This window comes from Syngnathoides biaculeatus, chromosome 4 (genome assembly GCF_019802595.1).
Source record: "Syngnathoides biaculeatus isolate LvHL_M chromosome 4, ASM1980259v1, whole genome shotgun sequence".
NCBI classification, from domain to species: domain Eukaryota; kingdom Metazoa; phylum Chordata; class Actinopteri; order Syngnathiformes; family Syngnathidae; genus Syngnathoides; species Syngnathoides biaculeatus.
The window spans coordinates 15515658-15659836 of record NC_084643.1 but is presented as its reverse complement, the minus strand read 5'-3'; the positions used below and the strand labels follow the sequence as shown (position 1 = coordinate 15659836).

At 43.8% G+C, this 144179-nt stretch overlaps 2 long non-coding RNA genes across 2 annotated transcripts; one reads left to right on the top strand and one right to left on the bottom strand.

The window, feature by feature from the left end:
* Nucleotides 1-32365: 32365 nt before the first annotated feature.
* Nucleotides 32366-121106, bottom strand: LOC133499599 (uncharacterized). Its single transcript, XR_009794703.1, has 5 exons — nt 120932-121106; nt 119928-119981; nt 59031-59075; nt 34914-35005; nt 32366-32630 (listed from the first exon to the last, which is right to left on the bottom strand). It is a non-coding gene; the product is annotated as an uncharacterized LOC133499599 (long non-coding RNA).
* Nucleotides 88975-109590, top strand: LOC133499598 (uncharacterized). Its single transcript, XR_009794702.1, has 3 exons — nt 88975-89052; nt 108858-108963; nt 109127-109590. It is a non-coding gene; the product is annotated as an uncharacterized LOC133499598 (long non-coding RNA).
* Nucleotides 121107-144179: the final 23073 nt, after the last annotated feature.

The window sequence follows — 144179 nt, the reverse complement described above, 5'->3', positions numbered from 1 at the left end:
AACAGATTCACTGCAAGTGCACGCTGCGAAATCCACTGATCCGCTATTGAGCCGAGCGCATGTTGCAGTGGAAACCGATCCGCCGCCTCGCCACACTCACATCGCGGCTTTGACAGACACGCTGCTGATCCAGGGTCACGCCACGGTATCCTTCAGCCCCTTTTCGTCTCGCGTCGCGGGTGGCGACAGATTCACTGCCGCGTCAAACCTACGTCGCGGTGGTGACCGGCGTCTGCGCGACAGCCGTAGGAAAAGGGTGGAATTGGCGATCGAAGATGAGCCTGCCAGAGCGCCTTCAACGTGCGTGTTCCCAAGGAACAAGACCCAGAAGGGACTTGCAGAGGGCTTAAGTTCAGAGGCTGTAGTGAATTCTGATAAAGGCGAGGCGAACTATTTTCCTCCAGTGAAGAGGAGGAGAACTTTATCATTCCTGCCTCTCGTCCATGTCCAGGAGTACCGGCGGTGACCGGTCTGCGGCCGCCCCACGCTCCTGCTTCGTCGGCGACCGGTCCGTGGTCGCCCCACGCTCCTGCTTCGTCGGCGACCGGTCCGTGGTCGCCCCACGCTCCTGCATCGTCGGCAACCGGTCCGCGGTCGCTCCCCGCTCCTGCTTCAATGGCGACCGGCCTGCGGCCGACCCTCGCCCCTGCCTCACCGGCGACAGGCCCGCGGCCGCCCCATGCTTCTGCTCCGACGGCGACCAATCCGCAGCCGTCCTACGACGGCGACTGGCACGCGGTCATTCCACACCCCTATTATGACGGCAACAGAGGATGGCGACAGCTTATTGGCATCCTCACGTTCCATTTCAGCAGACGGCGACTGTACCACTGTCCTCTTCGTTCCAGTCCCGGCGGCGACCGGTCCGCGGCCGTCCCACGCCCCTGTCTCGATGGCGACAGGAGCTGGGGAGTTCTGATGGGCCACCCCAGAACTGGAAGGGCATCGGGATGGCTATGATGATGATCGTGGCGGTCATGGCTTTGGTCATTCTCTCCGTCATCCTCCTCACTCCTGATGATTCCCAACTGCTTCATGACCTAGCCTCGGCAGCAGCCACCTCACGATGAAGCCTCAGCGGCGACTGCTCCCTGGCCGCCTCATAACCGAACCTCGTTGGAGACCAATCCTGGATGGCCACCAGACAGACTAGGGTTGGGGTGGGGGCTGCTCTCTACGCCCGACGTCCTGGTTACCGCTGCCCCACTCGACTGTCTGCCTGATCCCCGACTTTGGACCGAATAAACACACTCGAACTACCTTTGCCTCTCCGGAGTCCTGCATTTGGGTCCTCCCTCCGTACGGATGGGTCGTGACAAGTCCACGATCATCTCTTCAGTCTTTAGACTGCTCAACGCCAGGTTGTGTTGGCCACACCAAAGCTCCAGTCTTGCCACTTCCTGTCAATACACTGACTCGTCGCCGTCTTCGATGAGGTAAATGACTGTGATGTCATCTCCAAACTTCGGGAGTTTGACAGTCCGGTGCCTCAAGGTGCAGTCGGCTAGCCCGCTCTTGCTTTCTACTGGGGGGGAACGTCGCTTGTAATTTGTGAGTGATTGTAATATATAAAGGCGTTTAAGGTTGTCAATTTGAGCCAGTTAGACAGCACACACGTTCAAATGCAGACGAAAAAGCTGGCGATGAAGGTGCTGAGCTAGCAGTCAGACCCAGGGAGGGCGACATGCCTCATGTAGGAAACAAAGACTGGTAAGCATTTGTGAAGTTCTCATTTTATTTATTTAGTCATGAAGTGATAAATAGCAAAGGCTTCGATGTCCTGCATGTACATAGGAAGTTTTCGGTCTTGTTTTATAATTATGCAAACGCCGTGTATTTAGTAAATTGGTATGCGACAACCTGACAACCACGACAACTATTTTGCGTGTACAAGGTAGTCCACAATCTAAGTTGGTATATGTTCCACAAATAAGGATTTTAAAGAATGAAATCTGTTTAAAATATTGCCACGTTAATTTGAGAGCTATAGCTGGTGATATCTTAAATGCAGCCCTATGGGGGCACAAACCAGTGCAATCTGTAGGCCGGTCCCAAGCCCGGATAAATGCAGAGGGTTGCGTCAGGAAGGGCATCCGGCGTAAAAACTGTGCCAAACAAATATGAGCGTTCATCTAAAGAATCCCATACCGGATCGGTCGTGGCCCGGGTTAACAACGCCCGCCCCCGGCACTGCTAACCTGCAGGGCGTCGGTGGAAATTCAGCTACTGTGGGTCGAAGACAAAGAAGAGGAGGAAACCGGATCCAGCGTCAGAAGAAAAAGAGGAATGCACAGAGCCTACAACTGAGTGTAGGGACTTTGAATGTTGGGACTATGACAGGAAAAGCACAGGAGTTGGTTGACATGATGATTAGGAGAAAGGTTGATATTCTGTGCATCCAAGAGAGCAGGTGGAAAGGTAGTAAGGCTAGAAGTTTGGGAGCAGGGTTTAAATTATTCTACCACGGAGTAGATGGGAAGAGAAATGGAGTAGGGGTTATTTTAAAGGAAGAGCTGGCTAAGAATGTCTTGGAGGTGAAAAGAGTATCAGATCGAGTGATGAGACTAAAATTTGAAATTGAGGGTGTTATGTATAATGTGGTTAGCGGCTATGCACCACAGGTAGGATGTGACCTAGAGTTGAAAGAGAAATTCTGGAAGGAACTAGATGAAGTAGTTCTGAGCATCCCAGACAGCGAGAGAGTTGTGATTGGTGCAGATTGTAGTGGACATATTGGTAAAGGAAACAGGTGCGATGAAGAAGTGATGGGTAAGTACGGCATCCATGAAAGGAACTTTGAAGGGCAGATGGTGGTGGACTTTGCAAAAAGGATGGAGATGGCTGTAGTGAACACTTATTTCCAGAAGAGGGAGGAACATATAGTGACCTACAAGAGCGGAGGTAGAACCACGCAGGTAGATTATATTTTGTGCAGACGATGTAATCTGAAGGAGGTTACTGACTGTAAAGTAGTGGTAGGGGAGAGTGTAGCTCGACAGCATAGGATGGTAGTATGTAGGATGATTCTGGTGGTGGGTAGGAAGATTAAGAAGACAAAGGTAGAGCAGAGAACCATGTGGTGGAAGCTGAGAAGGAAGAATGTTGTGCGGCCTTCCGGAAAGAGGTAAGACAGGCTCTCGATGGACAACCGAAGCTCCCGGAAGACTGGACGACGATAGCCAAGGTGATCAGAGAGACAGGCAGGAGAGTACTTGGTGTGTCATCTGGTAGGAAAGGGGAGAAGGAGACTTGGTGGTGGAACCCCAAAATACAGGGAGTCATACAAGGAAAGAGATTAGCGAAGAAGAAGTGGGATACTGAGAGGACTGAGGAGAGGCGAAAGGAGTACATCGAGATGCGACGTAGGGCAAAGGTAGAGGTGGCAAAGGCTAAACAAGAGGCATATGAAGACATGTACACCAGGTTGGACACGAAAGAAGGAGAAAAGGATCTCTACAGGTTGGCCAGACAGAGGGATAGAGATGGGAAGGATGTGCAGCAGGTAAGGGTGATTAAGGATAGAGATGGAAATGTGTTGACTGGTGCCGGTAGTGTACTAAATAGATGGAAAGAATACTTTGAGAAGTTGATGAATGAAGAAAATGAGAGAGAAGGAAGAGTTGAAGAGGCAAGAGTGAAGGACCAGGAAGTGGAAATGATTACTAAGGGGGAAGTCAGAAAGGCACTACAAAGGATGAAAAATGGAAAGGCAGTTGGTCCTGATGACATACCGGTTGAGGTATGGAAGCAATTTGGAGAGATGGCTGTGGAGTTTTTGACCAACTTATTCAACAGAATACTAGCGGGCGAAAAGATGCCTGAAGAATGGAGGAAAAGTGTTCTAGTTCCCATTTTTAAGAACAAAGGGGATGTTCAGAGCTGTGGGAACTATAGAGGAATAAAGTTGATGAGCCACACAATGAAGTTATGGGAAAGAGTAGTGGAGGCTAGACTCAGGACAGAAGTAAGTATCTGCGAGCAACAGTATGGTTTCATGCCTAGAAAGAGTACCACAGATGCATTATTTGCCTTGAGGATGCTCGTGGAAAAGTACAGAGAAGGTCAGAAGGAGCTACATTGTGTCTTTGTGGATCTAGAGAAAGCCTATGACAGAGTACCAAGAGAGGAACTGTGGTACTGCATGCGTAAGTCTGGTGTGGCAGAGAAGTATGTTAAAATAGTACAGGACATGTATGATGGTAGCAGAACAATGGTGAGGTGTGCCTTAGGTGTGACAGAGGAATTTAAGGTGGAGGTGGGACTGCATCAGGGATCAGCTCTGAGCTCCTTCCTGTTTGCAGTGGTAATGGATAGGCTGACAGATGAGGTTAGACTGGAATCCCCTTGGACCATGATGTTCGCAGATGATATTGTCATATGCAGTGAAAGCAGGGAGCATGCAGAGGAACAATTGGAAAGATGGAGACGTGCACTGGAAAGGAGAGGAATGAAGATTAGCCGAAGTAAAACAGAATATATGTGCGTGAATGAGAAAAGTAGAGGGGGAAGAGTGAGGCTACAGGGAGAAGAGATAGCGAGGGTGGACGACTTCAAATACTTGGGGTCAACAATACGGAGCAATGGAGAGTGTGGTCAGGAAGTGAAGAAACGGGTCCAAGCAGGTTGGAACAGCTGGCGAAAGGTGTCTGGTGTGTTATGTGACAGAAGAGTCTCTGCTAGGATGAAGGGCAAAGTTTACAAAACAGTGGTGAGGCCGGCCATGATGTACGGATTAGAGACGGTGGCACTGAAGAAAGGAAGCTGAACTGGAGGTGGCAGAAATTAAGATGTTGGGGTTCTCGCTCGGAGTGACCAGGTTGGATAGGATTAGAAATGAGCTCATTCGAGGGACGGCCAAAGCTGGATGTTTTGGAGACAAGATTCGAGAGAGCAGACTTCGATGGTTTGGACATGTTCAGAGGCGAGAGAGTGAGTATATTGGTAGAAGGATGCTAAGGATGGCGCTCCCAGGCAAAAGAGCGAGAGGAAGACCAAAGAGAAGGTTTATGGATGTGGTGAGGGAAGACATGAGGGCAGTTGGGGTTAGAGAGGAAGATGCAGGAGATAGGCTAAGATGGCAAAAGATGACACGCTGTAGCGACCCCTAACGGGACAAGCCGAAAGGAAAAGAAGAAGAAGAAGAAGAAGAAGCTGGTGATATCTTGCTTCACCATAAATATACTTTCACGTGGTAAAATGATGCCATAAACAGACAGTATCTGGACACGTCCAAACCCCGATTTAGTCACAGTTTTTCCAAGATGTCATGAGCAAAACCATAAAATTTTATACTGAAAGCTGTAAACCAGTATCTTGTGGTTTTGTTTTGGCACTAAATGCTTAAAATGCAAATGTAAATGGGGTGGATTTACTGGACTGATAAGGGTGTTTGAGCTGTAGAAGTTTGTGATTGTGATCAGATTTTTATTTATTATTTTTTCATTATATCCACAGGTGTGCATGTAAATATTGAATACCGATGCTAAACAGGAGAGTTCTTGCTGCAATGAGAGTCAACGTATTCACCAGAAAAAGGCAGATTATCCAGACCATCTGCTGGAGTGCATGATGGAGGACCCAGGATTTATTGCCAGCTGTCTGAACCCATGGGTACTCAAGGTTGCCGATTTAAAATTCAGGCAACAGTATTGGCAGCGACTGGATTTTCCACAGCACGAGTAAGAGCTATTTTTCCAAAATTTTGTTAAAAATAATTATTATTTTTCCTAATCATCCCAGCTTTTTGCCATTTACATTCATCCATCCATCTATTTTCTTCATCGCTTATTCTCACCAGGGTCGCAGGGTGCTGGAGCCTAGCCCAGCTGTAATCAAGCAGAAGGAACTCGTTCCCAGCCAATCATAGGGCACACTGAGACAGGCAGTAGTCGCACTCACAATCAGACCTAGGGGCAATTTCGAGTCTCCAATTAATACATGTTTTTGGGATGTGGGAGGAAACCGGAGATCCAACACACGCAGGCATGGAGAGAACATCCAATCTCCACACAGGTGGGCCCGGGATTGAAACTGGGTCCTTATATTTGTGAGGCCAACGCTTTACAGCTGCGGCACCGTGCCGCCCCATTTACATTCAGATTTTTCAAAATAAAGTATGATTTATATTATTATTATTCCTGCTAAAAGTAGCATTTGTCCAACCAATGCTTGTTCAAACCAAGTCCCATTCTGGAAAATTGTCATGAGTATATTTTGTTATTTTCAGGTTAATGCGACATACTGCTTATAGAGAGCTTGTGAGATGTTGGTGGGGAATTTTTGGAAGAAATAACCACATGCCACTTCCCTCTTGTTGTGTCTCAAAGATTCGTGGCACCTTTCCTAATCCAAAGGGCCAAGAGTACACAGGATTTAAATGGTCTACATCCTGATTTTTTTTTTTTTTTTGTATAAATGTTAATGTATTTGTTTGTATATAAAATGCACCACAGAACTAAAATGAGCATTTTTTTCTGAACTGTATGCTTACATTGTGTATAAATGTGTTTTTCTCATAGCATTTTCACTAAATGCTCATTTGGTCTTTCAATAAGAATACTCTGAGAACACCTAAGTAAAGAGTAAATAATTATTACTTGACATATGTTGTGCTAACGCTTGGGATTTGTTCAGATCAGCATCTGCTGGTTTGATGTCAACCTCTTGTGCAGAAAATGCTTCCTGCAACAGCTGTAATTAATATAGAAAAATAAGGTTCAAAGTTTATAAAATAAGAAAAAATACATGGATAAAGCACAGGTTTATGTCATTCTATTTCATGGTACACAGATTATTTTTGATAAATTGCAAACAGGTCTCCTATTCTGTGAGTGAGTATTTCATACTGCTTGTTTTAATGCTACATAGCATTTTGTTAAAATAAAAAACCTTCACAACTAAATAAATAAAAGGTTTGTATCAATCTATCCATTTTCTTAGCTGCTTATCTTCACAAGGGTCATGGGAGTGCTGGAGCCTATCCCAGCTGTCAACAGGCAGGAGGCAGGGTACACCCTGAACTGGTTGTCAATCACAAGGCATATCGAGACAAACAGCTGCACTCGCAATCACAACTAAGGGCAATCTAGAGTGTCCAATTTATGTTCCATGTTTTTGGGATGTGGGAGGAAACTGCAGTGGCCGGAGAAAACCCACACAGGCACGGGGAAAACATGCAAACACCACAGAGGGAGGGTTGGGATTGAACATGGGTCCTCAGCACTGTGAGGCCAATGCTTTCCAGCTGCTCCACCGTGCCGCCGTTTGTACACAATATTATCCTGTTTTTCTAGTTGAGAATGGTCAAACCAGTTGTGGTAATAAAATATTTTTCACTAAGAATCACATATGCTTCTTTCATTCAACCATGTTAACAGTATCAAAGTTTTCAGGAAATAAAAGATAATCAACGTACCTTGGGAACTTGTCTTTTTTAAAAAAAAGCTCTTACAGTTTTGGTACTTTCTGTGTGGGGGGGCTGAGCTTGTCAAACCATGTCCAGGTTCAGCAGCTGATCCAAGTTCGCATTTGTTCCCTTCACCAACACCTATCTGTTCAGGTGTCAGAACTGGCTTTATGGTAGGCACTGGTCCATGTATTAATATTTAAAACCCATCTCTGACATGAGTCCACCAGTAAAAGAGTCCAGGGTGAAAAGTTCACTACATACTGTATGACAGACTACTGAAAGGGTTTGGAAAATGTAGCCCTCTTTGTTTGCACAGACCTTACCCACAATCTTCTGAGGCTTGGGTCTTTGGGAAAATAATGTAAACTGTGACCAGAATAATTCAAATTGCCACACACGTGTTCATCATATTGACGGCTTGGTTTTAGTTTACAATCAATAAGGAATTCTAGAAACGCATGGGTTTTTCTTCGGTGTAAACCATCGAAGCTCCAGACTAATGCTAATCCCACAACAGAATCTTTACCTGATGTGACGTCAGAAGGCACCCACACAAAAGTAGGCGTTTTTAGACACCGTAAACTTGGTAAAGGTTTGCAGACTTTAATTCATAAACCCTTTTAATTTTCGGTAAAAACATTGAACAAGATATGCATTTTACGGTACAGTTGAACATATATTTTCATCTAGATAAGACTTTACTTTCGAAAATAGACATTCCACATCCTTTATGTGCTTGCCTGTATGTAGGTATAAAGTAGCGTAAGCAGAGGATCCCTGAGGTTTGAAACATTTGCAGTTGTTGTTGTGTGACATGTCCAGTAGAGGCCCCGTAGCTCAGTGGTTAGAGCACGCGTTTGGTAAACCAGGGGTTGTCGTTTCGTATCCCACTAGGGCCTCCACTCCCTGAGAAGGGTTGTGTCAGGAAGGGCATCCAGTGTAATAATAAAATAAACATACATGTGCGTTTATCTGAGATGACACGCTGTGGCGACCCTGAAAGGGACAAGCCGAAAGAAACTTGTTGTGTGACTTGTCCAACAAATTACAGCATGTGTTGCAGCACTATGGAGCAACTGAGTGCAGCAAAGCATGGTGAGAGCACTTAAATAGTGTTAAAAGACTTATGTTTTGTGTCAATTATTTTGGGAGTCATTCTTTTATTTGTTTTATTATTTGCTAGTTGTAGTATTCTGTTGGCTGTGGTGTGATCATTTTGGTTTCAATGTGACAGCGTGAGTGTGTGCAACATCTTCAGTCATGACATACCTACAGAGGCAGTGAGTAGGGAAATGTAAGCTTCTTATGCTTACAGATGTGAAATGCAATTGTTCATCGTGAGTGCTATCATATGGGAACTTACATACACGCTAAAACATGTGCAGGTATGAATGCTGACAGTGTAACTACTGTGTGTTAATGCTGCAGTCATTATTTGCGGCTTTTCATTATTTGCCTCCCCAGTGATGTGTTTCAGGCACATCCCACTGGAAGGAGAGTCCGAGTACGAAACATGACACGGGAGAGAGACTACGTCTCTCATATGGCCTGGGAATGCCTTGGGATTCCCCGAGTAGACCTGGATGAAGTGGCTATTGAGAAGGAAGTCTGGGCACCACACAATAGCTACTGCCCCCACAACACAATCTCAGATAAGCGGTGGAAAATGGATGGATGATATACCAAGGCAATAAATCTCTCTCTCTCTGCAGTTTACTGTAGTTGTCATATAATTTACACTTCATAGAGAACAAAACATTTCAAGTATGCAATACCGTTCTAATAAAAAACTAAAGTGCCCAGGGTAAATTCTCATCTATAGCATTATCAAGGATGATAGAAGATAAGATCATCCAAGAAGACACAAATGCCTAAGGAAACCACATCTCAGTAGTATATTTAAAGAGAATGCAAATGTTTTATACCTTGGCTAGAATATCACTGAGATTATGAATAAAATTCATGCAGGTGATTGTGCTCACATCAAAAGAGGAAAAAAACAGAACAGAAGTGCAGAAAAAAGATGTGCCATGGCATGTTGAGACATCTCCAGCAGATCTACACTGTTTGTATTTGTTCTGATGTAACCAGATCTGTGCACAGGCAGGGGATGTCACGCCATAGCTCGATCTACTGGGATGTCCTCACAATCTAAGGCTTACTTTTCCCTGAGGAAATTTGAAATGTTAGACTGGGAGCAATGAGGTCACTGCAGTTACATTCCTATTCACCCTTACAGTACAAAGGCGAGTGTTGTCTGGATACCCTGCATTTAAGCTTCCAGGAAGCTAAGAGAAGGTGAAAGTGCTGGGGAAGATACATAACAGCTGAATAATCAATAGCCAGCGATGTATCCAAGCTGATCTCACTCAATTTTAAACCCATTTTGTTTTTGAGTAGTTTGTTAATAATTGAAGTTTGTATGTCCTACCAACTAAAAACTGCGGGGAGAGAGAGAAAACCTTGTTGCAAAATCCAAATGTCCAAGCACAGACAAAAGAGAAGTACAGTATCAATTACCTTATACCATATTCACCTTCAACAATTTTGATCCATTGCCACATGGATAATACAATCTTGTAATGTTTGTACTGTATTTCAAGGCTGTATTGTGTATTACAATGCTATTTAACTGTCAGGGGCATGGCCAAGCCACTGCCCTGGGCGGAGCTGTCTCTGGCAGCAGCCCCACACCTGGGTCGTATGGACGCTAATTAGGCCAGGCATATAAGTCTTGAGTTTGTCACTTTTAAGGGCCAGTTTGTTGTGTGCTGGACATTGCATCATTGTGTGTGAGTACACAAGCGTGTTTTGTTTTGTGGACTGAGGAGTCAAAATTTAAACTTTTTGGAAGGTGTGCGCCTATTACACCCAGCGTACAAAAGCACAGCATTCAATAAAAAGAACATTATGTCAACGGTAAAGCATGGAGATTGAAGTGTGATGGTCTGGGCCTGTGTTTTTGCCTGAGGACCAGGGCTACTTGTTGTGATTGTTGGAACAGTGAATTCTGCTGTGTATCAGAAAATCGTGAAGAACATCTGGCCATCAGTCCGTGCCCTCAAACTCAAGCACTCTTGGATCATGCAGGAGGACAACGGGACGAAACACACCAGCAAGTCTACCTCTGAATGGATTAAAAAAAAAAATCTAAATTAAGGTTTTGGAGTTGCCAGGTCAAAGTCTGGATTCAAATCTAATTCAGATGCTGCGGTGTGACCTGACACGGGCAGTTCGTGCTCGAAAACCCTCCAATATGGTAGATTTGAAACAATTCTCCAAAGAAGAGAGGGACAAAATTTCTCAAACACTTAATTTCAGTTATTGCTGCCAAGGTAGAACCCGTTTTTATGTTCAGGGGGCAGTTTTTCACAGAGGGTCAGCAAGGTTGGATTTTTTTTTTTTTTTTTTGGCCTAATGATTTGAATTGTCATTTGAAATCTGCAGTTTCTATTTCTTTGGGTTGTCTCTGAGTGATATTATAATTGGTTTCATGATTTGAAACCTTTGTGTGTGATGAGAAAAAAACAGAAATCTGGAGGGGGCAAATACTTTTTCGCGGGACTGTATATCTATATATTTAAATTATCCATTAGTATAATCTTTAGTACAATATGAATGACACTGATGAAATGAGCTTAATATTTTTCATTCAGTAAGAGTATGTGAGTGTTTCATCACATTCGGCAAATGACAGGTTTTAATGTGGCAGAATTCATTGGCCCCACTTCTTACCCCAGCTTCTCCCAACACTTGATGGAATTTGCCATTGCACAATGGTTGGAAAATATACTTCAAAGGCAAAGACGGATCTAATCTCCTCCACTCTGCACATTGCAAATTTGCTGTGATAATAAGATCCTGCCATCCCAAGCATTCTTAGGGATCTGAAGCAAAGATGAATTTCATCTTGCTCTCTCCCTCAATGCAGTTCCCATCCTCACCAGCTCCCTGTGTGAAAATACAAGGAAGAATTGAAGGTTTGTGTTGCAGTTTGAGAGCATCTCCACAGCCACCTGCATACAACTGCCTGTAGAACATTCCCATTTTTACTTAAAAATTAAATTTAACATAATGTATATTTGATATACAATGAAACAAAAATAATTATTTGATCCCTCACTGATTTTTTTTTATGTTCAACCACAGACAAACAGAGAAAAAAAGTCTATGATTTAAATTGTAAGGTTGCTAACACAGAGAGAGAATACCTAAAATAAAATCCAGAAAATTACATTTTAAAAATGACAAAAAAAATTTATTTACCTTTCGTTAAGTGAAATAGGTATTCCATCCACTACTATTGGCTAAACAGGGACTAGTCGCCTCCCTTTAAGAAAGTACTACTCATCTAAACTAGCTGAATTAGCTGAATGGAAAACACCTATCTCAACTTGTCACCAGTACAAAGACACCTGTCCACAGAATCAATCAATCAGACACCAACATATCCATCATGGAAAAGACTAAGCTTTCTAAGGACATCAGAGACAAGATTGCAGCCATGCACAAGACTGGAAACATACAATACCATTGAAAAAAGGCTGGGTGAGAAGAAGATAACTTATTGTTGTTTTACTTTTGGCTTGTCCCGTTACAGGTTATCTTTTTCTATGTGGGTATCTCCTGCATCTTCCTCTCTAACACCAACTAACCTCAGGTCTTCCCTCACAACATCCACCGACCTTCTCTTTGGTCTTCCTCTCTCATTCTTTCGGCTGGCTGCTCCATCCTCATCATCATCGAAGTCTGCTCTCTCGGACCTTGTCTCCAAAAGATCCAACTTAGACTGTCCCTCTAATGAGCTCATTTGTAATCCTATCCAACATGCTCACTCCTTGTGAGAACCTCAACATTTTAATTTCTGCCATCTCCAGCTCTGCTTCCTGTTGTCTCTTCAGTGCCACCGGCTCACCACTATTTTATAAACTTTGCCCTTCATCCTAGCAGACTCTTCTATCACATAGCACACCAGACACCTTCCGCCAGCTGTTCCAACCTGCTTGGACTCGTTTCTTCACTTCCTTCCCATACTCACCATTGCTCTGGATTGTTGACATGTATTTGAAGTCATCCACCCTCACTATCTCTTCTCCCTGGAGCCTCACTTTTCCCCATCCACCCCTCTCATTCACACACATATTGTGTTTTACTTTGGCTAATCTTTATTCCTCTTCTTTCAAGTGCATGCCTCCATCTTTCTAATTGTTCCTCCACCTTTTCTCTGCTTTCACTGCAAATCAAAATTCATCTGTGAAGGGGATTCTAGTCTAACCTCAGCCTACCCATTACCACCACAAACAGGAAGGGACTCAGATGTTATCCCTGATGTAGTCCCACCTCCACCTTAAACTTTTCTGTCACACCTACGGGCACACCTCACCATTGTTCTGCTTCCCTCATACAATTCTAACATATTTCTCCATCACACAACATTGATGCATGCGGTACTTTAGTTCCTCTTTTGGTACTCTGTCATTCTCTAGATCACAGGTGGGCTAACTACAGCCCGTTGGTCTTTTTAATCTGGCCAGCCAAAGATTGGTGGAGAATTAAGGTTTAATGTGAATGACTGCATTCATTCCATTTTCCCTTTTAATAACAGACATTTCAACACTAGGTAGCACAGTAGGTGAAGTGTCTTGATTTAGAAGAGCCCGAGCCATTCTCAGTTATCATTCTTTTTCGACTGGTCGGATCAGAACCCATCTACAACAATGTTAAAGAAAACAAAAGTTAACAGTGATTGCCAGGTGTTTAAAGGGGAAGTTTGGTAATTTGAATTAACAATGTATTCGATAGGTCATGTCATATGTACTATAGTACTCGGAGGCCGACATGCGGGACATTAACTGCATAAATAAAGGCTCTGTTACATTCCTACACAATCATGGACAGCGCTGATTTCTCAAATTCATCCTCATCTGATGAAGAGATAGGAGTATCGGTTGTTCAGGAAGACAGAGGAATACGTCCATACAGATTTGTACCTGTGGCTGTAAATAATGTTGAATATTCGGATGGTTCTTTGGACGGGAATGACGCGAGTCTGTCAACGCGGAGGCCGGCGCGCAGGACACACCATTCATCCATCCATTGTGGGTGTAAGGTACAGTGAAGAAAATAAGTATTTGAACACCCTGCTTTATTCCAAGTTATCCCACTTAGAAATCATGGCGTGGTCTGAAATGTTCATTGTAGGTGCATGTCCACTGTGAGAGAGAAAAAAAAAATACAGAAATCACAATGTATGATTTTTTCAATGATTTATTTGTGTGAAACACCTGCAAATAAGTATTTGAACACCAGTCTATCAGCTACAATTCTGACCCTCAAAGACCTGTTAGTCTGCCTTTAAAAGTCCACCTCCACTCCATGTATTATCCTGAATCAGATGCACCTGTGTGAGGTCGTGACCTGCATAAAGACACCTGTCCACCCCGTACAATCAGTAAAACTCAAACTTGTAACATGGCCAAGACCAAAGAGCTGTTCAAAGACACCAGAGACAAATTTGCACAACTCCACCCGGCTGGAAAGGGCTACGGAGAAATTGCCAAGCAGCTTGGTGAAAAAATGTCCACTGTTGGAGCAATAATTAGAAAATAGAAGAAGCTAAACATGACGGTCAATCTCAATTGGAGTGGAGCCCCATCCAAGATATCACCTCTGGGGTCTCAATGATCCTTAGAAATGTGAGGAATCAGCCCAGAACTACACGACAGGACTTGGTCAATGACCTGAAAAGAGCTGGGACCACGGTTTTCAAGGTGACTGTTGGTAATACACTAAGACGTCATGGTTTAAAATCATGCATGGGACGGATTGTTGAAATCAAACCAGTACATGTCAAGGCCCATCTTAAGTTTGCCATTGACCATTTGGACGACACAGAGGTGTCATGGGAGAAAGTTTTGTGGTCAGATGAGACCAAAATTGAACTTTTTGGTCATAATTCCACTAACCGTGTTTGGAGGAAGACAAATGATGAGTTCCATCCCAAGAACACCATCCCCACAGTCAAGCATGGAGGTGGAAGCATTATGCTTCAGCGGTGTTTCTATGCAAAGGGCCCAGATCAAATTCACCACATCAGGTGAAATATGGATGGGAGTCTCAGCGAGAAAAGCTAAAGGCGCTCTAAGCAGACTTTATATCCATCCATTATCTAAGACGCTAATCCTCACAAGAGTCGCAGGAGTGCTGGAACCTATCCTGGCTATCTTAGGGTAGGAGGTGGAGTACACCCTGAACTGGTTTCTGGCCAATTACAGGGCACATAGAAACAAACAATTACTTTTACTGACAATCACACCTTAGGGGAGCTTAGAGTATCAAAATCATGAATGTTTTGGGGATGTGGAAGGAAACCAGAGCACCTGGAGAAAACCCACACAGACACGGGGAGAACATGCGACCCCCAAACGGGTGGGGCCGCTTTTTAAACCCCGGTTTTCAAAACTGTGAGGCAGACCCTCTCGCCCAGGGGTGTCAAACTAATTTTTGTCATTTATTATATGATGATTTGAAATTTGATGCAGATTATTTGCCTTCACAGGCCACATAAAATCATGCAGCCGTTTGTGTGAGTCTAGCCAGTCAACCAACCACAGTGCCTTCGGTTGATTCTAAATACATGAAATGTTTTTGAAATGGTGAAAATACATGGGGGGCACGGTGGAGTAGCTGTAGGGCGGTGGCTTCACAGGTCTGAGGACCTTGGTTCAAATCCCGGCCCCGCCTGGGTGGAGTTTGCATGTTCTCCCCATCCGTACCTGTGTGAGCTTTCTCCAGGCACTCCAATTTCCTCCCACATCCCAAAAACATGCATTCATTTGAGACTCTAAATGGCCCCGAGGTGTGACTGAGTGCGACTGTGGTCTGTCTCCATGTGCCCTGTGATTGGCTGGCAACCAGTTCAGGATGTACCCTGCCTCCTGCCCGATGACAGCTGAGATAGGCTCCAGAACTACCACGACCCTTGTGAGGATAAGCAGCTCAGAAAACTGATGGATGAAAATATATGCAAAGACTTGTAACAATATATGAATTGTTGCGATAGAGATTTTGCTTCTTTTTCACCGTTTTAATTTTCCTGATTTTGTGGACGGGGTAAAAGACAGCCCTCTGACATCACAGAGCTGGGGCCTACACATTCCACACATTCTATCACCCCCTCCGTATGTTTGACTCCTTTTGGAGCATCCATTTGACACAGCCACAAATCCAAGACGTAGCTTGATGAAGATGAATCTTGCCAAGCCTCGAAGCTTTAAGGATCTGGAGAGGATATCCAAAGATAAGGGGCCCAAAATTGCTCCCCAGATGTGTGCAATGTGTGGTGATAAACCACAGAAAACATCTCACCTCTGTACTGGCCAACAAGGGGTTCTCCACCAAGTACTACATAATATTTTGATAGTGGGGCAGGTGCTAATTTCAAGGAATTGCAAAATCATTTGAATCTTTTTTCATGTGATTTTCTGAGATTTTCTTTTTGATATTCTATTCTATTGATAAACAAATCATAAAAAATATAAACCGTTCTTGTCTTTGTCATTGGGTAAGCTTACAAAATCAGTTAAGAATCAAATAATTATTTCTTTAACCGTATAACAAGAGGGACACTAACAAGGGCAGAGCACATTTTCATGTACAACCATGGAACAAAGACGTTCAAACATTATCACATTTCTGGTGAACTCCCAAGTCAAGTGTAACACCAAAAGGGAAGATAAATAAGACACCCTGAAATTAGGGTTCTCTGTTGTTTAGTCTGGCTGTGGCAGGTTGAGGACAGGTTTGTCATCGTAAACACAGCTGCAGGACATGTTACAGGAACCTTCTCCAACTTAATCTACCCGACTCAACATACAATACTCTACCCCCACCATGTCATCTTTACATATAATGAATGAAATGAACAGAGATTATATCAGAGTGGACATGAGCAAAACAAAGAGATGTTTCAGGGCTTTATATTCTTGAATAGGTGTGACAATTAATGGCTTAAATTAATTAACGATTCTAATAATTGATTAACCATTTGAAGCCTTTGTTTAGCTTAAATTTCTTCAAACTGTCCGACTTCTGTGGGCCTCCATAAAATCAGACTGTATTTCTCTTTGATTGAAACAATACATTTCCGAACATCTACTTTTTATACCCCAAATGAAAAGATGAATCATAATTAATTCATGGCAATAAAAGTTTAATCTATTGTGAAAATAACACTTATTTTCTGTTGTAGTATGAATTATCTGTAACTGACATGTTACTGACCGAAGCAGCCTCAGACTTGTATATTAATAAGCAAAGTAAAGAAATTTATTTGTACCATGTATTTCAGACACAAGGAAACTCAATGTGCTGTATATGATTAAAAGCATTTAAAAACAACCCAAAAAATGAATATTTAAAAGCATTTAACATCCATCCATTGTCTTAGCCGCTCATCCTCACAGGGGTCACGGGAGTGCAGGAGCCGATCCCAGCTGTCAACGGGAAGGAGGCAGGGCACACCCTGAACTTATTGCCATTCAATCGCAGGGCACATAGAGACACAATCACACCTATGGACAATTTAGACTGTCCAATTAAAGTTGCATGTTTTTGGGATGTGGGGGGAAACCAGAGTGCCCAGAGAAAACACAGACAATTTTTAACGTCTGAATATCTTGAACAAAGTGGCTTAAATGGGAAAACTGCATGTGCGTCTGCACTAATGGGGGGTTGGGGGGGAGGGCAGCCATGGTCGGGTGCACCAAAGGGTTTGTAAGAAGAGTGAAAGAAAGAGACCCCAATGTTATTGTCACCTAGTTCCTGTGTTGGGTGATGCTACGTCCATGGTGAACTTTGTAAAATCACGACCTGTGAAAAGTCAGATATTTGCATCTTTATGTGAGGAAATGGGGGCGGAACATAAAGCCTTATTGTGTCATACGGATTTTGTCCCGTTGAAAGTAACAAGCCCGTGTTTGTGAACTATTGGAGGAAATAAAAGTGTTTCTGAGAAATGAGTGGTCCCATTACGCAAAACTGGTTTCCACTGATGAGTGGTCTGCAAAGCTGGCATACCTTGCTGACACTTTACATCATCTGAATGAACTAAACACGTGTATGCTAGGCTGAAATGAAAACCTGCTTACAAGCACATATTAGTTGAATGGATTGTGTTTAAAACTGTATTTCCTGAAACAATGTAGAAAATTGAATTTTTTAAATGTTCATACTCACCATGCAGTGGCAAAACGTCAACACAGCAGCATTATGTGAGATAATTGTGGAACATTTCAAACACTTGAGAAGTTGTCATTATATTTTCTCTAGCCTCCGCACACACACACACACACACACACACAAACACACACACACACTGTATACGTGAAAATGGATGGACATTAAAGTGCCACTGACACAAAAGTCACATTTTAAAATAGGTATTGTTATCAAAACTACAAATAATATTAATCAATAGGATGATAATACCAGTCGGAAAAAGTGACCTGGGAGCGTTTAAAAAAAAAAGTTGCGTAAGTTTGACTCGACACAATGCACAGTGGCGGCCAAATTTGTCTGTGACGTCATGTGCAGGCATCACACTGGAGCACTAGCATTAAAAACACACTGAGCCAAATGCAATGGCAGATGAACGACAGCAATTTTCACAGTTTTCTGACGCGGATTCTAGCACTGAAGCTCTTTTTGAGGAAGAAAACATCTCAGAAGCGAGTGAAGCAACCGTGGCTATTTTACCAAATCCTTTCGAGCCATATTTACACGATATCTGGATCACTTCTCCACTAACAACAGACTACAAGACAGACACAGACAAGTGGGCAGACGAGAAAGGCAAGGGACTCAATAAAATATTCAAAATGACTGGCCCATAATTGTTCGATTTCCCGACACTTTTACAAGTCTTGTGTATGTAGCGTACTCAGGATGACCCATGCCGGGCGAAGTAAATATCATGGATGTTATCAAAATTAATCTAGACCTGTGTGTTATGTGTGTCTATACTGTGATTTTAGCTAGTCATTCTTCTCTTTATTTTCCTTTCTTATGTACTTTATCACGTTATTGTGACGCGGATCTTTTGTTGCGTTCTGAGAGAAGGAGTTTATTACATCGTAGGACGCGATTTCTAGAATGTTCCTATAAGGACGTAGATGGCTGTCGAAGGACCTTTTTATTAATACTGCTGCTTTCGGACAAGTACACAAGTACACGGACGCCACACTGCCTTCAGTCTTTTAGACATTTCCGAAACATTCACTGGAAGTAACATTCGCCTCTTTGGAACATTCGTTCAACTATGATGACTATATGTCGTTTGGCTGATTAGCTCATGTTAGACGCATCTAAACTATCTTTGTACTTGTATTTTGTTATTGTTCATGCTGTATTGTATTTTGTGTGATTAAATTGTCTTAAATGCAATACGAATGCTTTGTTATATTTTGCTGGTTTGACCAAGGGGATTTATTCTAAATTCACACATAACATGCTATTAACCGTGAGACAAATTAGTCCCCCCACCATTTTTTTTTTTTTTTTTTTTTTTACAAGCTTTATACACACCTACCCCTCATTTGGAACCCACAAAACTCTTGTCCTTTGCACCTGTACAATCCATTTTTCATGACGTCTGCAAAAAACATAATTTCCGGCTTCTTCTTCAACTCCATCCAGTCCACTGATTTTTTCATGTCGCAAGACTAAAAAATCAATACACGGCAACATTCTGATGTCCTCTGAACAAACGGATGATTCCATTCCGGCTAACAGCAAAATAAATTTCATCTTTTTGGTGTCAGTGGCACTTTAGTCCTCACTCCTTCAGAGCCTAAAAACTAGCGTCAACCAGTGGGTTAGCACCCAGGGCTCCTAAGGCCACTTTATACTCCCAGGGTCGACAACGCTGCATTGCATCATATGACCTATGCATTTGGCCCACGCGGCACCTCTGCATGTAAAAAATTAATTGCTGCGCGGAGAGAGCCGTGAAGCTCATCTCTCATGATTGGTCCATTTTAGTCACATGTTATGATGACGTACTTACTCCACATACCACCTATGCTGCCGCCTTTTTTATCACTTTTTGCAGCATTATTAAACGTATCATCTGGTCATTTAGGTCTATTTGTTCAAGCAGACAATGTCACCATTGTTGTTGCTTTGTTCTTGATTACATAAAGGAATGTAAAAACAGCTACTGGAAATGACCAAAATGTGGTGAGGAAACTCCACTCTGTGGTGTTCTAGTCAATACCTGCCACAGAGATGATTTAGAGAACTGCAGCATATTCTCCAAACTGCACATGTGGGTTGTACTAGAATATTAAGACAGACTGCAAATGATTTAGCCGCAGTGACCCCAGCACATTCACCACATGCACGGGTCTAAAGACACCTTTAGAATCTTGGTTGGAAGACTCAACTTTCAGCCCAGGGGAAGGTGGTAGTGTTGGTTCATACCAGAATCACGACGGGCAGCTCCATCAAACATGCATTCCTATATATAATGTGGTGGTGAATTTTGCTTGACAATATAGAATTTAGACAATTTACATATGTGATGCGAACCTAACATAAGATCAATTAACAAAGGTACAACAATATTGTATCAATCTAAATAATTATTGTTAATTACTTTTTTAATCGTCATGGTGGTGCAGCTGCCAATTTAGAGTCTCAGATTAATGCATGTTTTGGGGATGTGGGAGGAAACTTGAGTGCCCGGAGAAAACCCACGCAAGCACAGGGAGAGCGTGCAAATTCCACTGATACCCGTCCTCAGAACTGTGAGGCCAACGCTCTGTTTTCATAGTTTCTCTTTACCCAAACAAAAATATATTTTTTCCGAATATCTGATTATCCGTCCTGGAAGTCACTGCGTCACATGAATTTAAAAGGGCATTTTACATGTAAATTGTGTAATCCATTCAAAGGCCCTCGAGCCGTCAACAATAAGGATTCAAAATTTATAATTTAAAGAATAATGAAAAAATATATGCTCATTTACCTTTGGCATTGGGCAACTATGTGAAGAGAATGCTGAGTGACAAGGAAAAGGCATCATGGAGGATGGAGGAGGAGGCAAAGATTTGACAGTGGAGAGAAAACATACGAACGAATATATGCACGCACACAACTTAATTCCACTAAAGTTTCTTAGGGTCCATGGTGAAGTAAGATGAATAAACTTGCAAAAAACATAAATGAAAAAGTTGTACTTTTCCAATGTGCGTTAGCTTGTAACAGCCTGTGAGAGAGCTAACGTGATTTGGTGACAATCGAGTGTCCAAGGCAATCAAAATGCATCATGTGTAAAGGGTGATGTCCCTCCTAGCCAATGGGATGCAAGGAAGATGATACATCGATAGTAAATGGGAGAACAGCTCTATCGCGCCGCAAAAAACAAGATAAAGGATGTTTACATTTGGTGGAATTTGGTGAATCCAGAGCCTATTTTTTTCCTTTCATATCCTGAATTTCCTTGGTAACTAGAGACAGTATTTTTCAGGTGCGTGCTTTGTAACTTGAATTGCTACTACAGACGTTCGTTAGTAGTGGGACCATTGTATTTGTTTTCATATGTAATAGTAGTACATAAAAATATACATTTCAAATGCATACACGATCTGTGTATATCTAATATATTATTACTTTGCATTTAAAATGACTCAGAGTGCAAGACTTTTTTTTTTCGTGTGTCCTGTTTGGCTGTTAGCTCAAGAATAGATAAGCTGTATCCACTTTATAGCAGACCAGTATTTTTGTGTAACAGTGGAGTTTTTTTTAGCTTTCAGTGTGATTTTTTAGGATTTTAATTGAAATTTATTGAGGATCAGTCTATCAGTATAACAGAACAGTATTTCTAGAGGGCAAGGAAGACAAAGTGATAACTGTAAACAGAATGAGAAAAGTAAATAATTACATATGTACAACAAAGACATTAAATATGGATGATCTTGTAGTGCCATGTGACAGAAGGACCCAACAAAATAGGACAGGACGAGGACTGAAGACTTGACTTGGGACTTGCCTGCTGCGATTTGTTACTTGACGGGGACTTAAGGGCAAAACTCCTGACTTACCGGTGACTTCCAAAAAAATGACTTGGTCCCAACAATGATGGACTCTAGCTCAAATGACAGCCATGTGACTTCAGCTCAGTTTAATCCTGGAGATATATTTGTGTTATTTTATTATTTAGGCAGCAGAGTAGATAAGATGGAAAGTGTTGGCCTCACAGTTCTGAGGACCCAGGTTCAATCCCAGCCCTCCCTGTGTGGAGTTTGCATGTTCTTCCCATGCCTGCATGGGTTTTCTCCGGGAACTCTAGTTTCCTCCCACATCCCAAAAACATGTAACATTAATTGGACACTCAAAATTGCCCCTTAGTGTGATTGTGAGCGCAGCTGTTTGTCTCGATGTGCCCTGCGTTTGGCTGGCAACCACTTCAGGGTGTACCCAGCTTCCTGCCCATTGACAGCTGGGATAGGCTCTAACAGTCCCCGCGATCCTTGTGAGGATAAGCCGCTAACAAAATTGATGGATGGATATTATAATGTATATGTACTCAAAATATTGGATCGTAAATTCTCATACATAATGTGCAAAATTTTCCAAAAATATTTTCAAAAATTCAAAAGAGCGCATTATATTTAGGTATAGATTAAAAATAATAAAGAAAATCAGATTGTATAGACGTATACAGGTACATAGAGTGGTGAAAATATATATACATTTACATTTCAATAATATCCGATGTCTTATGTTACACATTTATATGTATAATGTTAATGTGTGCCGCCAACCTGAACTCTGACATATCCGCAAGAGTTAACATTTTTACGATCATTAGCATTGCATATTTGTTGCTACTGCACCAAACATCAGAAATGGCTGCCTGTGAGCTTGTTTTAACTTAAACTTAGACAAAAAATTGTGTTAAGGGCTAGTTATGCAGGCACTTTAAAAGAAAAGTGTCATCACTCCTGCTGAAGAAGTGGGTAACCCGGAAGCAGCACGACAGTTCAAAACAACAGGAGCTCAAACTACGTAGAAACGAGCATATTGGGCACATTAAATTAAATGCTCGCTTATTTTTAACTCGTGAACATATATTGCAAGTTCTCCCACTTAGAAATCATGGAGGGGGTCTGAAATTTTCATCGTAGGTGCAAGTCCACTGTGAGAGAGATAATCTAAAAAGAAAAATCCAGAAATCAGAATGGATGATTTATCAATGATTTATTTGTATGATACAGCTGGAAATAAGTATTTGAACACCTGAGAAAATCAATGTTAATATTTGGCACAGTAGCCTTTGTTTGCAATTACAAACATTTCCTATAGTTGTTCACCAGGAGTGCACACACTGCAGGAGGGATTTTGGCCCACTCCTCCACACAGATATTCTCTAGATCAGACAGGCTTCTTGGGCTGTCGATGAGAAACACAGAGTTTTAGCTCCCTCCAAACATTTTATTTGGGGTTTATGTCTGGAGACTGGCTAGGCCACACCAGGACCTTGATATGCTTCTTACAGAGGCACTCGTTGGTTTTCCTGGCTTTGTGCGTTGGATCATTGTCATGTTGAAAGATCCAGCCACGACCCATCTTCAATGCTCTGACTCAGGGAAAGAGGTCGTTCCCCAAAATCTCACAATACATGGCCGCGGTCATCCTCTCCTTAATACAGTGCAGTCGTCCTGTCCCATGTGCAGAAAAACACCCCCAAAGCATGATGCTACCACCCCCATGCTTCACAGTAGGGATGATGTTCTTGGGATGGAACTCATCATTCATCTTCCTTCAAACACGCTTAGTGGGATTATGACCAAAAAGTTACATTTTGCTCTCATCTGACGACAAAAATTTCTCCCATGACTCCTCTGTATCATCCAAATGGTCATTGGCAAACTTAAGACAGGCCTTGACATGTGCTGGTTTAAGCAGGGGAACCTTCCGTGCCATGAATGACTTCAAACGTCATAGTGTATTACCAACAGTCACCTCGGAAACGGTGGTCCCAGCTTTTTTCAGGTCTTTGACCAAGTCCTGTCTTGTAGTCCTGGGCTGATTCTTCACCTTTCTAAGGATCATTGAGACCCCAGGAGGTGATATCTTGCATGGGGCTCCACTCCGATTGAGATTGGCCGTCATGTTTAGCTTCTTCTATTTTCTAATTATTGCTCCAACAGTGGACATTTTTTCCCCAAGCTGCTTGGCAATTTCTCCGTAGCCCTTTCCAGCTGTGTGGAGTTGTGCAATTTTGTCTCTGGTGTCTTTGGACAGCTCTTTGGTCTTGGCCATGTTACAAGTTTGAGTTTTACTGATTGTACGGGGTGGACAGGTGTCTTTATGCAGGTCACGACCTCACACAGGTGCATCTGATTCAGGATAATACATGGAGTGGAGGTGGACTTTTCAAGGCGGACTAACAGGAATTTGCCGGTCAGAATTATATATATATATATATATTTATTTTTTATATTTTGTAGAATGCACGATTCGTCACTTTAAACTGCTCCCTTTGCACAATTGACATTGTTAACACACTATAGATTTTACATCTTGCACATCTTACAAGGAATAGTTCAACTAAACAGAAATGTCTCGTTCTCTTTGTTGTTGCTATGTTGTCCCTTGTTCTTTGTTCTGCATGTCGTACCAGGGCAGCACCGTGTGCCGGAGAAAAATTCCTTGTGTGTTTTTATACACTTGGCCATGAAAGCTGATTCTGATTCTATTTTAGTTGGTTAAGGGATTCTGCTCTGACAATTACAGGAATCAGGACAGGTGTGTCCTGTGGCCTGTCCCGGGATATATATTTCTGCTACATCAGTACATGCACAAAGATTATTATTAATGATTGCTGTACGGACAATTTTGAAAAACAATACAAGAGCAATGAAATATATAATTCCTCATATTGTGAGCATAAGGATTGCAGCAAATGGGTGGTGTGCATTGTACATTGTTGGAAGGGTCTTCCTTATTTTTAGGTCATTATACATGAGAAATTATGGTAATTGTTAAAGCTGTTTGTGTGTGTGAATGTTCATGCCACTTGATCATCCAAGTGTAGAAAATTGCATGCATCCAGGTACTCCCGCTTTCTGCCTGATCCTCCTTAAAACTTAGAAACATTCCAGATTTCTCATAGCTGTGAATGTGTGAATGGTTGTTTTTCTTTTTACGTGCCTTGCAATGACAGCTGACCAGTCCAAGGTGCACCCCATCTTTTTCCTCAGGATCGCTGTGATGGGCTTCAGCTATCCACATAAGATTGTCAACTCTATTATTTTCTTGAGTAAAGTAGCAGTAACATCATACTTCCATCATATGTCTCACTGGATGCTTTTTCATTTTCTTTACATTTTCCTTCCCTTTCTTCCCCCTTTTCTTTCAGAGCCATATTACAAAGACTCCACCAATACTTGCTTGCAATTCAGTGGAGGAGCATTCTCCTTTTAATGGTGTGAGTGCAAACCAATCACAGCACCCCCTAGTCCCTCTCCGCTCCCGAGCCTCCAGCCAATCCCAGATGCCGACGTTCCACACATGACACTGTGCTGCTATCCATTAACTGCCTCATATGTATTGAATGTACGAAAATGTGTAACAGTTTCCGAACTTGTCTTTTTTTTTTTATTTGTGTGTGCGTGCGTGTGTTTACATGCCTGTGTGAGCGCGTGTGTAAGTGCACACACAAATGTGTGAATTTGTGTCGAGTGGGGGGTGGATGCATTTGGGAATGTGGTTTCTTGTTTATCTATGTAGCTGTGCAGAAGGCGCAAGAGGGAGTGAGGGAGTGAATCAGAGAGGCAGGGAGAGAGGGAGGAAGAAGAGAGAGATTTGTGATTACTTGTATTTGCAAACTCCTGGCTGAGGCCTCACTGGCGGCAGGGAGATCGGACTGAAAGAGTGGATGTCAGGATTGTGCGTCAGTGTGTGTTTGTGCATGTGAGAGAGGGGAGCATTCAACCCATTTCATCCACACAGGCCACTTTATTTTTTACCCCTGAATATGGAAGTGTTTCCTTTTTTCTACCTTCCAGCTACTTTTGATTTCTGTTGCCCAACTTTTGGTCCAACTGCCGGTAAGGATTTGAATTGATTGACATACTCTTTTTGCATTTTTTTTTCACCAATTATGCACGCCTTTTGGACTTTGCATGTGTTCATTATTTGCCTGATAATCTTGTATGCTTTAAGTTCACTCCAAAAAGAAAAAAAGGAATGACAATGACTTCTTAAACAAGTAGTGCGTGAAATAATAGTTTTTGCTGTTTTACTTCGGGCAAGAACTTTGGCATGTTGTGTGATTTTAATGTGTGTAAAAGTGCACCAATTTTTTTAAATGTATTTATTTTTATATAAGGGAGTGGAAGCAGACAGAGGCTTTATATGTGAAAACTTTGAGAAGAATGTATGTGAGACAGAGCAATGTGAGAGATTGTGTGTGCTCAACAAACTGTGCCGCGTGTGAAAAGTGTGTGTGTGTGCGTGCGTGTGATTTAGTGTTTGCTCTGTGGGAATCCAGACTGGGCAGGCAGTAGCTATGTTTGACTGGGAGGAACTGAGCCAGACAGAAGACAAAAGCGAGCATAACAGTCCAGACAGGGTAGGTCAGCCATTAGAGGCTGAAACGAAGGAACAGGGCAGCCAGCTGCTGGTGCGACGGGAGGGGATCCCGAGCCATTGGTGATCAACAAGGGTTAAGGGAGTTCTTAATAATTTTCTGCTTAGCAAAATGTACTTCTTCCCTGTCCAACTGGCTTGGCACTCCAGCTGAAGTATATAAGATGAATCATCCTTGAATCATTGATGCAAACTTTTAAGTGTGTACCATTCTGAAACCGTGAGGGTCCATAATCAAAAATTAATTGTTTGGCACTTTTTCCAAATCAGCATACAAGAAAGGGGAAATGTAGAATCATAAGTCTAACTGTAGAGGTGGTTAAATATAGTTGATGAATAGGAGAATGTTTTTTTGCACAGGCTATATTTCCTTTTTCCTTGGTTTTCCCCACCAAATCACATGGGGAGACATTGGAATGTCTTTAGTGACAGGAAACGATGGATGTTCTAATGTGTGTGTGTGGTTTTTTTTTTTGTCCTTGTCTGCTCTTGTACAAAACTCTTAATCCACTGCAAAAGGTTGAGTGTACAAAACAATAACACTCACTACAGATTACAAATGTACACAGGGCCACTGCAAACATGCAAGGGCTCAATGCCGGCACAGAAGCAACAATCCTACATTCGTCCTTCTCAGTCAACTCTTCATAAAAGGAAGCTCTATGTGAGTACTAACCTCCAAAGTAGAGAGCAAAGTAAAATACCTGTACATGTAGAGTCTTGCAGTCCTGATACACATCTTAGCCCACATCACCCGTAATGTTACATTGTTTTCAAAGGTGGCAAGACTCTAATTGAAAGTCTCCCAACACTAGCTACTTCTTAACAAAAATGGGTAAAACTATTTTCTTCACAAAGTGTTAACATGTCAAACGTAACATATTTTTGTATTTCGGGACTCCAGATAACCAAATTGTGTCATTGGCAAACTTGTGTGAAGGTGAATTATTTGTTTGGGTTTGCATCTTAGATATGAAGTCCTGCCAGTCTGTGCCTCCGATAACAACCTCCCAGCATCACTTGTAGAACTAATGTAGCATGCTCAGTTTAAAAAGGGCAGCAGTTGTGTAAGCAACTCCAGCTACCCATCAGATCAGCCCTGCCTGGACTGAGCTGAACCCTCAAAGGACTTCGGTCCTATGCTCAACACTCTATAAGCCCCTCTACATGCTTTGTTCCCTGCCAGCCCTGCGTGTACCTGGAATTGAATAGAAACCAGACAGTATTACCACATCCCACCACCTCCCACCAACACACACAACCGACGGTCTCCTCTGACACCACTCTTGCTCGGCACAATGAGGATTTATTATTGCTCAACTGAACTGCAAGCTCTCGGACACAGCATATTGCCTCCCACGGCAGTCCTCAGACCAGGAGTGCAGCAAGATGAAGCACAGGCAGGCAGGACAGCAGCAGGGGGGCCCAGGGTGGGGATTGGGAAAGGGTGGGAGTGGAGGTTGTGTGCATGGGAGGGATTAACAGACAAGAGCGCTGAGTTGGGGGGAGGGGGCCAGAAATGAACAGGAAATTACTGCCTTTGATGAGGCTGTGGCAGATTATGGAGAGACTGAAATCTTCAAGGTGTCTTGTTTTCCGACCGCAATAAAAAAATCAGTTTGATAAGAAAATACCAGAACTCTTCAAGGCACCCTTGTGTCACTTTCCCCTGGTTCCATTGGACTCGTACAGGTGCTTAATCAACACTCAGGAAACTCGCCCAGCCCCCAAACTTTATAGTTGAACCGTTCCCTTCCCAGCATTTTCTTCTCCTTCAGACACCAGTTTGACCACATCATGGGAATCCTATTTAGCTCCGACCCATTTTCACCCGCTGAAAAATATGAATCCAGTCCAATTTGCAAAAAAAAAACAAAAAAAACTGCTGCTTCAAAATTTGCCTCCTCTAGATATTTCTTTCAGGTTGTCCCGTTAGGGGTCGCCACAGCTAAACACTCATATTTGTTTGACACAGTTTTTATGACGGATGCCCTTCCTGACAAAACCCCTCTTGGGGATTGGAGGCCCCACTGGGATATGTACTCACAATCTCTGGTTTACCCAATCAGCACTCTAACCACTGGGCTATGGGCCCTCTCAAAATTTACCTCCTCTGCCAAGTGAAATCATATTCTAAATAAGTATTCTTTTGCTAGTGTCATGTTCAGTGGTCATACTAAATGTAAGCTTGTGTGCATTCACTCATATCAAACAAAACAGCACACAGTTCAACGATTAATGATTGGATGAATAATATGATTATTGATTTTTTTTGTCAATTAAACAATGAATTTAACATATGACATTTGAATATTTTGCGTGACAAATACACAAGCCCCTCTGTGCCTTAAGTGCGTTTCTGAGCACGAGGGGAGATGTTAATGTGTGTTCAGTGAATATCAGGGTCGATTAGAGAATTTCGTCTGGTCGAGCTACAGCAGATTAGACATTGCCTGCCTAATAAAGCAGATATATGCCGCAGGCCAGTCATCTAGCGCTGTGACCTACATTGGTCTGATGTGCACGTCACTTCCCATTACTCTGACAATTGAACGCCACATCTGCTGAGTGGACCATGAGCTGCCTACCCTCCCCACGGGCGTAGCCTTGCTCGCCATAACCTCATGTTGTTACTAACCTTGGCTTCAATAAGTGTGAAGTGAGTCTCAGTGAGGCATTGCCACTCCGCCTGTCAGTCCAAAGTGTCTGTGGTAGATTGGTCATGCAAGCAAAATGTTGACCTTGATGGTAACAAATCTAAGCATCAAGTCATGTCGTGTCATACTGAATAAATGTAAGATAAATGTTAACCCCTCTGCTTTGGTTTCAGCATCAAGTCAAGGGAGTTTGTCAGTTTTTGTCTCTTGAATATCTTGTTCTTCATGCCTCTATTTTCTGCAAATAATTGAGAATGAAGGAGGCCCTGTAGCTCAGTGGTTAGAGCACTGGTTTGATAAACCAGGGGTTCGTATCCCACTGGGGCCTCCACTCCCTGAGAAGGGTTGCGTCAGGAAGGGCATCCGGCGTAAAAATTGTGCCAAACATATGTGCGTTCATCTGAGATGACACGCTGTGGCGACCCCGAAAGGGACAAGCCGAAAGAAACTTACTTACTTACTTAATTGAGAATGAAGCCCAGAGATGATGCAGATTCCTGAAAGAATAAAATTGAATTAAAAATAGGATTAGGGTTAGTTCGCTATTTTGTGGTTCACCTTTTCCGGATTTATGCATTCTGGTTATTTTTTTTAACACAGTGGTACCTCTTCGAACAAAATTAATCCGTACTGGAAGTCATTTTGTCACGTAAAATTTTAGTAAGTAAGTAAGCATTTGCGGAGAGAAGGGTGAGTGAAAAGCAAAAGGCATTGTGGGGGACAGAGGAGGAGACAAATTTTGACACCTGAGACAAAACATTCGTATGAATGTATCCAAGCACACAACTTAATTCCACTAAAGTTTCTTGGGGCCCATGGTGAAGAAAGATGAATAAACTTGTGGAAAAAAAACATGTAAAAGTTGTAATTTTCCAGCGTGTAATAGCATGATTCAGTGACAGTTGAGTGTCCAAGAGAAACGCAAAGCATCATGGGTAAAAAAGATGCTACAGTGATAGACAATAGGGGACCAGCTCTATCGCACTACACAAACCAAGTTACGGGATGTACATCATGGGTAAAGATTGACATCCCTCCTACAAAATGGGATTCCAGGAAGATGCTACGTTGATACCCAATGGTATAGCAGCTCTATTGCGCCATACAAGCCTAGGTAGAGGATGTTTACTATTGGTGGAATTTGGAGGCTGCAAATCCAGAGCCTATTTTTTCCTTTTGTATCCTGAATTTCCTGTGTAACTAGAGACAATATAATTCATAGGAGACGTTTCATAATCTGAATTTTTCATTACGAGATGTTAGAGGGACCACCGTATTCATTTCCCCCAATAAATTCACCATATCGTATGATTATAAGTGTATGTTTAATGTTTGGTGGTAAAATAAATGTTAAAAAATCTAATAACCTAATCTAATAACCTTCACATAGTACTACTGTGAAGTACAGTTTAAAAGTTTAAGGGGATAGAAAGTTTTTTTAAGCATATGGTAGAGATTAACAGGAGTGTTGGGAAGATTAATAAGAGTCTGGGCTGAATCATACATCTTTAGAATACAAATAATCTTAAAAAAGCAGTAATAGTATAAATTATTTTAGGTATATTAGTATAATATGTTAAAACATATTTTTATATTATTATTAGATATGTATGTAGAGAGTAACGAGAAAAGGATCTCTACAGGTTGGCCAGACACAGGGATAGAGATGGGAAAGATGTGCACCAAGTAAAGGTGATTAAGGATAGCGATGGAAATATGTTGACTGGTGCCAGAAGTGTGCTAGGTAGATGGAAAGAGTACTTTGAAAAGTTAATCAGTGAAGAAAATGGGAGAGAAGGAAGAGTAGAAGAGGCAAGCATGAACGACCAGGAAGTGGCAATGATTAGTAAGGGGGAGGTTAGAAAGGCATTGAACAGAATGAAAAATAGAAAGACAGTTGGTCCTGATGACATAGTAGTGGAGGTATGGAAGCAATTTGGAGACGTGGCTGTGGAGTTTTTGACCAACTTATTCAATGGAATACTAGCGGGAGAGAAAATGCCAGAAGAATGTAGGTAAAGTGTGCTAGTCCCCATTTTTAAGAACAAAGGCGATCTTCAGAGCTGTGGAAACTATAGAGGAATAACGATGATGAGACACACAATAAAGTTGTGGGAAAGAGTAGTGGAGGCTAGACTCAGGACAGAAGTAAGTATCTGCGAGCTAACAGTATCATGCCTAGAAAGAGTACCAGAGATGCATTATTTGCCTTGAGGATGCTCGTGGAAAAGTACAGAGAAGGTCAGAAGGAGCTACTTTGTGTCTTTGTAGACCTAGAGAAAGCCTATGACAGAGTACCAAGAGAGGAACTGTGGTACTGCAAGCACTGGTCTGGTGTGGCGGAGAAATATGTTATATATAACATAGTACCGAATAGTACACATCATATATGAGGGCAGCAGAACAGCGGTGAGATGTGCCGTAGGTGTGTCAGAAGAATTTAAGGTGGAGGTTTGCGGTAGTAATGGATAGGCTGACAGATGAGGTTAGACTGGAATCCCCTTGGACTATGATGTTCGCAGATGATATTGTGAATACTTGGGGTCAATAATACAGAGCAATGGAGAATGTGGTAAGGAAGTGAAGAAACGGGTCCAAGCAGGGTGGAACAGTTGGCGGAAGGCGTCTGGTGTTCTATGTGACAGAAGAGTCTCCGTGAGGATGAAGGGCAAAGTTTATAAAAAGTGGTGAGGCTGGATTGGAGATGGTTGCACTGAAGGAATAACAGGAAGAAGAACTGGAGGTAGCAGGAGTGAACAGTTTGGATAGGATTAGAAATGACCTCATTCAAGGGACAGCCAAAGTTGGATGTTTTGGAGACAAGGTTAGAGAGAGCAGCCTTCGATGGTTTGGACATGTTTAGAGGCGAGAGAGTGAGTATATTGGTAGAAGGGTCCTGAGGATGGAGCTGCCAGGTAAACGAGCAAGAGGAAAACCAAAGAAAAGGTTGATGGATGTTGTGAGAGAGGACATGAGGACAGTGGGTGTTAGAGAGGAAGATGCACGAGATAGACTTGGATGGAAAAAGATGACACATTGTGGCAAGGCCTAACGGGACAAGCTGAAAGGAAAAGAAGAATATATATGTATGTGTATGTATATATAAAGGCTGCACAATATTGGAACGAAAAGTATTTTTAAACCTACAATATAGAGATACTGCGATGTGAAATAATACCTGGTAAGTGCTAGAAAACATTTTCCATACCGATTACTTTAGAGTTCAGTTTACCATTCCAAGAATTCGTCCTTAAAAATGTTGAACTGAATTGTGCTTTTTTTTTCCTCTTCATTATATTGCTTACAGGCTATTTACCCTCAAAATACTGGCATTTCATTTCCCCATTGTTGCAACCCGATCTGTCCAGACTAGTCAGCGGCTGCATCTTTCACCATACAATCTTAAAAACATGAGGCAAAATTCATTGCTTGAATGGTGTTTTTCAAAATGAGGAAATGAGTAATTAAAACACAGACACAACTTTTGTACTAATGTGGAAAAAATAAATAAATAAATAAATAAATAAATTATATATATATATATAATATATATATATATATATAAAATAAAGGTTAAATAAAATAACTAAAAATAAATCTGGTTGTGGAGTGACTGATTGTGCAGAGGTTCACATGCCTGACTTTAGTGCGGGCAGTGTGGGACCGATTCCCGCTCAGTGATGATGTGGATATTTGGCCTGCAACTGACTGGCGACCAGTTCAGGGAGTGGTCCGCCTTTCGCCCATAGCAAGCAGGGATAAGCTTCTGCTCTCCAGTGACCCTTGTGAGGATAAGCAGCTTGGATAATAGACGGATGGAAATCCGGTTGCACAAGGATAGACTCCCTCTTGTAACTGGCATGTGGCTGTACCCAGAAGTCCAAACCCAATTCCAATGAAGTTGGGACCTTGTGTTAAACATAAAAACAATACAATGATTTCCAAATCATGTTCAACCCACATTTCATTAAATAAAATACAAAGACAAGATATTTAATGGTCAAACTGGTAATATTTAAAAAATAACTTTACTTAAAATGGATTTTACATTTTTGTAAATAATTATGTACTTGGAATTTTGTGGCTCCAACACATTCCAAAAAACCTGGAACAGTTGGAAAAAATGGCTGAGAAAGTTGAGTAATGCTCATCAATCGATAGATAGATAGATAGATAGATAGATAGATAGATAGATAGATAGATAGATAGATAGATAGATAGATAGATAGATAGATAGATAGATAGATAGATAGATAGATAGATAGATAGATAGATAGATAGATAGATAGATAGTAGATAGATAGATAGTGTGTACTTCCCCCCTACACACACTAATGTGAGGGGTTTGGCTGCAGTTCTGCAGCTGGCTGACAGAGACAAGTCTGTTTGCAGGCAGCCTGGTAGATAATTGGCAGCTTTGGAGTGAAAAGCGGTCTCAGCAACAGATAAGGACTGTGCGGAAAGCTCCATAATCAGCACGGATTAGCAAATGATAAATCGTGGTTTCACATAAGCATGCTGTCACTGTGAGAAGCTCAAGAGGTAAGGGGAACGCAAAAGAGGGGAGATAGTGAAAGAGTGGAATGGAGAGAGGAGAGTGAATAGTGATGAGGATGTGGATGTTTTTTCTGTAATTCAAAAGGAAAACACAATAATACCATCTAGCGGGTCAGCAGGAGAAATGGACTGTGAGGGGGGGAAATGAAAAGAGAAATTAAAAGCTCTGCCAACACTCTGGTTAATACACTCATCTGCCTGTCAGATTACCTCCTTTAATCCAGAAAGGTTTAACGCTTTTTACAAATCTGAAAGAAGACATGAATGCAGAGATTTTCCACCGAAAGGGATGAGGAAGGTGCCAAGGAGGAGGGTTAAGTCCCTGAGCAATTTGAAAAAGCACCAGCTTCAACAGTCATTAAAGTTCTATGCAGAGGATCAGCATTTGAATTCAACTTACTTGACTTTTACCACTGCAGTATTCATTTACTTCCAGAAATACGCTTTGACACAAGGCTTTGAAATAACAGTTGCCTGGGTCATCAGAACACAAAGCACAATACAGTTGATTAAGGACACAGTAGAAATGAAGATGTTGAGGTTCTCGCTCGGAGCGAGCAGGTTGGATAAAATTAGAAATGAGCTCATGAGAGGGACAGCCAAAGTTGGATGTTTTGGAGATAAGATTCGAGAGAGCAGACTTCGATTGTTTGGACATGTTCAGAGGCGAGAGAGTGAGTATATTGGTGGAAGGGCGCTGAGGATGGAGCTCCCAGGCAAAAGAGCGAGAGGAAGACCAAAAAAGAAGGTTTATGTATGTGGTGAGGGAAGACATGAGAGCAGTTGGGGTTAGAGAGGAAGATGCAGAAGATAGGCTAAGATGGAAAAATATGACACGCTGTGGCGGCCCCTAACAGGACAAGCCGAAAGGAAAAGAAGAAGTCCCCCCTGGTATGATACAGAAACACATTCCAATGCAGTGACGTAGTCTAATTTCACTTATCATCCATCCATCCATTTTCTCCAATTCATTCATTTTTTGGAATGTGGAAGGAAATGTAGTGCCTGGAGAAAAACAACACAGGCACGGGGAGAACGTGCAAACTTCACAGAGGCCGGGATTCAAACCCCAGTTTTCAGAATTGTGAGGCCAACACTTCAAAGCAGTTGCTCAGCTATGCTGCCAGGTTTACATTAATTTTATTTTTTGATGCATGGGAATAACAGAGAACTATAACAAAATAAGTGAGGGTTTTGTCTTTGGAGACAAAACAGGGCAGGAACAGTACTTGTCATTGGAGCTTCAATCCAAAATGTTTAGTCAATGGTTCATTGCACCAGACCAACAACATTTAAAAGACCATAGTTTTAGTATAATATATACGGTTTGCAAGGTGCACTAATATTGCTATTAAAAAGAATACATATATGTAAATATATCTCATTTCAAACCACTTCTCTGCATGCAACTGCTCTTTTTACTCAGTTAATTCAGCCCTTCCCCAAACAAAAAAGTAATTTTAGCCCAAGACTCATTCTAGACTGTAACGTAGAACAGACAGGCTGCAATTGGGAAGGAAAAAGTCAGAATCACTGCAGTCTGATTTTTCTGTCAGTCTCCAACTGACTTCACAATTTTAAAATGAGAATTATGAACGAGAATGAGAATTAATAATGACAATTAATTGACTTACATTGCGCTCTGCAACTGAGTGGCAACCCATTCAGGGTGTAGTCTGCCTTTCACCTGAAGTTAGCTGGGTTAAGCTCCAACACTCCCGCGACCCTGGAGAAAATCAGGTTGGAAAATGGATGGATTGATGCAAAGTATTACTGCAGAATGCTCCCAACCTGCTCTTCTAGGTCTATTGAAGATTTTTAAAAAATGTTTGTGGACTTCACAGAAATGTCAAGGTTAAATCCAGACAACACCCGAAAAAAGAAAAAGAGTTCTTTAATCCCACCTTTAAGATATTCTCCCAACTACAGGGAAAATAAGGTGTGATTCATATTCATTAGCCTCAGCATTCATGAAATAAATTGACAAAGCTTTGGAGAGAAGCGAGGAGTGTGACATGCAATATGGTCCTCTCCGGCATGCTGCACAAGTGGATAAGTCAACAAGAGCCAGACTGACATGATCAAGTGCTTCTATACTGGGTTCAAAAAGGTGCACAGCAAAGAGACATGAACGGTATTGACATAAAAATTGTAAACAGACAGGGGCATCAGCAGAGGAAAAGGCAAGATTTCTGATGCTAAGAAGGATAAGCTAAGGATAAGAGAAGCAGGAAAAGGTAAGTCAAAACATGGTGGATAAATAGTTTGAGGAAAGTGTCACCATTCAGAGTTACAGGCTAATGTTGTGAAACAAGCTGGCAGTGGAGAAAGGAGCTGGGGTGGCTACAGTCAAGGTTGCTAATGCAAACCTTGGCAGGATGATCCATGGCACGTGGATACTGAGCGATTCTAGAAAAGCTTGGCAGTCGGCCCGAAAGAGTCTCTCAACTGGAGCAGGGCCAGGCTAGCCTTTGATACTCATAATTAAGTGAGCCACTATCTTTAGTAGTTTACTCTGAACATCCATTCCATTTTCTAAGATGCTTATCCTCACAAGGGTCGTTGGAGCGCTGAAAAGTCAAACAGATTAGAATTGACCACCTGAAAATCATACGAGCGGTTATACACCTGTTAAAGATTTGTGCTACAATTATGTACTAGTCCTTTTCTCACGATTCTAGGGTTTTCTCTTTCTTCTTATGAACTACGGAAAAAACTCTATTGGTGGTTCTTTACTATTGCCTATACCCTGGGGCCCACAAGTCATGACCCACTTAAACAGAACCAAAGCACAATAAAGAACATTGTTCAAAAATAACCTTCGAAATCATGTATACAGTCACATTTGACAAATATACAGGTTTGGTCCATGATGCCTGCAGATATAAAGTTACAGGTGTGGTCCTCCAGTCACGCCCGCAGATATAAAGTTGCGGGTGTGATTAGGGATGGAATCTCAAGACCTTAAAATAACTTACTGAGTTGTGAAACCTGAGTATGTAGTTGTTACCTAATACCATGATCATAATTTATTGACACTGTACAGACAGAGACAGACATTTTTAAAGAGGTCAATTGACGTTCAATTTCAAAACTAAATATTCATATCATCAAATCATTTTATTTCATCATGTTCTATTGTTGTAATCTAGGGTAATTTATTGTCAATCCATTGATGAAAGCTAGCAGTAGATCTATAACTTCCTAAAGCATGTAGAGGAGAAACGTTTTCAACTTTAAGATAACGCAGTACCACGGGAGAAAATGACCGTTCGCATTTAGATATATGAACAGAGTAGTCTAACGTTAGAATTTAGATCAAGTCAAAGTAAATCACAATCTCATACTATAGTTATTATAGTTAGATATTGAAACATTACCTCTGTAATATCCCAGAAATGTTTTCAGTGTAACTGAATTGCCTTTGACATGGCTCATTATGTTGATGACTTTCAACGTAAATGCGCTCGAAGTACGTGAAGAAGCTCTGAACATGTCCTTTTGGCCTAACTTCCAAACATGCTCAGTACGATTAACTTCCATTTCCTGTTTCCAGGTAAATACTGATTGTTTAGGATCAGGCTTGTTTTGTTACCAATGTTTATGAAACAAACACGTAAATTAATGTCAAGACCAACGTTCCCTCTAATTTTCTTACGTGTCTGAGCAAACACACTAAGGCCATGACCGCTCCCATTGGCCACTGCGAGCAACATCAGATGTATGCACTGTGGTCAGATCAGTGTCATCCATAGAAGCTACATGGCTCATTCAAAGATTCAGATTACAGCATTTACATTCCCATTAGAACTATTTTAAGAACAATTTTGTGTGTTTGCAAACCAACAATGAAAATGTCAACAAACAAAAAAATACATTGCTAACCAAACCAAGCCAACTATGAACTATAAATTTGAAAGGTCTCTTCCAACTTTGTTTCATTTTTACTTTTTTAACCCACAATGATATCCCCGTCTGTTTTTCTTGGTCTAAAACTAAATTATTGCTTGCAGCATATCTTTAGCAATGCACGTTGAAAGCTGAATGATGGTCCCAAACAGTTTTAAGGTTAATGATATGTTGCCTCCTATATTTAAAATACAGAATTGGCTTTTTGTGCACTGTATTGTCTGTGCTCTCATCCTCAATCAGGCTGTGCCAAGGTGGAATTTTAACATTATACACCATCTCATCCTGTACTTTCTATTTTGGCTTCAGACCAGACCTTTTTTACTCAAAAAAGAGACAATCTCGTCCAGTTTCTGTCACGGACGAGACTCGGGGGTGGACCCAAATGCACGACTCAGGTGAGAGGTAAGCAGTGCGGAATACGACTTTATTCGTTCCAATGTCGGTTACCAGGGAGTCAGTCCAAACAAGCAGCAAGATCAGTAACGGCAGGCTTACGGGGTAAGTCGGGAGACAGGCGTTGGTCGTCCTCATCCCCTTCCCGAATCCGCACCAGGTGGTAAGCGCTGCGCAGGTCGAGCTTGGTGAAGATCCGGGCTCCCTGGAGGAGTTCGAATGCTGTAGAGATAAGTGGCAAAGGGTACCTGTTCTTGACTGTGATGTCGTTCAGGCCTCGGTAGTCGATGCAGGGTCGCAGCGTGGAGTCCTTCTTCTTGACAAAAAAAAAACCCACACCGGCTGGTGAGGATGAGGGGCGAATGAGTCCGGCTGTCAGCGAGTCCTCGATGTAGTCCCTCATGGCTTGATGCTCTGGTCCGGTTAAAGAGAACAGTTTCCCTCTGGGAGGAGAGGTGCCTGGCAGGAGTTCACAGTCGTATGACCGATGTGGCGGCAGAGACTTTGCTTTAGATTCAGAGAAGACCTCCCGTAGGTCATGGTAGCAGGAGGGCACTGCGGTCAGGTCCTGGGCGGTACTAGGTTCTGTTAGCCGAACCGGCGCAACTTGAATAACCCTGTCTCTCCGGACAGCGACACAGCGACTGAGACAGTCCTCTCCCCAAGTCTTGATCTGACCCATGGCCCAATCTATGTGCGGATTATGTTCTTTGAGCCATGGGCTGCCCAAGATGATGTCGCTACTACGTGCTTCGAAGACATGAAAGCTAATATGCTCCGAGTGAGCGTCCGGAAAGCTCATACGTAGCGTCTGAGTGCGATGTGTAACCCGACAAAGGAACTTGCCGTTGGCGGCATAGGCGTGACGAAAACGTTGCGTGGGAAAGGTTGCTGCCCCCAGCTCCTCGACCACGCGGAGATTTATCAGATTTGCTTCCGACCCAGAATCAATGAAAGCCGTCACAGAGCATGAACGGGAGTCCGTTCCCAAGGTGAGGTGAAGAAGGGACCTCCCTGACCCCGTCGCGGTGTACCGCACACTCACCGGAGTAGCGATCCTGATGTCAGAATGCCCTGGTCGAGTCGGGCGACGGGCGATCAAGTGTCCCAAACGCCCGCAGTAAAAACAGCGTCCCTCTCGTCGCCGACGTAAGCGCTCCTCCGCTGAGCTGCCAAGCCCCTCCACTTGCATGGCTTCCGGTGAAGCTGACAACACGGGTGGCCGGGAAGCGGAAACAACCGGACTGCGACTCTCCCTCTCCTCCTCCCTCAGGCCCTCTATCTGTCTCTGCACGGTGAGGCGCTGGTCCACCTTGAGGGCCAATGCGATGAGGGAGTTAAGCGAAGGCGGAAGATCCATGACCACGAGGTGACCACGGATCTGTGGGGACAGTCCCTCGTAAAACGCGTCATGGAGGGCTTCCTCATTCCAGCGGCTCTCGGCAGCCCGAATCCGGAACTCGATGGCGTAGTCGGACACGCGGCGACGCCCCTGGCGAATTGTCATGAGTGACGACGCCGCCTGGCGTTCCGGAGCCGCATACTGGAACACCTGGATGAGCGCGCAGACGAAGCTCGCCCATGAGCGGCAGGTCTCCGAGTTACGGCTCCACTCGGCGGTGGCCCATGCCTCTGCCCTCCCTGTCATGTGGGAAATGACGAAGGCGATCTGGGAGCGGTCCGTGGGAAAAGCGGGAGCTTGCAGCTCAAAGTGGAGATCGCACTGCGCCAGGAAGGGCTTGACGTTACCGGAGTCGCCTGAGAACCGCTCTGGTCGAGAGAGCGGAGTGATGGTGGCACGGGGAGGCACAAGAGTGGCCGCGCTAGCTTGGTAGGCTAGCCATGGTTGCAGCTGGGTGCAGAGCTCCTGGATCTGGTGAGTCATACCCTGGAGAGCAGCCTCTTGCTCACCCAGGCGTTTGCCCTGCACTTGCAGCGTGCGGCGAATGGCTTCAGAGTCGGCTGGGTCCATGTTCTTGGCTAGATCGTTCTGTCACGGACGAGACTCGGGGGTGGACCCAAATGCACGACTCAGGTGAGAGGTAAGCAGTGCGGAATACGCCTTTATTCGTTCCAATGTCGGTTACCAGGGAGTCAGTCCAAACAAGCAGCAAGATCAGTAACGGCAGGCTTACGGGGTAGGTCGGGAGACAGGCGTTGGTCGGTACACGGGAGGTAGACGTCAGGAGTACGGTAGTGCGGGAACGAGGCATGAGAGGCAACGATCTAGCAGAGTAATAGTCGTCCCCCGGGTCCTATATGTACTGGGTCTTAATCAAAGGTCATGAGGCGCAGGTGTGCACCTTCAGATTAGCTGGCCACGCCCAGCCCTGGCTGGAATCCAGGAGCATGACAGTTTCACATTCCCCGATATTCATTAAAGCAACAGCACTTCTTTATTTTTTTTTTTTTACTTTTACCAATATTATCAAGAGTAAACATAAGCACCATGTCTAACTCTCTTTGATCTATGTTGCTCAGACTGTGTTGCTAACTAAAGCACTGGTGGTGGGTGGTGTTTGTAATTATGAGTCTAACCCTTTAAGAGCAGAGGGGCGTGGTGTCAGGTAAAATAGGAATTCGAACAGTGGTTCCCAAAGTGGGGACCACGGACCCCCAGGGGGTGAAAAACGTCTTTCCAGGGGGTCCCTGATGTGAAGAGGAAAAAACGAAATCGTCTGGAAGCGAATTATGATGTGAGAATTGCCCTTTCCAGTGTTAAACCATGTTTTGATTTATTGTGCAAAAATAAAAAGCAAGAGCACGTGAGCCACTAAAATTGAGTATTCATTTCTACCAGAATGGCATAGCTGTGTCCGCCACTAGATTATTGGTGAAAGTTGAGGTTGGGGGTCTGGGAGCTTTTTGAACGACTTACTGGGGGTCCGGGCCCAGGTTGACTTTGGGAACCACTGAAGTAGAAATAGGCTGAGCAGCAGCTCGTTGTTAGAGGCCGTGTGATTCCAAGTTAAAAAAAAAAAAGACGTCAGACTGTGGTTCACTGTGCTGGATCTGTTCTCGTGTGCGTTGAGAGTGTTAGACAAGTGCGCAAGTGCGCAATGGCGCAGCTTAGAGGGAACATTGGTCAAGACTACACAAAATAAGCAACGTCTTTCAATATCTGTGTATTTTTACTCTTAACAAATTTTATACGCGTGATTTTTCGTCCTCAACTGTGCAGATTTGTGAGTGCAATGGCGCGCGGGCACATACATGCCCGTCAAATCACAGTGACTGTGTATATGATATTTTTAACCATAACTACACATTCTTAAATGTTAAAATTAGGGTTACCAATATACTAACTCACAATTTATCATAAAAAACACATTTATCACGCATTAACTCAGATTAATCACTCAATTTATTTTTACCAAAAACACTCCTTTACCTTAATCGCAGATTGATATATGAAATGTGATGCAGGTTGCTATAAAGTTAGTGATCAGATTAATGCTTATCCTAGTGCAAAGATAGCTGGGATAGACTCTTGCACTCCTGTGACTCTTGTGTGGACAACCAGTTTGGAAAATGGATTGGAAGAGACTCCGACTGGTGTGCTTCAGTAATCACCTCGAATGGACTTAAAAAAAAAAGTGCATATTGTGTCTTGCTGAATTCTCTCTTGAAGTTAAAAATACCATCAAAGCAAAACTCAAAATTATGAGTTTGGTCCCTGTGATTAATTGTGATTAATTGATTTAAAAAATAGACTGAGATCCCTAGCTCAAGGTGCCCTTCAAGCAACTTATTAGAAACTGAGGGCAAATATGACAACTGCATGAACAATTACGAATATCTAGGCACTGATTTCTTATTTTTTAGGAAATCAAGGATTCAGCCAAAACTAACAGTTTAAAAAAAAAACAGTCTAAGTTTTACTATAAAACACTCAGGGCATTGTTTCAGTGTTTAAATGTGCCAAGCAATTACATTTTTGACCGATTCCTATTAAATGTTATTTTCCAAAAAACAGGCAAGTCTGACCTGGTGTATCCATTATGAAGTTCACTGCTGGTGTGACATAACCTGAATTAGTGTGCAAGTTAGAATGCTCCATATTGTGTCACTTACGTTAACAGTACTAAAGCCTTAAAATATAGTAAATATTTGTTTAAAAAACACTAACTGTGCGAAGTGTTTGTACCTTCTTGTAGAAATGGAAAACATTCCGTCAGCTTAAAATCTTTTAAATGTGTATTTAGCAGGGACGTACGTATTTGAATGTCATGATTTAGTTCTGAGCTTATATATCCAGTATCACCTCATACAGTATGTACCGTAAGTGTAGCGGGAGCTAGTCTGTGCAGATGTACATTACAAAACCCAACTCCCCAACTCCTCATGGTCCCCTACTCCACGACACAGTTATAGAATATGTCAAACCCTGGAGTGGTCGACCACGCAGGAAGTGTTGCTGTAAACATCTAACCCAAAACACAAATATGGGACCAAATAAGAAAAGTTGCATATCTCCCAACTCAAAAACCTTTATTCAGGCAGCTACGCTTCTATCACCGGTAATGCTCATTTAAAAAAACAAAGGCATAAACCTTTCCTCATCAAAACATCCAATCAAGTGTTTTCTTTCATCCAATAACCGACGAGTCATACCTTCCCTTCCAGTACCTACCTCTCCCGGTATCTTAATTTCTTTTGGGATTTGTTTCATTTACTGTTGTGATTTTTTTATTTGCTGTTGTGTTTAGTTATTTGTCATTGCAATAAGTTATGTATTGTTGTTTACTGATTTGCTGTTGTGATTAGTTTAATTGATGGTGTTTTTTTATTTGTTATTTTATATAGTTAATTGTTTAGTTATTTGTTGTTTTTTTATTTAATTTTGTGTTCAGTAATTTGTTGTTGTATTTGTTGTGTTTTTTTATTTGTTATTTTATATAGTTAATTGTTTAGTTATTTGTTGTTTTTTTATTTAATTTTGTGTTCAGTAATTTGTTGTTGTATTTGTTGTGTTTTTTTATTTACTGTTGTATTTAGTTATTTGTCGTTCTAATTAGGGATTTGGTTTTGTGTTTTTTGATTTGCTGTTGTGTTTGGTTATTATTCTTTATCAATCCAGTTTGCAATGTAGTAGTGTGAAAAATGAGCACTTCGTCAGTAGTACAGCTTATACATATAGTATTACTGAAAGACATAAAACTTCCAATTTGGCTTCAACCCTGTTGTGATGGGCACAGTATATTTGTTGAATTTGATTGAGTTGGCCATGAAGAGGCTCACTCGTATTTCTGGTGATTCGAATTTTATCTTCCTGTACACATACATTACAAAAAAATCTTTGTGCATTGTATGCTGAGAAATGTAGAATGATGGTATAGTATTCCGTGTAAGTACATTTTCTGCAAACATACCAGCTTGTGTATTTTTGAGCAGTCATTTGAGCTATGGTGGTTGTGTGAAGTTATGACAAAATTGCGAGTGAGGAAAACTAACTTGGAAGATGGAAATGTTTGTACCATATGAAATAGGGCAATGATCCTTTTGCTTTCCTATTCACTCCTGATGCCTAGATTTTAATTGTGTTAAGGTTCTTTTATATTGCATGAATGCAAAAGACATCTGGCAACTTTAGCTGCTTTCACACCACTCTAGCAAAGCACAACAGTGGGAAATGTGACTTATAAATAATGTGTAAGTGACATATAATGTACTGGTCAAGGGTGTGAATGCATTGCTATTTGTATGTAGAGTACTTATGTATATTTTTGCGCATTAAGACTGTTCTCCAAAAACTCAATTATTACGTCTCCTTAGGGTTCCTCATAATGACTTCTGGTGAGTTCTGAAAATGAAAAAATCCCACACTGCATACAGTATTTAAGTGCAGTCACTGTGCCATAGTCAGAGGGCAACACTGTGTATCTTCTTCTTCACACAGTGGAAAAATCCCGACTCCATTTTATTAAGTAATAGCTTAGTTAATATTTGCTTAAATTTTCTTTGACTTTGAAGAGGGCAGCATTGGATGGCTGGCTGTCGACCAGCCAGCAACACGACAGAGTACACTCTGTGCTTCTCATGGTCCAACCCCGGGAATGTGCTGACGAAGTAGGGTTCACACAAGTTCAGTCACATTGTTACACTTTTCACTCAAACTCTGTCAGGCTGTCGTGCTTGCCCAGCTATTTTTGCACACCATACTACTGTAAGCTCGTCAGTTATTTAAAGTTTCTGGGGATGGGGGTGGTGTGGTGTCAGTATGGGGTGGTGTGGTGTCAGTATTATCTGAACGTAACGTAAGGAATTATTGTCATGCTTAACCATCAGAATGCAGAAAGTTAAGTCCGGAGGTATTTGAGAATGGGGATGGAGTGGGGGTGGGGAACTGAAGTGTATCTGTTACACACAGCTAAGGAGTCCAAGTGCCAATGAAGGAAGCCACTTTAGACTGAGCTAAGTGTAATCAAAACACTGTTACAGTGGTACCTCTACTTATGAAGGTCTCTAGAAACGAGAAAGTCAGGGTACTTTACCCTTCCTCGAAAAAATATTGTCTCAAGTTACCAAGGAGATTCGGGATACGAAACGAAAAAATGGGCAGTGAATTTGCACCCCTTAAATTCCACCGACGTAAACATCCCGTATCTTGGTTTGTGTGGAGCGATAGAGTTGCTCTCCCATTAGCTAGCACCGTAGCATCTTCCTGGCATCCCATTGGCTAGGAGGGACATCAGTCTTTACTCATGATGGACATCATGTATCTTGGTTTGTGTGGTGCAATGGAACTGGTCTACCACTGGCTATCGCTGTAGCATCTTCTTGGCATCCCATTGGCTACAAGGGAAGTCATCTTGACCCATGATGTGTTCTGTTTCCCTTGGACACTAGACTGTCACTGAATCACGCTAGCACACATTTGAAAACTACAACTTTTTTGTGAGTTTTTTGTTTGTTTTTTGAAAGTTTATTTGTCTTTATCGTCATGGGCCCCAAGAATCTTTAGTGGAATAAAGTTGTGTGCATGCGTACATTTATACGTATGTTTTCTCTCAGCTGTCAAACGTTTGCCTCCCCTCCGTCCCCCACAATGTCTTTTGTTTGTCACTCACCCTTCTCGTTGCATAGTCGCCCAATGCCAAAGGTAAATTAACTTAATTTTTTATTATTCTTTACATTATATACTTAGAATGCTTATTTTCGGCATCCTTGGGGCAGTGGGGCTTGGATCTGATTAGGATATTTACATGTAAAATGTGCTTCTACTTACAAAGATTTCCCATTATAAAATGACTTCGAGAACGGATTAATTTCGTAAGCAGAGGTACCACTGTAATTCTCTGTTTTTGTATGAATGGAAACACATACAGTAGAGGAGAGAAACGCAAGTAGATGCATTCTTGAAGCAAGGAGGCATTTAAAACTGGAAAACAAATGTGAGCATATATTTCAGATGTGACATCTCAGTTCTCACCTAAATTTAATGGAAAAACACTTTTACAAGAATTTGTGTACACAGTATAATACAGTAAACACTTGTTTATCACAGGGATTACATTTCTGAAAATCCCAGAAATAAATTAAATCTGCAAAGTAGCAGCCATTTATATAATTCATATATTAGAAATTTCATCTATGCATCCAGCCATGCATTTTCTTAGCTGCTTATCCTCACAAGGGTCACGGGAGTGCTGGAGCCTATCCCAGCTGTCAACGAGCAGGAGGCAGGGTACACCCTGAAGTGGTTGCCAGCCAATCGCAGGGCATATGGAAACAGACAACAGTCACACTCACAATCACACCTAGGGGCAATTTAGAGTGTCCAATTATTGTTGCATGTTTTGGGGATGTGGGGGGAAACCGGAGTGCCCGGCGAAAATCCAAGCAGGCATGGGGAGAACATGCAAACTCCACACCTGGGTTAGACCAGTGTCCTCAGAACTATGAGGCCAACGCTTTACAGCTATGCCACAGTGCCGCCTAATTCAATCCCAATATATGATATTTTTAAGCGGTTCAGGTATTGTATTCGTCCACCTGAGATCACCGTTCACACACTGAAAACAAGGATATGCTTATTAAAAGCATGCCTGCTCTCCTTGAATGACTGACGATGCTAACCCTAATCCTTAATCGAGAGGAAATGGATTTGATGTGTCTATCATACAAATTAGGCTAAATTTCCATTAAAAAATATATTTTAAAAATTCTAAACACAACAGAAATGAAAAACATTAGCATCAAAGTCAGGCTCGAGATTTTGTTCAAAATGTCGGTTCTCTCCGGAATCTAACGTCATGGCCATTTAGCCAGAGAATGAAAAAGCTAGCAAAGATGGTGAGGAAGTGTGTTGCATTCGGCTGTACTGCGACAAATGCTGACGGAGTCAGCTTACACGAATGGCCGAAAAAAGAACGCATAGGCAAGATATGGACCAGGTTTGTGAAGACAAAGAGGGCCCATTGGAGTTACAAATCAAAGTCGACAATATTATGTTCCAAGAATTTCACGGAGGACTGCTGTGAAAATCCCGAACAGCATCCACTTGGCTACGCTAGCAAGTCAGTACGTCCGTGTTCAATTATGTCCGTGTTCAATTGTTTAGTATTGACAAGTATCTACCTCGTTTTAAATGTAAGTACAATATGATGTTTCGGAGGTGACGAAATTTGTACACTTTATAAAGTTAGTGTACTGTTGACGCTGAGGTTGACGCTGTTGACGACAGCAGTGTGTGCTCTCAAGTATTCGGTGCATTATGATACGGGCTCAATGCATGTAAATAACGGGAAGAATGCATAATAAACAATGGACATTACTCTGTTCTGACAAAATATTCTAAATTGAAAATATGAATTAAATATTTTTTGTTTTATCTTGCAGAAAGCCAAGGTTACTACCGTGTGCTGTCCAACTATCCACTCGTGCCTTTCACCAGACAATGCAAATTTCAACCGTAAACCAAAAAGACGAGTTTATGAAAAACGAAATGTTGAAATGTTAGCAGTGGCAAGTTCCCTGAAGTTTAGATTATTTGGTTGTTTTTCAGAATAAAAAAACTGTTAATGGATAATTCACTTGCTTATTGGCATGGTCATATACACAATTGTCAGCCCATTATCTCAAGTTGTGTATCTGATGTAGTTCAGTGAGTACGAAGAGCTGGCAGGCATCATTGAAAGTGCCCATTTGAGTAAAGATTTGATGAAGCTATCTCCACTGGGACAGACCTACAGTATCGAGAGATACTAGAGTTTTGTGAACCACTTTGCTCCCAACAATTATCACTTTAGATATTATGATGGGATAAGAAACTGGTAAATGACAATTACTGAATTAGTCTGTAAGACATCAATTAACTTTCGATTTTGTGTTTGATAAATTTCGCTAAGCAGCACTTCATTTCAACGAAAATGCTCAATTGGCTCAGGCAAAACACAAATCTGCCAGTTTGATGTTCAACTAACCATTTCAAAGTCAAAACAAGGGCATCACGTGGTGAAGAAGATAATGCAGGATTGTACATTTGGTGAGGCCCTCCACCCACCCCACAAAAAAAAAAAAAAAAAAAAGCAGAACGACACAAAGAAAAACCCAATTTAAGTATAATATTGTAAGTATAATTCCTCTGCAATAATATTAAACCTGTTAAATTCAGGCTAAAACTTAGTTGTTGACATCACAAAGAAGACAGTCAAAATGTAAAATAAAAACATTTATGACGTAAAGTTAATGTGAGAACCACTCGAACAGCTTGACCAAAATTTGACGTAGTCAAATGATTTGTCCACAGAAGTAGAACAACTGAATGCCAACAAGGGAAGTATACCTATTTTTCAGAAACACTTTCACGATGAGGCACTTGCACATTTAACCAAGAGGATGAAGGAGTAAACCAGGAAAGCAGTATCTGTATATGAATGAAGTAATGTAATTTCCATGTTTCAGGGTATGTGGAATGCCTGTTAGAAGAGCTCCGGACCCTCTATGTGGATGCGGACCTAACAACTTCCTCTGCTAACCCCCAAGCACCACCACCTCTCAGCAGCCAGTACACAAAACCAAGCAAAGACTTGTCTATTCGGAATCATTTTTCAAGATTTTCAAATCAAAGCTTTGAAATGAAATATTTTGAAAATTTAAAAAAATTACAAATTTGAAGAAGTCAATTTCAAAACTGTGTCCGGTTTGTTAAACTGAAACTAAATTCTATCCTGATGGAACTTCAGCGGCAGATGTTTTATGTTACAAAATTCTGACGCATGCTGATTCACCAGTCGTGTTGCGTGACGCAAAAAAGTAATGCATTAGTCTGGTCTGTTCAATAGTCATTTTATCAAATTGTGTGAACCTCTGTAAATATGACCTCCATAGAGAAAGCAAGGTGGCATACTGTGGATTTGAACTCTCCAGCTCCTAATTACATTTTATGTAATGAAACGATATCATATTTAGCATGTGCATATACAAATGTTTACTGTTTAACATGTTGCTGTATTAGGTTAATCTTGACAAAACCGTCCTGAACAAAGGATAGTTTCACCTTCGGTGGTTTGTAAAAAAATAACTTTAATAACATTTTCAGTGCTGTCATACTTACAGATGAAATCACAAATTCTTCAACCATTTCGCTTACTCTAATTAGAGTCCCTTGAAAGCCAAATTTTGCACCAGAACAACAAAAGACATTTTAGAGTCGAAACTGTGACATAATGGCAGCAATGTCCATCAATTATTAGTCCAGGATCAACACCCACTCTATACTTTCATAAAAAGAAAAGGGTAATGATCATTAGCTGGGCATAAATCCTGTGAACACAGCATCATCTTCAAGTCCTGGGGGTGGAACTTCTGCTCGGATTCTCTGTACAGCACATGAAGGTATAACAACCCTGTTGCTCTTGCTGAGAGGCCACCATCTCACCAACGATCCGTATGCCACGTGGCAATTTCTTTCATGTGCTTCTGTGAAGGCGTTTCTGCCATAATGGTATTGAAAGACATGTCAGGCTGTCTCCAATACAAATGGGTTTGGGCAGACTCGGTGAAAACCTTCGTGGTTAACAATGGAAGCCAAGGAGGTTCCATCCAACTTCCGAGCGGGTTCTGTAATTTCCTTACAGCACCAGCATTCTCTCTGGGAAGGCATTGGCTGGTAATTTCCACATTTTCACCTGGGCAAAAAACATAATCAGTTAAAATAATGTTATTTGTTTCGTTTTAAGCATAAAGTTGTATTTCATTACTATCTTTTGCTCGCCAAGATAAGGCTGAAATAATGCCGCTGTGGTGTAAAGACCTATCATTTATTCATTCATTATCTTCAGACTTCTTCTTTTCCTTTCGGCTTGTCCCGTTAGGGGTCGCCACAGCATGTCATCTTAGATGAACGCATATTTTTTTGGCACAGTTTTACGCCGGATGCCCTTCCTGATGCAACCCCTCTGCATTTAGCCGGGGAGAGAAGCTTACATGACCAAGTACAAACCAGGGCCTAACAAACTTAGCTTCCGAGATCTGACAAAAACAGCCATAAATGTTGAACTGACAGCATTGATGCATTCATTTTAACTTAAAAGTGAAAACATGACATACTTGAAGGTATGCAAAACTACCTTAACAATAATTATGAAATGGACAATGTTATAGTTGTGATCTTTAAACGCAGAATGAAACCGAAGGTTTCGATTTTTGTTTCATGCCGTCTCATTCACTAGAACAACAACAACAAACGGCTCACTGTTGTATGCAAGCAGCATCAGACGTTTAAATGTGTTTGAATTTGATTATTTCGTCAACAAGGTGTACAGTAGATTTCTTGAGGCACCTACCAGTCTGTGTTTTGGGTAGGAAGTTCCAGGTCAACCTCGTCAGGTCTCACCAAATACCGTCCTTGTGTTCCATTCGTCAACAACGGTTTGAACAAATATGGTTGAATTATACCCGCGTGGGATGTTTTTCAAACATGGGAACAATTAGAATATTCCTCCTCTTCAGTTCCTATCTCTTCCACGGAGCATTCCACAAAAACTTCTTCATCACTGCTGTCTTTCTCCTCAAGATCCCACTCACCGCGTGTATGACTGTTTGTATGGGAAGGCATTTTCTTTGCTGGGGTTGTCTAGACATGACGTCACACGGAAGCTGCTTCAACAGAGCCTCGGTATGAAACACCCACTGGGGGCATTCGGATTCCAAAGAAAATGTACACTTTGGCACTAATTTATTTCATTTCTGTTGTGTTGAGAATTTTTCCAATATTTTTTTATGAAAAATTAGCTATGTTTGTATGATATATCAATAAAATATATGTCCTCTGGATTACAACTTTCAGCATAGGTGCCAATCCACACACTGACGGTGCTGGCAATGCAGTCAGTGAAAAGCATTATGAGAACCCTGAAGTCATTGCGGTGACATTTTTAACTACTGAATTGTAGGTGAATAAAATTAAGTCAAACGTTTTTTACTTGAATTTGCACAAGCGAATAAGGTTGGTATTTGTAATGCTTGAGTTTAAAACGGTGGCTTTGCAATCATGTTCTTTGTATCGTCAAGCAATTTGGTGACTTACCAGTTGTATGAGTTGAGATTACTTATGGTTTATTTTTTCTGCCGAGACTAAGAGCACAATTGACCTCATGGAAATCACAACTATCACATGTGTAGGTAACAGCATTAAACTGAGGATACATGCTAAGCTCCATCCTGAAGATGTGCAAACGAAGGTGTATGTAAAAAAAAAAAAAAACTAGCTTGTAATTGGACATTAATTTACTGATGAAACTGAAGGTAAGTCCTGCAGAGCTAAAACAAATTTTCTGACAGGGCCTTGCGCTTCCTTCTTTCACTTGCAAATGAAAACCTCAAACGAAATACATTGCTTAAATTTTTCACAAAACGAGGATGGAGAACGAACACAGTCCAGTGTTCTACATTTCTTCATCTTTGTTGAACGAACCAGGCAAGGCAGGGAGGATGAAGACAGTGCATTGTAGAGGAGGAAAAGACGGACACAGAGAGCATTAATAAAACATGGATGCATGATTTCCCAACCTCAAAGAAGCGAACACAGGAAGGCACACTCCCAGAGCAGAAGCTGAGGTTCAGCGCAGGGTAAAGGGAACAGTAATCGCTAACTAGCAAAACACTGCAGTATACTAAGCTGTAGGGCACAGCCACATTCTCTGATCACACTTAGAAGCATTAATTTGACTGCTTCCACAAGCCTGGATGACATGTTCTGCCATTTTATTCATGCCATTTCAAATGTTTCCCCCATCTTTTGTTCCCCTTTTGCTTCAGGCTGAATGAGAGAGAAGAGAGTGGTTCTCATAGTTTTGAAGAAGGTGGGGATGAAGAAAGATGAGAAAGTTTACCACCATATCTGAAGAGCTATTTTAAGGAAATCCAAGCCTCTGCATCATCATCTTCCTCATTCGTTTTGGTTTGTCATCAACGTCATTTAAACCTCAACATGAGCAAGGGTGGTCACACACTTTGCCACATGGGTTACCCACTCAGGCCAAGAGAGACACACAAGCAAAGATAAACAGTACTTAAGTTTGAAGGCTTCCATTTTTAAACAACTGTTTAAAGCTGAAGGGAACTGAAATCACTGAAAGAACTAAAGCCACGGCAAAGTTAAAAACACTGCATAATTCAAATTTGGAACTGCATACATTTTAAAACATGGGGTCTATGTGGACTAGTGTGTGTGAGTTTTCCACTTCATCTGAGAGCAACTGAAGCTACTAAAGTACTTAGGGAACAATGGAAATAAACACAGTAGCACTTTTTGATGTGCCTCAAATATTGTTTGTTAAATTCATATGCCATTGAACAAACAGCAATGGTGTGGCCCTAACATCACAGTGTCCACAGTGAACATTCAACGCTGTCGGTGAGTTTGAACTCAGCAAAAACCATTGACCGTTGACTGTACCCTGAGGGACACCACAGCACACGTTACAGTATCTTCGCAGGATATACATCTAGGAGCATTTCACCGATGCTGGAATAATTGTGAGAGCCTGCTGAAAATGAACTTGTTTTGGGGGACCAAAACATTTTGACGGCACCTGAAAATGCTGCAATAAACATTCATTGCTGTCGGTGGGTTTACATGAGAATAACTCACTGATCAATGAATGCAAACTGCGGTAAAATGTCTGAAAACCTGATCCACCACTGAGAAGATTACACTGAAAAATTTGGTTATAATGGGTGATAATAAAAATAATGTGGATAAAAGAAATAAGAATATAGTGGTGTTATAATCTAAAAATGAAAAACATGTCACTTGATTGAGACCATTAATATTTGCTTCTACTGTTTGGTGTGAGAACACCAGTACTGTGATTGTAGGAATTTAATGTGACAAGAGGATAAGCGGTTCAAAAAGATGTTCATTGCAATAAAATATATCGTCAACAGCAAAAATGGAGAACAAAATATGGCAAACAGAAGAAAAACGATTCCAATAACATGCCTCATTAATCCATCCATCCATTCATTTTCTACCGCTTGTCAGAGATCATGTTGTAGGGGCAGTAGCTTTAGCGGGGACTCCCAGACTTAGCTTTCCCCAGCCACTTTATTCAGCTTTTCCAGGAGGATCCCAAGGCATTCCCAGGCCAGCTGAGAGAAATAGTCTCTCTAGCACGTCCTTGGTCATCGCCGGGGTCTCTTTCTGGTGGGACAAACCCGGAACACCTCACCAGGGAGGTGTCTGTGAGGCATCCAAACCATATGCCCCACCCACCTCATCTGGCTTCTCTCAATGCGAAAGAGCAGTGGCTCCTCTTTTAGCCCCTCCCGGATGAATGATCTTGTCACCCTATATCAAAGGGAGAGCCCAGATACCCTGTGGAGGAAACTCATTTCGGCTGCATGTATTTGGGATCTTGTACTTTCGGTCATGACCTGCAGCTCGTGACCATACATGTGGGTAGGAACATAGATTGACAGGGAAACTGAGAGCTTCAGCTTTCGACTTTGTTCCTTCTTTACCACGACAGACCAATACAAAGTCAGGATCGCTACAGACACTGCACAGATCAGCCTATCGATCTCCCGCTCCATTCTTTCCTCACTTGTGAACAATACTCCAAGATACTTGAACACCACAACTTGGGGCAGGATCTCATCCCCCGACCTGGAGAGGGCACTCCACCCTTTTCCGACTGAGGACCATGGTCTCAGATTTAGAGGTGCCGATTCTCATCCCAGATGCTACACACTCAATTGCAAACCACTCCAGTGAGAGTTGGAGCTCATAGCTTGATAAAGCCTACAGAACCAGATCATCTGTGGAAAGCAGATATGCAATACTGAGGTCACCAAACTGAACCCCTTTATGCCTTGGTTGTGCCTAGAAATTCTGTCCACAAAAGTTATAAATAATCGGTGACAAAAAGCAGCCTTGGTGTAATAAATATCACTGGAAAAGAGTCTGACTTACTGTCTGCAACGCATACCAAAAATTGACACTTGTCATACGGGGACCAAAAAGCCCATATCAGAGGTCCAGTACATCAAACTCCTGGAGCACCCCAACAGGACTCTCCGAGGGACACAGTGAAAAATCTTCTCCAAACCCACAAAATACATGAACACCAGTTGGGCGAAATCCCACGGACCCTCAAGAACCCTGCCGTGGGTGTAGAGCTGGTCCATTGTTTCATGGCCAGGACGAAAACCAGATTGCTACTCCTGAATCTGAGATTTGACTTCCCGACAGATCCTCCTCTCCAGCACCCTGAATAGGGAGGCCGAGGAGGTTGATCCCCCTGTTGTTAGAACACACCCTTCAGTCAACCTTCTTAAAATAGGGGCACCAACACCCCAACTACATTTAGTCAGAACTTCTTGACCTCACACACCAGCTCGGAATCCTTCACTGCTAGAGAGGTGCCGTTTCATATCCCTTGCGACAGTTTTGTAGCCGGGCATCGGATTGCCAAGGTGCCTGCCTTCAACCACCACCCAGCTCACAGTGCATCCGACCACAACGGCCCCACCCACAAGTGGAGAGCCCATAGGAAATGGGACGAGCATCTGCCTTTCAGCCTGTGCAAAGCTGGGCCCTATCAGTGGACGCCCAGCCACCAGGCACTCACCTTCAAGCCCCACCTCCAGACCTAGCTCCAGAGGGAGGCCCTGTGATCTGCATCGAGGCACAGGAAACCTAGATCCATTATTTGTACTCGTCATGGGGGTTTACGGAGCAGAGCTTTTTCTGGTCCCTCACCTAAGACCTTTTATGCCATGGGTGACCCTACCAGGGGTGTGAAGCCCCACGACAACTTAGCTCCTAGGATCATGAGGATACAACCTGACCCCTATTAATTAAAAGATAAATAAAATAAAAAAGCTGGGAAACTATAGAGCGTTGGACTCACAGTTCCGATGGTTCAAATCCTGGCCCGCATGTGTGGAGTTTGCATGTTGTCCCCATGTCTGCATGGGTTTTCTCCGGACACACCGGTTTCCTCCCACATCCCAAAAACATGTTAATTGGAGACTCTAAATTGCCCCTAGGTGTGGCTGTGAGTGTGACTGTTGTCTGTTTCTATGTGCCCTGTGATTGATTGGCAACCAGTTCAGGGTGCACCTGCCTCCTGCCTAATGACAGCTGCGATAGGCTTCAGCACTCCCACGACCCTAGTAAAGATAAGCAGCTCAGAAAATGGATGGATGGATGAAATTAAAAAAACGCATAAGCTCCATTTTGGATTATGTTGATGCAATAAAGATACCTGTATTGTATTCTCATTTTCAATACACAAAAAAAAAAAAAAAACAGAACAGTCACGAGAAAATAAAACAGATCTGTATAAAATATTTGAGTGCTCTGCTGCTTCTCTCACAGTAAAAATTAAACCTGGTGATCTTGACTGACTTTTGGACTCACTAAAATGGAGCCCAGTTATGCAAAGACAAAGAAAAGTCATGCACTTGGTTCCAAGCCAAGTGTTTCCATATGGATGCGGAGTTCATTGGGTCCAGGTGGCACATGGTCGCATACATAACATGGAAATCTAGCATGCATCTAACTCCCTCTGTTGGCCTGAAATAAGCACGAGCAATTTGACCTTAGTTGCTGGCACTGCACTGATTTGGGGGTTCTATGGTGACTTAACTGCACATCGTCCGATGCAAAATAATAATGAAAAAAAGCATAATATATTAAATACTCTGCTGTATCATTTGACTAAATTCCATGAAGAACTGGGGTTTTTGCAAATTATGAACCAACAATGTTGCATATTTTATTAGGATACACATGAATCGTGTGCAATGCATCCATCCATCCATTTTCTGAGCCGGTTACCCTCAGGAGGGTTGCGGAAGTGCTGGAGCCTATCGCATCTGTCATCGGGCAGGAGTGCTGTACACCCTGAACTGGTTGCCAGCCAATTGCAGGGCATATGGCAGACAGACAGAAAATGGTCGTACTCAGAATCATACCTCGGAGCAATTTAGGGGCTCCAATTAATGCATGTTTTACGGATGTGGGAGGAAACCGGAGTGCCCGGAGAAAACCCAAACAGGCACGGGGAGAACATGCAAACTCCACAGAGGGAGGGCCGGGATCGAAACGTGGTCATCAGAACTGTGAGGCCAACACTTTACAGCTGCACCACCGTGCCGCCCAAAACCATATATGTATATCTTAAAACACAGGCGTGCGACTTCCGATCGGTTTTGTGCTGGAGGGTTACATATACATACAGTAATCTCCTGTTCATATCATAACGGTTTACTTTGGAGGCTCCAATTAATGCATGTTTATGGGATGTGGGAGGAAACCGGAGTGCCCGGAGAAAACCCATGCAGACACGAGGAAAACACGCAAACTCCACACAGGCGGGGCCGGCACCCGGATCCTGGTGCTCAGAACCGCGAGGCCGACGGATTACAGCTGTGTCACTGTGCCTCCATGTAAAAATTGGTTGAAATTATTGATGGGAAAAACAGAAAGGTGTGTTCATGTGCTGTACTAGGCAGCTGCTAATAGTTAACCATGGCATATAAATACTCACCAAAGAAACATGATAATCTCCCTGACTCCCTTCTGCAGGTATTTTTCAGAAAGTGTGTGCATGCATGTGTTTGTGTGTTGCATAATTCCAGGGGTGATGCAAAAACTCAATGGGTCAAATAATCCTGATATAGATTAAATATCTACATTATATGTTTGATTTTTATACAAATCAACTGTAATGGAACATTTCAAGTATGGATTTGAATTATTTAACTGATTCTTTAATTAGATTTGAGTGTTCATGAAGCTGGCGGCACATTGACGCAACTGTTAGCCTCCGTGAGCACGACTATTGTCTGTCTCCATGTGCCCTGCGAGCGGCTGGCAACCAGTTCAGGGTATACCCTGCGTCCAGCCCGATGCCAGCTGGGATGGGGTCCAGCACTCCCATGCCCCTCGTGAGGATAAGTGGCTCAAAAAATGAATGGGTCGATGGATGTTCATGAAACCAAGTGCAAAAACATTTTTATTTCTGGTACAATAGATTTCATTTTTACCAACCCCTATCTCAAACAGTTAAACTCACTTTCTACGCACTCCATTTAAAATAAAAGCCCAACATTATTTACTTAATATTGTGGAGCAAATCTGATCATGGTTCAGACTGTATGAACATCTGAAAAATAAATAATAATGAAATAATCTCACTCGATGTATGTTTTAGATGACTAGAACTTAATCTACAAAATACTGTTGTGTTAAAAACAGCTGTTGCTAAGGCAACTATTTGAACCCTGACCTAGGGTTCTGGTCATTGAACGGGGGTCTCTGAATTCGCACCCCTCTTAGAACATTGACAAGGCCTGCCTCAGCCCCCCTTGACCTCAGCGTCACCTTTACCCGATGCATGCACTCAGGCATCCTAAGGGTAGAATAGGGCCAATAACAGCGTGATTCACCACAACTAGAAGCCCAACTCGTCAAGTTTACAACCCTATCAAGTTTGGCTTCATAAATCCACGACTCCTCCTGCTGTACACAACAATGGTGGCTATTCACTCGGTGTGCAGGATTAATAGTTCTTGTCGGACTTCCTTCCACTTTTTCACCCCTACACCTCTGATTTTACTCTGGCAAATTTATCAATGGAGAGATGAGAAAGGCTGGAGAAGAACTCCAGATAATCAGCGAATCATGTTGAGGTCAGCGTTTTCTGAACTGTGTTCAACCTCTGACTCTTTCTGTATGCCACCTCACACTGCAATGGTAAGCATTTGAGTCCTGAGTGAACTTCGCCAGAACCTGGACCTTAACATTGGACCATCACGTCACCCCTGCCTTCTTGCTCCAAGTCTCTCCCCGAGTGGGACGCATATCTGGCATCTTTAGAACCTACACTGCGAGTGTGTACTTGGATTGCATTATGCTGACTTTATGATAATGGAATTAGTATATTAGTCAAATTATAATGGAGCAAACCATTAATATATCAATAACAGTTTTCTGCCAATTGATATAATAAATGAATGTCAGAACTGGCTTCCATTGTTTTATTTCAGCTGTTCTTGTTATGAACACGGGGCTTGACCAGGCAAATTGGCATTACTGTATTTTTTTGTGTGTTCATACTCCCCTCTTGTGGATATCACATGGAAGTGTTTCCCTGCCAGTAAATTTATCATGTTCATGTTACCACTAGATGAAGCTCTCCATCTTATGGTAATGATGGGACACCTAAATAAGGGAAATAAATCACTTTATGTCTATAACACATAACTTTAGATAATTGATTAAGCAGTCAAAGTTTGTCCTGCCTCAATACCTTCCATCCGTTTTTGTTTAGGCCAAAACTGGAGAAAATTAGTTTTTAGAAACCTACCGTAATTTCTTGAAAATAATGCGCAAATTTTTCCAAAAATATTTTCGAAAAGTTAATAGAGCACATTATATTTAGGTATGGATGAAAAATAAAAAAATACAATCACATTGTATAGTTGTATACAGGTACATAGGGTACTAAAAAAAGGTATACATATACATTTTGATATGATATTCGATTCGATTTATATTTATTACGGTAATGTGTGCCCCCAACCTGAACTTTATGACCTCCTCGAGGAGCTTGCATTTTACAATTGTTAGCGTAGCATGTTTGTTGCTACTGCACTAAATATCAGAAATGACTGCCTGTGAGTTTGTTTTAACTTAAACCAAGACAAAAAAAAAAACGTTGACTACAACGGCTAGTTGTATAGCTGGTTTTAAAAGAAATGTGTTATGACTCGTACCGATGACGCCGCCAACCCGGAAGTAGCGTCGTAATCTGAAACAACGATAGTACGCCTCAATGGCTTCAGTTGCCCTCAAAACAATGTGAGCTCAAACTACGTAATACGAATGTCATGAACACGTTAAAAAAAATAAATAAATGGGAGAACGCACACAATTGAAATGGTCACCTTTTTTTAAAAAAATGTGGCCATTAACCTCTTTTCTACGTACTGTTTTGATAGCCACCTGACACGAAAAGAAAGCTGTGGTGTCAGGTGGGCGAGAGGCTGCGCTGCGGAACTGAAACTCTTAGGATTTCAAAAAATGCTTCCCCACAAACACCATGGCTGGCACACAGGATGGCATGCTGTGGGAGCAAAATAGAATCACTGTTCATTAATTCAGGAGGCACCAGAACTGGACCAAGTCACCGAAGGTAGCTATGATGGATATTTTTCAGATTGGAGATGAGCCAGATGTTGCTTATGAAGTCTTGGCCAAGGGTGTCTAACGTAGAGGATAAACTGTACTACGCACAAACGTTTTTTGCACAAATATTTAATGCAAAAAATGTTCACGTCAAATAGTGTTAAATATTTATTTAAGACTGTAATATGTGTTATCAACAGTATTAATAAAATGTTATGCCATCATTGAGCATTTATTTTAGTTGGTTGAGGGATTCTGTTCTGACAATTACAGGGACCAGGACAAGCGCATCCTGGGCCTGTCCCGAGATTAGATTACGGCTACATCAGCACGTGTACAATGATTATTATTATTAATGATCGTTGTACATGATTGTTTTTTGAAAAACAATACAAGTAGTACAAAACAAAACAAAACAAAATATAAATACAGATAATTCCCAATATTTTGAGCATATAGGTAGCTGCAAATTGGTGATGCACATTGTACAATGGTAGAGGGGTTTCCCTGATTTTTTTTAGGTCAACTTTGGGCTTTGCATTATACTTAAGGATCCATTATGCTTGAGAAATTACGGTACTTTTTTCCATGGCAAAATTAAATTGATCATTTTTTTAAAAAAGCATGGCATATTTTTTTCATTCCACAATAATGTGGTTTTGCTGCATTATTCTTTATTATCTTAATTCAGTCGACAAATATGGATAAGTCATTGATAGAGATATATGATGGATAGATACATAGATAAATTGACAGATTAGGTACAGGAAATAGGTAGGTAAATTGGTGAATGACTTACCCATGCTGTCGTTTTCAGGCTCTAGTGAGTGGTCCCCATAAAAAACTACAAAAAAGAAGAAGAAAATTTAGTGGTGCTAGCAACACAGAGTTATACTGAAAAATTAATGATGACAATAGTTTATGCCCAATTAATGAGATGCACAGTGTAATGCGTCTGTCTCAACTGAAGCTACACAAATGGTGAAAGGCGTCAAGCTGGTGTGGGAATCTTTCTAATTTATAGTTATTTGCCTAAGAAAATTCGAATCCCCTGTCATTCTGATTTACGGCAAACTACAACTGTCCACCAATCAAAAAACCTTGACGGCAGACTCTGAATAATGATAAATGAATTAACATCTCATCTAGATATCAAAATTGAAGCAGAAGATAGACATTTTAAGAAGTGTTTTAAAAACAGGTAAGAAGCGATCACTAATCTGTTGAGGCAGTTTGTTAGTTTGTTCCATATTTTTTAAGGAAAAACACCAAAGCCTTGCTCCCTCTGAACTTAAGCCTCATTTTTAGGCACAGAGCAGCTGGCCATCTGACCGAGAGAGTGAGTATGCTACCAGGGGCGTTGGCTGGCCGGGATTCGAAAAAGTAGCAAAGTCCCACAAGTTCTACCAGGGGTGTTGGGTAACGGTGCTACCAGGGGCGTTGGGCAGCATTTGAAAAATGTACGAGTGTGGTTAGTCATGCTTGCAGATAAAGTTGAGGGTGTTATTTGCGATGGAATCTCAAGCCCTTAAAATAATTTACTGGATTAATATAACATAACTGTAAATTAAAAAGAAAATAAACAAATACATAACTAAAATGGAAAAAAATTTCAAACTCAGAAAGGATCATTTGCAATTTCAACTGATATTAGTAGAACATGATATAAAATGGTATTTCAATTTTTCATGAATAAATATTCTTGATCTGACAAACTTTACCCGAAGAAAGGTTAAATGCAGTGGCCTGTCAAGAAATAAACATGAACGGTCTGTACCCGCAGTGTTTTTGAAGACGCTGAAAGTTTAGTTCAACATAATTGGCGTTAGGGGCAACAAGGTAGCGATACATTGTAACAAATATTCTTGTTGGCAATCGTGATGGATTGTTGGGGGGGGGGGTGAGCATGCATCATGGGACTGCCATAAATAGGAGGCCAGCTTGCTAGAACGCGCCTTTATGTGCATGCGCTCGAAGTATTGGCCACACCTAAATCAAGCGACAAGGTGGATGATAGTTGAACGTCTTTTTTTGGGGGGAGGGGGGCACGCCATCACACTCCCTCGCAATCGACGCAATATGCACCCCTGGTGTAACTGAATTTCCTTTGACATGGCTCATTATGTTGATGACCTTCGACATAAATGCGCTCGCAGTACGTGAAGCAGCTCTGAACATGTGCTTTCAGCCTAACTTCCGTACATGCTCAGTACGGTTAACTTTCATTTCCTGTTTCCAGCTGAATACTGGTTGTTTTGGAGCAGGCTTGTTTAATTAACAACATTATTCAATAAACACGTAAATTAATGTCAAGACTACACAAAATATGCAACGTCTTTCAATATCTATTTTTACTACTTGTAACAAACTACGTCCGTGATTTTTCGTGCTCGACAGTGCAGACTTGCAAGCACGGAGGCGCAAGAGCGCGTTCTCACTCGTCAAATGTGAGTGACTGAAGCATGAAGAAGCTTGGAGTAGTAGGTCAGCACAAGACCTTTTCATGATTTTCAAGCATCCATCAATCTATCCATTTTTTACCGCTGATCCAAGGTTGGGTCACAGGTGCAGTAGCTTCAGGATGAAGAGCAAAACTTCCCTAACCCCAGCCACTTCATCCAGCTCTTCCAGAGGATCCCAAGATGTTCCAAGGCCAGCAGATACACATAATACCTCCAACATGTCCTTGTATGTGTCGAGGGTCTCCTCCCGGTGGGACGTGCCCAGAACACCTCACCAGGGAGGCATCCGGGACACAACCAAATCAGATTTCCCAGCCACCTCAACTGGCTCCACTCAATGTGGAGGAGCAGGGGTTCAACTCTGAGGCCCTCCTACGTGACAAAGATTCACACCCGATTTCTAAGGGAGATCCCAAACACCCTGCGGAGGAAACTCATTTTGGCAGCTTGTATCCAGAATCATGTTCTTTTGGTCATGTTACACAGCTCATGATCATAGGTGAGGTAGCAAAGTAGATTGACCAGTAAACTGAGAGCTTCTCTTTTTGACTTAGCGCCTTCTTTACGACAACGGACAGATACAAAGTTTGCATCACTCCAGATGCACAGATCTGCCTCTCGAACCCGCTCTCGTCTTCCCTCACTCATGAAAAGAGCCCAATATACTTGAACTCCTCTACTTGAGGCAGGACCTCATCCCCGACCTGGAGAGGGCATGCCACTCTTTACCGACTAAGGACCATGGTCTCAGATTTGGAAGTGCTGATTGTCATCCCAGCCCCTTCACACTTGGGTGCGAACCACTCCAGTTATAGTTGGAGATTATGGCTTGATGAAACCAGCGGAACTACATCATTTGCAAAAGCAGGGATGCAATACTGAGGCCAGTAATTCAGATCTCGCTAAACCTTGGCTGCGCTTTGAGGTTCTGTCCATAAAAGTTATTAACAGAATCAATGTCACTGGACAGCTTTGGAGGATTCCAACTCTCACCAGAAATAAATTACCATACTGCCGACAATGCGGAGCAAACTCTGACACCGGTCATACAGGGACTGAACAGCCAGTATTAGGGGGTTTGGTATCCCATACTCCCGAAAGACCCCCCACAGGAATCTCACATGGACATAGACAAACAGCTTCTCCAAGTCCACAAAACACATGTAGACTGTTTGGGAGAACTCCCATGCACCCTCGAGAACCCTGCCAAGGGTGAAGAGCTGGTCTACTGTTTCACGGCCAGGTCAAAAACCACATTGCTCCTCCTGAATCTGAAATTCAATTCCGATGGACCTTACTCTCCAGCACCCCTGAATAAACCTTGCTAGGGAGGCTGAGAAGTGTGGTCTCCCTGTAGTTGTAACAAACCCTCTTTCCCCCCTTCTTATAAGGAGGACCACCACCCCAGTCTGCAAATCTAGAGGTACTATCCCCGATGTCCATGCGATGTCTCAAAGGAGTGTCAACCAGGGCAGTCCCACAACATCCAGAGCCTTTAGGAATCTCACCCACCCCCTGGGCCATGCCACCGAGGAGCTTTTTAACCACCAAAGTGTTATGTGACAGAAGAGTCTCTGCTAGGATGAAGGGTAAAATTTATAAAACAGTGGTGAGGCAGGCCATTGTGTAGGGATTAGAGATGGTGGGACTGAAGAGACAATAGGAATCAGAACTCGAGGTGGCAGAAATGAAGATGTTGAGGTTCTCGCTCGGAGTGAGCAGGTTGGATAGGATTAGAAATGAGCCAATTAGAGGCACAACCAAAGTTGGATGCTTTGGAGACAAGGTTCGAGAGAGCAGACTTTGATGGTTTGGACATGTCCAGAGGCCAGAGAGTGAGTAAAGTGGTAGAAGGGTGCTGAGGATGGAGCTGCCAGGCAAAAGAGCGAGAGGAAGACCAAAGAAAAGGTTGATGGGTGTTGTGAGGAAAGACATGAGGACAGTGGGTGCAAGAGAGGAAGATGCACGAGATATGTTTAGTTTGTTCAGTTTAAATGGAAAAAGATGACACGCTGTGGTGACCCCCAACAGGACAAGCTGAAAGGAAAAAAAGAAGATCAGACTGGATCTTCCCTCATCATTGGAACCAACTCACCACGAGGTGGTGATCAGTTGACAGCTCCACGCCTTTCTTCACACGAGTGTCCAAGACGTGACTGCAAACAAAGTCGATCATTGAACTGCAACCGAGGGTGTCCTTGTGCCAAGTGCATGTGTGGATACCCTTACGCTTGAACATGGTGTACGTTATGGACGATGATCATAGAAGTCCATGAACAGAACAGCGCTCAAATTCCAATTTCAAGGTCTCACTGTCATTGCCCACATGAGCATTGAAGACCATTGAGGCTGGGGTACACCACCTCATTCACGCGCACGCTCAGCAACAGGGCACCCCAAAGCTTATGTCCTCCCCTGCTCTTCTCGCTCTACACAAAGGACTGCACCTCATGGCATCCGACTGTCAAACGCCTGAAGTTCGGAGATGACACCACGGTCATCGGCCTCATGAAAGACAAATGATGTCGACATGTCTATCTATAGACAGGAAGTGGTGAGACTGGAACTTTGGTTTGGTCAGCACTACCTGGCGTTGAACAAGACTGTTGAGATGATTGTGGACTTCAGGAGACATCCTTCATAGCTGCCCCTGACGCTGTCCAACTCTCTTGTGTCAAGTGTCGCAACCTTCAAGTTCTTGGGAATTACAGTCTCAGAGGACCTGAAGTGGGGGGCGAACAACAATCCCATCTTCAAAAAAGCCCAGCAAAGGATGTATTTCTATCACTTCTCTGGGTCGGGTCGTGGGGGAAGTAGCTTCAGTGGGCATACCAAGACTTCCCTTTCCCCAGCCACTTCTTCCAGCTCTTCCAGAGGGATCCCGAGGCGTTCACAGACCAGCCGAAAGACATAGTCTCTCCAGCGTGTCCTGGGTCGTCCCCGGGGTCTCTTTCTGGTGGGACATGCCCGGAACACCCCACCAGGGAGGCGTCCGGGACGCATCCGGGTCAGATGCCCCAGCTACCTTATCTAACTCCTCTCAATGCGGAGGAACAGCGGCTCGACATTGAGCCCCTCGCGAATGACCGAGCTTCTCAACCTATCTCTAAGGGTGAGCCCGGACACCCTGCGGAGGAAACTCATTTCGGCTGCTTGTGTCCGGAATCTTGCTCTTTCAGTCACGGCACACAGCTCATGCCCATAGCTGAGAGTAGAAATGTAGATTGACTGGTGAATTGAGAGCTTTGCATTTCAACTTTGCTCCCTCTTTCCCACAACGGACTGATACAAAGTCCGCATCACTGCAGACGCTGCATGATCCGTCTGTCAATCTCCCGCTCCATTTTCCCTCGTGAACAAGATCCCAAGATACTTGAACTCCTCCACTTGTGGGCAAGATCTCATCCCCGACCCAGAGAGAGTACGCCACCCTTTTCCGACTGAGGACCATGGTCTCAGATTTAGAGGTTCTTATTCTCATCCCGGCCGCTTCACACTTGGCTGCGAACCGCTCCAGTGAGCGTTGGAGAGCACGGGTTGATGAAGCCAACAGAACCATATCATCTGCAAAGAGCAAAGATGTGATGCTGAGGCCACCAAACCGAACACCCTCTATGCCTCGACTGCACCTAGAAATTCTGTCCATAAAAGTTGTGAACAAAACTGGTGACAACAAGCAGCCTTGGCGGAGTCCAACTCTCACTGGAAACGAGTCCGACTTATTGACAGCAATGCGGACCAAACTCTGACAGCGGTCGTACAGGGACCGAACAACCCGTATCAGGGGGTTATACCTGGTACCCCATATTCCCGAAGAACACCCCACAAGACTCGCCGAAGGACACGGTGAAATGCCTTCTCCAAGACCACATAACACATGCACACTGGTTGGGCAAACTCCCATGCACCCTTGAGGATCTTCCCGAGGGTGTAGAGCCGGTCCACTGTTTCACGGCCAGTATGAAAACCACATTGGTCCTCCTGGATCTGAGATTCGATTTCCTGACAGACCCTCCTCTTCAGCATCCCTGAATAGACCTGACCAGGGAGGCTGTGGAGTGTGATCCCCTCCCATTGGAACACACCCTCTGGTCCCCTTTCTTAAAAAGGGGACCACCACCCCAGTCTGCCAATCCAGAGGCATTGTCCCCAATTACATCCAGATGTTTCAACCAGGACAGCCCCACAATATCCAGAGCCTTTAGGAACTCCGGGCGAATCTCATCCACCCCTGGGGCCCTGCCACCAAGGAGCTTTATAACCACCTCGGTGACCTCAACCCCAGAGATAGAAGATTCCACCTCAGAGAAGTCAGACTCAGCTTCCTCATGGGAAGGCATGTTGGTGGAGTTGAGGAGGTCTTTGACGTATTCTCCCCGTCGACTCACAACATCCCGAGTTGAGGTCAACAGTGCAACATCCCACTATACACAGTGTTGACGGTGCACTGGTTCTCCCTCCTGAGACGCCGGACGGTGGACCAGAATTTCCTCGAAGCCATCGTGAAGTCGTTCTCCATGGCCTTACTGAACTCTTCCCACGCCCAGGTTTTTGCCTCAGTGAACTGAAGCTGCCTTCCGCTTAGTCGGCCGGTACCTATCAGCTGCCTAGGGAATCCAGTAGGCTAAAAATGTCAGATAGGACTCCTTCTTCAGCTTGACAGCATCCCTCACTGTTGGTGTCCACCAAAGTGTTCTGGGGTTGCCACCACGACATGCTCCAACCACCTGACGGCCACAGCTCCAGTCGGCCGCCTCAGCAATGGAGGCGGGGAACATTGTCCACTCGGACTCAATGTCCCCCATCTCCCACAGAACATGAGCAAAGATCTTTCAGAGGTGGGGGTTGAAACTCCTTCGGACAGGAAAATCTGCCAACCATTCTCAGCAGACCCTCACTATACGTTTGGGCCTGCCACGTCGGACCGAGTGTTTCCCCACCATCGGAGCCAAATCACCACTTGGTGGTGATCAGTTAACAGCTCCGCCCCTCTCTTGACCCGAGTGTCCAAGACATGCGGTCGCATGTCCGATGACACGACTAGAAAATCAATCATTGAACTGCAGCCCAGGGTGTCCTGTTGCAAGGTGCACATGTGGACACCCCTATGCTTGAACATGGTGTTCGCTATGGATTAATGTTACGAAGAAAATGGTTCTCAGATGCGCTTTGGGAACATGCAATTCTGATGAAAGGTATCCTGCTATGTTGCAAGGGGCCCGGTTGATTCATTTTTCAAAGCCTAAAACAGTTTACAAAGTGTCTACAATGGATTAAGGCTTGCGGAACACCGTACATACAACTAAATCTGAACAATATCAACAAACACAAGGCTTTATGTTCGAAGGTAAGTGAGGGAGAAGTATCTTCTCTGAGTTTGATTGAATTATTATCAGTGGTTTAGACATTCCAGGAGAACAACTTTCACTTTGTTCGTGTATCACTGACCTGCTGAATGAAGTGTGTAATGTTTTTATGCCAAAGAGTCGGGTTAGTGAAACATAAATGCGCAATGTCATGCAAGAGAAATGTCTATTTGCCTATCTGTATCGCAGCAGAATTTTAAGACAGAGCACTAGGTTCGATTACGAACCAAGTGAAACTTTTTCATCAGGTGACAACGGTACTGACAGAGTTATTCACCAGTGTTTTAATGCACTTGTAGAAAATTGAACCTAACTCACTTATAAAGACAATAATGATATGACTCATTATCTTTCCAAGTAAAAAGTACTCACCCTGCTTTACATGCACAGTGCAATTACACAATTTTATCCTGTTGGATTTCAATATAAAGCTTGTGAGGCACCAACTTTTTTGCATTGATCACCAAAATTTCGCTGTAACTCTGAAATTGCGTCCTGTTCTGTTCAAAATCTTAATTCCGTGAAATAGTTGAGACCTCTTTGTAGAACTCTCTTGGACAAGTCTGACACATTTGGCAAAAAACATACCGCAATATTATCTGGAATATGCGATAGATAATCGACTTCAAACCTGTTCTGTTCAGTTGCCATTTTGGAAGCTTGTGGGACATGTCAACTGTAGCTAAGAGGGGCAGAGCTCAAGATTGCCAGTCGGAAAGGTCCATTAAGATGTTGCAGTAAAAAGATGTGCAGCAACATCAGAATAAGAATCAGTTTTGATGGCCAAGTATATAACAACACAAGAAATATTTCTCCGGCAGTCGGTGCCGCCCTGGTATGACATTCAGAACAAACAAAGAACAAACAAACTAACAAGAACAAAGAACAATAAATATTCAATAAATGGGAACAATTCTTTATAATACTCACAGTTGTGCAAGATGCAGTTTTCTTAATTTAGAGCAGTTAAGAGTGTGTCAATGGCCCACGTTGTGTTAGGCTTATACAGAGTGAAATTACCTATTCACGGTTCACCATTATAGACCAGTGCAATGACAATTGCGCAAATCAGTTTAACGTGACAAATCATGCTATAGTCTACAGTATACATTACTAATACTAATACTGATTGGACCAGCAGGATGTGAGGGTGTGTCCTAAGAACGGTGCAAGCCAGAAAATAGTCCGTTCGCTGATCAAGAATTTCATGACTTAATTGCAAGAGGGAAAAAAATGTTTGAATGCCTGCTAGTTTTCATTGCTACCAATAACCACCTACCTGACGGAAGGAGCAGGAAGAGCTGGTGGCTACGATGTGGAGGGTCCGAAAGGATCCTGCCCGCTCTGGTCCTAATTTGAGAACATAAAAGTTCTTTGCAAAAATACTCGTACTCAAACACTTTGCCTTTTCCCCTTTGCACTTCTCCAAGCAGGAGATCATGATGTCATGGTTCATCCAACCATACGTACATTTTCTGTACTGCTTATCCTCACTAGGGTCATGGGCATGCTGGAGCTTATCCCAGCTATCTTCGGGCGGGAGGCGGGGTACACCCTGAACTGGTCGCCAGCCAAATGCAGGCACCACATAGAAATACAACCATTCGCGCTGACATTCACACCTCCGGGGCAAGTCTTCAACTAACCCACCAAGTAAGTTTTGGGAATTTGGGAGGAAACAAGCATAGCTGGAGATAACCCACGCAGGGACAGGGAGTACCCCGCCTCTCACCCAAAGTTAGCTAGGATCGGCTCTGGCACACCCACAACCCGAGGGAAAACCAGCGGGCCAAAAAATGGATGGATGGATGATTTTGGAGGTAGAAGATTTTTAAATATGAAAGACTTTAATTTAGTGAAATGGTGGTTGAGCTTCTGCCTCAGAGTTCTGAGGACTGGGGTTCAAATCCCGGCCTAACATGTCTGGAGTTTACCTGCGTGGGATTTCTCCAGGTACTGTGGATTCCTCCCACATCCCCAAAACATGCATAGCAGGTTAATTGAGGAGTCTAAATGGTTGTTTGTTTATATATGCCCTGTGATTGGCTGGCAACCATTTCAGGGTGGCTGGGTTCATCTCCTACCCAAAGAACCCTGGGATAAACTCCGGCACTCCTGCGACCCTTGTGAGGAAATGTGGCTCAGAAAATGGATGGATGGATGGATAAATTTAAACATTCTGGATTTCCTTGTCAACATCACTGGACTATCACAAAACAACTAATAAAATTTTGAAAATCACCTTCTTCACCTCCAAATACGCCTCCATAAATTTTCCAAGCAACTTATCCTCAAAAGGATCGTGGGAGTGCCTGGAGACATTCTGCCTCACCACCAAATCACTCACATCCAGAAAGCTAGTTGGTGTGGTCTCTCAAAGCATCCGATCTCCCAATCTATATCACTGTACCATCCTCTCAATAGCTGCACCAGAGTCTCCACTAGCATATGTTTTCCCGAGAGCATACACCCACCCCAGCTCTGTTCCAACACACGTGCCTTGGTGGCCCACCATGAATAGACGTTTTGTTTTTATTTTACATAAAACACACCAACAGACTGTTGACAAGCATGTATGTGTGACTACCTCCCACTATGAAGATTCTGAATCTAACAGGTATGAATTTAAATAAGTTTTATTAAAACAGATGACTGAGCACACGATATGGTGTGATTCTGATTTGGGATAAACGGTATAACAAATTAATTTAAGTGCTCTCAATGAAATAAAATGTTTTTTTTTTCTGTTTCATATACTCTTATAATTAATAGACGTTATCCTGGTATATTGAATAATTTGGAGCAGTGGCGATTTCTGATGTGGCCAGTATGTGCAGCCAGTCAGGGTTGGGTGGGGGGAACCCCCACTTCATTGACCATCGGCCTGAGATAAGCTATTGACTGTCAGATCACATGGCGCATACACTTCGAAAATGTTTTATAAAAGTAAACCATGACAAAAACTTTGCCAATATGCCACCCGCTGTCAACGACCATATAGGGGGGTTATCAGGGGCTTGCCCAGGCCACTGCCCTGTGCGCAGCTGCCTACATCAGCCGCTCTTTGCCTGAGCCTCATTGTTCCTAATTATGCCATGTATTTAAGCCTTGTGTATGGTATTGCTTGTATCCAGTTCATTTTTTGAGACTGCATTAGTCTGCATGTGTGTAAGAGCTTCTTGTTGTGTATTCGCCTCGGCCAGCATTCCTGTGCCACCACAGCCAAGTCTAGTTAAGTCTTGGTTTTGCCCAGTAGTTATCTGAACTCATTTTCATGATTTTGGACCTTTCCTTTTGCCACATGTTTTTTTTTTCTTTTATTGGACTGCTTACCTGTTGTATGACCTCGGCCTGGAATAAAACCACCCTTGACATCATGTCACTGCCTCGGAGTCCAATGCCATGACGCATGCTCTTGACACAGGTGCTCCTGACAGGCATCGCATAGGGTGCATAAACTAAGGACATTATCTCTTTAGGAGGCAAATCTCCATCAGCACCCTCACACTGTTGAAATTCAGCAAAGGGGTGCATTTGCTGGCCATCGCACAGGACTGGTTGAAAAATGGACATGTATACACAAATGGATTAGTGCTTGTTTTACTCAAAGGGAAAATATAGGAATGTGATTTCAAGATTCATTTTTCACTGAAAATATTTAGAAGGCTATAACTCTTTAACTAACTCTAACTCATACAAGTTGGAAATGTTTTTGGTTTTAAATGACTCTCTCAACGAGCACAATAATTAAATCATTGACCTTTCAAATGTTAAAATTTAACGTTTGATAGGTTACAATCTTTTATTGCTAAACAAACTGATCCGTAATCCTTATGGTCAAAATCCTCCAGAAATAAAGCTATTATCAAAGACGTTTACGAGAATCGGACACTGTGTGAGTAGTCTGCACTGAAAACGACCAGTGTGTGGTCTCTGTTGCTAATCCTCATGATATCTTATTAACCATTATAGCCAGACGCGAAGAAAGCTTTAAGAAACAGCCAATAGAGCTGGTCTGCTGTGGCCCATTGTGTGCTAACAATGAAAGGTTGCATCTTTAACCTTTCAACTCTAAAACCTTCACATCTATTAGCTCCCCATCAAAAAAACATACAGGCTTGTTTCCCTTATATCTCCTCCATTATGTGTAAGCCAGAATTCTCAGTCCGGCATTTATTGCAGTGGTTCAGAACTGTATCAGACATTTAGACATGATGAGAAGGGTGGAGGGATGTTTTTATCTTTTTTGTAGTTTAAAAGCATTCCATTTTTTATGATTCATTTAAAAAAAAAAGGTGGGAAATATAATTAGTATGTAGTACAGTAACACTTAATTGGGTCTTTGCTTCCAGTCTTCAAGCTGGTAGCAGCTTAAACAGAAGGCTCTGACCGGCCCGATCGTAATTCAATAAATCCTGCTGATTTTGGACTGAATGTTGTGAATACTCGCCGTGGGACACTCCTGGCGACAACTTCAGTGGACTAAAACCACCATCTGTGCAACCTTACTCGTATCATTCACGTTGAAGCAGCTCGGCCTAAGTTAGCCTAGCCTTGCTGGGACCGCTAACAACAAAAGCGTCTGTTTTTCAATATTTACTGAGGAGGAAAACATCAAACACTAGTATCTACACAGCCTGCAAAACCTACGTATCGTATACAATGAGGATAGTGAGTGCCAATAAGAAGTTGCTTGCATGCTTATCGGCCTAGTATTCCGTAGCTTAGCTTGCTAACAACGAGATGTGCTTGTGATCAATTCGTGGATGTTGAAGAAACATCGAACGTGAGTAACTTCATAACTTATACAACAAGGGCCGTGAAATTTAACAAGTCTTATCTTAGCGCCCAAATTGGTATCGTATCATTCGCGTTGAAGCTGCTCGGCACAAGTTAGCCTAGCGCGCTAACGTTTTGCCTACACAGCGTATACAACGAGACACCAAACAATAATCGTCCACTCATCCTTGAACTACTAGTGAGGGCCATTGTGGTTTGAATCCCCTCCATCTACGTATCCTTTAAATCGCCATATCCTTTATAGTTTTAACACAGGTAGTATGTGATTTGTGTACCTTATGTGCAGACTGTGTTTATTGTAATTGCTTTCAATTAACCTTAATTTTAACATAGAGTAGGTAGTATGTAATTTGTGTATCTTTTGTGCTGACTTTGTTTATTTGATTGCTTCTATTTGATTATCTGCAGCCCGTTGGGCAGCACATTACTGTGCTACCTGTTGGCCGGTCCCAAGCAGAGGGTTGCGTCAGGAACGGCATCCGGCGTAAAATGTGCCAAACATATATGAGCATTCATCATACATTTAGGTCGTGGCTCGGGCTTCCTACACCTGCACCCGGAAATGTTAATCTACAAGGCCTAGGTAGAAATTCAGGCAATGCAGGTCGAAGACAAAAAAGAGGAGGAAAGCGGCTTAGTTGGAAGTAGAAGAAGAGGAATGCACAAAGCCTACTGCTGTATGTAGGGACTTTGAATGTTGGGACTATGACGGGAAAAGCTCAGGAGTTAGTTGACATGATGATTAAGAGAAAGGTTGATATATTGTGCATCAAAGAGAGGAAGTAGAAAGGAACTAGGGCTAGAAGTTTAGACGCAGGGTTTAAATTATTTTATCATGGAGTAGATGGGAAAAGAAATGGAGTAGGGTTATTTTAAAAGAAGAGAAATTGAGGGTATTGTGTATAATGTGATTAGTGGCTATGCCCCACAGGTAGGATGTGACTTTGAGTTGAAAGAGAAATTCTGGAAGGAACTAGACGAAGTAGTCCTGGGCATCCCAGAGAGAGAGAGAGAGTTGTGAATGGTGCAGATTTCAATGGACATGTGGGTGAAGGAAACAGGGGCGACGAAGAAGTGAAGGGTAAGTACGGCATTCGGCAAAGGAACTTTGAGGGGCAGATAGTGGTGGACTTCACTAAAAGGATGGATTTGGTAGTGCTGAACACTTATTTCCAGAAGAGAGTGGAACATAGAGTGACCTACAAGAGCGGAGGCAGAAGCACGCAGGTGGAATATATTTTGTGCAGACGGAGTAATCTGAAGGAGGTTACCGACTGTAAGGTTGTGGTGGGGGAGAGTGTACCTCGACAGCATAGGATGTTGGTGTGTAGGATGACTTTCGTAGTGGATAGGAAGACTAAGAAGACAAAGTAGAGACCAGAGAATCAGGTGGTGGAAGTTGAGAAAGGAAGAAGGTTGTGTGGCCTACCAGAAAGAGGTGAGACAGGCTGTAGATGAACAGGAAGAGCTCCCAGAAGACTGGAATACTACTGCCAAGGTATTCAGAGAGCCGAGGAGAGTACTTGGGGTGTCCTCTGTAAGGAAAGGGGGGAAGAAGACTTGGTGGTGGAACCCCAAAATACAAGAAGTCATCCAAGATAAGAGATTAGCAAAGAAGAAGTGGGACACGGAGAGGACTGAGGAGAGACGTAAAGAATACATTGAGATGCATCGTAGGGCAAAGGTAGAGGTGGCAAGGGATAAACAAGAGGCATATGATGACATGTACTCCAGGTTGGATACGAAAGAAGGAGAAAAGGAGCTCTACAGGTTGACCAGACAGAGGGATCGAGATGGGAAGGATGGGCAGCAAGTAAAGGTGATTACGGATAGCGATGGAAAGAGTACTTTGAGAAGTTAATGAATGAAGAAAATGGGAGAGAATGTAGAGTAGAAGACGCAAGTGTGAATGACCAGCAAGTGGCTTTGATTAGTAAGGGAGAAGTTAGAAAGGCACTGAACAGAATGAAAAATGGAAAAACAGTTGGTCCCGATAATATACCAGTGAAGGTATGGAAGCAATTTGGAGACGTGGCTGTGGAGTTTTTGACCAACTTATTCAATGGAATACTAGCGGGAGAGAAGATACCAGATCCCATTTTTAAGAACAAAGACGATGTTCAGAACTGTGTAAACTACAGAGGAATCAAGATGATGAGCCACACAATGAAGTTATGGGAAAGAGTAGTGGAGGCTAGACTCAAGACAGAAGTAAATATCTGCGAGCAACAGTATCGTTTCATGCCTAAAAGGAATACCACAGATGCCCTATTTGCCTTGAGGATGCTTGTGGAAAAGTACAGAGAAGGTCAGAAGGAGCTACATTGTATCTTTGTAGACCTAGAGATAGCCTATGACAGAGCACCAAGAGAGGAACTGTGGTACTGCATGCGCAAGACTGGTGTGGCGGAGAAATATGTTAGCATAGTACAGGAGATGTATGAGGGTAGCAGAATAGCGGTGAGATGTACCGTTGGTTTGTCAGAAGAATTTAAGGTAGGGGTGGGACTGCATTAGGGTTCCGCACTGAGCCCATTCCCGTTTGTATAGTAATGGATAGACTGACAGACGAGGTTAGACTAGATTGCCCTTGGACCATGATGTTCGCAGATGATATTGTGATCTTCAGTGAAAGCAGGGAACAGGAGGAGGAACAGTTAGAAAGATGGAGGTATGCACTGGAAAGGAGAGGAATGAAGATTAGCCGTAGTAAAACAGAATATATGTGCGTGAATGAGAGGGGCGGAGGAGGAAGAGTGAAGCTCCAGGGAGAAGAGATAGCGAAGGTGGACAACTTCAAATAGTTGGGGTCAACAATACAGAGCAAAGGAGAGTGTGGTAAAAAAGTGAAGAAGCGGGTCCAGTTGGCAGAAGGTGTCTGGTGTTCTATTTGACAGAAGAGTATCTGCCAGGATGAAGGGCAAAATTTATAAAACAGTGGTGAGGCCAGCCATGATGTACGGATTAGAGACGGTGGCCCTGAAGAAATAGGAAGCAGTACTTGAGGTAGCAGAAATGAAAATTCTGAGGTTCTCACTTGGTGTGAACAGGTTGGATAGGATTGGAAATTAGCTCATTAGAGGTCCAGCCAAAGTTGGATGTTTTGAGAGAAGGTGAGAGAGAGCAGACCTGCCAAGGGTGAAGAGCTGGTCTATTGTTTCACGGCCAGGTCAAAAGCCACATTGCTCCTCCTGAATCTGAAATTCAATTCCGATGGACCCTACTCTCCAGCACCCCTGAATAAACCTTGCCAGGAAGGCTGAGAAGTGTGGTCCCCCTCTAGTTGTAACAAACCCTCTTTTCCCCCTTCTTATAAGGAGGACCACCACCCCAGTCTGCAAATCTAGAGGCACTATCCCCGATGTCCATGCGATGTCTCAGAGGAGTGTCAACCAGGGCAGTCCCACAACATCCAGAGCCTTTAGGAATCTCACCCACCCCCTGGGCCATGCCACCGAGGAGCTTTTTAACCACCAAAGTGTTATGTGACAGAAGAGACTCTGCTAGGATGAAGGGCAAAATTTATAAAACAGTGATGAGGCAGGCCATGATGTAGGGATTAGAGATGGTGGCACTGAAGAGACAATAGGAATCAGAACTCGAGGTGGCAGAAATGAAGATGTTGAGGTTCTCGCTCGGAGTGAGCAGGTTGGATAGGATTAGAAATGAGCCAATTAGAGGGACAACCAAAGTTGGATGCTTTGGAGACAAGGTTCGAGACAGCAGACTTTGATGGTTTGGACATGTCCAGAGGCGAGAGAGTGAGTATATTGATAGAAGGGTGCTGAGGATCGAGCTGCCAAGCAAAAGAGCGAGAGGAAGACCAAAGAAAAGGTTGATGGCTGTTGTGAGGGAGGACATGAGGACAGCGGGTGTTCAAGAGGAGGATGCACGAGATAGGCTTAAATGGAAAAAGATGACACGCTGTGGCGACTCCGAACAGAACAAGCTGAAAGAAAAAGAAGAAGACACTAATACTTAATTAGGTAACTGAAAGAATACACCAGTTAAACATTCTTAAAGATATTTAACATATGCAACTTTTCAATGGAGACAGGTTCAGAATGTTAAAATACCAATACATAAAATAAGGAAATTGCTTAGTTTTAAATTGTACATTATAATTTTGGGAAAACAAAGCGGGTCAACTTTCCAAGCAATGTTTCTTTCTCATACAACATGATCCACATTACTCCCCAGAAGGCAGGCACCATATGGTGGCGTTGATGGTACAAGAGGCTGCAAGATGAAGCTTCAACCAAGATTTAAATGAAACAGATGTTGAATGTGCACTAAGTATCCCATTCTCAATCTGCAACTATGCATTAGCAGGGTGTGAAATCTCTTGTTGACATTCACAGCTCTTCTGTCAGTCCACAACTGTTCCGGTTTTCACTCACAGATGGCTGAGGTTACGGATGGTCACTCAAGAGTAACGCCAACTTGTTATCCAAGTAGGATGGCCTCTACCTGCCAGCATGGCAGAATCTGTCCTGGTTCTGTTCTCATCTAAACTCCTTGCAACTCTGTATCTCTGCTTTTTCAGGTGATCTTTCCCGAGTTTTAACACAATGTTACAAAAGATTGCCACATACAACTGCCTTGCTTTCAGGGTGATGACTCTTGTACACTGGCTGGTTTTCACAAAATGTTCAGTTTTTATTTTATATTACCTTCTTCAGTATTATAGTTGTTAGTCTTCCACCAACAAAGTGCAAAAAGCTCTATTAAATATAGGACAGGAATTCAGAATGTTCAGTGTGCAAAAGCACAGCAATGACAACCTTGGCCGGCTGACATTATGCTCACTGTCCCTGACCAAGTGGGTGGGCTGAAAGAAAAAGAAAACAGCTTTCAACCAATGTTCCCTCTAAGATGTACGCGTGCGCAATTGCCCACTGTTGATGTGGTTATTGCGTAGACATTCTGCGCTGCACAATAAATAAATAAATAAAACGTTAGAAGTACAATATGACATAAAACTATGTGGATGTGGATGTGTAATTGTGACGAGCTGGATCCTATTCACATACGTACTTAAGGTCCCAGTTAACCAATGTTTGCAATGACAGCGTCCTTTTGCGTTGTCCACCACCAGTGTTGAGTTAACAAAGCGGTCTGGGGATCATAGAGCAAAGACGAGCAAGACACAGTACTTATGTTTACCCTCATGGTGAAAGTAAAAAAGTAAAGAAAAAAAAAAGATGCAATGACTGTAGGAGTATGTGCAAATAGAATAAAAAGCAGTGAAACTGGACAAGAGTTTCCTCTTTTTCGAGCGAGAAAGGTCCGTTCTGAAAAATGCATTGCAAAACCAAAGTACCAAGCGAGTTTACGGAAGGAAATGTGTGGATAGGATGGAAGCTGGACGACCTCAAGCGTCACATTCCGCGCAAGTCATTTTTAAAGCAATTAGAATTGTATGCAGATGTAAGTTGGGAATTAAACCAAGAGCAAGTTAAAATTCTCATTGACAATATTCTGCTTGCGGTCAACTGGAATGTATCTCTGCTGTCAGTTTAACAAATTCACAATCACATGGCAAAGAACCAGAGTATACAGGGTTCCCTCATTTCTTTTCACCCACCCCTCCAAAAAAATAATAAAGCTGGAAAAACACAACCATATTGGCATATTGCGGGAAGATACATTGATACAAGGCGCGTCATTGGTCCTCAGCGCAACATCGACCAATGAGAGCATGTGTGGATTTATCTCGTGAGCTGATTGGCTGCGTATCATCAAAGCCTCACCGAGCAACGTCTTTGGAGCTTTGTCTTAAACTCTCCTTTGTCCTTCCTTTCCACCATTTTCGTCTACACTGTTTACTGTCTGTGTGAAGACCTATTGTGTTCACAATGCCACCAAGCGCTGTGCTGATGCGAAAGCTTCCTCTGAACCGCCCAAAGGGAAGCAAAAGATGATGACAATCAGCAAGAAAGTAAAAGTTTTGGACATGACGGCAGAAATGACGCATTTGCACCGCGCCATTATGGCGTTAATGAATCCATGCTTTCCTCCATAAAGAAAGATGAGGCATCCATAAAACCACTTCAATAACTTTTAATAAGGAAGCAAAAATTGTGGTGACTCTGCGAAATTAGACAATTGTTCGAATGCAAGCTACATTAGCTTTGTGGATAGCGAATTGGAGAAACAAGACGGTGAGTTAAGACACCAACGTGATCCGGAGAAAGGGAAAAGCCATTTACGATCAAATCCTGCCTGGTGACAATGATGAGCAAGGTGAAGTTATTTCTAACGAACCTCAAGCTAGCACATTCACACCCTCGAGGATGAGCTGCTTCAACGGGCCCGGATCTTCACCAAGTTGGATTTACGAAATGCGTACCATCTGGTACGCATCAGAGAACAGGACGAGTGGAAGACGGCCTTTAATACACCAACAGGCCACTATGAGTACCTGGTGATGCCATTTGGCCTGACGAACGCGCCAGCGGTGTTTCAGAATTTTATTAATGATCTGCTACGGGAGAGACTGAACAAAAACGTGTTCGTCCACCTCGACGACATTCTGATCTTTTCCCTGGACGAAGCGTTCCACATCGAGCACGTCAGGGAGGTGCGGCAGCAATTGCTACAACATAATCTATATGTCAAGATGGAAAAGTGCGAGTTCCACCGACCTTCTGTCACGTTCCTGGGATTCATTTTGGCCGAGGGACAGATTAAGCATGGATCCCAGTAAGGTCGAGTCGGTTCTCAAATGCCCCACTCCCACCAATCCCAGGGAGGTGCAGAGGTTTATCGGATTCGCCAACTTCTACCGCAAGTTCATCAGGAACTTAGTTCCATTTCTGCTCCCATGCACGCCCTCACTTCACCCCGCAACTCATTCGAGTGGGATGGGACCTGCCAGGAGGCCTTCGATAGACTTAAGTCGAGTTTCACCACAGCTCCTATCCTCATCATGCCAGATCCAGATAGGCAGTTTATGGTGGAGGTGGATGCATCAGACTCAGGAATGGGAGCAGTACTCTCCCAGAGGTGTGCAAAAGATGGAAGAATTCACCCGTGCGCCTTCCTTTCTTAAAGACTGACTCCGGCAGAGCGGAATTATGATGCGAGCGATCGCGAATTACTGGCGGTCAAAACTGCGCTGGAGGAATGGAGACACTGGCTGGAGGGATCACAAGTGCCATTTCTGGTTCTTACGGACCATAAGAACTTGGAGTACCTGAGGACCACCAAGAGACTGAATGCTTGCCAGGCCTGGTGGGCACTCTTTTTCACTCGCTTTCGGTTCACTCTGTCCTTTCAACCAGGCTCAAAGAATTGCAAACCAGACGCACTATCTCGGATCCATGAAGGGGAGCGAATGGAGCCCGTGAGTGTTCCGATACTTCCGGAGGCCTGCTTCGTGTCCGGGTTCACCTGGGAGATCGAGACACGGGCAGAGGAGGCTTTCAGGAACTCTCCGGGCCCAGCCAAATGTCATCCCGGCCGTCTGTTCGTGGTTCCTTCGCTACGAGGAGATGTCATTGATTGGGCCCACACAACAAGACCGTCTGCCACCCTAGCATGCAGAAGACCTGCTCAGTAGTTGAACAACGGTTTTGGTGGCCATACCTGGGAAAGGATGTGAGGTATTATGTCAACGCATGCCCGATCTGTATGGCCAATAAGACCTCTCGCCTGGGACCTATGGGTGAGCTACGACCACTACCAATTCCCTCTCGTCCCTGGTCACACATTTCCCTAGACTTCGTTACAGGTCTACTCTGCTCCAAGGGAAACACAGTGGTACTCTAAGTCATCGATCGGTTTTCTAAAATGGTCCATTTTGTGCCTGTTCCTTAGATTCCGTCCGCCAAGCAGACAGCGCAGCTACTACTAGACAAAGTCATCCACTATCACGGCCTGCCAGTGGATGTAGTATCGGACAGAGGACCACAATTCGTATCTCGAGTCTGGAAGGAGTTATGCACCCTCATCGGTGCAAAAGTAAGCCTCACTTCAGGTCATCACCCGGAGTCCAATGGCCAACCAGAAAGAATAAACCAGGACCTGGAGACTGATCTTGGCTGTCTGGCATCGCATGATCACAGCACTTGGAGCCAGCACCTTGGTTGGGTGGAGTATGCCCACAACTCTTTGCCTTTCACCTCCACAGGTATGGCTCCATTCGACATCGTTCATGGTTACCCTCCCTCTCTGTTTCCATCTGCGGCCACCGACGCCGCTATGCCATCCACATTGGCAGTGGTGAGACACTGCAATCTGACCACTAATACGCATGGGCAGCTCCTACAAATCCACGGCGGACCTCGAGAGAAGAAGGGCACCGGCGTTCAATGTGGGACAACGCGTATGGTTGTCCACAAAGGATGTTCCGTTGCGGACGGAGTCACACAAGCTAGCTCCCAGGTGCGTGGGTCCCTTTCCTGTCACTAAGATCATTAACCCTGTCGCTGTTTCTTTGAAACTCCCCAGATCAATGAGGGCCATGTAAGCCGGCTTCGACCAATTCGTCCATCGCCATTAGTCCCCCCAGTCAATTTTCAATTATTGTTCCCTCTAAGCAAACACACTAAACCCTGTGTGTTCCCTTTGACCACTATGAACAACACCAGATGTCTCATCCATTGAAGTTATAAGGCTTATTAAAGACTACAGACTATAAAATTGATAGGCCACTTCTAAATTTATTTAATTTTTTTAATTCACAATCATATTCTGATCTGTTTTGTTTTTTTTTATTTTTTTTGTTGGTGTAAAGTTAAAAAATGCTCCCAAACAGTTTGATGGTGAAAGTTATTTTGCTTCCTTTTTTTAAAATACAGAACTAGTTTTTTGTGCACTGTATTCTGTGCTTTCATCCAGGTGTGAAGTTGTGCCAAGGTGGAACTTTACTATTACAATCACTTACATTGACTGATTTAATTTGAAAATTCAAAGGGATAACTTTGGCTACGTCAGCTTTCTGGTACAGTCATCCCTCACTTTTTTCACGATTAATTGAGACCAGAACCACCCGCGTAAAGTGAAAAACACCAAGCTCCCCGTAGGAATTTTCATGTATGTTTCTGTCGGTACCAGAATGCTTAAAATAGGTAAACAGTATTTGTACCATTAAACCTTATAGATAGAATATATACAGTATTATACAGTTATAATATAAATATAAATTATAAAACACTTAATATATTATATTTGTGTATAGTTACCATTAATCTCTCAGAGACTAGAGGCGCTGGCGATATACAGTGAAGAAAATGAGTATTTGAACACCGTGCTATATTGCAAGTTCTCCCACTTAGAAATCATGGAGGGGTCCGATATTTTCATCATAGGTGCATGTCCACTGTGAGAGAGATAATCTAAAAAGAAAAATCCAGAAATCACAATGTATAATTTTTTTAACGATCTATTTGTGTGATGCAGCTGCAAATGAGTATTTGAACACCTGTCTATCAGCAATAATTCTGACCCTCAAAGACCTGTTAATCCACCTTTAAAAGTCCACCTCCAGTCCATATATTATCCTGAATCAGATGCAGCTGTGTGAGGTCGTTAGCTGTGTGGGAAAACATGCAATATGGCAGGGTGTTCAACGACTTATTTTCTTCACTTAACATTATATTTTAGCCAGAAAAAAATCTGATTTTATTTCCCTTTCCATGAGGTTATGGGACACACAAACAAGCGTACTGCTTCTCATCATCTGTTACTGAGAACAAGTTTAAAATGAATTGTATATACTGCAAGTCACTGGTGGAGTAGTGGTCCACACACCTGACTTTGATACAGTCAGCATAGGAATGATTCCCGCTCTGTGACGATGTCGATATCTGCCCTGTGACTGATTGGCGACCAGTTTATGGTGTAGTCCGCCTTTCATCTGAAGCTAGTTGGAATAAGCTCCAGCACTCCTGTGATCGTTGTGAGGATAAGGGGCTCAGAAAATGGATGGATAGATGGATGTATATATTTCAATACCTTATTAAATATTTTCATTGACTACACTGACCATGTGGACTTGAATGGAGTAAGATTCTGCCATGCAGTGGTTTACCCTGCTGTTGTAAAATAGAGCAGTACATCCTTGAAGTAGTCTATAACCAAAGTTGTGAACGCCGGTGGGACCTTGAAATAGTCAAGCGCTGTCCACAGGAGATTATGAGGGACTGAGCCAAAGGCATTTGCTAGATCCAGCAACACCACGTGAAAGTCTCTTACCTCATTTTTTGGCGACCTTGATCTGATGCCAGATAATGCTAGCATGTGCTATGCATCTAGAGAAGCCAGAGATTCCTGCTTTTTTAATTGCCATGTCAGTCAGGTTGTTACCTCACAAGTATTCTTCCATCCTATGAGCATGCACACTAAAGAAAGTTTTGCATGTTCTTCCTGTGCCTGCATGGGTTTTCTTGTGGCACATCCCCCAAATGTACAACATTAATTGGACACTCTAAAGTCCTTCTAGGTGAGATTGTGAGTGCGGCTGTTTGTCTCTATGTGCCCTGTGATTGGCTGGAAACCAGTTCAGGGTGTACCTTGCCTCCTGCCTTTTGACAGCTGGGATAGCCCTATGGGGGCACAAACCAGTGCAATCTGTAGTCTGGTCCCAAGCCCGGATAAATGCAGAGGGTTGCGTCAGGAAGGGCATCCGGCATAAAAATTGTGCCAAACAAATATGAGCATTCATCTAAAGAATCCCATACCGGATCAGTCGTGGCCCGGGTTAACAACGCCCGTCCCCGGCACTGTTAACCTGCAGGGCGTAAGTGGAAATTCAGCTACTGTGGGTCGAAGACAAAGAAGAGGAGGAAACCGGATCCATCATCAGAAGAAAAATAGGAATGCACAGATCGTACAACTGAGTGTAGGAACTTTGAATGTTGGGACAATGACAGGAAACGGCCATGAGTTGGCTGACATGATGATTAGGAGAAAGGTTGATGTACTGTGCATCCAAGAGAGCAGGTGGAAAGGTAGTAAGGCTAGAAGTTTAGGAGCAGGGTTTAAATTATTCTACCACGCAGTAGACGGGAAGAGAAATGAAGTAGGGGTTATTTTAAAGGTAGAGCTGCCTAAGAATGTCTTGGAGGTGAAAAGAGTATCAGATCGAGTGATGAGACAAAAATTTTAAAATGAGGGTGTAATGTTTAATGTGGTTAGCGGCTATCCCCCACAGGTAGGATGTGACCTAGAGTTGAAAGAGAAATTCTGGAAGGAACTAGATGAAGTAGTTCTGAGCATCCCAGACAGCGAGAGAGTTGTGATTGGTGCAGATTGTAATGGACATATTGGTAAAGGAAACAGGGGCGATGAAGAAGTGATGGGTAAGTACGGCATCCAGGAAAGGAACTTTGAGGGACAGATGGTGGTGGACTTTGCAAAAAGGAGGGAGATGGCTGTAGTGAACACTTATTTCCAGAAGAGGGAGGAACATATAGTGACCTACAAGAGCGGAGGTAGAGGCACGCAGGTGGATTATATTTTGTGCAGACGATGTAATCTGAAGGAGATTACTGACTGTAAAGTAGTGGTAGGGGAGAGTGTAACTCGACAGCATAGGATGGTGGTGTGTAGGATGACTCTGGTGGTGGGTAAGAAGATTAAGAAGACAAAGGTAGAGCAGAGAACCATGTGGTGGAAGTTGAGAAAGGAAGAATGTTGTGCGGCCTTTCGGAAAGAGGTAAGACAGGCTCTCGATGGACAGCAGAAGCTCCCGGAAGACTGGACAACGACAGCCAAGGTAATCAGAGAGACAGGCAGGAGAGTACTTGGTGTGTCTTTTGGTAGGAAAGGGGAGAAGGAGACTTGGTGGTGGAACCCCAAAACACAGGGAGTCATACAAGGAAAGAGATTAGCGAAGAAGAAGTGGGACACTGAGAGGACTGAGGAGAGGCGGAAGGAGTACATCGAGATGCGACGTAGGACAAAGGTAGAGGTGGCAAAGGCTAAACAAGAGGCATATGAAGATATGTACACCAGGTTGGACACGAAAGAAGGAGAAAAGGATCCCTACAGGTTGGCCAGACAGAGGGATAGAGATTGAAGGATGTGCAGCAGGTAAGGGTGATTAAGGATAGAGATGGAAATGCGTTGACTGGTGCCAGTAGTGTGCTAAATAGATGGAAAGAATACTTTGAGAAGTGGATGAATGAAGAAAAGGCGAGAGAAGGAAGAGTTGAAGAGGCAAGTGTGAAGGACCAGGAAGTGGCAATGATGAGTAGAGGGGAAGTCAGAAAGGCACTACAAAGGCTGAAAAATGGAAAGGCAGTTGGTGCTGATGACATACCGATGGAGGTATCGAAGCAATTTGGAGAGATGGCTGTGGAGTTTTTGACCAACTTATTCAACAGAATACTAGCGGGCGAAAAGATGCCTAAAGAATGGAGGAAAAGTGTTCGAGTTCCCATTTTTTAAGAACAAAGGCGATGTTCAGAGCTGTGGGAATTATAGAGGAATAAAGTTGATGAGCCACACAATGAAGTTATGGGAAAGAGTAGTGGAGGCTAGACTTAGGACAGAAGTAAGTATCTGCGAGCAACAGTATGGTTTCATGCCTAGAAAGAGTACCACAGATGCATTATTTGCCTTGAGGATGGTTGTGGAAAAGTACAGAGAGTCAACAATCCAGAGCAATGGCGAGTGTGTTAAGGAAGTGAAGAAACGGCTCCAAGCAGGTTGGAACAGCTGGCGGAAGGTGTCTGGTGTGTTATGTGACAGAAGAGTCTCTGCTAGGACAAAGGGCAAAGTTTACAAAACAGTGGTGAGGCTGGCCATGATGTACGGATTAGAGACAGTGGCACTGAAGAAACAACAGGAAGCAGAACTGGAGGTAGCAGAAATGAAGATCTTGAGGTTCTCACTCGGAGTGAGCAGGTTGGATAGGATTAGAAATGAGCTCATTAGAGGGACAGCCAAAGTTGGATGTTTTGGAGATAAGATTCGAGAGAGCAGACTTCAATGGTTTGGACATGTTCAGAGGCGACAGAGTGAGTATATTGGTGGAAGGGTGCTGAGGATGTGGCGACCCCTAACAGGACAAGCCGAAAGGAAAAGAAAAAAAAAAATATATATATATATAAAATACAAAATCAACTACATACATTATAATGTACAGAAACGAGGAAACTATAAGGAAGCAGGCTTTATTGCCATAAGAGAACTCACCCAAGGTGTTCCAGGACCGGATAGCGGTCGACATGCTCCTGGCCGAGAAGGGTGGCGTTTGTTCAATGTTCGGTGACCAGTGTTGTACGTTTATTCCAAATAACACAGCACCTGATGGGTCACTCACACGGGCCATTCAAGGCCTCTGCACCCTGAACCACAAGATGAAGGAGCACTCTGGTATGAACACATCAGCCTGGTCTGAGTGGTGGGAAAAAAAGTTTGTCAAATCTAAAAACTTTGTGTTCTCTGTCCTAATGTCTGTAGCTGTGTTTGCAGCTATGCTTACATTGTGTGGATGTTGTTGTATTCCCTGCATAAGGGCATTACTTAACCGACTTATAACCACTGCTAAAGCCCCAAAAAATTCGAAATTGTCAGAAATATATCCACTATTGGCACAACAGGGTAATGACAGCGAGATTGTTGACCACAATGTTGACGTTATGACTTCTCTTCCAGACCTGTTCTCTGATCCAGAAGATTACAAGTGATTAGTGCTATATTTCCCTCCCAGTGTAACTTTGCTCTGCTCCAATTACTAAACTGTTTCTGCCTGAAATGAAGAATGCTTTGATCTGCTCCAATTAAAAAACTGTTTCTGCCTGCAATGAAGAATGCGTTGCTCTGCTCTAGATAACGTGGCAGCAAATGTAGGATAAACAGGGGGGAAATGTAGGAATAATTGTGAATATAATTATCATACATCTGCTTCCAATAAAGAAATGCTTTGCTCTGCTTTAGATAATGTGGCAGCCGCTTAACAGGAGATAGCACAATCTAATCTAATCATCAGAACTGTTAGAACCAGGAGCACCTGTTGTCTGTTAAAGAAATAATGACTACACATGTACTCAGCAATCTTCCACATACATGCATACACACACATGAACAAACAAGTACACTTTTTCCAACTATGTTTTGCTCCCCGTCTCATTTTTGTAACATCCATGTAAATAAGGGGCGTTTTGAAACCAAAAATATAGAGGTGCTGCGGAGAGGATCATCAGAGAATGAATTGTACAAGACAATTCCTCTCCTCTCTCCTCGCGAGCTTTCAAACTTGAACTGCTGTCTTTGCTTCCTTTTTTTCCTGTTTAATGAATGTCGAATTGGTAAACCTGACAAATAACTTTTAATAAGGAAGCGAAATGTGTGATGATGAACCTCAAGCTACAATGAAGGATTTCCCCCCTTGAGGACGAGGCTTTTCGGCAAGCAAAGGTTGGTTTGAAAAATTTCAAAAACGTGCAACAATATGGTGTGAGCTGTTGAGTTTAACAATTGTGTTGGCAGGGTTATGTCCTTATACAGGGTGTTGGATTGAATGTACATGAATTTATGTATATTACTAATACTTTTACTGATTGGACCAGCAGGATGTGAGTGTCCAAACATGGCACAAGGCAGAAAAATAGCAGGTCCAGCAATGAAGAATGTCATGACTTAATTGATAGAGGGAAAAAACTGTTCGAATGCCTGCTACTCTTGACTTTCATTGATCTGTTGCACCTTCCCAACGGTGGCCAGGATGTGGAATATCCAAAAGCATCCTGCCTGCCCTGGACCTTAGTTTACGTTGCGTGTTAGTCCTCAATAGAGGGTAGCGTGGTGCCAGCGGTTTTGATTGTCTGTTGAAGTATGAGTTTTTCCTTTTTTGTGGCAGCCCCAAACCAGACTGTGATGTAGGCAGACAGTACTAATTGGATAACCGCTGTGTAGAATTGTCTCTGTAGCTCTTGTGACAGACCATGCTTCCTCAGAAGCCGCAAGAAGTACATCCTTTACTGGGCTTTTTTGAGGATGGAGTTAATGTTCGTCCTTCACTTCAGGTCCTCTGAGACTGTAATTCCCAAGAATTTGAAGGTCTCGACGGTTTACACAAGACAGTTGGACAGCATCAGGGGCAGCTGTGGTGAAGGATGCCTCCTGAAGTCCCCAATCATCTCCAAAGTCTTAAGAGTTTTGAAGGCCAGATTGTGTTCACCACACCAAAGCTCCGGTCTCGCCACTTCCTGTCTATATGCAGACTTGTCGCCGTCCTTGATGAGGCCAATGACCGTGGTGTCATCTGCAAACTTCAGGAGTTTGAATGCCATGAGGTGAAGTCGTTCGTGTAGAGCGAGAAGAGCAGAGGGGAGAGGGGGGAGAGGACATAACCTTGGGGTCCCGGTGCTAAAAGTGCGTGTGGATGATGTTTTATGCAAAAATATTTAATGCAAAACATGTTTAAGTTAAAAAGTGTTAAATAGTTTATTTATTTAAGACTGTAATAAGTGTTATAACACAGTATTAATAAAATGTTATGCCATCGTTGAGCATTTATTTTAGTTGGTTGAGGGATTCTGTTCTGACAATTTCAGGGACCAGGACAAGCGTGTCGTGTGCCTTGTCCTGAGTTATATATTACCACTACATCAGCCCATGCACAATGGTTATTATTAATGATTGTTGTACAGACAATTTTTGAAAAACAATACGAGAAAAACCTAACGAAATACAAATACAGATAATTCCTAATATTTTGATCAAATGGGTAGCAGCAAATTGGTGGTGTGCATTGTACATTGGTAGAAGGGTTTTCCTGATTTTTAAGGTCAACTTTGGGTTTGCACATTATACATCAGGACGGATTATACTCGAGAAATTACGGTATTTAGGTCGTAGGGTAGCCCACTCTTGTTTTCTACCGAGGGTGAATGTCGCTTGTAGTTAGTGAGCGATTGTTATCCGTCCCAAACTGATTTGGAGTCATTAGCACCGAGTTGTTTTTACAGTTTAACTGCATAGTCCCTCTTTGCAATGTTAATTTCTTTAGTCAGATGGTTCCTAGTGCAATTGTAGTGGGCCCTTTCCCCACTCTGATATGCTATCTCTTTAGCATGGCGGAGTAGTATAAATCTGACTGAAAACCACGGATTGTTGTTATTGAATGTGAAAAAAGTTTTTGTTCGAACACACACCTCCTCAAAGAAAACTTACGTACGTGGTAGCAATATCTGTCAATTCATCCAGGGTGCGCATCGAATTTTCAAAGACACTCCAGTCTGTGCAGTCAAAGCAGTTTTGACGTTCTAATTTTGCCTCAGTCCACTTTTTAACTGATTTTACTCAAGGCTCCGCACATTTAAGTGCTTGCCTTTATGTAGGTTTTTACTACAGCAAGCAGTGATCAGAGGAGCCAATGGGTGGACGAGGGATTGCATGATATGTGTTTTTGATGGATCTTCTAGGATAATGAGCGGTGAATCTGGGTGTTTTTTCTCAATCTCGTTTATCTGCTCAGGGAGCGTTAGCAGTGCTACATTCATGCTATCTTGAGACGGAATATAAACACTGACGAGGATGAAAGATGTGAACTCACGTGGCGAATAAAATGGCTTATAGTTCAAAAACAGCGACTCGAAAACCAGGCTGCAGTGTGTGTTGTTGTGTAACGTCCGTGCACCGCTTCTCGTTGATATAAAAGCATATTCCACAAAGTCTCCAAGTGATGAATGGTAACTATACAGTTATATAATACAGTAAGTGTTTTATAATCTATATTTATATTATCAATTTATAATACTGTATATATTATATTAATATTTCTTTCTTTTGACTTGTCCTGTTCAGGGTCGCCACAGCGTGTCATCTCAGATGAACGCTCATATTTTTTTTGCACAGGTTTTACGCCGGATGCCCTTCCTGACACAACCCCTCTCAGGGAATGGGGGCCCCAATAAGAAACAAACTCACGACCCCTGGTTTACCAAACCAATACTGTAACCACTAAGCTATGGGGCCCCCGGTATATATTATATTAATACGGTTTTATAATTAAAGATTTAACCAAATACCTCTTTTTGTCTCAAATATGCAAAGTACAAATACTGTTTACATATATTGAATATTCTGGTACCCACATAAACATACATCCCTGCTACTTAACAGTTTTTCACTTTTTCGCAGCTGGTTCTGGTACCAATTTACCGTAAAAAACAACGGATTATTGTAATCTATTTGTACAATTTTGTAAAAGTAAGGCAGGAATTCTAGGTGCAGGGTTTAAATTATTTTATCATGGAGTAGATGGAAGAGAAATGGAGTAGGGGTTATTTTAAAGGAAGAGCGAGCTAAGAATGTCTTGGAGGTGAAAAGAGTATCCGATCAAGTGATGATGATGAAATTTGAAATTGAGGGTCTTATGTATAATGTGGTTAGCGGCTATGCTCCACAGGTAGGATGTGACCGCGAGTTGAAAGAGAAATTCTGGAAGGAACTAGACAAAGTAGTCCAGAGCATCCCAGACAGAGAAAGAGTAGTAATTATGTTGGCAAAGGAAATGGGGGCGATGAAGAAGTGATGAGTAAGTACGCCATTCAGCAAAGGAACTTTGAGGGGCAGATGGTGGTGGACTTCGCAAAAAGGATGGAATTGGCAGTAGTGAACACCTATTTTCAGAAGAGACAGGAACATAGAGTGATTTACAGGAGTGGAGGTAAAAGCACACAGATGGATTATATATTTTGTGCAGATGATGTAATCTGAAGGAGGTTACTGACTGTAAGGTGGTGGTGGGGGAGAGTGTGGCTCGACAGCATAGGATGGTGGTGTGTAGGATGACTCTGGTAGTGGGTAGGACGATTAAGAAGACAAAGGTTGAGCAGAGAATCAGGTGGTGGAAGTTGAGAAAGGAAGAATGTTGTGTGGCCTTTCGAAAAGAGGTGAGACAGGCTCTAGATCAGCAGTCGGCAACCCGCGGCTCCGGAGCCTCATGCGGCTCTTTCATCCTTATAATGCGGCTCTGATTGGCTTGGGAAAATAAATTACTAAAAAAATTTTTGTATTTAATTGAAGTGCGTTTTATTTGTGTTAGTTTTTATATTATTTTAGTTCTAAATTTGAAGATTGTGATCTTGAAATATTAAAATATTAATTAAATTATTTATTATTTTTTCGTCGCTCAAAATAGACGTCACACTGCGGAAGCGGGTATACCCGCTGAAACGCCGTCTATTTTGAGCGACTTTCAAGCCCGGCAAAGCCAATGGAGAAACATGCTGCGGTAAAGAAGTAGAAGTTTTTTTTTTCTTCAGTTTAGATGTGCGGCTCCCAGTGTTTTCTTTTCCGTGGAAACCGGGTTCAAATGGCTCTTTGGTTGTCAAAGGTTGCCGACCGCTGCTCTAGATGGTCAGGAAAAGCTCCCAGAAAACTGAATTACTACTGCCAAGGTATTCAGAGAGGCAGGCAGGAGAGTACTTGGGGTGTCTTCTGGTTGGAAAGGGGAGAAGGAGACTTGGTGGTGGAACCCTAAAATACAGGAAGTCATCCAAGAAAAGAGATTAGTAAAGAAGAAGTGGCACATGGAGAGGACTGAGGAGAGGCGTAAGGAATAAATTGAGATGTGCTGTAGGGCAAAGGTAAAGGTGGTGAAGGCTTAACAAGATACACAAGATAGGCTTAAATGGAAAAAGATGACACACTGTGGCGACCCTAATGCGACAAGCCAAAGGAAAAAGAAGAAGCAATGAGGTCAATTATTTCAGGTTTGTGATTATGCATCCATTTTCTTCGCCGCTTATCCTCACAAGGGTCGGCTGGAGTGCTGTCAATCGGCAGGAGGCGGGGTACACCCTGAACTGGTTGCCAGCGAATTGCAGGGCACGTTGAGACAAACATCCACACTCACAATCACACCTAGGGGCAATTTAGAGTGTCCAATTAATGTTGCATGTTTTTAGAATGTGGGAGGAAACCGGAGTGCCCGGAGGAAAGCCACGCAGGCACGGGGAGAACATGCAAACCTCCACAGAGGCGGGTCCGGAATTGAACCCAGGATCTCAGAACTGTGCGGCCAACGCTTTACCAGCTGAGCCACCGTGCCATTTTTTTTTAGATTAATTCATGGTAAACACTTCAGAGAATATATGCATTGTTTAAACATAATCCATAAGATATACTTGTATCTTTAACTAAATATATACCTTACATAAAGTATGAATTAAACTTTTGGCAAGATTTAAGATATATCGTAGCCTTTGGAATAGATATCAAGTATTCTGTATTATTTGTTGGGTTCCAAATTAGGAATAAATAATTGAGTAGGAATGTGTCACAATGTTTGCCTCCACTTCAGGTTTACAGTTTAGTCTTGCTTTATTCAGTGATGACCACAGAGCAAATACAATTCGAACAATAGGATGAAGGCAGTTTTATAGTCCTTCAAACTTGAGCATCCTGCAGTCATTAGCATACGTTATGTTAAGATAACGAATAAATGTCTTTATCTGGGCTAATCCCAGCAGGCGTCCCAATTGTGGGTCACATTGTGGTCAGAAGAGTGGGGGCTTCTTCACCGCGGCTTGACATGCTCAAAGGAGCAATTTCTCTTTCATCATGCCAGGGGTCAGAGTTTTACTACCTCACAGAGTCAGTCATCATACTGCACTGTGCAAACTCAAATCTTGAACAACCATCTGAAAATAAACATCACGTTATAAAAACAAGACTAAAATTATCCATTCAAGTTTAAAAGGTGTCAATATGTAGATTGCTTATTTCTTACAACTGTAATGCACACAGGATGTCCTGTTGCAATAGGCAGCAACTCTTGACCTCTCAACGCTCGAAGGCCTTAGTGTGTGCGTGTGTGTGGGTGTGTGTGTGTGTGTGTGAGTTTGAGCGGGAAACGTTAAAAAGATTAGTAGCACTACAAACACAAAGTTTTATAATACAAAATGTAGAAATACTTTTGGAGTATCAACAAATTCACTATTTACATGAAGTTAGAAAAGTTGATTTCAATTTACAAAGGGGATTCGTTTACTGCATAAAAGTGTGCAGTACTGTAGTGTATATAAATCATGACATCAAAACATTGTAGTCTTTTTTTTTTAACAAAAGTATACCCAACTTAGCTCACAAAAGTGTGACTTTATGTGAGTCAGTAATTAGAACTAAAGGAGTATAGCAGACTCCTGCAAAGAGTCAATGCATGCGGTTCTGTGTGTCTTTTCTGTTGGCTGTGAAATGATTGTGAGGCCTCGACTGTGCCTGTGAACTAGCTACCATGGGAAGATATGATGATGGAAGAAATGTTGGACTTTAAGCAGCAAGCATTTTCACATTCACGAGAGCAGTTCGTTCTATATCTTGACACATTCAAAAGACATCTCAGAGCAAAAAGTTCAGTTTCATCAGGACTTTTTCAGATGCTCCTTTACGTTCCTCTGAGAAGTGCATCCTCCATCACAGGAAATTTTACAGGGAAGCTGGCAATACCAGGTTGAGTCTTTTGCATCTACTTGTGAACTTGCCTTCCTCCCAAATTCAAACTCAGATTAGGGTTGTTTATCGTATGTTGAATATCACACAAGCCTGAAAAGGCATAGCTGGTATCTCACCAGCATTACTGTCTCAATATCCCATGGTAACTTGGGATATGCCTTTCAAATATGGCTGATGCATGTCCGAGTATGTCTCTCTGACAGCTATTTCAGCCTTCAGTTGTGCCGGGATGCAGCTACGAGAGACCTCAGAAAGCAGCTTCACTGTCATGCAGCCTGTAGCTCATGGATCAAGTGGAGGCAGTAAATACTTTGCCGGGTTGCATAGAGGTCAATAGAGCTGGACATTAATGCTTCAAGAGCAACATCCCACTGACCCTGGTCACCGTTCCCATTGTGCTTGCTGCCACCTCCCACATGTGACCATTACTGCTCACACAACAACAAACATAAACATGAAGCTTGGTGGGTGATGATGGAGATATAATTCAGAAAAGAAAGCCAGAGCTATGTTTAACGCTGAACGTGTCACATTAATTAATTTTGAATCCCTAACCTTAATATAATTATTTTCAGATCATTTTGACCCAGGTATTATATTTTTTTACTATAATCAGAACCGATGCATACAACACTAACCTCTTTTTACATCACTAATTTACATTGTGAGTGACAAGAAAATTGTTTTAAGGCAAAATTAGAAACTGTTCTTCAAAGAAATAGTTTGATTCCCTCCAACACAACAGAAAAAAAAAAGACACTGACTTACACTTAGAAATAAATTATATTTTAAGCAGCGGCATGGTTGGTACATCTGCCTCACAATTTGGAGGACTGAGATTCAAATCCTGGTCTTGGCTGTGTGGCGTTTGCATATTCACCCCGTGCCTGTGTAGGATTAGTCTGGGAACTCTGGTTTCCTCCCACATCTCACAAATATGATGGATTGATTGAAGACTCTAAATTGCCCTTAGATGAGATTGTGAGTGCAAATGGTTGTTCGTTAATATGTGTCTTGCAGTTTTCTGGCAACCACTTTAGAGTGTACCCTGCCTCCAAATTGCTGAGATAAGGCTTCAGCACGTGACCGTTCCTTGTGAGGATAAAGCAGTACAGAAAATGGATGGATGAATGGATAATTTAAGCTTGAAGTACTTGATGATTTCAGCTTCATGACTAAGCTATCTTAACTTGTTTGACATTTTGGAGGAAACAAATATTATTTTGCGAATTGATTTCTCAGCAAAAGCAAAAAAGCATAAAGCTACATCGAAGAAACACAAAAGTGTTCCCACTAATAACCACCCAATTAGCTCCGGAAATGCAGACAAAATGTATTGTTGTAGTTGTCATCTCACCATCTGACCTTTCTATAGCAACTATACAAATGTGTGTTGCCTGGAAACAGCCACATGAAGGACATTACACCTCTTGTATTGACAGAGGAAGATGTTCATCATCCTTCAATGCCCCTTGTGCAAATACTGGATTTCAAAGACACATTTACGTTTCTTGGCATCACGTAAATGTATTTTCCTGTGCATGAAAGAAGATTGGAATAATTAATTTTATACATCTGAACAAAATGTTGATCAAATCTATTTTTGTTTTGCATATGTTCTATTTGAAATGAGGGCAATACATCTAAATATATTAAAAACACATGTAATAATAATTGGCCTTTACACAATCAGGATTTTTGGGGCTAATGAGCGAGATCAAAATAAAATACCAATCACTGATCCAATTGCAAGATGGAGCAATGAGTCTTTTTAAATGACCTGTTCATTTACTGTACATACTTCTGTATTTTAGATAGATAGATAGATACCCCCCCAAAAAATGGAAAGATGATTTACTTCCATTTTACTTGTTTGATTCCATTCGAAAAGATAAACTTTCACAGGTTATAGATCAGGGCTCACAATTTATATTAATTTCAAGCCTTTTTTCATATTTTGTGCTTTCAGCTAATAAAACCCATTAAATCATAAAATGAACATATCTGAATACTGGAAAGAAATCCCCATTTACCTGTCTGTTTTTTCTATATAAAGGAAATAAATTAGGGTCACATTAAATCAGGGGTCTCAAACTCAGGCAGCGTCCGGATGAGGCTGGGCCGCTGTCTCAGCGCACACGCACCCTAACCCTAACCCAATTACAATTAGAAATTTGAAAGAAAATTCAATCTTCTCAAATATCTTTAAAAAAAAAAAAAAGTTAAACACATTAAGATAAACTAGGAGGTAGGACGGTGGTGCAACTGGTTAGACCGTTGGCCTCACTGGGACTCAAATCCTGGCCCGACCTGTGTGCAGTTTGCATGTTTTCCTCGTGCCTGCCTGGATTTTCTCCGGGCACTCCGGTTTCCTCCTACATCCCCAAAAACATGCATTAATTAGAGACTCTAAATTTGCCTTAGGTGTGATTGTGAGTGCGACTGTTGTCTGTCTCTATGTGCCCTGCGGTTGGCTGGCAACCAGTTCAGTGTATCCTACCTCTGGTGCGGTGATACCTGGGATTGGCGCCAGCACCACCACGACCCTGGTGAGGATAAGCACCTTGGAAAATGAATGAATGAAAAAAGACAAACAAAGATGCTTGTGTCAACAAGTTGTGCACAGAACTAGTAGTAAAACTCTACATGACAATGCTGCTATAATTTTCAAAAAATGTCTGTGCTTGCACGTTCCCGAGAGGCATATCCCCTACCATGATTGGTTTGCTTTGCACTGTAAAAAGTGCCATTCATGTTAAACTTGAGGGCCGCAATAACAAACTTTCATATTAAGGTGGGGGCCACAAAATATTATTATACCGCGGGCCGCCAGCTTGAGACGAGCATTAAATCAATCATAATATGGCACTTTCAAATGGTATGTTATTTTTCAATACTTGGTTGGGAATCCTTTCACTTTAACCATTTCCAGTTTGGGTCGTGGCATTGCGGAAATCACCCTGTTGCGTTGCCTGGGAATGATAGAAGACCAGACTTTTTTATGCTTGCTGTCATCCATCCATCCATCCATCCAACCATTTTCTTAGCCACTTAGGGTTGCGGGAGTGCTGGAGCCTATCCCAGCAATGAAAAGGCAAGGGGCAGGGTACACTCTGAACTGGTTGCCAGCCAATTGCAGGGCACATGGAGACAGAAAACAGTCGCACTCACAATCACACCAATTTAGAGTGTCCAATGAATGCATGTTTTTGGGATGTGGGAGGAAACCAGAGTGTCTGGAGAAAACCCACGCAAGCACGGGGAGAACACGCAAACTCCACACAGGCGGGGCCAGGATTGAACCCAGGTCCACACAGGCGGGGCCAGGATTGAACCCAGGTCCTCAGTACTGTGAGACCAACACTTTACACCAGCCCCACCGTACCACCTTACTTGCTGTCAGTTCTTCAATATACCCCATAAATTCTCAATCGGGTTTGAATCTGGCAAGTTGCATGACTGGTCAGGAACTGTGATGGCATGGGCACTAAAATCAGGTTTTGGTACGTCTGGTGGTATCGGCAGGGCCCAGGTTCATCTGGAAGATTAAATCTGCATCCCCATACAGATCCTCACCAGAAGAATTGATCAAGTCCTCTAAAACATTCTGTTAGACTCACGAAAGCAGAATTCATCAACACCATCACTAGATATAGCATCCCAAATCTTGACTGTTAATATTTCACACTTGACCTCAAGCAGCTTGGATTCTGTTGTTCACCAGTCTTCCTTCAAACCCTTGGACCTTGATTCTTGAATGAAAGGCACTTTACGTTCAATAAAAGAGGACTTTGTTTCACTGGTTAACAGTCCAGTCCTTGTTCTCCTTGGCCTAGTTAAGCCACTTCCTACATTGGCTCAGTCTCAGAAGTGCCATGACCCGAGAAACCAGACAGTTCTATACCATCTCCCAGATGCAGCTGAATGTGGTAGTTTTTGAAGCTGACTCCTCATTTCCCTCTTTCTGGATCTCCTTAGCTATGAACATTTGTGGCTTAACCTATCCTTGGGATCGTGTCAATGTTGGTCTTTTGACCAGATTTCAAGTATCTAGCCTTCCCCTATATTTAACCCAACTGATGCAATTGAACCAAACTGAAACAATTTAATGACACCTGGGGAAACCTGTGTTGGTGCTTTGAGTTTAGAAGATGATTACTATGTAACACCTTTTAACTGTGTGACAAAGTTGAAAATATTTATGACCTCCAAAATTTGGGTTGATTCCTTAAAGGGTATGTTAAGTCTTCAATGCACCCTTTGCTGATATCAGAATCATAATCAGCTTTAATGGCCAAGTGTGTAAAAACACACAAGGAATTTTTCTCCGGCAGTCGGCGCTCCCTGGTACGATATTCAGAACAAACAACAAGGAACAACATAGCAACAAGAAAAAAGAACAAGAGACATTTCTGTTTGTAGGAATTAGTCCTTATAAGACGACGCAAGATATAAAATATATATAATTAAGTGTTTTTACGTCCCACATTGTGTTAAGCTTGTACAGAGTGCCTTTACTCATTCGCAGTTCTCGTGATAGACCAGTGCAATGTCAATTGTACAAAAGGAGAAGAGAAGTCATTTGTTTGAAATCTAAATCAATATTTCCCATTACAATTAATGGAAAAACAGCCGACAAAATAGCCTTTTTAAACCATTTTATTTTAGCTTTTTCTGATAATAAACTGCATAGTATAAATACATGTATAGTTTAAATACTTTATATAATGAAATAATTTAGCAAATGTATTCATTTTCTCCTTAAAATGTATGCTTTAGGAGTAGAGTAGGCTAGGCTGGGAGTGCTTTGCCGTATCTCTAGCGACTCAGGCCCCAGCCTTGTAAACTTTTTTTTTTAACAAAATTGTAGAATAACTTCAAAGAAGCAATAATGACGCTGAAGAAAAGCAAAGAAAACAGTTTTTTATTTTTACCAAAAGTAAAAAATTCACTTGTAACTCGAGTTAATGAAATCTTTGAAACAAAACAAAAATGCAGAAATGCAATGGAACAGAGCACTATTAAAGTTCACGAGAAAAAAGCAAAGCAAAACTATCAACTATCAAATCTCTTCAGAGGGGTGACTCACCCCCTGGAAGTTCTTTTCTTTTTTCAAAGAATTTATCTAGTGTCACGTCTTTGGAGCCAAGATTGGGGGTTAATAATCCTCATGAGGAAGAAAAAACTGTCAGTAAATGTAGCTACCGGGAACCGGGTTCAATATTGGCCCTGCCTGTGTGGAGTTTGCACGTTACCCCCGTGTCTACATGGGTTTTCTCCGGGCACTCTGGTTTCCTCCCCCATCCTAAAAATATGCAACATTAATTGAACACTCTAAATTGCCCCTAGATGTGATTGTGAGTGCGTCTGTTTGTCTCTATGTGCCCTGTGATTGGCTGGCAACCAGTTCAGGGTGTACCCTGCCTCTTGCCCGTTGACAGGTGGGATAGTCTCCAGCACTCCTGCACTCCAGTACTCCTTGTGAGGATACGTGGCGAGGAAAATGGATGGATGGATGTTTTATAACATTTGCACTGAATCATTATTTGGTCTTTTAATAAGAGTACTTTGAGAACACCTAAGGTTGAAATACATATTACAGTATCCTATCTGGTTTCCTTATCAATTGCAATGTCAGATTGGACTGTGTGGGTACTGTCAGTTTGGGTACTTTAATCAACCAGTTTGGAACAAGTATGGCACTATATCACAGATATCTGTGTTCCTTAATCATGAACTGTCACTTTTTCAGTCTGGCAACTTTTGGAATGTACCAAAGATGAAGATTCAGCATCTTCTGCTTACATTCTATGGGGAGTCTGAGCTCGTCAACCATGTCTAGGTTCATCCATGTTCGCGTTTGGTGCCTTTAGCAACACCGATATTTTCAGGTGTTGGAAGTGGCTGTATGGTAAGACCTAATCCAGGTTTTAACAGTTTTTTACATAAAAAACAAACATCTCTGACATGAGTCCACAAGTAAAAGAGTCCGGGGTGATATGTTCACTGCATATGACAGAGTGCTGCATATAATGTAAACTGTGACCAGAATAATTCAAAATGCTACAAAACTGAACCACACATGTGTTCACCATTTTTCCGGATTAGTTTTAGCCTCGAATCACTGAGGAATTGTCGTAAGGAATTGTTTTTTATTCGGTGTCAACAAGCGAAGCTCCAGGCTAATGCTAGTCCCACAACAGCAGGTCCCCCTGGTGTGATGTCAGAGGTGAGCCAGACGAAAGAAGGTGTTTTTCACATACGGGAGTCTAGGTCAAAGTTTGCGGACTTTAATTCATAAATACTTAGATCTTTCATTAAAAACATCAAAAAAGATATGCATTTCATGCTACAGTTGAACACATATTTTCGTCTAGATAAGATAATATACGTTCGAAAAATGACATGCCATACACTTTAATAGTATTGAATTTTTTTGAATTTCTGATATCATGCGTTTTATGAGCTGGAAGCACTAATTATGTAAAAAGAAACAAATAAATACTTATGGGCCATGAATCTATCATCTATAAAGGTTTTTTTTTAACTATATATTGTTGGGGTTTTATTTCCCTTTGCTCTCTTGCCTATAAGTGGCTCTGAAAGTTTGATACATTTAATCCTTAATATTGAATTTAAAACTTCTTTTACCAGATTTCTAACAACATTAATCAAAACTGAGTACTTCAATTATCTGTCATGGAGTAAGCTGTGAGACGAATCACTTGGCATTGTTTGAAATGCTTATGAACCTACAGTGAAGAAAATAAGTAAGCAAAGCATTTATTTGTATACCACATTTCATACACGAGGTAACTCAATGTGCTTTACATGATAAAAGGCATTTGAAAACAAAGACAAAAAACATTTAAAATGGGAAAAAATAAAAATGACAAACACGATATGAAAAAAAAAAGACAATTAAAACCGCATACAGTGCAAGTAATATGATCAAAAGGTGGATATATAAGCAAAAGAAGCGTTTTCAACCTGGATTTAAAAACATTCACACTTGGGGCTGACCTGACTTTGTTGGCAATTTATTCCATTTGTGTGCACCATAATAGCTAAATGCTGCTTCACCATGTTTGCTTTTGAATCTGTGCACTGCTATTTGACCTGAGTCAGACAATCTCAGAGCTCAACTGGGTTTGCATTCCGTAACCATTTCTTTCATGTATTCAGGACCTAAATCATTGAGTGATTTATAGGCCAGTAGCAGAACTTTAAAATCTATTGAAAAGCTGACTGGAAGCTAGTGCAAGGACTTTGGGATTGGAGTTATATGTTCTGACAGCTTTGTTTTCGTTAGAACGCGAGCTGAATGAGCTGCAGCTGTTTAATACTCTTTTTGGGCAGTCAAGTCAGAAGACCATTACAGTAGTCAAGTCTACTTGAGATAAAAGCATGGATGAGCTTTTCCTGGTCTGCTTGACACATGCAAGACTTCACTCGACATATGTTTTTCAGATGGTGGAAGGCAATTTTTGTGATTGATTTGACATGACTGTTGAAAGTCAGATCTGAATCAATCAGAGCACCAAGGTTTCGGACTTGGTCTTTGGTTTTTAAAGATAGACAGTCCAGGTGTTTACTAACAGCAATTATCTTTTCCTTATTGTCAAAAACAATTGTCTCAGTTTTGTTGAGATTTAGTTGAAGAAAATTTTGACTCATACAGTTATTTTTCTGATTTAGACAGTGGCACAATACCTCAATTGAACTTTAGTAATCTGGAGACACTATTAAATATAACTGTGTGTCATCTCCATAGCTACAGTAGTCAAAAATAAAGTTTTGAAGAATTTGACCCAAGGGTAACATATACAGGCTGAACAGGAGACGTCCAAGAACTGACCCTCGCTGAGAATGAGCATCTCCAATGGTCACAAAGTAGCTCCTTTCCTGTCAGTCGGACCTAAACAACTTAAGGATCGTTCCATTTCGTCCTACCCACGTTTCCAACCTGTTTACCAGTATATTATCAAAAGCCGCACTGAGATCCAACAAGACCAAAACTGACACCTTTCCTGAGTCAGTATTCGACCTTATATCATTTAGCACTTTGATAAGAGCAGATTCTTTGGGAGGCCCCGTAGCTCAGTGGTTAGAGCACTGCTTTGGTAAACCAGGGGTTGTGGGGCCTCCACACTCTAAGAAGGGTTGCGTCAGGAAGGGCATCCGGCGTAAAAAAAAAAAAAAAATTGTGCCAAACATATATATGCGTTCATCTGAGATGATACGCAGTGGCAACCCCAAAAGGGACAAGCCAAAAGAACAACAACATAAGAGCAGATTCTTCAGGAGATTTGAGATGGTTCCATAGCTTGGTAACATGGAATCGTCCAGTGCTCTGTATTTTAGAAGAGGCTTAACAGCAGCTACTTTGAGAGCTTTGGGAAACTCGCCAGACTGAAATGAACAATTGATTATTTGCTGAAAATCAGGTAGCACTGAGTTCACTACAGTTTTTAAAAATTCAAATGGTACTCAGTCAAGACAGCTCGTTGATGGTTTCAACTGTTTTCAGCTTTCTCGATAGTTTTTGGTCAACTGTATCAAATTCTGACAATTTAATGGAGTTTTCTCTGGGTGGCTTCATATGTGATATCATTCTATCTTTTTGCTGATTTCTGCTGACATTTGACCTGATGGATTATATTTTTTCACTAAAATAACGGGCACACTTATTGCATTTGTCAGCTGTTATGAGTTCTGGATCTATCTAATTCGTCTATCTGATTCGGGGGGGTTGTAAACTTGTTAACCATAGCAAATAGAGCACGAGTATTGCTGAGGTTCTTCGTGTTGATTTCAGAAAACTGTTGTTGTCTTGCTCTAACTAACTCTTGGTTAAAATTACAAAGACACTGTCTGTAGAGGTCATAGTCAATTTGGAGTTTAGTTTTTGTCCACTTGCATTCCGCTTTCCTACGCTCCGATTTAGATCTCTTGACCATCATTGTGCTCCCCCACAGTGTTCCTGGTCGCCTCAGGATGGTCTTAGTTTAAACAGGACCGACAGCATTCATGGCATTTGTGATTTTCCAGGTGAAATTGTCCAAAAGTTCATCAACTATCTCAGCATTCACAGTCTGTGGCACAGCCACAGTCTCCATAAACTTAGTGGGAGTACTCTCATTTATGTACCTTTTCCTAATAGATATAGAGGTTGTCTGAACTTTTGGAAAAATCTGCAATTCAAAAAATACACAAAAATGGTCAGAAATAGCCATATCCTTAATGTCAGTTGATAGAATTTCAACATCCTTAGAGATGATCAGGACTAAGATGTGACCTTGAGTGTGAGTTGGACTCTTAATCTGCTGAGAGAGGTCAAATGTGTCTAGTATTGCAGAAAGTTCTTTGGATGTTTTTTCCATGTTATTGCCAACATCAATGTTAAAGTCCCCTGTGATGACAAAATAGTTGTACTCAGTACAAATAACTGACAGCAGTTCTGAAAAATCCTCCATAAATTTTCCATTGTATCTTGGAGGTCTATAAATTATTAAAATGATACCCTTTGGGTCACCCTTAACTAAAAAAATAAAAATAAAAATAAACAGATATTAAAAAGAGCTAAAATCACCCTCTTTACATTGAAATAATTATTTAAAAATAACAGCAATACCACCACCTTTTTTCACTGTTCAACACTACTTAACTACTACTTTTTGTCAAAAACTCCAGACCATAAGTTGTAATGATGTCATTGATCAACAGTGATTTGTTACCCAGTGATCTGATATTAAACAGAGCTAGTCTCGGAGATGCCTGGAGAGAATGGTTCGATAGACTCACATTTTATCCTCACTAAGTTGGAAGTTCTACTTTTTTGGTGCCAAATCTTTTTGACCAACTTTCTGTCCCTTGTAATTACAGGGATGAAAAATGCCTGATCTCCATAGGTGTCTGAGTTATTCTGGAAAAGACCCAGTAAATATCAATCAGATTTATAGACAGTCTTCATGGGTGGAGGAGGGGCCTTTCGCATAGTGGACGGTGGTTTCAGGCGAGGGGAGATGGGAGGAAGGTCTTGCCATGATATGGGCTGGACTTCATTGTTGACAATAATCTTCATCCTATCCATCAGACCCAACATTGCATTCAGGCTGTGAGAAGGGGAGCCAACATCTACTTCGGATTGCATGGTTGTTGTAGTCATAGAGGGGAGATTCTGAGGTATGGATGGCTCCAATGGGGCAGAAGAATGTGTGGGAGATTTAAAGTGCTGGCAAATGAATCTGTGTGTACCTTGTCTCGCGTTATATCTTGTTCCTCCGATTGTTTGGGAACAAATGGATCCTTTTGTCCTTGGTTTTTGTAAACATTTTCTTTACAGAGCGGTGAATGACACACACAGTAGAAAATGTTGGCAGCTAATAACTTAACCCCTTGTCTATTTGAACAGAAACCGTCTGCTTTGCAAAGATTTTTACGCTCCCAAAAAAGGCAGAAATTGGGGAGAGGTCCACTTATAAAAACCTCAGCATCCATCCCTTGCACTTTTGTTCGGAGATCTATGAAATCTCCCTTCAGTAACTCTGATTGCTGCTTGAGAACATCCAGGGCCCCTGTGTGTATAATGACGGATTTCACAGTTGGGTGCTGATCAGTGATCTCCAGGGTTTTCTGAGAGATATCAGACGCCGTGTCATTAGTAAAAGACAGTACTTTGGTGTTATTCTCACTGCAAAAGCGTTTCCATTCTTGATGGCTCCATCACAAACTATTAATGTTTGGATACTCAATTTTATCTTGGATGATTTAATTTCATACCTTTCAGTGGTGGTGGAGGATGAGCATTCTTGGCCTGGGTCTTGTAAGAGTGCCTCAAATCTATTTGTAAGTCTGACATGAATATTTTGCACTGACACACATTCTTTTTTCTTGCTCTTTGCTGTAACAAGCAGAGAAAGTATTAGAACACCCTGCTATATTGCAGATTTCCCACTTAAAAATCATGGAGGGGTCTGAAATTTTCATTGTGGGTGCATGTCCACTGTGAGAGAGATAATCTAAAAAGAAAAATCCAGAAATCACAATGTATGATTTTTTTTTAATGATTTATTTGTGTGATACAGTTTCAAATAAGTATTTGAACACCTTCTATAAGCTAGAATTCTGACCCTCAAAGACCTGTTAGTCCGCCTTTAAAAGTCCACCTCCACTCGATGTATTATCCTGAATCAGATGCACCTTTGTGAGGTCGTTGGCTGCATAAAGACACCTGTCCACCCCATACAATCAGTAAGGCTCAAAAGTGTAACAAGGCTAAGACCAAAGAGCTGTCCAAAGACAGCAGAGACAAAATTGTAGAACTCCACATGGGTGGAAAGGGTTACGGAGAAATTGCCAAGCAGCTAGGTGAAAAAAGGTCCACTGTTGGAGCAAAAATTAGAAAAAGGAAGAAGCTAAACGAGACAGTCAATCTCAATCAGAGTGGAGCTCCTTGCAAGATATCACCTCGTGGGGTCGAAATGATCCTTAAAAAGGTGAGGAATCAGACCAGGACTACACGACAGTACTTGGTCAATGATTATGCTTAAACCACCACATGTCAAGGCCCGTCTTAAGTTTGCCAATGACCATTTGGATGATACAGAAGAGTCATGGGAGAAAGTTTTCTGGTCAGATGAGACCCAAATGGAACCTTTTGCTCATAATTCCACTAGCTAGACGAATGATGAGTTCCATCCCAAGAACACCATTCCTACTGTGAAGCATTTGGGTGGTAGCATCATGCTTTGGGGGCGTTTTTCTGCACGTGGGACAGGACGACTGCACTCTATTAAGGAGAGGATTACCGGGGCCAACTTATTGCGTGATGTTTGGGAACAACCTCTTTCCCTCAGTCAGAGCATTGAAGATGGGTCGTGGCTGGGTCTTTCAACATGACAATGACCCAAAGCACACAGCCAGGAAAACCAAGGAGTGGCTCTGTAAGAAGAATATCAAGGTTCTGGCCAGTCTGCAGACCTGAACCCAATAGAAAATCTTTGGACGGAGCTGAAACTCCGTGTTTCTCAGCGACAGCCCAGAAACCTGTCTGACCTAGACAAGATCTGTGGGGAGGAGTAGGCCAAAATCCCTCATGCAGTGTGTTCAAACCTGGTGAACAACTACAGGAAATGTTTGACCTCTGTAATTGCTTGCAAAGGTTACTGTACCAAATATTAACACAGTTTTTCTCAGACGTTCAAATACTTATTTGCAGCTGTATCACATAAATAAATCATTAAAAAAAAATCATCCATTGTGATTTCTGGATTTTTCTTTTTTGATTATCTATCTCACAGTGGACATCCACTTCCGATGAAAATTTCAGACCCCTCCATGATTTCTAAGTGGGAGAACTTGCAATATAGCAGGGTGTTCAAATACTTATTTTCTTCACTGTAGAAAGACTGAAAGGTGAGGGAATTAAATGGTTGGGGTTCTAAAAGCCTTACTTTTTGGGTTTGATTGATAAAATAGGGATTGGGAACGTGTTATCAAGTTGTATCATAGGTGTAATCACCATTTCAGAATCTATGGTGTCTTGTTTCCAACTTAAGTGTTCTCTGTCATAGTGTTCCCTCTTGGTTAACTACATATTTTGTCACCTGAATGAAAGTATGTGTTAGGTGGTGTAGCACCTGGTCACATGATCATAAAGGGACACCAATTGTTTTTACAGCTTTCCTGCTTGGTGGAAAGAAAGAGGGAAGGATTTCAGTTTCAGAATTCACAGTGACGTCGAATGACTTTGATGTTGGCTGTAAAATGGGGGTGCATCAAACCATTGGCAATATGAGGACAACGATGAGCTTGTGATCCTTACATTTTCATTAATCCTCCTGCATCTTGCTGTTTTTTACATGCAAAAATGCATGTGGGATGTACGGAAGCATATTGCATTCATTTGAATTAAAAAAAATCCTGTTTTAATAAGTAATTTTTTTTTAGGACTTTGTTTTTTTTTATTAATATTTATTTCTGTGTTTTGGACTAATTATCCCTTCCACCCCCCGGCTTTTCAGGCATTATTTTCTGTTTTTCAAACAATTTTTCCCCCAGTTTTCGCACTATGATATTTTTTTCCCAGTTTTTCTGGTAATTTTTTTTCAGTTTTTTTGACTAACTTTTTTCCCCGTTTTGGGGCTATTTTTTTCCGAGTTACCAGGACACATCGATCTCACACGACAACCTGTGAATGACAAGTGACTCTTTGCGCATTACTGCTTGCATGCCTTCAACCAACGCGTTTATCTCAATGGTTAATTTGTGATAAGTCACACAATTAGTAACACAGTATGGTACATACTCGAGCCATCACCTTATTGTGGTGGAGGAGTATGTGTGTGCGGATGATCCGAGGAGCTAAGTTATCTGGGGCTTTACGCCACTGGCATGGTCACCCATGGCTAAAAAGATCCAAGGTGAGGGACCAGACAAAGTATGACTCCAAAACCATATAATGAGTGCAAATGTTGGATCTCGGTTTCCCTTGCCCGGATACGGGTCACCGGGGCCCCACTCTGGAGCCAGGCCTGGAGGTGGGGCTTGAAGGCAAGCGCCTAGTGGCCGAGCCTGCACCCATGGGGCTCGGCCGGGCACAGCCCAAAAAGGGTAACATGGGTCCCCCATCCCAGGGGCTCACCACCTGTGAGAGCTGGGCGGTGGCCATAGGCGGGGACCATGATGATCCGATCCCTGGCTACAGAAACTAGCTCTAGGGACATGGAATGTTACCTCTTTGGCAGCAAAGGAGCCCGTTGGTGCGTGAGGTCAAGAAGTTCGGACTAGATATAGTTGGACTCTCCTCTAGACATCGCTTGTGCTCCTCTTGAAAAAGGTTGGACTCTGTTTCACTCTAGAGTTGCCCAAGGTGAGAGACACTGAGCAAGTGTGGGTAAACGTATTGCCCCCTGGCTCGGGGCCTGTACATTGGGGTTTACCCCGGTGGGTGAGAGGGTAGCCTCCCTCAACCTTCAGGTAGTGGGACGGTTCTTGACTGTTGTTTGTGCCGATATACTAAACAGCAGTTCATGGTACCCAATATTTTTGGAGACTCTCCAGCACTCCCTCTGGGGATTCCATCATTCAGCTGGGGGACTTCAATACCTACGTGGCAAATGACCGTGAGACTTGGAAGGGTGTGAAAAGGAAGGAACGCCAACCCCCCACCCCCAATCAGAACCCGATTGGTGTTCTGTTATTCGACTCATCACAGACTGTCCATAACGAACACCATGTTCAAGCATAAGGGTATCCACATGTGCACCTGGCACCAGGACACCCTAGGTCGCAGTTTGATGATCGACTTTGTAGTCATGTCATCGGAGTTGCAACCACATGTCTGGGACACTCGGGTGAAGCGGAGCTGTCAATTGATCACCACCTGGTGGCAAGTTGGCAGATTCTCCTGTCAGCAGGAATTTCAACTCCCACCTCCGAAAGAACTTTCTTCATGTTCCAGGGGTTATGGGGGACATTGAGTCCGAATGGACAATGTTCCGCGCCTCGATTGCTGAAGCGGGCGACCAGAGCTGTGGCAGTAAAGTGGTCGTTGCCTGTCGTGGCGGCAAGGCCCGAACACGTTGGTGGACACCAAGAGTGAGGGATGCTGTCAAGCTGAAGAAGGAGTCCTGAGTAAATAAGAAGGGTGACCGCAAGAAGTGTTCCAGCAATAGGGGGGAGGGGGGGTTACACTCCTCCGCCTGCGTGGTTAGGTCTGTTCAGTGTTGCTGGAGAGGAGGGTCCATTCAAATCCCAGATTCAGGTGGAACAATGTGGTTTTCGTCCTGGCCGTGGAACAGTGCACTAGCTCTACGTGCTCGGCAGGATCCTCGAGGATGCATGGGAGTTTGCCCAACCAGTCGACATGTATTTTGTGGACTTGGAGAAGGCATTCAACCGTGTCCCTCTGGGAGTGTTGTGGAGGTTCTTCGGGAGTATGGGGTACCGAACTCCAGATACAGACCGTTTGGTCCCTGTACGACCGCTGTCAGAGTTTGATGTGCATTGTCAGGAATAAGTCGAACCCGTTTCCTGTGAGAGCTGGACTCTTCCAAAGTTGCCCTGTGTCACCGATTTTGTTCATAACCTTTATGGACAGAATCTATCTGCGCACCTGAGGTGCAGAGGGTGTCCGGTTTGGTGGCCTCAATATTGCATCTCTGCTCTTTGCAGATGATGTGGTTCTGTTGGTTTCATCAAACCGTGATCTCCAACGTTCACTGGAGCCGTTCGCAGCCGAGTCTGAAGCTGCTCGGATGAGAATCAGTACCTCCAAATCTGAGACCATGGTCCTCAGTCGGAAAAGCCATTTCCAAGTGGAGGAGTTCAAGTATCTTGGGGTCTTGTTCATAAGTGAGAGAAGAATGGAGTGGGAGAACGACAGACGGATCGGTGCAGCGTCTGCAGTGATGTGGACTTTGCGTCAGTACATTGTGGTAAAGAGGGAGCTAAGTCGAAAGGCAAAGCTCTCAATTTACCAGTCGATCTACGTTCCAACTCTCACCCATGGTCATGAGCTGTGGGTCATGACCGAAAGAACAACATCCCGGATACAAGCGGCCAAAATGAGTTTCCTCTGCAGGGTGTCCGGGCTATCCCTTAGAGACAGGGTGAGAAGATCGGTCATCCGGGAGGGACTCAGTGTCGAGCCGCTGCTCCTCAGCATTGAGAGTAGCCAGATAAGGTGGCTGGGGCATCTGATCCGAATGCCTCCCAGATGCCATGCTGGTGAGCTGTTCCGGGCATGTCCCACCGGGAAGAGATCCTGGGGACAGCCCAGGAAACGCTGGAGAGACTATGTCTCTCGGCTTGCCTGGGAATGCCTCGGGATCCCTCCGGCAGGCCTGGAAGAAGTGGCTGGGGTAAGGGAAGTCTGGGTATCCCTGTTGAAACTACTTCCCCCGTGACTCGGTGAAGTGGTAGAAGATGGATGGATGGATGGATGGATGGATGGATGATACAATATTCTAAATAAGGGGTCTCAGACTCGTGGCACCGGGACGGTAGTTTGAGGCGCCCGTCTTAATATGAGAGATTAATTTAAGTACGGCCCGCAAGTGTAATATGAATGACACTTGTTGTATGGGGAGCTGAACGGACCAATCACTGTGAGGTATATGGCTCTTGAGGGCAGGACATCCGCTGAGCTTCTTGCATACGCACAACATTTGACGAGAGCTTCAGACACAGTCAAGATCAGTATGTCAAAAGCCTCACCGCCTCAACTAGCTCATGCGCTCATTTGTTTCTCTAATGAACTGGGCGGAGGAGGAGCCGCGAAGCCGCTGATTCTGATCTTCTGTCGGGCTTGCAGACGGCGGCGGCTCTGAAGAACGTAGCCGACAATACCTCACTCAGCTGCGTGCAGCGACAACGCAGTAAACCTCCCCGGCTCGACGTTGTTGTTCATTGCGTACTCCGGCAGCTCTGAACATCCCCCTAAAGCAGCATGGCTCGGCTCTACCTCACTCAGCCATGTGCGACAACAACACAGTAAAGTGCCTCGGCTCGACGGTGTTGTACATCGCGTACTGCGGTGGCTATGAACAACCCCCTAAAGCAGCATGGCACGGCTCTGTGATAACCCACCTCGGCGCCGAAAATGAGCCACACCGGCTGGCTCCGATAAGCCGCGATGGCTCATCTCTGCCGCGGAAGTGGATCGGACGGGGAGGCGGTTTGGCCATGATCGCATATCTTCTGAATATGGCTCGAAACTTTAGGGTAATATTGCCCCGGTAACTTCACTCGGTTGTGTGATGTTCTCTTCTTCGAAAAGAGCTTCCGTGTCAGAAGGGGCGTGTTTGTCTCCCAGAGCAGAGTGCACTTTGTGCTTTCATTGGAGAATGTCCGGGTGATGTCACGGACAGAGGATGCAGCCAATATGGCGAACACTTGGATGTCGTAGAATGACACTTCTGCAACTTTGTGCGTGGATGACACGCTCTCCGCTCACATTTATTTTTTTCATATAGACATTGAAGTGAATAATGTTATGTATTTTTCATTACAATATCTATTTTAGAATGTTTATAGGGATGACACTTGACCTTTAAAATGGGACTCATTGACCTGCACTGCAACTCTGAACTCAAAGTCAAGTTCAGGGAGGTGATTCGTGAAGCGGACAAGCTTGGTAAGTTTTTTGAGAGAATTGACCCCCAGCTACTCTGAACTTTCCCGAATGTTCAAGCAGACCATGTGCCTTTTTGGGAGCACATACTTGTGTGAAAAGCTCTTCTCCACCTTGAACTTCAACAAGTCCAAGTACAGGTCTAGACTTACTGATGAGCATCTTCAAGTCCTACTGAGGGTCTCAACTGCTTCCTTCCTCAAGCCAAATGTTGCTCGGCTATGTGAGAAGAAGCGCTGCCAGGTTTCTACCAGCAAGAAGTAGGCAAGAGAAGCCATGTTCAGAACAGTTCATGTTCAATTTTCCATTAATGTTCAGAAAGTTAAAGGTGAAAGAACTGTTTATTTGTCCTCGTTTATTTATTGATTTATTTTCATCTTATTTTATGTTCAAAAAGAAAGATATTTGGTAACATTGGAATGTTTTCATCAGACCTTTTCTTGTAGAAATCCTGATGCGGCCCAACCTCACCCAGACTCTGCCACCAGCAGCCCACAGTTAAATTGAGTTTGAGACACCAATCTAAATAATTTGGTTGTAGACTACATACAAGTAAGTAATAGACGAACTCCATCCCATTGACATAATTTCAGTTATGTAACAGTTATTATTGTCAGGGGCGTGACGAGGCCATTGGCCATTTATTTGCGTCCTCCACGTGGTGGCCAGCGGAGGCATCCAAGTAGAGTAACTCAACTTCTTCTATTTCACCCAGGTTTCCCCCTTCACCTTCCCCTGTCTGTATGCACTCTGCCACCCTCGTATCCATACCCACCAAGCCTGGATGGCAGCAGGTTGAGGAGGGAACTAACGATCTCCAGCCGCCTCTTGTTCATGTCACGGCAGCACCTTATCAGCTGCCTCGGTGGCACCCTCTCCCCAGCCGCCTCTCGCCCATACCTCGACGGCCCTCAACCCCGGGCCGCCTCTTAAATACGCCTCAGCAGTGCTTGACCAGCAGCTGCAGCAGCCGCCGCCTCTCGACTATGCCTCAGCGGTCCTCGACCAGCAGCCTCAGCAGCCGCCGCCTCTCAACCATGCCTCAGCGGTGCTCAACTAGGAGCCGCAACTGCCTCCGCCTCTTGACCATGCTTCGGCAGTGCTCGACCAGCAACAGCAGTCGCCGCCTCTCGACCATGCTTCTATGGTGCCCGACCAGCAGCAGCAGCCACCGCCCCTCGACCAGCACCTGCCGCCACTCGACCAAGCCTCACCGGTGCTCGACCAGCAGCAGCCGTCGCCTCTCGACCATCCATCAACGGTGTTCGACCAGCAGCAGCAGCCGCCGGCTCTTGACCACGCCTCGGCGGGGCTTCATCCGCAGCTGTTACCTGCTCCTGTTTGGTTTCTGCTTTGCCACTGGGACCCACCTCATTGAGGTCCGCCTGAGTCGCCCTGTAGGGACCCTGGTGCTTGGCGTCCTAGCCGATCTCCTGAACTGCTCAGCCAAGCTCCTCGCTTTGGGTGGCCTGGACAGCCACCAGACGGACTGGGTGGGAGTTTCTCACATTGAGCTGCTCAGTTTAGTCTTCTCCATAATTAGAATTCTTTAATGTTATTGTGTATGAATAAGCAGTCAAGGCTTTCATCACACAAGAACCCAACGCAAATGACTTTTGGTGATGATTGATGTGAGCACATTAAAATGTTTGATGACAAGTTCACAAATGATTACACATACAGATGATGCCGTTTCCTGACATTTTTTCACCACCATTCACCCACCATTGCAATGGCTACATCCTCAATCCCTCGCCTCTGCCAAGATGATGGGCTGTAGGAATTTTTAAGGAACAGAGGTGCTTATGAGGAGAGTATTCAGAAAATCAAGCAAGATTGTCTAAGTAACGAGAATTTATTCCTGCTGGTGTATTGATTTTAAAATGATTTCTTCATACGTTACATTCACTACATACATTACGTTCAAATGAATATATGATTATATATTTACCTGTACATTTTAGACCAAGGGTGTCAAACGCTCAGCCTGTGGGCTAAAACTTGACCACCAAGCAGCTACATTTGGGCCCGCAGGGTGAATTTTAAATTAAAAAAAAATACAGAAACATTGTGGCGGTAGGGATAATTTTGAGAATAATATTGCTCATCTAAAAAAATGAATGGTAATTTGCTAAGCCTCCATTATTTGATTTATTGTTTAACTGAAATACTATAATGTATTTGTCACTGGTGGTGTTATGAACACTCACCTGACTGTTGCAGGCAGTGTGATAGTGTCGATATGTGCCCTACAACTGACTGGTGACCAACCCAGGTTGTAGTCTGCCTTTCCCTCAAAGTCAGCAGGGATAGGCTCCCTTGCACGAATCATGATAAGCAGTGTTGAAATGGATGGCTGGATGATACCAAATTTTTCAGTACCTTAAAGTACAATCCCTGTGACTATCCACACATGTAGATGAAAATGATGAAATTGAATTATTCTATATCTTCAAATTAAGAGTTCATTCTTCACATTTGTGCAGGATATATAAATGTGTAACAAATCAATCAAATTTAATAATTCAGGTCCAATCTCCTATTGTGGTCATGCAGATCATGTACATGGTATGAGAGGAGTATATCAACACTTTCAATATACAGGTTTCCCTCGCAGCTACGTGCTTCACTTTTTGCGGCTTCAGTGCTTCACGACTTTTCTTAATCAAAACAAAAAGAAAAACGGAAAATACAGCCAGCTCAGTATATTGTGGAAAGTCACGTTGGTACAAGGCTTGTGAGTTGTTCCCGGAGCGATATCGACCAATAAGAGCACAAGTGGCTTCATACTGTGAGCTGATTAGTTGCGCATCATTGAAGCCTCACCCAGGAGTTTTTCTTGTCCCACCTATTTCCTTGTGTTGGGCGTTGTCTCTTACACGCTGTTGACCGTCTCGCATATGTACTGTATCTTTGCGTTGTATTCGTTTTTAAGCGACAACATATTTCGATTATGTGGTTAAAATACCACATCAGCGTTGTGCCCCAGTGAAAGCTTCCTCCACAGCGCCCAAGAAGTTGTAACTCTGCGGTCACTTTTATCATTTTAGGGATCCAGCGAGAGGAATGGGATCCTGTTTCTGAGCGCTACTGTCCTTTTGGAGATCCAGCTAGAGGAATTAACCACTTTGTGCAGCAAATGGCACGGGCACTGTGGTACCTACTGGGATGTCCTCCAGGACTCTGGACAGGGCACTTTTCTCCTTGTTGAACGCTTGCCCCCTCAAGGGCAAGGCATTTTGGCCAGCAAAGTCTAGTTCAAAAATATTAAAAAAGATACAGCCTCAGAAACGTTCCTCTCTATGATGCTGCTTATCCTTACATGGAGGAAGAGTTTCCTAACTTCATCAGTGAGGGATGGCGGAAACAGGTTTTTTGGAAAAGGACGGCTATGCGTACTTCTTCAAGGACCGTGTTTACGATCATCATGTGGCAATTCTGCAAGTGAGTGAACTTAAAGCTTCTACGAGCTTCCCCTTTGTTGTGTGTGTCTGTGTGTGTGTGTGTGTGTGTGTGTGTGTGTGAGAGAGAGAGAGAGAATGTGAGACAGGACTGTGCAACCGTGTGGAGCAGTGAGAGTGAGAAGGGATAGAAATGCAGTGCGAGCAGTTACTAGTGTGGACAGTTTACGTGTTTAGCAAGGGTGACCCAGGAGGTGTAGTGTCTAAGAGAGGACACATTGATGATGGGTGCTTAAAGGATTTAATAAAGCCTTCTGAGCAGCAAACCGGTGCTTCACACCATTATTGTTCACTCCACCAGAGCATCCTCTGTGCGTTTCCTGACCACAGTCAGGCAACTGTTGGAGGAAAGATTAAAAAAGGTTTTATAACTAAAGATTTAAATAAGTACGTGTACTGTTTTAATCTTAATCTAAAATATGTAAAGTATAAATCCTGTTTACGTATTTTAATCATTCTGGTACCCAGATAAACATACAAAAAATTCCTCATGTGTGTGTGGGGGGGGACTAGGTAGTCCTACTTCGCATTTTTTCACATTTCGCAAAGTGAATGTGATTTCTGTAGCGCAGAGAAGGTTTGTCCTAGTGGGGTTGCCGTAGTTAGGTGTGGGAGGCAGCGTAAATGATGTAGAGATTACCGTAGTTTTTTCATGGTAGTCTATGTCCAGAGGTGAAGGAGGCTCTAACGCTGATCGTGTCAGAACAACTAATTATGGAAATGCTTTTGACAAAAGTCGCTTAAAGGAAAAAATATGAGGAGTATCGAAGTTTTCAACAAGAATGGACAGCCTTTGTGGAGATGGAAGGTTCTTCTGTGTATTTAAATTCACAGATGGGGATTATGCCAAAGCATTCATACTCGACATTGCCAATAAATATTTTGCCAACTTCGGATCAAGACAAGATAATCCAACGGATAAAAGACATGGCTTTGTTGGCAAGAACTGTCCACCATCGTACTGGCATGATGGGAAATCAAATTTAATTACGTTCAGGATGAACGAATGGAAGTCTCAACACCTGGGTGAAGCTTAATCTGACGATGTATGAACTCCAAAGCCATCAGCAAAACTGTGCAGCAGTAGCTGTCACATTAATGGTAAGAAGTACTTTTGTCATCATTGATGAGCAACAGCGTAACAATGTTATTTAAAATAATTCAAAGACTTAGTGTTGGTCTTATATAAATGCGCAAATACACCTGTACTTCGTTTTTAAAATACTGTATGGCTCTTTTGAAATTACATTTTTAAATATTTGGCCTTTATGGCTCTCTCAGTCAAAAAGGTTCCCGACCCCTGACATAGGGGAAGTAGCTGATATACCAGCAAATGAGAACTCAATGAGAATGAAAACTCAACAAAATGTGGAAAAAAGTAACAAACAGCGGAAAAGGGGAAGCAGCTGATGTGGAAAATACACAGCAGTTAAAATCAAATACCATACACACCTTGGAAGCTGATGAGCTGAACACCCCAGATGTTTAGATTATTGCTTTTAAATCTTTAATACATCAGAGGTCACTTTTGGTCCTTTGACAAGGGTCAATATTTATGTGATGATGATACACTCAAACATAAGCCAAAACTTGCAACAGAAGTTCAACAACCCAACATCCCCACTTTCACCTCAACTCCTACTGATGCTGAGACAACTTTTGGTAGATCACATGGTCTGCCAAAAAGCAGGCTATCTTTAACTTTTACATATGAATGTGAACCCTCACAGAGTAACTCTCTTAGATTAACTGATTGCCCAATTCAAAGATGAAGCAGTGCTAACAACGTCTGTGAAATATAGCTTGATTGATTAAATGGGGAAAGATGCTGATGGTGTCTTTAACAATGAATATGCTACCTTCTGGACAGAATTCCTAGACTGCGCAGCAGAAGGTGCAGATGTGAGTGGCATCACTCTCCCTGAAATGGCAAGAGGAAAAATGGAAACCTGTTGGCAGGATGTTGGCCAAGGGACTGAACGATCATGGGTATTTTCCATTTCGGCTTGTACAAGCCTTTACAGCAGCCATCATATTTGGTTTCATCTGATTTACTATTTGACTCCCTGATGTTGTATCTTACTCAATTTGACCGTCATCTTTTGTCCACTGCTTTGCAAGAACATGTTACCCACGATGATGAGAAAGAGTTTCTTGATCATATGGATTGCATGGGAGTAAGAACGGTGCCAACACAAGATACCTTGAGAGCTGTCCTTATACAGGTTGCCCGCAAGCAAATAATCCAGTATCCAAAATATGCATTGAATAATATTGCAGAGGTTGTAGGACCAACACTCGGGAAGTTTTTCCCCAACTGTTGTTATCAATCTAAGATGGGAATGATTGTGCGTGAGAAACAGGATTGTGTTTTTACTGTCATATTTGTAAAGACAGTGTCTTAACTGTTTTGTCCTATAATTTAAGAGTCGTGCTGTCAAACATGAAATGTTTCCACCTCCAATCCTGAAAGTGGACATGGTCATTTTCCATGCTTGCATTGTGAAATGTTACAGGTATCTAATATGTGCAAACCACAATCATGAACTTACTATATCAACAGATTCATACGTATGCTTCTTTTGCAGAAAGTTTAATGACGACCGGATTTTAACATAAATGTAGAGTGACATGGGATTCAAATACCTACAGTACAAAATACAGTAGTTGACCTGATCTATTTGTTAGAGATGACATGATAAGCAAATACCATCCATCCACGCATTTTCTTAGCCGCTTATCCTCACAAGGGTCGCGGGAAGTGCTGGAGCCTATCCCAGCTGTCAATGGGCAGGAGGCCGGGTACACCATGAACAGGTTGCCAGCCAATCGCACGGCACATAGAGAGCAATACCCGCACTCACAATCACACCGAGGGACAACTTAGAGTGTCCAATTAATGTTGCATGTTTTTGGGATGTGGGAGGAAACCAGAGTGCCCGGAGAAAACCCACGCAGGTACGGGGAGAATGTACAAACTCCACACAGGTTGGTCCGGGATTGAACCCGGGACCTCAGAACTGTGAGGCCAATGCTTTCCAGCTGAGCCACCATCAGCCCATAAGCAAATACTAATATTCACCAGATTTTTCTACGCCTATTTGTTTTGCTGCAAATTACACAGACAGCCAATTCAAAGGAGGACCCCACCCCCAAACTTAGTAGGGTATCACTCCTGTGTGCTATACTAAACAAAAACTCAGCATAAAAAAAAAGGTTTCACTGCTCGCTATCAGCATATACTGTATTAGCTACATTTGACATCAAGCATAAACAGCGTTATGATCACTACATACCACCAGACACAACGTATGAGAAAGTTTTAATTATAAATTATAGACAATGCACCCAAGATTTTACATGTTTTTTTTCATGCACATATTGGAAGTTTAATTTTCTGTAACAGAAAGAAGACGCACGAGGCACAACACAGAGATGTCTATTTGGAGCAATTTCACTACTAACCGCCACCACTTTTGGAGGGTTACATGATCCTTTCAATTGATACTGAAGAGCAGGTTGTGATCGTGAAATCTGCACGCAAGAACAAATAAAGATCGATGGCTTCCTCTGGAGAGATGGGTGGATGAAGACTGCTTTGTGCCATGCAAGACAATAGACGTAAGACACTTTACTAGCTAACTGTCTTGTCCCATGTCATAGTGTTATATCAAGTCAAGTTACGTTTTCATGTTTCGCCACTGTCCACTTTCTGAGATGGTTTCATCTTTTTTGGACCAAGCCTTTTGCCTTGGGATTTTTGTACTGTCGCGTTGTTGGACTGTCTTTCTGTGTACGACCTGTGTCTGGCAATAAATCTTCCTAAAATCCAGGCTTACGTCTTGCCTTCCTGCATTTGGGTCCGATCCTCCACCTCGTTTGTGACAAATTCAACTTTATTTATCATGTCTGCTAATATTCTAGTGTTTCAGAATGCGAGACGCCATCGTGGTTTTTGATCACGTTATGCACGAGAGAGTGTGAATTAACGAGAACTGACAAGAAAATGGCGGTACCATGTGCTGGAGACGCATAAAAACAAATATATATATATATATATATATATATATTTTTTTTTTTTTTTTTTTTTTTTTTTTTAAACTACTTACTGACCCTAGTTCTGAAATGTAGGAAATCGGAACCACAACACTTTTTAGGCCTTATTACTGTACAGGATTATTATTAATATATATGATTACAAATACAAAATTGAAATGCTTTTACTTTATCATTATTACATATTACTCCCTGATTACTGTATTTATGAGTAATACTGTCTTTAGAATGTGTTTGGGAAGCCTTTTAGCACATACATATCATCTCTGCTAATATTCCGATGTTTTACAATCCGAGACACCATCATGAATTTTTATCCCATAATGCATGATAGAACTAACAAGAACTGACAAGAAAAGGGCAGCACTATGAGTTAGAGACAAAGAAAAATATAAAAAAAATATATAAAAAATACATTGCAACCCTAGTTCTGAAATGTAGGTAATCAGGACCACAACATTTTTTTTGGCCTTATTCGTTCCTCATGGCAGTACAACAAAAAATATGTCTCTCATTATGCAGAGGCCAAAGAGACTGTCTGTGGCAGTGCCGATGGTGGTGTCCAAACAAAAGACCACCAGTGTCATCCTACACACCACCATCCTATGCTGTCAAGCTACACTCTCCCCTACCACTACCTTAAAGTCAGTAACCTCCTTCAGATTACATCGTCTGCACAAAATATAATCCACCTGCGTGCTTCTACCTCCACTCTTGTAGGTCTCTATATGTTCCTGACAGGCATTTCCATCTTTTTTACAAAGTCCACCACCATCTGTCCTTCAAAGTTCCTTTCCTTGATGCTGTACTTACCCATCACTTCTTCATCGCCCCTGATCCTGTCACCAACAAGTCCATTACAGTCTACACCAATCACAACTCTCTCTCTGTCTGGGATCCTCAGAACTACTTCATCAAGTTCCTTCCAAACTTTTTCTTATAACTCTAGGTCACAGCCTACCTGTGGGGAATAGCCACTAATCACATTATACATAACACCCTCAATTGAAAATTACAGCCTCATCATTCGATCTGATACTCTTTTCACCTCCAAGACATTCTTAGCCAGTTCTTCCTTTAAAATAACCCCTACTCCATTTGTCTTCCCATCTACTCCATGGTAAAATAATTTAAACCCTGCTCCTAAACCTCTAGCCTGAGTACCTTTCCACCTGCTCTTTTGGATCCACAATATATCAACCTTTCTCCTAATCATCATCTCAACCAACTCCTGAGCTTTTCCCGTCATCGTCCCAAAATTCAAAGCCCCGACACTCATTTGTAGGCTCTGTGCATTCCTTTTGTTCTTCTGCCAAAGAATCCACTTTCCTACTCTGCTTTCGCTTCAACCCACGGTAGCTGAATTTCCACCGACACCCCTGCAGGTTAACGGTGCCGGGAGCTGTTAACCCGGGCCACGACTGACCCAGTATGGGATTCTTTAGATGAATGCTCATTTTTGATGTGGCACAGTTTTATGCCGGATGCCCTTCCTGACGCAACCCTCTGCATTTATCCGGGATTGGGACCGGCCTACAGATTGCACTGGTTTGTGCCCCGTTCGGGCTCCATTGTTCGTTACACCCCCATAAATGACAAAAATCCAAGAACTATGGATGTAGTATTAATATACTTACGTATAATTTGAAGCATATCTTTGCAACTATAAGATGCATTTAAAAGTCTTACATTTTCTCCAAAATGGACAGCAGGCCTTATGTGCACAATTGTTGTGAGACACACTTGTTAGTATGATTGTTAGCACATGTTTCAGTGTGTAAGTAAGAGACAACATGATGACACTCATAAAGTATAGAAGAATAATTGCTTTTTATATCTGTCTGCATAAAAAGTTTACATTGCTCTACACACTGCTTGTGTTGGCAGGTGATTAGAGACGATGTTGTTCACACTCGGGGTGTCACATCAAAACTAAAACTACTAAAATCACACCACAGCAAACAGAATAGCATAACTAGCAAATAATAAAACTGATAAAAGAATGACTGATGTTTTTAAATTAGTGACATCAAATGTGAATGTGCTCGACGCCCGGTGTAGTTTTTAGCATTGACTACAGTAGCATCCCCTGGTAGCAATGAACACTGTTCGGCCAGTTCAATTCAACCCAATCTGTGATCAGGAAAATTAAAAAGATAGAAACAAGAAATGAGGATGAAGATGACAGGTGTGAAGAAATTTGAGTTGGTCACTTTTGGTGGTTTATTTCTAGCTAGTGCTTGCCAATGCCAACAGAGAAAGAGAGGCTTCTTCTTCTTTTCCTTTAGGCTTGTGTCGCTTGGGGTCGCCACAGCACGTCATCTTTTTCCATGTAAGCCTATTTCCTGGATCTTCCTCTCAAACGCCAACAGCCATCAGGTCTTCCCTCACAACATCCATAAATATTCTCTTTGCCTGGCAGCTCCATCCTCACTACCCTTCTACCAATATATATGGGCTTGCAACCTGAATTGAAAGTATACACCTATTCAGTTTGTGCCATTTTGGAATGTGATTTAATGAATGAGAGAGTACTTACTGCAACATCCAATGGCACATTTCATATACGTAGTATAATGCCCTCGGTAATGAAGAAAAGGAGTCACCAGTGGGTTCTTTTAGTCGCTTTTTATTCAACACAGAAGCACACTGAACTTTCTGCTCAGACACACTCACTCTCGCGCCTAGTTTACCTTACGCTGGCCCCCTCTGCCTTTAAGAGTCTTAAATGGGTGCATCTTAATTCCAGATATTGAACTACAGTACTTACGCAGCCCATCAATGTGGTTTTCAATGACAGCATCCTTATACAGAGCCCACCACCAGTGCTCTAGTTAGCAAAGTAGACTGGACAACATAGAGCGAAGACGAGCTAGACTCACTGCTTATGTTTACTCTTGATAATATTGGTGAAAGTAAAAAAATAAATCTTCTTATATTAAGATTCAATATGTGCAAGTAGAAAAAAAAAGCGATTGAAACTGAATGAGATTTTCTCTTTTTCAAGCGAGAAAGGTTTGGTCTGAAAAATGTGTTCCAAAGCCAAAGGTGAAAGTGCAGGATGAGACGGTGTGTAATGTTAAAATTCCACCTTGGCAGAGCCTCATTAAAGATGAAAGGACAGATAAGACACAAAAAACAAAAAGGCTAATTCTGTTCTTTAAATATAGGAAGCAAAATAATGTTAGCCTTCAAACTGTTTGGGTGCATCCTTCAGTCGTCAGCATACATTGCAAAAGATATTGTGCAAGTAATAATTCAGTTTTACACCAAGAAAAACAGACGGGGATATCGTTGTGGATTAAAAAAAAAAAAGTTGGAAGCAGCATTTCAAATTCATAGTTGGCTTTTTTTGGTTAGTAATGTATTTATGTGTAGTGAAAAGGGCATAAGTTTTTTGATATTTTCATTTTAAGTTTGCAAAAACAAAAATAAATATGTTATGTGTACCTTGTATCCCTACTAACATTAAAGAAAACAAAAAATAAATTAGCAAGAAATATAGTTCAATTTACTACAAAAAATAACTTTATTAACATTGTTTCATAGTCTGTAACAGAAAAGATTTTAACCGCATCATCCATCCATCCATTTTCTTAGCTGCTTATCCTCACAAGGATCACAGCGAGTGCTGGAGCCAATTCCAGCTGCCAACGGGCAGGAGGTGGAGTACACCCTGAACTGGTTCCCAGCAAATCACAGGGCACATGAAGACAGACAACTGTCGCACTCACACAGTCACACCTCGGGTCAATTTAGAGTGTCCAATTAAAGTAGCATCTTTCTGTGATGTGGGAGGAAACTGGAGTGCCGCAAGAAAACCCACGCAGGAACGGGGAGAACATGCATACTCCACACCGGCGGGGCCGGATTGACCCTGTGGCCTCAGAACTGTAAAACAACGCTTTCTAGCAGATCTACCATCCCACCACCCTATATACAATTTCAGCCTGTAAAATCACAATCGTGGGAAATCAAGAGTAAGGAAAAAGGACTCACCCAATGGTGCCATCAACCGTTCTTGGTTCATCAAATGTTCCAGTACCTCAGTACCTGTGACAGTGATCACCTGTTACCCCTTGTGGTAGTTTTAATTGATATGACCATTGTCAACGTCTTCACATAACAGTATACAGAAAAACAGATTCTAACTACAATTGCAACTATATACACAAATGTCTTCTACTGATGTCTGTTTCAGCACCCCTCCTCTACCTCCTTGAGCCTACCCAGTGCCTCCTCTATTTGTTGCTGCGGAGGTGCCAAAGTGGCTCTCTTGTCCTTTGCTCTGCCTCTGAGTGCATTGGCCTCGGTGATAAACCTCAGATTCCTCTTTTCTTCTGCCTCCTCACACAGCCTGTCAGCCTTCTCAATAAACGTTGATATGTCAGTCTCTATTCTGGCTTTTTTGGCTTTGAGGCAGTAGAAATGAAAAGTGGGCAGCAATGCCAAATGTAGCCAGGTACGAAGTCTTCCTTTCCCCACAGTGGTAGTTTTTAGCAATGTCACTGTCTGGGAACATGACTGCAAACACTTTTGAATTATTTTTACAAGATTTGTAACTAATGGCTGCAGATCACATTTAAAGTCCACACAATCTCTGACTTTGACGAGTCCGTCTTCGTGTATTGAACTACGTTCATAAAGCCTGACTTCTGGCTGGACAACTGTAGGTGCGCATTAGGGATCGCAACCGGTTATAAGCGGTTTTCATTTTTTTTTAAACAGAAACCGTAATCGGACTTTCGAGATCGGTTAAAATGTCCAATAATTTCTTCCGGTTCCGGTACTCCACATTGCGCTATTTTTTCAACATCATTTCCACTTTTTTCAAGTTTCATGTTAGAGTAAAGTTGGACTCAAAATAACATTCAGTTAAATCAAAGAAACATCAAACATGGCATCGAAGAAACGCTCGGTATACTTTCATGCCCTTTCTGAAAGTCCGAAAGAAGAATGTCAACATTAAAACATTTTTACAAAAAAATAAAAATTTAACTTACACGAGTGCGTTGTTGAAAGCCACATTCGACAAGCTTGTTTGTCAATATTGTATACAAACTACCCCATTACCGCGGCGTAAATTAACGATCGATGGTGTAGCACCGGAGAAAAGGAGTCGGAGGCGGAGTGTCGGACACAGGAACAAAACTTGTTTTATTGGCAGACATCAAAACACTACTAGCATAACGGAGGAACTCTGTGAACTCGTCATTCCGGAAGAGCAACAACAAAAACAGTCCGTGCGGAACCCCGCACCCCAACTCGAGGTCCCGCTGGTGAATTATGTAAACACCACTATGGTACCGGTTTTAAAACCGGTTAATCGTTTTGTTTTTTTTTTCCTACGGTTAAACCGGTTATGAAAGTAAGCATTTTTTTTGCGATCCCTAGTGCGCATGCACTGCTCGTACCACTGCCTGAAGTTTATGCTTCACTATCTTGATATTTTAGAAACAGATTCATACCAACGGAAGATGAGAGAGTCTTCGCCAAATCAGCGTGTCTCCTGTTTTTCCGGTGCGACTCCAGCCCTTTGACGCCCATCATTCCTAGCTGGTAGCTCTGCTTTCACAGATGGCAGTAAAACATGTGCCGATCTTTTGGATCTCGACGAACCCAGCTCCCAAACTCCTTACTTTCAACCCAAGCTTCTTGAAAAATGCACTTCCCCGTGATACAAGTTGGATCGATGAAAGAACTACGCTACGTCGTAATGAAGACGAAGTGAAGTGCCTACTCACGGAAACAAACAATGGAATATCAACAAGATGGCGACTAGTTGTCAACACGGTGACTTCCGTTGACAATTTCCGGCTGATTTAGACGCCAGACGGATCGCTATTTTTTTTTTTTAATAAAAGATTAGTTTATTTTTTAGGGAGAATTTTGGCGTAAGAGGTCCTCCCTTTGATTTTTTTTAATTTAAGGCCTTTTTAGGGGCTTGACCGGTTTTCGCGGATTTTAAGGACTTTTAGGAGCCCCTAAATGCACCTTCGAAAATTTAGGGGCTTTTCGGGACTTTTAGGGCGGCGTGCGAACCCTGATGACAAACATTTAAGCCCTTCGCCCACTGCGTCAGCAATACCACCTTCTCTACTGTACTCCTGGCTCATCATTCAAGCATCTCAGTGGAGGTGGGGGGTTGCATCCTGTCACTACCCCACCTATTGCCAGCCATCCCTTTCACCCTGCCCCAAGGGACAGGACAAATCCTGAAGCAAACTTCTTTACAGCCGAGCAAAAGCAGGAGCTGACAAAGCACTTTCTTTCAACCTATCTGCCCCACCATGCCAGCCTGGAAACCCCCCAGGGCCAAACATATGCAACCCTCCTATCCAACCTGTCTTTCTGCTTTGTCTTCTCCTCTTCTGCTCTTCCGGTGATCTTAATGACATTAAAGCGGGCACATTTCATTGAGCAGGAAGGTGGAGTGAAATTCCTTCTCAATTCTAACATCAATAATAATTGAATTTGTTCTTCAAACGTGTCTCTGCAGAGGACCTGCAACAGAAGGTGGATGGAGGGGTGTGGGGGTAAGCTGCTTTGTTTGGAAAAGAATGTGAGGTAATAGAAAGACTTAAAGAGTCAACACTTTAACATATGAAGCAAAAGGGGAAATATCAGTAGACAACCATCTAAAACACCGTCAAGTGGTCCTTGGATGTGAGGAAAACAGTCTCGCTTTAAGTTAGTCAGTTGATCAACAAATCATCTCAGTTAAACCCATGACATCATTTCATGGGAAGAAAAATGAAAAATGAATAACTCAAAGCTGCTAAACCACAACAGTGCATCCTCAAACTATCAGTGACAATGTGTTATGGTTGCTTGCGACAGTTAGGAATCAAATGGACAACTAAATCCAGACAGTCAGATTATCATTCTTTAAAGTGTATCATATAACTATTATATATGGAACTATTCTGATTTCAAACATTTCGTTTTCATTATTGTTACAATAATCATGATGCCATCTTTTGTAACAAAATTAATAATGTATCTGTAGATCTTGTGTCTTTCATTGGGCTAACTTAGTATTAACTTAGAGAGTGTTGTTCCCCAATCAAATGAAAGGCACAAATCAAACAACCACACAGCAAAGGCACCGTGGACAGCACAAATCACTTCCAAAAGGATGCTAACATGAATTTGTCATCTCCTTCTCCCAGTCTAAATGTGGCTCCGATGCCATTTTGTGTTAGGCGTGCAACACTAGATTTTTTTTTTTTTGGGGGGGGGGGGGGCTAAGGGCGTCCAGTGTTTCCACCAAGTTCAAAAGTTCACCTTTTATGATCACCCCGCGCCTGAGTGGCCAACACCAAATAAAAACATTCCGCCCTCTGTTCCCAACAAAGATGTAGGAAAGAGCGACAGCAACACGTCACGTTTCCTCACGACACTTATCAAAACAACAACAAAAATCACGTGTTTAGAAAAAAACATGATTCGGAAGAAGCCGACCAGGCTAAAGTTACAGAATTCAAATTTTTGCGTACAGCTTTAAGTAACTAATTTAGATTTGTGTGTGCGTGCGTGTGTGTGTGTGTGTGTGTGTGTGTGTGGTGTGTGTGTGTGTGTGTGTGTGTGTGTGTGTGTGTGTGTGTGTGTGTGTGTGTGTGTGTGTGTGTGTGTGTGTGTGTGTGTGTGTCACAAGGAACGTTGTGGTCAGCCCAGTCGTGGAAAACTCGGATAAAAAAATACTCAATACAAAAGTTACACTTTATTGGTACACGTTAAGTCTGCCTACCGTGAACCAGCTTGACGTTGTCTCTCTGCGGGTAGTCGAAGCCATTCGTCCGCTTCTCGAGCTCCATCCTCCTGCGGGAATCGATGCCGAGTCAGTCCCGCCTCGTTCTTATTATTTTTATTGGGGGGAGTCTATCTTTCACCGCCACCCCTATAGGTAAATATCAGGCGTGGTGAAAAGAGGCTGCTCAGTGCGAGTCGTTGAAGTGAGTGTCCACATCCAGGTCGATGGCTGACCACCTCACGCTCTCGGCTGCATCCCACGGTTCCCTGACGCTAGGACACTCCAACACCCCACGAACCTGCCGCGTTCGCTGTCTGTAGGAACTTTGGCCTCACACGTGTTGTCATCAACTGCCTATTTTTTGACGTTTTTCCATCAAGTCCCTTGACTCATATGGAATTTGGTTTTGATGTATGTGTAGGGCCACATCATTGTGACTTTGCAAGGACACTTCCTAAAATGTACATTTTAATATTTATGATTTTTTTCATATTTCAGCCGGGGGTGATTGTTTTATGTCACAGTCTACAATGACAAAACAAAGTTTTAAAATTAATTTTAAACACACTGATATTTGTAAATAATGAGGGACATTGTTAAACAAATCCGACTTAACAAAATTTAATAAAACGTCAACTTGTTCGGGTACAACGTACGCTAGTCTTGCTTCTTCATCATTTTACGTTGAGATGACATTTTATTGCTTGAAATGCATTTATTCAATTGCATTGCATTGCATCACTTATTCCATGTCTGAAATGTCAAAATGGGCTTTAAAAGTATGCATTTGCACGAGTTTCCTGATGGTTTAACGGAGTATGCTCGATGGGCTCACACGTTGATCAAAAAAATAAAATACAATTTTAAAAAAAGAGGCCAATTAAAGACTCGTGAAATACATGCAGTTTTGTTTGCTGCACAGAGCAGCATATTGCACCACCACATGAACCAGAAGTGGTACCTTTTATTACAAATCCAACGAGAGAGGCCATTTGGGCCAGGAAACATTTGAGTTCAACAATATAAAAGAGCCTATAACTCCTGATTCAATTAACCAGTGTATTTGATGATTTACTGTATTTATGTTTGAGAGAACACCTTTCAATTGATTAAAGCGATCATTTATTGTATGTCACCCACTACCTTCACAATCTGTTGTTGTGACTGAACCACAGAGTACAGGGCCAGTCAGTTGGGAGCAACAGCTGGCTTTTGGAGCGGAACTGAGCCAGATATGCCAGGAACTGTGGACGGATCATCTGCATGTGTGAGACTAGGGATGGGGGAGGAATAACCCGAATGTGTAACATGCTGCTAAAATGTGACCTCTCATTTGTATTAACATTTATTCGGTAATTAAACATGAGTCAAAGTCGTTGATATCATCTTTGAGCTGCTGGAATGCTTCCATTTGAATTTAAAATATTTATTACATACTAAATACCATACATTTACAGATGAACCTGTATCTCATGAGGCTGAGTGTAGGTTGCTGTGTGAACACCTTTGTTGTGAGTTATAAAATTGTTTTTTTTTTTTTTACCTTAGGGGTTATCTAAGGGGTCACACAAACAAGATTCCAGGGAGTCTCTCTTTGAATGGGGTGAGGCCCTCTGCACTCATTCCTCCACCTGTTTTGGCCACACTTTGGCAGTTGACAGCTGTCCTCTGGTTCACATCCACCTTTATGTCAGACTGCTTTTTTATTCCAGCGTGTGCACTGTTCTGAGCCTACAGCATTCACAGCTCTGGACATGCTGGCCCATTCACTCTTTTGACTGTTCACGCTGAAGCACAGCATGTCAAACACGATTTTCTTTTGTGTCCAAAGATTATTTTTCTTTCCTGCCTTACTAAGTTCAATTTCTTCTGATTGTACAGAAATAGAGATCACAGGTGCGGGGTTCATTTAAATGTGACTTACGAATTTAAATATGGAAGACAGGGAGAAGTCACCTAATCTAATATACGCTCAATTCTACGTTGAATGGAACATATGAAGGAAATGTGGTTGTGTGGTGTTTACATAATTGATCTGCGGGACCTCGAGTTGGGTTGTGGATTTCCGCACGGGCTGTTTTGTTGGTTACACTTCCGGTGGTAGAAGAAGTAGAGAGTTCCCGCCGTAATGGGTTAGTCTGTTGATGTCTGCGATTAAAACGAGGTTTGCTTCTGTGTTGACACTCCACCTCCGACTCCTTTTCTTCGGGACTACACTGGTGACCCTGACGTCAGTCCCGACTGAACTGAACATGGCAAACGCCATCTTCAAATTGGCGGAGTTTTGGGAGACGTCCGCGGCAGCATGGTTCGCACAGACGGAGGCTCGATTCGCCCTCCACGGGATCTCGGATGATACGCGCACTATTACCACGTAGCCCTCTGGACCTCAACGGTGGCCAGAGCAGTGAGTTTCATCATATCTCCCCCGGCCCGAGATAAATATGCTGGGCTCAAGGCTCACCTCCTCCGCGAAGAACCGGCTGCTCTTTGTCAAGGACACCCTTTCCGGGCACAAATTCCTTTGCGACATCGGCGCCCAGAGGAGCGTCCTGACTGCCACTGAGGCCGCTGGCAGGACTCAGGGGCCATCCCTACTGTCCGCTAATGGCTTCCCTATCCGCTCTTATGGCATAAAGACTGTGGACTTGTGTTTCGGGGGTCAGTGGTTCACATGGGACTTTGTCACTGCCGATGTCTCATTCCCTCTCCTTGGTGGTGATTTTTGTCCCCACGGGCTGCTGGTGGACGTTTAGAAGGGCCGTCTGGTGGATGCACTGACTTTCTCCTCGGTTGTCTGTGTCCGCAATGAGGCGACTTATGGCGGTCTCACCAGTTCACTCTCAGATGGCACCAAGTATCAGCTCCTCCTTGGTGAGTTCCCTGGCTTGACGCGGCCCACTTTCTCCTCTGCCGCAACTAAACATGGGGTCGAACACCACATCAAGACAAAGGGCCTCCCAATTCACACTAGACCCCGACGGCTTGACCCCGAGAAGCTAGCAGTCCCTAAATCCGAGTTTGCCAACATCGAGCGCCTGGGCATCGTTCGTCGCTCGGATAGAAAACGTGTAGTGACTACCTGACTACCGAAGTGTGTATTCGGGGTGCCCTCCATCCAGTTCCTTGGGGACCTCATCGACAAGAATGGCGCCGCCCCACTTCCGGCAAAGGTGGAGGCCGTCTCCACTTTTCCCCGACCTCGCTCAGCTCAGAGGCTCTGGGAGTTTCTGGGGATGGTGACTTTCTATCACCGGTTCATCCGCCGGGCAGCCCACACCATGCGCCCGCTGTATGAGGCTCTTAAAGGCAACGCCCCCAACCAGGACATTAAATGGACGGCCGAGAGGGTGGAAGCCTTCGGGGCCATGAAGGCCATGCTGAGTCCCGCCACAATGCTGGCCCAACCGTTCCCCGGGACCCCCGTCGCTCTCACTACTGAAGCATCGGACTACGCCATTGGGGCCGTATTCGAACAGTGGGTCGGTGGCAGCTGGCAACCGCTTGCCTTTTTCAGCCGTCAGCTGGTCCCCTGGGAACGCAAATACAACACATTCGATAGGGAGCTCCTCGGCCTCTGGCTGGGAAGCCGCCACTTCCGTTCCCTATTGGAAGGCCGTAAGTTCACGGCATACGTGGACCATAAACCCCTCACTTTTGCCATGTCCAAGGTGGCCGAGCTGTGGTCCCTCCGCCAGCAACGCCAACTGTCGTTCATCTCAGAGTACACTACGGACATTCAACACATCGCCAGCAAATCCAATGTGGTCGCGGACTCCCTCTCTAGGCTCTAGGGACTGTGCATCTGGGTCTCGACTACTCCTGCATGAGCGCAGTCCAGGCCTCAGACTACAGGGTGCAGGCCCTCAAGACTTCTGACATGGGTTTGCGTCTGGAGGAAGTCGCTGTTGGTGAGGCGGGCGTCAGGTTGTTGTGCGACCTCTCGGCTGGCCAGCCTCGGCCGCTGGTCCCTGCGAACTGGTGGCGGGCTGTTTTCGAGGCGGTCTACAACCTCTCCCACCCCGCCAAGAAACCGTCCGTGACGCTGGTGGCCAAGAAGTTCGTGTGGTGCGGGCTTAGGATGTGCAGGCCTGGGTCGACTCGTGCATGGCCTGTCAGTGTGCTAAGGAGCATCGCCACACAGAAGCCCCCTTAGAGCCCTTCGCTGTCCCCGAGAGGAGGTTCGACCATGTCAATGTCGACTTGGTGGGTCCGCTTCCTCCCTCACACGGTTTCACCTACATGATCACCATGGTGAACAGGACGACCCGCTGGCCCGAAGCCGTTCCCCTGTCCTCGACGACGTCATCGGACGTAGCCCGGGCGTTCATCGGCACGAGGGTTACGTGGTTTGGGACCCCATCCGACCTCTCCTCCGACCGTGGCCCTCTGTTTACTCTCTCTGCCTATCACCCCCAGGCGAACGGTCTCTGCGAGCAGTTCCACCGCTCCATGAAAGCAGCCCTGCGCGTCGGCTTGACGGACGGCAACTGGTTGGATAAGCTCCCGAGGGTCATGCTCAGCTTCAGGTGCGACCCCAAGGAGGACCTGATGTCCTCGTCTGCCAAGCTCGTCTACGGCCAGCCGCTGCGGGTCCCCAGCAAATTCATCCCGGACACCACCCCACCTTGGTCTGCAGCCAGGCAACGTTCCTCCCTGCTGGAGGCCACCAAAGGATTTGCGCCGGTTCCTACGTCACATCATGGCACCCTCGCTGCCCGGCTGCCCCATTGCCTGTGCTCGGCGGATTTTGTGTTCATTCGACATGATGCCCACCGAGGAGCCCTGCACCCCCCATACAAAGGCCCGTTCAGGGTCCTGGAGCACGGGGATAAGAGCCTGCTCATGGACATTGGCGGTAAACCCGAGACTGTTTCCATGGACAGGGTCAAGCCCACTCACCTGGACAATGTCCAGCCTTTGGGGTTGGCCCTCTCCCCGCACCCACTTCGGCTCTTAAAGGGGTACACTCATAATTACAAACACCGTCCATCCACACAGTCTGGGCTATGTAGAGCATGCTGGTGTTTACTCTCATAATGGATAGGTTTCAAATTACGCCGTCTTGTGTGTCACCACCACCTTTAGACCAATCGGATGAATTAACGATAGAAAAAAACTTCACGCTTCACCTATCACCTGTGTTCTTTGACCTCTATGACACACAAGATGGCGTAATTGTAAACCTATCCATAATGGTAAAAGTAAAAAAAAAAAAAAGGAAGCTAATTGGTTTCATGAATGTCGGGGTATGTGAATAATAGAAGAAAAAGTGGTGAAACTGAACAAGATTTTCTCTTTTTTGAGTAAAAAAGGTCTGGTCTGAACCCAAAGTAGAAAGTACAGGAGAGATCGTGTCTAATGTTAAAATTCCACCTTGGCACAGCCTGATCGAGGATAAAACCACAGACAACACAGTGCACAAACAGCTAATTCTGTATTTTCAATTTAGGAGGCTGCATAACATTAACCTTAAAACTGTTTGGGAGCATCATCGATCTTTCAACATGAGGCCCTGTAGCTCAGTGTTTAGAGCACTGGTTTGGTAAACCAAGGGTTATGGGTTCATATCCCACTGGGGCCTCCACTCCCTGAGAAGGGTTGCGTCAGGAAGGGCATCCGGCATAAAAATTGTGCCAAACGTATATGTGCGTTCATCTGAGATGACACGCTGTGGTGACCCTGAAAAGGACAAGCTGAAATCTAGCTTTCAACATGCATTGCTAAAGATGTCCTGCAAGCAATAATTCAGTTTTACACCAAGAAAAACAGATAGAATATCATTGTGGGTTAAAAAAGAATGAAATAAAACTGCAAGCGACCTTTCAAATTTATAATTCATAGTTAGCTTCGTTTAGTTACATTCACTCACATTTCACGAGCACAACCGCGCTCCCGCGCCTTCGCACTCTAAAATCTGCACAGTCGAGCACTTTGTTACGAGTAGAAAAATAGATATTGAAAGACGTGACTTATTTTGTGTTGTCTTGACATTAATTTACGTGTTGATTTCATAAACGTTGTTAACTAAACAAGCCTGCTCCTAAATAATCAGTCTTCACCTGGAAACAGGAAACGCAAATTAACCGTACTGAGCATGTCCGGAAGTGATGCCAAAAGCGCATGTTCAGAGCTTCTTCACGTACTGCGAGCGCATTTATGTTGAAAGTCATCAACATAATGAGCCATGTCAAAGGAAATTCAGTTCCACCAGGGGTGCTCAATGCATCGATCACGAGGCAGTTTTGGTTGATCATGTGACGGCGTGCCCAAAGAAAAAAAAAACTATCGACTATCATCCACCTCGTCGCTTCATTCCAATGTGACCAATACATTGCGCGGACACACGTAAAGGCACGTTCTAGCAAAATGCCCTCCTATTTATGGCAGTCACGGCATAGCGTGCATGCAGCCCCAAAATCCACCCCGCTAACTATAATATGTATCAGATTGTGATTTACTTTGACTTGATCTAAATTCTAACGGTCATTTTGCCCGTGGTAAGTGTTATCTTGGAGTTCAAAATGTTTCCACTCTACATGCTTTAGGAAGATATAGATCATAAATTGCTAGGTTTCGTTAATGGATTGACAATATCAATACCACCGTAAATTACGCTAGATTATACATGTAACAATACATCACGATTGCCGACAGGAATGTTTGTTGCAATGTTTTGCTAGCTTCTTACCACTAACGCCGATTATGTTGAACTAAACTTTCAGCATTTTCAAAACATTGGGGGTAGAGACCGTTCATGTTAATTCCTTGACAGGCCACTGCATTTAACTTTTCTTCAGATAAAATTTGTCAGATCCAAAATTTTTATTGATGAAAATTTGTAAATACCATTTTATATCATGTTCTACTAATATCAGTTGAAATTGGAAATTAACATTTCTGAGTTTGAAATTTTTGTTTTGTATTTTAGTTATGTATTTGTTTAATTTATTTTAATTTACAGTTATGTTATAATAATCCAGTTAGTTATTTTAAGGTCTTGCGATTCCATGCCTAATCACACGCTCAACTTTATCTGCGGGCATGACTGGTGGACCACACCCGTAACTATATCTGCGAGCATGACTGACCACACCCGTACATTTTTCAAACGTGAGTGACTGTGGTTGGTTTTATGCGTATGCACAGATTCATACATCTGGATGTTTTTGTGCTTATGTTTTCTGCATTCGAGTGTGTACCATGTTTCAGTGAATAGTCCTTTGTACATGAGGTCCCTGGAGAATGGTGGCCTTGGAGCAGTACTCAAGGATAAATGGGGTAATAGTCAATGGACTCACGATGAAACCCAGGTCGTACACACATGCTGTGAATACAGAAAAAGAAGCCGACCCCAGAGAGCTGGAGGTGAGCTCTGTGGAGCAACAGGTGGTTGCCATCCTGGTATCCAGAGGCATTGAGTTAGATGTGGGAAAACATTGAGGCATGAATTCCTCTCCCAAGAGGAAAAATACTGACATAACAGCTGCGGTAGTGAGGTTTGTGAAGAGGAAACAAGAACTGAAGTTGAAAAGAAAAAGAAAAAGAAAGTATTTAGAAGCAATCATTCAACTCAAGGAAATGCGGCAATATCAAGAAAACTAGATATCTGTGTTAGCAAAACAAAATTCAAAGCATTTGCAAACTGTAAAATATTCATCAAGGTGAATGAAACACCAGAAGAGGTCAAGGTTTAGGTGATTATAAGCATGAAGAACTACTAAAACTATCAAAGGTAAGTGATTGGCTCATCTAAGGTAGAAAACACTTTCAGACAGTGACATCAATCATTAGAATCAATGCATCTACCACAGAGTGCAAATAATTCAGAAACTTGAACTGTTGGAAGTGAAATAATTTCATTAGACAGAACATTTGTCATGATCCTGCCGCTTCAGCATGAGCTGTGCAGGTGCCTGCGCGGCTGCGCTGATTGGGAGGCGCATACCTGCTCCTCATGCGGGCTGATCATCCCCTGTATAGATAGGACCCGGTGACGACTGGTCCTCCGCCAGTTCGTTGAGCTTTATGTCCCGTTCCAGCACCCTCGTATTCCTGACTGAACCTGTGTGTACCGACCTTCGTCTGTTCTCCGACCAACCCTGTAAGCCTGACTCCTTGACACTCCTGCCTGCGTTGATTGGTTCCCCGTGTACTGACTCCTGCCTGTCCGCTCATCTGTTGTCTTTGCCCGACGTCACAACTACCGCTGCTGCACCGGACTACCTGCTCGATCCCCGACCTCGGCATACAATAAACGTGTCTCTTCTTGAACTACCTTGCATCTTCCGAGTTCCTGCATTTGGGTCCTACCTCTCGTTCAGATGGGACGTGACAGAACGAACTGGCCATCACAGGACCCAGCAGGAAAGACCCGGCGTCGCCGGGACCGACGCAAGGTAGACCGTCTGCCAGAGGACCAAGCCTGTCCAATCCGGGTAGGCTCCCTGACGTCCTCCACTTCCGTGTCTTACGCTCCGCCAGCGAAGTACGAATACGTCCCGAACACGACCCGTCCGGCTCCTCATATTCTTCTGGACTCTGACTTTTCGGAATATGAGGAGGACCGTGATTTGTATGTCGGGCTGCCTGAGTACGACTCCGACGACTTTGATTTTGAGTTTCTTTGCCCGGCTTTTGATCCCAGTCAGTTTGCCCCGCCTTCCCGCGTTTCCAGCACCCGAGCGACTTCACCCGGTAGATCCAAGTGCACCTATCGGTACGAGGGAACCCGCTTGGCCATCTACCCGGGACCTTCGCGTGGCGGCCAGAGGAGACGCCCCGGCCGGGCGCTCCCTGGTGTCTCTCGCTGTGCGGCAACGAAGACACCGTCCTCCCACTCCTCGCCGGCAACTGTGAGACCGGCAGACCCGCAGCTGGTGGCAAAGCCTAAAGCCCAGAGGGAGGAGGAGCCGCCAAACCACGAGGCGTTCTGTCGCGAAATGCGGGCGCAGTTAGAGCGGCAGAGCGCCGAATTGGCGGCTCTCACGGCCCAGGTCCGGCAAGGATTGGCGAACCAGCCGACCTACGCTGACGTCGCAACGGCGACGGATTCGCTGCTGACTCAGGTTCACGTGGCAGTTGGAACTGACCCGCTCCCGAGACACGCCCACGTGTCAGTTTCAACTGACTCTCCGCCTGCTCAGGTTCACGTTGCCGTGGAAACTGACCCGCTCCCTTGTCAAGTGCACGCCACAGTGGGAACAGACTCGCCACCTCAAGTGCACGTCGCAGTGTTGGCGGTTCCGAGCAGAGCTCACGCGGCAGTCGGAACTGACCCGCTCCCGAGACACGCCCACATTGCCGTTTCAACGGATGCAGTGCAAGCTCACGTGGCAGTGGGGACTGACCCGACGCCGCCTCACGTTGCTGTCCAGGAGGTGGCGACGTCTCCACAGCCGCTTCTCGTCCGTGCTCTGGAGTGGCAGTGGCGACTGGTCCGCGGACGCTCCACACTCCTACTCTGTCGGCGACCGGCCCGCGGTCGCTCCCTGTTCCTGCTCTGTCTGCGACGGGGACGCCCTCACGTTCCTGTCCAGGAGGGGGCGGCGATGGCGCCACCTTCTCAAGTTGCTGTCCAGGAGGGGGCGGCGATGGCGCCGCCTTCTCACGTTCCTGTCCAGGAGGGGGCGGCGATGGCGCCGCCTTCTCACGTTCCTGTCCAGGAGGGGGCGGCGATGGCGCCGCCTATACACGTTCCTGTCCAGGAGGGGGCGGCGATGGCGCCGCCGCCTTCTCAAGTTGCTGTCCAGGAGGGGGCGGCGATGGCGCCGCCGCCTTCTCACGTCGCTGTCCAGCAGGGGGCGCCCTTGAGCCCCGCATCGTGACAGACCCAAATGCACGACTCCAGAGACAGCAGACAGTACAGAGGAAACCTTTATTCGGTCCGGGGTCTGAGATCAGGTAGACAGTCCAAACAATCCGTAGTACCAGTACGAATGGGCTTACGAGGGTGGTCAATGAACAGGCGTGGGTCGGTGCACGGAGGTCAGAAGTCGAGAAAGCAGGAGTGCGGGAACGAGGCATGAAGAGCAACGATCTAGCGGAGTATCTGTCGTCCCCCGGGTCTTATATGTACTGGGTCTAATCAGTGGTCATGAGGCGCAGGTGTGCACCTTCAGATTAGCTGGCCACGCCCAGCCCTGGCTGGAATCCAGGAGCATGACAGTACCCCCTCCCCTCAACGGCCGGCTCTGGACGGCCCAGGAGCATCAGGGTGAGCCGCCTGAAAGTCCCTGATGAGGGAGCGGTCCACGACGAAGCGGGAGGGGATCCAAGAGCGCTCCTCCGGGCCATATCCCTCCCAGTCCACCAGGTACTGGACCCCCCTTCCTCTGCGACGGGAAGACAGCACCGTCGACCATGCGGGGAGGCGGGGGGGATTTGAGCGGAGGAGCCAGCGACGACGTGCGATTCGGGCGCAGTCTGCTGACGTGGAATGTAGGGTGCACCCTCATCGACCTGGGCAGTTTCAACGAGACAGCGACCGGGTTAATAACTTTGGAAACCGGGAACGGGCCAACGAACCTGGGAGCAAGTTTGCGGGATTCCGTCCGCAGCGGGAGGTCTTTGGTGGAGAGCCACACTCGCTGTCCCACTCTGAGCTCTGGTGCGGCCCTTCTCTTGCGGTCTGCTGCGGCCTTGTAGGCGCTGCTCATGCGCAGCAGTGTCCTCCGAGCTGCTTCCCAGGTCCGTTTGCAGCGTCGCACCACGGCCAGGGCTGACGGAACTGCGGAGTCTGTGACCAGTGGAGGAAACAGGGACGGAGGGTAGCCATGCACGACATGGAGTGGAGCCATACCTGTTGAAGCGGAGGGTAGAGAATTGTGGGCATACTCCACCCACTTGATGTGCTGTCTCCACGTGCTCTGGTCCCTGGATGCCAGACATCGAAGACCGGTCTCTAATTCCTGGTTAATCCTCTCAGTCTGGCCATTAGACTCTGGGTGATGACCCGATGTCCGACTTGCTGAAGCGCCGATGAGGTTGCAGAACTCCTTCCAGAAACGGGCGCTGAATTGCGGACCCCTGTCCGAAACGATGTCCTGGGGTAGGCCGTGGTAACGGACGACCTCGTCTAATACCAACTGGGCTGTCTGCTTGGCCGACGGGATCTTCGGAAGCGGCACGAAGTGGACCATCTTGGAAAAACGGTCCACTACGGACAGCACCACTGTGTTCCCTTGTGAAGGCGGCAGGCCGGTGACGAAGTCCAGCGCGATGTGTGACCACGGACGAAAGGGGATGGACAGGGGTTGCAACTCACCAACAGGCCGAAGGCGGGAAGTCTTATTGGCAGCACACACCGGGCAGGCGTTGACGAACTCCCTTACGTCCTTGCTGAGGTTAGGCCACCAGAACCTTTGTTCGACCACTGAACGTGTCTTCGCCATACCCGGGTGGCAGACCGTCTTGTTGGTATGGGCCCAGTTGATGACGTCTCCCCGCAGAGATGGGATGACGAAAAGGCGGCCCGACGGACAATCCGCGGGTGGCGGTGTCTCTCCCAGGGCCTCCTTCACCCGTGACTCGATCGCCCAGGTGAAACCGGCCACGAAGCACCCCGCTGGCAGGATAGTAGCGGCGTCTGAATCCGTGCGCCCTCCCTCGTGGATCCGCGAGAGTGCATCCGGCTTGCCGTTTTTGGAGCCTGGGCGGAAAAACACCTTAAAGTGGAAGCGGGTGAAAAATAGGGCCCACCTGGCCTGATGGGCGTTCAACCTCTTCGCAGACTTCAGGTATTCAAGGTTCTTATGGTCCGTGAAGACAACGAACGGTACTTGCGAGCCCTCCAGCCAGTGCCGCCACTCCTCCAACACGCTCTTGACCGCCAGCAGTTCCCTATCTCCCACGTCGTAGTTCCTCTCTGCCGGGGTCAACTTTCTAGACAGGAACGCGCACGGGTGGATCCTTCCATCCCTGGGACTCCTCTGCGACAAGACTGCTCCGATTCCTGAATTCGATGCATCCACCTCCACCACAAACTGGTTATCTGGGTCCGGAATAATGAGAACGGGCGCAGTAGTGAAACTTGCCTTGAGCCTGCTGAAGGCCTCCTGGCAGGTCCCGGACCAGTCGAAGGGGGTATGTGGCGAGGTGAGCGAATGCAGAGGAGCGGCCACGGAACTGAAGTTCCTTATGAATTTCCTATTGAAATTGGCAAATCCCAAAAACCTCTGCACGTCCCTCGTGGGGGTAGGCCACCGCAGCACCGCGTCGACCTTCCCGGGATCCATCCGTATCTCTCCCTCAGCCAGGACGAAGCCCAGGAAGGACACGGATGCCCGATGGAACTCACACTTCTCCATATTCGCGTATAATTGGTGCTGCTGCAGACGCCGGAGCACCTCTCTGACTTGTTGAATGTGAGAGGTTAGGTCTGCTGAAAAGATGAGAATATCATCCAGATAAACAAAGACAGATCTGTTCAGGAACTCCCGAAGCACGTCGTTGATGAAGTTCTGAAAGACGGCCGGAGCGTTAGTCAGTCCGAAGGGCATCACCAGGTACTCATAGTGCCCTGTGGGGGTGTTGAATGCCGTCTTCCACTCATCCCCTTCCCGAATCCGCACCAGGTGGTAAGCGCTGCGCAGGTCGAGCTTGGTGAAGATCCGATGGTATGACCGATGTGGCGGCAGAGACTTTGCTTTAGATTCAGAGAAGACCTCCCGTAGGTCATGGTAGCAGGAGGGCACTGCGGTCAGGTCCAGGACGGTACAAGGTTCTGTTAGCCGAACCGGCGCAACTTGAATACCCCTGTCTCTCCGGACAGCGAAACAGCGACTGAGACAGTCCTCTCCCCAAGTCTTGATCTGACCCCTGGTCCAATCTATGTGCGGATTATGTTCTTTGAGCCACGGGCTGCCCAAGATGATGTCGCTACTACGTGCGTCGAAGACATGAAAGCTAATACGCTCCGAGTGAGCGTCCGGAAAGCTCATACGTAGCGTCTGAGTGCGATGTGTAACCCGACAAAGGAACTTGCCGTTGGCGGCATAGGCGTGACGAAACCGTTGCGTGGGGAAGGTTGCTGCCCCCAGCTCCTCGACCACGCGGGGATTTATCAGGTTAGCTTCCGACCCAGAATCTATGAAAGCCGTCACAGTGCATGAACGGGAGTCCGTTCCCAAGGTGAGGTGAAGAAGGGACCTCCCTGACCAGGCCGCGGTGTACCGCACACTCACCGGAGCAGAGATCCTGATGTCAGAGTGCCCTGGTCGAGTCGGGCAGTGGGCGATCAAGTGTCCCAAACGCCCGCAGTAAAAACAGCGTCCCTCTCGTCGCCGACGTAAGCGCTCCTCCGCTGAGCCGCCAAGGCCCTCCACTTGCATGGATTCCGATGAAGCTGACAACACGGGTGACCGCGAAGCGGAAGCAACCGGACTGCGACTCTCCCTCTCCTCCTCCCTCAGGCCCTCCATCTGTCTCTGCACGGTGAGGCGCTGGTCCACCTTGAGGGCCAATGCGATGAGGGAGTTAAGCGAAGGCGGAAGATCCATGGCCACGAGGTGGCCACAGTCCCTCGTAAAACGCGTCATGGAGGGCTTCCTCATTCCAGCGGCTCTCGGCAGCCCGAATCCGGAACTCAATGGCGTAGTCGGACACGCGGCGACGTCCCTGGCGAATTGTCATGAGCGAGGACGCCGCCTGGCGTTCCGGAGCCGCGTACTGGAACACCTGGGTGAGCGCGCAGACGAAGCTCGCCCATGAGCGGCAGGTCTCCGAGTTACGGCTCCACTCGGCGGTGGCCCATGCCTCCGCCCTCCCTGTCATGTGGGAAATGACGAAGGCGATCCGGGAGCGGTCCGTGGGAATAGCGGACGCTTGCAGCTCAAAGTGGAGATCGCACTGCGCCAGGAAGGGCTTGACGTTACCGGAGTCGCCTGAGAACCGCTCTGGTCGAGAGAGCGGAGTGATGGTGGCACGGAGAGGCACAGGAGCGGCCGCGCTTCCTTGGGAGGCTAGCCACGGTTGCAGCTGGGTGCAGAGCTCCTGGATCTGGTGAGTCATACCCTGGAGAGCAGCCTCTTGCTCACCCAGGCGTTTGCCCTGCACTTGCAGCGCACGGCGATTGGCTTCAGAGTCGGCTGGGTCCATGTTCTGGCTAGATCGTTCTGTCACGATGCGGGGCACAAGGGTGGACCCAAATGCACGACTCCAGAGACAGCAGACAGTACAGAGGAAACCTTTATTCGGTCCGGGGTCTGAGATCAGGTAGACAGTCCAAACAATCCGTAGTACCAGTACGAATGGGCTTACGAGGGTGGTCAATGAACAGGCGTGGGTCGGTGCACGGAGGTCAGAAGTCGAGAAAGCAGGAGTGCGGGAACGAGGCATGAAGAGCAACGATCTAGCGGAGTATCTGTCGTCCCCCGGGTCCTATATGTACTGGGTCTAATCAGTGGTCATGAGGCGCAGGTGTGCACCTTCAGATTAGCTGGCCACGCCCAGCCCTGGCTGGAATCCAGGAGCATGACACTAGGTTCGATCCTGCCCTGCCTATGTGGAGTTTGCATGTTCTCCCCGTGCCTGTGTGGGTTTTCTCCAGGCACTCTGGTTTCCTCCCACATCCCAAAAACATCCACCATTAATTGGACACTGTAAATTGCCCCTCGGTGTGACTGACAAAACAAGATCCCGGATACAAGCAGTGTGGCTGTTTTTCTCAATGTGCCCTGTGATTGGCTGGCAACCAGTTCAGGGTGTACCCCTCCTCCTCCAGCACTCACGCAACTATAGTGAGGATAAGCAGCTAAGAAAATGAATGGATGGATGGATGGTCAAATGGCTAGCATACTGGATGTTCAACATGTGAACGGATGGAATTTAGGAATTTTTGTATTGGGGTGAGAGGTTAAGTTTGACTTCTTTTCTTCTTGTCTTTTTTGGATGTGCACTTTCATTTTTATGCTACTTTAGAATTATTTTTCCCACATTTGTTGCAATTATTGTTTAGTTTGCTTTTCCACTAGGAAGTAGCTGTTGTTGTTTTTTTAACTTGCACATCGAAATAAACAGATTAATTAAATAAAAAAATATCTCAAACTGGAGCTATAGAAACCCATAATTGTAAATATCTGTCAATCACAAGCAGATTTCTAGAATAGAATTGTCGATATCTGTAATGATGAACCACATAAATATGAATGACAAAAGTGGCGCCATTTGTCCTAGGTGAAATTGTTTTGCAGATATATGCAGTTCAATTTCGCCCAGCACCTGACCCCGATGGCCCCTCTCACAGGTGGTAAGCCCATGGGACGGGGGACCCGTGTGACCCTTTCAGGCTGTGCCTGGCCAAGCCCAATGGGTGCAGGCTCAGCCACAAGGCGCTTGCCTTCGAGCCCCACCTCCAGGCCTGGCTCCAGAGGGGGGCCCTAGTGACCCGCGTCTGGGCGAGGGAAACCGAGATCCAATATTTGTACACTTTGTCTGGTCCCTCACCTAGGACCTTCTTGCTATGAATGACCCCTACCAGGAGCATGAAGGCCCAGGCAATTTAGCTCCTAGGATCATCAGGACACACAAACCCCTCCACCATGATAAGGTGACTGTTGGAAGTGGAATAATTTCATTAGACAGAAACAGCCACACGACTTGGAGGCAGAATTAGACCTGGACAATGTGTATCGTTCAACTGTCAACATTAACTTTAACTATTACACTAAAGAAGAATACAAGCAGTCCATTGGGTCAGAAATAGTTATACACTTCAACAGTAGAATTATGAATTCAAGTTTTAAGGCCATCAAGCTTGAGTTTCGCCTAGTGTTGTAACTGACAAAATAAGATCCCGGATACAAGCAGACAAAATGAGTTTCCTCCGCAGGGCGTCCGGGCTCTCCCTTAGAGATAGAGTGAGAAGTTCAGTCATCTGGGAATGGGCTCATTGTCGAGCTGCTGCTCCTCCGCATTGAGAGGAGCCAGATGAGGTGGCTAGGGTCTCTGATCCGGATTCCTTACAGACGCTTCCTTGGTGAGGTGTTCTTACCACGTCCCACTGGAAAGAGACCCCGAGGACGACCCAGGACACACTGGAGAGACTATGTTTCTCGGATGACCTGGGAACGCCTTGGGACCCCTTCGAAGGAGCTGCAAGAAGTGGCTGAGGAAAGGGTTTCCCTGCTGAAGCTAATTCCCCCGTAACCCGGCCCGGAGAAGCGGTAGAAAATGGATTGAAACTGAATAAGATCTATCCATACCTGTCGTTTTAAATCGTCAAAATTCAGTTACAGATATCTTGAAAGAAAGTTTTAACTATTAAAAATGTAATAACAGCAAGCCAGAAAGACGTAGTTGATACCTACAATGTTAATTATGTAGAGGCATAATTCCAAGATAATGGGATGACACAGTTTGTATTTATTTTGAAATGAATATCAAAATGGCAGAATCAATGCAGTGTGCAAGCAAGGTGAGCCATGTGTTACAATTGTCATTTTTATGCACAGTTAGTTAGTGATAGGTGGGACGGTGGAGCAGCTGGAAAGCGTCGGTTTCACAGTTCTGAGGTCCCAGGTTCAATCCTGGACCTGCCTGTGTGGAGTTTGCATGTTCTCCCCGTGCCTGTGTGGGTTTTCTCCGGGCACTCCAGTTTCCTCCCACATCCGAAAAACATCCAACATTAATTGGACACTCTAAATTGCCCCGTGGTGTGATTGTGAGTGTGGCTGTTTGTCTCAATGTACCCTGCGATTGACTGGCAACCAGTTCAGGGTGTTCCCCGCCTCCTGCCCGTTGACTGCTGCCAATGGCTTCAGCACTCCCCGCAACCCTTGTGATGATGAGCGGCTAAGAAAATGGACGGATAGATTGTTAGTGATAGTCCAATGGAAGCAAATTTGTGATTAATTTGCACATTAACTTATTTCATTACTTACTATACTTCAGAATACTCGTTATTAATAAAAGTTGTCAAAAAAACCCATGGTTGCTATGAAGTGCAAAACATATTGTACAACAACGAAATTACGGTCGAATCATATTATTTTTTGGAAAAAAAAATTAACAAAAGATAAAATATACATTACACAAAATCAATACATAGAAGTAGAAACAAATTCACATTTCACAAAACAAATTAAGAAAAACAAAAAATTAATTTATATTTCATAAAAGAAATGAAGTGCAAAACATATTGTACAACAACGAAATTACTGTCGAATCATATTATTTTTTGGAAAAAAAAATTAACAAATTCACATTTCACAAAACAAATTTAAGAAAAACAGAAAATTAATTTACATTTCATAAAAGAAATGAACATAATGTTATGTCAAGTTAACTAAAACACTTTTACATTTCTGAAAACAAATTAACAGCAGCCGAAACATTTTGCAAGTGACTCAACCAGAAAGGGAGCATACCACATCGCAGAATGCTGCGTATGATTCCCACATCCATTATTACGATTCCTACGCATTTTTTCAAGCAGGAGACGCTCTGCTCCAATATTACTGGCTCTAGGACACACGCCGCTGCATTATGATTGGCTGCTGGATCCCACTAAACTACACCCTGCTGCTTCCACATGGAAAAAAATGAGTGACTCATTAGGTTAATATAAATGCCAATAATTATGAAGCCTACCGCACACTTAAATGTGGCTGAAACCAATTGGACCAGACCATCGCATAAAAAGAAGATGCTGATCACCCACCCACATTGAGTGATTGTTTGAACAATGCTTCAGTTGTGTTTGGTAGCATCGTTTGGTGTACACCAGCCTCAACCCTACCCCACCATAATCCTTTCCTGAATCCATCCTAAATTATCTTAACCCCACCTCTACTCCAAAACCTAACTATTACAAACTTCTTTGTGATTTTATTTTATACAAATGTGATGCATGTTTGGGGATGGTCATCTTGTTACATGTGAAAACCTTACCCACCTCGTGATGCAGGAGGCAATCTTGTTGAAGTCGTGGCCATGGGATTCCAGATAAGCATCCATCTGTGAAGTGGTACATTCCCTCATCTTTTTACTATCCTGCATGTTGCACTGGCTCCTTTAAGGGAAATTTAGGGGATAATGAATCCTCCCTTCATTAATTAGGAATGGATGATTAATGGATTTTATCAGAGGCACTGTATCTATTTTAACAAGGTAAGGAGTGCAAAGTACAGATAACTGTATTTAAATGTAGGGAGGAAAAGTCAAAGGTCATCATAAAAATACATATCAGTGATGCAACGATTAATTGATTGATGGACAAATAATTATCAAATCAATGTTTTTTTGTGTTTTTTTTTTTTTTTTGGATAATCATTTAATCATCACTCGGAGTACCCGGAGAAAACCTGCACAGACACTGGAAAACATTCAAACTATAAAGGCGATGTCGGATTTCAACATCGGTCCTCAGAACTGTGAGGCAGTGGTGCTAAACTGTTGCCTACAATACCGCTGTGACTTGGTTCTTGTAATTTAATACATGCAACAAACAATATGCTTCAAAGCGGAACTTTAATTTCCCTTTGAGGGCAATATAGGCTATAACTAAATAAATCTAATTAAAGGAAAATGGCTGAAGTATTCAGTTTGGCATTTGAAAAAGTCTCCCAAGTGCTTGGTTCGTAAGAGCGACTTTTTCATAATGTCTTATTAATTTGGGCTCAAAATGAACGTGATGGAGTACTGCGTGGGTGGCACGGGAACCATAGTGGTTACAACATATACATCTCCTCTCTGGTTCCCATTTTAGAAGGCTCCACTCCACCTATGACCCTAATTACCACAAGCCGTGGAGAAAATAGATGGAGAACTGCAAAGCATGCAGGCTGCATGCTTGTATGTATGCGGAACTTGCATGCATACATGCGATTCTACCCCATGCACATTGATCTGGATCTAGAGTTGCAAAATCATGAGTACCCGAATGATGGCGCTAAGGGCGCTTACATTGGAAATCTTGAAAGTCCTTATATATATATATATATAACTTTCTAGACAGGAACGCGCACGGGTGGATCCTTCCATCCCTGGGACTCCTCTGCGACAAGACTGCTCCGATTCCTGAATTCGATGCATCCACCTCCACCACAAACTGGTTATCTGGGTCCGGAATAATGAGAACGGGCGCAGTAGTGAAACTTGCCTTGAGCCTGCTGAAGGCCTCCTGGCAGGTCCCGGACCAGTCGAAGGGGGTATGTGGCGAGGTGAGCGAATGCAGAGGAGCGGCCACGGAACTGAAGTTCCTTATGAATTCCTATTGAAATTGGCAAATCAAAAAAAACCTCTGCACGTCCCTCGTGGGGGTAGGCCACCGCAGCACCGCGTCGACCTTCCCGGGATCCATCCGTATCTCTCCCTCAGCCAGGACGAAGCCCAGGAAGGACACGGATGCCCGATGGAACTCACACTTCTCCATATTCACGTATAATTGGTGCTGCTGCAGACGCCGGAGCACCTCTCTGACTTGTTGAATGTGAGAGGTTAGGTCTGCTGAAAAGATGAGAATATCATCCAGATAAACAAAGACAGATCTGTTCAGGAACTCCCGAAGCACGTCGTTGATGAAGTTCTGAAAGACGGCCGGAGCGTTAGTCAGTCCGAAGGGCATCACCAGGTACTCATAGTGCCCTGTGGGGGTGTTGAATGCCGTCTTCCACTCATCCCCTTCCCGAATCCGCACCAGGTGGTAAGCGCTGCGCAGGTCGAGCTTGGTGAAGATCCGATGGTATGACCGATGTGGCGGCAGAGACTTTGCTTTAGATTCAGAGAAGACCTCCCGTAGGTCATGGTAGCAGGAGGGCACTGCGGTCAGGTCCAGGACGGTACAAGGTTCTGTTAGCCGAACCGGCGCAACTTGAATACCCCTGTCTCTCCGGACAGCGAAACAGCGACTGAGACAGTCCTCTCCCCAAGTCTTGATCTGACCCCTGGTCCAATCTATGTGCGGATTATGTTCTTTGAGCCACGGGCTGCCCAAGATGATGTCGCTACTACGTGCGTCGAAGACATGAAAGCTAATACGCTCCGAGTGAGCGTCCGGAAAGCTCATACGTAGCGTCTGAGTGCGATGTGTAACCCGACAAAGGAACTTGCCGTTGGCGGCATAGGCGTGACGAAACCGTTGCGTGGGGAAGGTTGCTGCCCCCAGCTCCTCGACCACGCGGGGATTTATCAGGTTAGCTTCCGACCCAGAATCTATGAAAGCCGTCACAGTGCATGAACGGGAGTCCGTTCCCAAGGTGAGGTGAAGAAGGGACCTCCCTGACCAGGCCGCGGTGTACCGCCACACTCACCGGAGCAGAGATCCTGATGTCAGAGTGCCCTGGTCGAGTCGGGCAGTGGGCGATCAAGTGTCCCAAACGCCCGCAGTTAAAAACAGCGTCCCTCTCGTCGCCGACGTAAGCGCTCCTCCGCTGAGCCGCCAAGGCCCTCCACTTGCATGGATTCCGATGAAGCTGACAACACGGGTGACCGCGAAGCGGAAGCACCGGACTGCGACTCTCCCTCTCCTCCTCCCTCAGGCCCTCCATCTGTCTCTGCAC